The 144,179-nt window shown below is 43.0% G+C and overlaps 5 protein-coding genes across 11 annotated transcripts; 3 read left to right on the plus strand and 2 right to left on the minus strand.

Moving 5' to 3' along the window:
* Positions 1-1,017: 1,017 nt before the first annotated feature.
* LOC106588677 (endonuclease/exonuclease/phosphatase family domain-containing protein 1) lies at positions 1,018-32,570 on the plus strand. The gene is made up of 7 exons (XM_014177903.3): positions 1,018-2,224; positions 15,069-15,120; positions 27,532-27,642; positions 31,019-31,141; positions 31,309-31,453; positions 31,599-31,793; positions 32,033-32,570. The coding sequence occupies exons 1-7, from the start codon at positions 1,374-1,376 to the stop codon at positions 32,218-32,220; spliced, it is 1,665 nt and encodes a 554-aa protein (XP_014033378.1). The 5' UTR covers positions 1,018-1,373; the 3' UTR covers positions 32,221-32,570.
* An 8,559-nt stretch (positions 32,571-41,129) lies between these two features.
* On the minus strand, positions 41,130-52,100 carry LOC106588678 (putative tyrosine carboxypeptidase MATCAP2). 2 transcript variants are annotated; one of them, XM_014177907.3, is made up of 7 exons: positions 51,749-52,100; positions 49,575-50,331; positions 45,337-45,480; positions 44,570-44,702; positions 43,862-44,167; positions 43,579-43,676; positions 41,130-42,805 (listed from the first exon to the last, which is right to left on the minus strand). In XM_014177907.3, the coding sequence occupies exons 2-7, from the start codon at positions 50,313-50,315 to the stop codon at positions 42,647-42,649; spliced, it is 1,581 nt and encodes a 526-aa protein (XP_014033382.3). In that variant the 5' UTR covers positions 50,316-50,331; positions 51,749-52,100; the 3' UTR covers positions 41,130-42,646. The 2 variants fall into 2 exon arrangements, with proteins under 2 accessions (XP_014033382.3, XP_014033379.3); XM_014177904.3 differs by having other exon boundaries at positions 49,575-50,335; positions 51,749-52,098.
* A 437-nt stretch (positions 52,101-52,537) lies between these two features.
* LOC106588679 (anillin) lies at positions 52,538-76,605 on the plus strand. 4 transcript variants are annotated; one of them, XM_014177909.3, is made up of 24 exons: positions 52,538-52,750; positions 58,278-58,431; positions 58,849-59,340; positions 60,973-61,331; positions 62,227-62,725; positions 62,935-63,188; positions 63,380-63,484; positions 63,604-63,790; positions 64,006-64,226; positions 64,431-64,582; positions 64,799-64,931; positions 69,323-69,458; positions 69,609-69,788; positions 70,068-70,194; positions 70,294-70,342; positions 70,452-70,505; positions 71,030-71,056; positions 71,317-71,335; positions 71,496-71,608; positions 71,956-72,009; positions 72,373-72,459; positions 72,630-72,737; positions 72,968-73,140; positions 73,508-76,605. In XM_014177909.3, the coding sequence occupies exons 1-24, from the start codon at positions 52,733-52,735 to the stop codon at positions 73,620-73,622; spliced, it is 3,816 nt and encodes a 1,271-aa protein (XP_014033384.2). In that variant the 5' UTR covers positions 52,538-52,732; the 3' UTR covers positions 73,623-76,605. The 4 variants fall into 4 exon arrangements, with proteins under 4 accessions (XP_014033384.2, XP_014033385.2, XP_014033386.2 ...); XM_014177910.3 differs by having other exon boundaries at positions 62,938-63,188; XM_014177911.3 differs by having other exon boundaries at positions 62,230-62,725.
* A 5,990-nt stretch (positions 76,606-82,595) lies between these two features.
* Positions 82,596-97,525, plus strand: LOC100195141 (asparagine synthetase). 3 transcript variants are annotated; one of them, XM_082969950.1, is made up of 13 exons: positions 83,358-83,419; positions 83,772-83,910; positions 84,073-84,328; positions 91,208-91,448; positions 93,213-93,398; positions 93,726-93,827; positions 94,048-94,175; positions 95,044-95,170; positions 95,462-95,568; positions 95,805-95,905; positions 96,077-96,158; positions 96,448-96,603; positions 96,829-97,525. In XM_082969950.1, exons 3-13 carry the CDS (start codon positions 84,080-84,082, stop codon positions 97,036-97,038), a joined length of 1,689 nt encoding a protein of 562 aa, XP_082826076.1. In that variant the 5' UTR covers positions 83,358-83,419; positions 83,772-83,910; positions 84,073-84,079; the 3' UTR covers positions 97,039-97,525.
* A 1,795-nt stretch (positions 97,526-99,320) lies between these two features.
* On the minus strand, positions 99,321-107,674 carry LOC106588680 (protachykinin). Its single transcript, XM_014177913.3, has 5 exons — positions 107,233-107,674; positions 106,186-106,288; positions 105,948-105,971; positions 100,297-100,353; positions 99,321-100,132 (listed from the first exon to the last, which is right to left on the minus strand). Exons 1-5 carry the CDS (start codon positions 107,341-107,343, stop codon positions 100,086-100,088), a joined length of 342 nt encoding a protein of 113 aa, XP_014033388.1. The 5' UTR covers positions 107,344-107,674; the 3' UTR covers positions 99,321-100,085.
* Between the last annotated feature and the right edge of the window lie 36,505 nt (positions 107,675-144,179).

Below are 144,179 nucleotides of genomic sequence, written 5' to 3' on the forward strand. Positions count from 1 at the left end.
GCTAATGAAATCAGAAGAGAGAAAAAACTGTCGTGTAGAGAACCAGAATGGTATTACTTAGCCTGGTTGTCCACTTAAACTGACCACAATGCATCATGTTATGTAAAACTCTGACCACCTTCAGCACCTCTCTCTCATTGGTTGTTCTGTTGTCTGCATATTTCTATTTGACTGGAGAGGGAAGAAATGGGGCCTAGTTAATTTATTTCCGTTTTCGAGCGAATGAGAGAGCTAGAGAGCCTGGAAGCTGTGGGCTATATGAAGCTTTGAAATACACATTTATATTCTATCCCTGCTTGCAGTGCACCCATATCTGTGTATTTTATTTACTGAAAATAAATGAAGTGTTGTAACACTATTTGAAATGCAAAACTGAGAACTTGTAGGGGCCTCTGTGACCAACATGGAGACACGTTTGAGTACTATTTGCTGAAGTGTCTGTGTAAAAAATGATATTACACATATTGTTTTATATTATTATTATTATTACATCTTATATCTCAACTTTAGTTTTAATAATAGCTTATTTTGTAGAAGAGAAAAGATCAATCTCATCATCATCATGTACACTTCTGCTTTTCATAAAGAGCACCTACATGTGAGTTGCTACGGTGTTTGAGTTTTTTCACCAACTCAATGAAAATAAATCCTGTGTACCACTTGTGTAACCTTCTGACCTGTTTCAGAGGTGTCAAACATAAACCAATAGATTAGGAGTTTTAATAGAAAAATCGAATTTTAGGGTTTTGATGTGGATTAAGTGTTTTATAACCTGTTGGAAGTAATATTCCTTATAACACAAAGGGATTATATTAGTCTGCATTTTACATGTGAAAGCCTGTATTGAGAGCTCTGATTTTGAGAGCTCTTCTCTCTGTAGACTGTAACCATTGTAAGCATGTATTATAATGTAAAATAGATCGCATCCGATCTGAAGTCCTCTTCAAGGACACAGTGGAACATGTGCACTGAAGGTTAGAGCCACGCCCCCCTGGCGTTTAACGCGAACGCCGCTGCAGCACCAGCACGCCACCGGCCAGTTCCTCTAGGCGAGCTGACCGGTGTGGACAGTACCTGAATATTCAGCCATCACCTAACACCAGTAGGCTTCATGATATAAATGGAGTGTGAAAGACAGCTAAACGACTAAATAATTGGACCTGCTGTTTTGTGCGTATGTTCTATCTATTTTAATCCCGAAAGAACTGTCTTTTGCATGTCTGAACAGGAGTCGATCTATCACACTGTAGGCTACTTTTACACGTTGCGCTCCTGCTGCTGTGGTGCTGCTGCCTTCGCCTCTCTATTCGGTCTACCCGTGGTCTAGACTGTTCCAAGGCCCGGTGGATTGACCTGCCAACTGAGCCGCAGCCATGGGAGGGAATTTGGGGTGCCACCGCTCGATCCCCAAAGACCCGACGGATTTCAGCAACAGCAAGCGCAAGTTTAGCGCCGCGTGCAACTTCAGCCACATCCTCGTGAACCAGGAGCGGTTGAATATCAACACGGCCACCGAGGAGGAGCTGATGACTCTACCAGGAGTGAACCGCACGGTAGCGCAGAATATCGTGGAGTATCGGAACTGCATTGCGGGATTTAAAAAGGTAGAGGACTTGGCTCTCGTGAGCGGAATCGGTGCCGGCAAACTGGAGATTATCAGACTGGAAATATGCGTCTCGAGCAGGACGAGTTCGTCCCAACACTCGCCGTCGTCTCTGCGTAAAGACTTCGAACCCCACCTGTCATGCACAGGTATGAACATCAACACCGCCACACCGGCGCAGCTCATGAGCATCCGTGGCATCACGGATAAAATAGCGAAGAACATAGTAGAATACCGGATGGAAAACGGTCCGTTTAAAAGCATCGAAGACTTGGTGAGGGTCAATAACATAAACTCATCTCTATTGGACAAAATTCGCTTTCAAGTGTTCGTAGAGCGTTCCAGAACACCTTCCACCAATACCAACGGGGGGTTGGTTTACACCACCAAGTCTCACCCGAGCCCCACATCATTCAGTCTCCGGAGTGAAGACATGGAGCTTCCACCCGGGGGGCCGACTCGGATCATGTCTGTGCGGCCCAACGTGGAGCCTCCGCCGGGGATGCGGGACGGGAAAGCGGTGGTCAGGGTGGCTACCTGGAACCTCCAGAACTGCTCTTGTGAAAAGGCCAACAACCCGGGCGTCAAAGAGGTCGTGTGTATGACATTGCTTGAAAACGAGTAAGTATTGATCTGTACCCTACTGACAAACTGTCTATTTTATAGACGTAAATTGTCCATTAGACATTGTATATTATATGCCAATGTATGGTGATCAAATCACATTTAATTTGTCACTTCCACCGAATACAACAGGTGTGTACCTTACTGTAAAATGTTTAAGCCCTTAACCAAAGTGCAGTTCAAGAAATAGTTAAGAAAATATTGACTAAATAAAATTAACACAAAATAACAGTAAGGAGGCTATGTACAGGTTAGTTAAGGTAATTTGTACATGTAGGTAGGGGTAAAGTGACTATGCGTACGTATTAAACAAAGAGTAGCAGCAGTGTAAAAATGTGTTGTGGGGTGGGTGTCAATGTAATTAGTCCAAGTGGCAGTTTGATTAATTGTTCAGCGGTCTTATGGCTTGGTGGTAGGAGCCTTTTGGACCTAGACTTGGTACGCCGGTACCGCTTGCCATGCGGTAGCAGAGAGAAGTCTGACTTGGGTGACTGGATGTTCCATCTGTGCTAAAAAAAACAAGTGTACATGCGAAACATGGCCAGTGCATGACATGACACCTGTAGTCCCAATAGATTTGTTAGATAAGGGAAGTGCTTGTCACTTGTTTTGTGTCCCTGGGGGAAAACACATCTGCAGGTGGTAGAGAACAATCACACTGTGGGATGAACTAATGTAGCCTGACTGGACTCTCAGGATGGTTCCTAAATGAGGTACTGCCAGGTGAACACCTATCACAGACCAGGTAAACTGTGTTAAGGGAGAGAGCAGTCTGATCAGTAGTCTCGTTAGAAAGCCAGACCCTTAACTCACCACTGTGTTCAGCTTTATTTATCGATAGGAGACGAGTCGTTGAGTGTTTGGTCTTCGGTGGCTTTGATTGTCCCCAGGGCTACTCACAGAGACATTCATGAACTCACACTCTCTTCCTATGTGGGCAGTGGGTGTGACTTCCCCAGTCGACTCAGTGCCTTAGCACTGTGTGTGTTTTACACTGAACACAAATATTAACGCAACATGTAAAGTGTTGGTCCCGTGTTTCATGAGCTGTGCACAAATGTGTTTACATCCCTGTTTAGTGAGCATTTCTCCTTTGCCAAGATAATCCATCCACCTGACAGGTGTGGCATATCAAGAAGCTGATTAAACAGCATGATCATTACACAGGTTCACCTTGTGCTGGGGACAGTAAAAGACCACTAAAATGAGCAGTTTTGTCACATAACACAATGCCACAGATGTGTCAAGTTTTGAGGGAGCGTGCAATTTGAATGCTGGCTGTGGGAATGTCCACCAGAGCTGTTGCCAGAGAATTTAATGTTCATTTCTCTACCATAAGCCGCCTCCAACGTCGTTTTAGAGAATTTGGCAGTACATCCAACCGGCCTCACAACCGCAGGCCACGTGTATGGTGTCGTGTGGGTGAGTGGTTTGCTGATGAGAACGGAGTGCCCCATGGTGGCAGTGGGGTTATGGCATGGGCATAAGCTGTGGACAATGAACACAATTGCATTTTATCAAAGCCAATTTAAATGCACAAAATTACTGAGATCCTGAGGCCCCTTTTTATTTATTTAAGGAATCTGTGCCCGACAGATACATGTCTGTATTCCCAGTCATGTGAAATCCATAGATTAGGGCCTAATTAATTTATTTCAATGGACTGATTTCCTCACATGAACTGTAACTCAGTAAAATCAATGAAAATGTTGCATTTATATTTTTGTTCAGTGGGTTGTCTTCTATAGTCCCCAGATTAGGACAGTGTGACGCAGCAGTGAGTCTAGAATGTCTTTCTGGGCCTCCTCATTGAGAGGGGGACACATTCCACCTGGTGGTGTTAGGACACAAACACACACGGTGTGTGACAGACTGAAACGCAGTGGCGGCTGCTGATTGGCTGAATACCCGCGGTGCGAGGTGGTTGTAGTTGTTAACAACGCAGCATGACAGAAATATGATGCCAAGTTTTCAAACTACTGCTAGTTTCTTTGAGGAGATGTGTGTGTATAAAGTGACAACAACACCATATCATCACCTATTTCACTTTTTCATGTCAAACCAAATGACCACTGCAGCGCATGCTGACACTGTTTTGAACAGATTAGATTATACTATTATAAACAAACTACCAGTTTCTGAACGAATGAATTCACCAGGGAGAAAGCAATAAGCATGCAGATGCAATAAGTGAAAACGCATGATCTAACTGGGGATGGCTAGCTAACATGTTACAGAGCATGATGCGCTAGCCAGTTAACGTTCATTCTGAAATAACCTCAAATTCCCGAGTTAGTCAGATATAAGATTAGGACGCTCCCATGCCAATTTCAATTCTTACTAGCTAGTAAGCTACCAGCTAGCTACACTGAGTGTACACAACATTAAGAACATCTTCCTAATATTGAGTTGCACCCCCCCCCCCCCTTTTTCCCTCAGAACAGCCTCAATTCTTCAGTGCATGGACTCTATTAGGTGTTGAAGGCATTCCACAGGGATGCTGGCCCATGTTGACTCCAATGCTAACCACGGTTGTATTAATTTGTCTGGATTTCCTTTGGGTGGTGGGCCATTCTTGATACACACGGGAAGCTGTTGAGCGTGAAAAACCCTGCAGCTTTGCAGTTCTTGACACAAACTGGTGTGCCTGACACCTACTACCATACCCGGTTCAAAGGCACTTACATTTTTTGTCTTGTCCATTCACCCTCTGAATGGCACACATACACAATCCATGTCTCTATTGTCTCAAGGATTAAAAATCCTTCTTTAACCTGTCTCCTCCCCTTCATCTACACTAATTCAAGTGGATTTAACTGGTGGCATCAGTAAGGGATCATAGCATTCACCTGGTCTGTCAAATAAATAATTCCTCAGTGTATCTATTTTTTTAAATAAAAGATGTTTACAATTGGTAAAAAAAACTATCACAGGTGGGGCGCCGCCCCTTATGGGCGGGTTGCCGCTACTGAAACCACTTCCGTCAGTCAAACATGTTATGGTAATTTTGGCACCTAGAGTCAAATCCTCCGCGCGGTCCCAAATCCAGTCTCATGAGAGTACTGTCATCATGCATACAGCACATGATCCTGTCACTTAATGCAAGAAAGAACACCAAATAAAATACTGCCCACCCTAGTCTCAAACAGTACAGTCTCTCACACACACATTCACACACAGTTGTGTTTTACTCAACTTGTGCGGAGACAATTGGTTCCCATTAAAAATCATTTTTTGTGACCTTAACCCCAAACCCTTAAACTTATCCCTAATTCTAAACCAAAATATAAGCCTAAAAATAGCAATTTTCCTTGTGGGGACCTGCAAAATGTCCCCACTCAAATTAGTTTAATTACTATTCTTCATGTGAGGACTTCTGGTCCCCACAAGTATAGTTAAACGTGTGTACACACACGTAAAAGTCCTACAGGCACAGCAATCAGAGAAAACAAAGCCCTTTCCAATGATTGACCACCTTTAGCACAGTACTTTGACCCCCAGATACTTCTCTTCCTCCTCTGAACTGGTTTGTACGTGAAAGTTCTTTCTAAAGCGGTGATACTTCCCCTGGCTGTCCCTCCCTTTTCCTGTGTTCTGTCAGATTATAGGTGAGTGTTATGGCTGGGGACATTGAGGCACAGGGACGGAGGAAGGTGGAGGGAGAGGGATACTAAGGGGAGAGGAGGTGGAGAGAAATGGAGGTGCATGGGAGAAGGGGAGCGGTGTTGTCTGTTTGCTTAGCGCTCAGCTGTGGAGCGAAATATCACAGGCTATCACATACTTGAGTTTACAGTACAAGCTGGGGCGTGTTGTCTTGGCCTGCCTCCAGCTAGCACAGGGAGCGAGTTACAGGAGTTCAATGAACTCCGCTCTGCACCACACGGAATCAAAGGTTAGACTCAGACAATTGGCTACCAGTCCCACCAGCCAGCCTGACGCAGTCTTCGGGGTGGGGGGGGGGGGGCGACGACGACGACAACACCCCCCAACCCACCTGCCACCCTAAACACATTCTCTTACCCCAGGTCAACCTCTACAGGGTTAGTGGAAAAGGGCTTCCACGGTTTAAATGGGTCTGAACTGACTTTATCTACCGAGTAAACCACCCCAACTCCCCACCCCAAGGCATTTCTGACACACTCAGGACGGGTGTGGATTAGAGACCTGTTGGAATGTGTTCTAATCTTCATCATTAATGAGGTTCGCCATTACAACCCTGACAGTATTTCTAATCAAAATCGATTCGACCAGACTGACCCGATAACAGAAACAATGTGTTCTCTGTTGATCTGTATGGACATGATCTGATAAAGGAAAATCAGATCAGCGTTGCTAGTTAGCTATTCTAAAGTCAATCGATCAATTTCGTAATGCAATCATCCAATGATTCCCATCACCACACAATCTCTGGACAAGATCTTCTCGACTTCTAAACAGATTACCGGTATTACAGATCAACTGGGTTTTCTCGCTTCTAATGTTGAAGAAGCATGTTCTGTATTGGGTCATTCCATTTGATTTGTAATCACTTTTTGACTGCACCCCTTTTTGATTTGAACAGCTTTCCATACATATTTGCCCATGGAGGAAGTGGTCAGAAAGGGATTTTTTGGGGGACCTGAATGCCAAAACATTTAGGAGATAGAGGTGCTCAAAGTTGACCCATTTTGCATACCCATACCATGAGACATCCATGTCTTCATCACGGTAAAAGATACATGTTTGATATAATTTAAAAGCTTACAAACAGGATTGCCAAACGATATATTTTTTTAACCCTTTATCCAATGCCGTTTAAGATGAGGGAGGACTTTTTTTTTTCATGAGCATGGCCTAATTTCTATTACAGCATATTGGATAACTCTCATTCATATTCAATGAACCCAGTTCAATGTAACAGCGATAGGTTTAGGCTACTACATGATACTCTAATTTTCTGTTACTGTACAGTCAGTTACACCAGAGGGCCCCGGGGGCAATAAATTAGTAATACCAAAAGCTTACCTTGACTTGGAAGAGTTCCAGTGTTATGTTGGAAAGCGATAGCCAGCTAGCTAACATAGCATCCCTCTGTTTGACCAGGGTGTTCCAGTAGGCTAAACTAGCTCGCTGCATTTGCTAAGTATCTCTCTATTTCTCTCTTGCTTCATTTTGGAAGGAATTAATTTGTTGAACTATTGTCTTTCTCTCTTTGAGTCAACTACTCACCACATTTTACACACTGCAGTGCTAGCTAGCTGTAGCTTATGCTTTCTAGAGTCCACCCAATCAGGATCAGAGAATGACCTGTCAGTTCATGCTGCAAGAGCTCTGTAAGTCTATGGAAGGGGGTGAGAACCGTGAGCCTCCTAGGATTTGTATTGAAATCAATGTACCCAGAGGAGGACGGAAGCTAGCTGTCCTCAGGCTACACCATGGTGCTACCCTATAGAGTGTTGTTGAGGCTACTCTAGACCTTCATTGCATAATAGTGTGTTTTTAATCAATTATTTGGTGAAGTGATTATATTTAGTATAGTTTTATCTAAAAAGGGTAACTTTTTAATGCTTAAATATTCATATTTTTATGAAATTCACTTAGGATGGTCCTCGCCTTCCTCCTCTGAGGAGCCTCCACGGCTTGTAACGTCAATTATCTAAACACGTCAACTCAGATTTGTTTCAATTTAGCATATGTTGTAGCTTAGACCCTATTTTACATAATCTGAGGTCAATTTAAATGTGAATATCTGTCTTTCTTTTTCAGTAGATTTTCTATGGAAGATTGACAGTATTTAAAACAGATATTCCCATTTAAATGAACATTCTCTGATGTGTGGTCCTCCAACTGTCTTTGTGCTACCATTTTGAAAGTTGAAATATCAACTTTCTCATTTTAGTACAGCCAAGACATGACACCCACCCTGTATTCAAGAGCATGCTATGTCTCAACTGATGACGGGCACAATACAAACACCTCGACGTAAAATAGGGTCTAAGCTACAACATATGCAGAGTTGACACGTTTTTAGATCATTTACGTTAAGTTCAAAAATGTATTTTATTCTCAAGAAATTATAAAATAGTTTGATAAGCCTTTTAAATGATATCAATCTCAACCATTTATATTTTCCAGTGATGAAGACATGGAGGTCTCATGGTAGGGTGGGTAATGGAAAATGGGTCAAATTTGAAGACTTCTATTTTCTAATTGCTTTGGCATTCAGGTCCAAAAAGTCATTTTCTGATCTTCTCCCATGGGCAAATATGTATGGCAAGTTTTGTTTAAAACAAAAGGGATTCTGTCAAGTGATTGAAATCAAATGGAACAACCCCATTTAGCAGGCCTGTTCTAGCTGACATGCCCTTAACCCAGACGATAAGGGAATGATGTTGGTAAATGTGTGCATGCCTGAAGGACATGGCTAGTACAGATCTCACCTACTGAAGCTCCTTTGTTACCCATCACAGCACTCGCATTTCTCTCTACCAATCTAGCTGGCCAGCTTTTCCGTGTGTGAACACTTACAGCTTCCAGCCAGCTGCAGTGGTTGAGATTTTACCTCCTCAACCCACACCTCAGTCCTGACCCAGCAGGTCTGAATTCCAAGCAGGGAGGCGGGTGTTCAGCGCCCGGGGGTTGGGTGGTGTTGGCGCTGCCTACCTGCCACTAACCATGTTAATCCCTGTCCTAGTGCGTGATGGGAAGGTCTCATCTACATCTCACCCGCAGCAGCAGGTCTGTTCCCCCGACTCACAGAACGGAGCAGACTGACTGCCAGAACAGACGTCATGACTGTGCTGGACTCTGCTACTATGGTACACACCCTCTGTGTATCCCAATCAAATCCGGAGCTATCAGAGAGGCACAGTTTCTCTCTCAGCCCCGTCAGCGTATTGTGTGTGTGTGTGAGAGAGAGTGACTCGGGATTGATGCTGAGGTCATGTGTGTTGTTGGGAAGGTTGTGCTCTGTGTGTGTGGCTGACGCTGAGTGTTAAGAGCACAGAGGGAGAAGTCGCTCATGTGGAAAATTCCATTAGGACAGCAGTTTGTGACCGACAGAAGGACAGACCGTGAATGAGAGGCATTACCCAGAAAACACTGCTTCTGTCAGTGCCAGGACGGGTGTCATCGGGCCCAGTCCCTCTAACTGTAATCCAAAACCAGTCTACACTGATACACCATCTCACAAACCAGCCTGCACTGATACACCATCTCACAAACCAGCCTGCACTGATACACCATCTCACAAACCAGCCTGCACTGATACACCATCTCACAAACCAGCCTGCACTGATACACCATCTCACTAACCAGCCTACACTGATACACCATCTCACAAACCAGCCTACACTGATACACCATCTCACAAACCAGCCTACACTGATACACCATCTCACAAACCAGCCTACACTGATACACCATCTCACAAACCAGCCTACACTGATACACCATCTCACAAACCAGTCTGCACTGATACACCATCTCACAAACCAGCCTGCACTGATACACCATCTCACAAACCAGCCTTCACTGATACACCATCTCACAAACCAGCCTGCACTGATACACCATCTCACAAACCAGCCTGCACTGATACACCATCTCACAAACCAGCCTGCACTGATACACCATCTCACAAACCAGCCTGCACTGATACACCATCTCACAAACCAGCCTGCACTGATACACCATCTCACAAACCAGCCTGCACTGATACACCATCTCACAAACCAGCCTGCACTGATACACCATCTCACAAACCAGCCTGCACTGATACACCATCTCACAAACCAGCCTGCACTGATACACCACTATCTAGTACAGTACCCTCTGAGACAGGATTAGTCCAAGGTGACCTAGGCGTTGCAGCTCATTACTTTTAGTTTACACAATTATAGTATGTCTTGTCAGATTTATTATAAGTACAGACTCCGTTTCCTTCATTGTGTATTCATAGTGTGTATGTGTAGTTGTCCTCACCAGGTAAATCATTCTAAGTGTCTGCGTGACATTGGTTATTTTCTTCATTGTAATGATGACGTTGAGGCATTCCAGTTTCTCTGAGTCGCATATAGTGTGGCTCTGATATCTCTGTTTCTCTGCGGCAGTGTGGATCTTTGTATGACCTTTGCTGCAAGCCCCCTCCATCCTTTTACGTGTGTGTGTGTGTGTGTGTGTGTGTGTGTGTGTGTGTGTGTGTGTGTGTGTGTGTGCTCGTGGTCTCTCACTTTGTACATTTGCAGTAGAGCTTTTTTTCTGTCATTATTTGTCAATTTTTTCAGTGCCTGCCTTCGTTTGTTAACCTGCCCATCCTGTTGAGCTGTGAGGACGATTTTGAGGAATTTGAACAGGCTATCCTGTCACACACACACACACACACACACACACACTCTCCTGTATGGTCATGGTCACATCAGGCCCTTTCTCTGCACTGTGGCCAGGTCACCTGTGGTCAGTGCAGGGGAGGAAGTGGAGCCTCTGATTGTGTGATCACACCTACAGAGGGGAAGGGGAGTCGTCATCCTCCTACAGAGCTCCGGCTCCAGACCTGTTTCTATTCACAATCACTGATTCCACACTTCCTGTTTTGATAAGAGACCACGTATCTATCTCTCACAATCTATTATGAAATAATTAGTGTGTTAGGGTAGGGTGGAAAACTAGTGTGGTGGGTAAACAAAAGCATCAAACCATTTTGAAGATGGCAACGAAAGCGTCTGTATTTGTAGGATAAAATAAATGCTTCTGAAGTGCTGGATTTGGGAGTGTTCCTTTTTGCAAATGGGTCCATTGTACATTGTAATAATTTGTCTCCTTTTACTATCAGTCTATATACGACTGTGAAATAGTCTCGTCTCTGGGTGGACTCTCTTGTCTGTTATCAGTTCAGCCTGTCGTCTGTCTTTTTATGTTCTTCATTTCATCCCCTCCTTCTTTTTATGGACGAGGTGTTCCAGTGAACCTCCTCCACCTAATCCTTCCCGCGCAGGGCAGACTGGGAGGCTAATGTTGACATGTGCATTGTTTCCATTTATATTAGCAGATGCTCTTATGCGGCGTGGCATAAAGGGTCAAAGTCAGAACAGACTCGGCAGCAGTGTTGCGTAATGTGCTGTAATAACCGCTGGGAAACCACCGACCTACTGAGACGTGTTGAGAGTAGCAGGGAACTAACCCTGCTATACCCAAGGTCACCAGGCCACTTCTCCATTCACATCCACGGTGACTGAGCTGTATGCTGGAATTACAATCAATCTAGGTGTCCTGTCTGCTGATACATATTCATGTACTAGAGCCCAGGTCACCATACCCTAGCTCAAGACCAAAAAATGGAAAAGTAGGCCTTAAAAAACTAGACTAAAATCATTACAATCACAATTAAAATGCAACGGCTGTTTAGCGTAGTGAAAGGATTACTTCAGGACAATGCGGAGCATAGCTCGGCGAGAAGCTGCCAGCCTGCACGCATTTCTCACATTTTTAAGAAAGCAGAAGCGGAGACGGTGCCGACAGTTTGCTTTGCCGGTGTTGTGCCGAAAATCTCCCCCCCCTGCCAGAATTCTACCCCCCTTCGCGTGAACACACACTCAATTCTTCATTGCAGCGGCTTTCTTGCTAGTTGAGATTTCTGCTCTTCACTCCGTTGTCAGTTTATCCTACATTTCACTGATCTTAGTAGCAGAAAGCATTTTTTTTTATTTGTGTCCATCAAGGCAGCTGTCAATGATCACGTTAGGCTGCATTTTATTACATTTTTTAATGTCGGTTTGATCGCGGGGTAGGCACTAGTAATGTCTGCAGTTTTCGGTTTGGCTATTTGTTTCAACTGTATTAGCCTATAAATAAATCTCTTTGTCAAAATTTGTCTTCTCTCTCCCATGTCTTATTCGACTAGAGTTGTTCTGAAATGTTTGCTTGCCTACATTTTACTCCCTCTATGTTTAATATAACACACAAACATGAATTATTCATTTTGGTTGCCTATCCTGACGTGAAGTTTGTTCTATAGAAATTATTTGACTCTGTGTGCCGGCAAGGCCAATTCTCCCCCCCCCCTTCTATCTTGGAACTGCAAGGCCTGGCACCCTTCACAATTTTGGTAGCTCATGTTGAGCGTGTGTGTGTGTGTGTGTGTGTGTCAAAGTATTTGACTCTATCCACAAAATTAAGGAAATTACTTCTAAGATTTTCGGCGCCACCTGTCAGTTGTTTAGGCCGTGAGCCGATTGCTTTGAATTTGATGTCGGCATTTGAACTCTGAACTCGGCCTTGTAAACCTACTAGCCTAACGGCCAGCTGTTTTATGCAGCTAAAGTAAATTGAATTGACCTTGCCAAAATTATAAAATTACTCCTGTCTATACAAAAAACACTACACCAGAGAGCATGATTTAGGCCACAGAGGATCATTAGCTTCTTTTAAAAAATGGCTATGGATTTTATGAAATTCACATGTCCAGGACATAATCTAGAGTCGGGTAGTGTGCAATCTGGGCAGCGTGCGCAGCATTTCAAATGGCTGATTTGTTGATTTGCGGCTGTCAGTGAAAGCATCTTAAATAAGCCTATCGCAAGATTTCAAACCATGAAGAAACTCAAACCTGTTTCTTTTTCTTTAGGCTATCAAAATCCTCAACTCCCAATAGGCTACTGTTCGCTCAATAGCTTATTTCATTGGCACTTGTTCTCAACTGGCCTACTTGATTAAATAAAGGTGAAATAAAAAAATATCCCCGTGAGTCCTTTCTCCTGGAATTTAGTTTAGTTTTTTTGGTGACAATTTCCTCGAGGCTAGATGGACGTCATAGCCAACAGTATGTGTCTCCCCTTTTTCATAGGCCTCGGTTAGATTGACTGCATTCTAGACAAGGCCCTTTTTCATAGGCCTCGGTTAGATTGACTGACTGCATTCTAGACAAGGCCCTTTTTCATAGGCCTCGGTTAGATTGACTGCATTCTAGACAAGGCCCTTTTTCATAGGCCTCGGTTAGATTGACTGCATTCTAGACAAGGCCCTTTTTCATAGGCCTCGGTTAGATTGACTGACTGCATTCTAGACAAGGCCCTTTTTCATAGGCCTCGGTTAGATTGACTGCATTCTAGACAAGGCCCTTTTTCATAGGCCTCGGTTAGATTGACTGCATTCTAGACAAGGCCCTTTTTCATAGGCCTCGGTTAGATTGACTGACTGCATTCTAGACAAGGCCCTTTTTCATAGGCCTCGGTTAGATTGACTGACTGCATTCTAGACAAGGCCCTTTTTCATAGGCCTCGGTTAGATTGACTGACTGCATTCTAGACAAGGCCCTTTTTCATAGGCCTCGGTTAGATTGACTGCATTCTAGACAAGGCCCTTTTTCATAGGCCTCGGTTAGATTGACTGCATTCTAGACAAGGCCCTTTTTCATAGGCCTCGGTTAGATTGACTGACTGCATTCTAGACAAGGCCCTTTTTCATAGGCCTCGGTTAGATTGACTGACTGCATTCTAGACAAGGCCCTTTTTCTATTAATCCCAGTTTGTCAGTGTCAGCAAAGCAGCCTACCCTGTCATTTTTTGCGGTACTATAGATTCTGCTGGATTGTCAGCTATGCGGCGCCAACTCATTTTGGACCGTTACTAGCCCCTACATTTGTCACATACCTTTATTGTGTCTGACTTCATAACTGCTATCCCAACAGGTTTTATTCATTCATGGAGGACATGTGGGCCACAGCAACCTCATTTAGCTGCCTCCTTTTTAGTGGGTGGGGGGGGGGTTTATCACCTAGCACATAGAGAGCCTCATCACAATAGGCATAAAATACACTAGTCTACATGTTTTTTTTCGCCCAGAGAAAAGTCATTTTTCACTGCCTTAGATTTAATTATCTAATTAAAGTTAATCAGCCTTGATCAATACTGTGGACAGAGGGCCATAAAACGCTGTACTTGGTTGCTATGGTGACCGAGGATGTGCAGTGCAGTTATGCGTGACGAGACATACCCACACAGAGGGGAAGTGTGTGTGTGTGTGTGTGTGTAATCCCACCTGTGAAATAGGCCAGTGTTTTTTTATTTTTATTTTTACCTCTTCTGTTACAACTGTAGTCCATAGTCTAAGCCCTCTGAAGTTACCTTTTTTATTTATTTTTTGTTAACTGCTATTACCAAATTAGGTTTCTCTGGGGTTAATTTAAAAAGAAGTCTGAGTCAGTGAACCAATGAGGAATATTTAGTTTGCTCATTTAGTTAATAGTCAGCAGTTGTGTGGATCTGAGTGTGTTAGGGGGAGTTGAGAACAGTGTGTGTGCAGCAGGATGGAGCGAAAGGAGGACCGAGATGGGGGAGAGAGAATAGTGCTTATGCTTTGCCATTTTTTTTATCACGCTGACTAGTGGGCTGGAAAAACAATTAGAAAGTAAACAGATGAATGTTTATGGGCTCGTAAAGTAGGTGCCACCCCATCTCTGCACCAATGTGTTTGTATGTCCAATCTCCTGGGCTTGCAGTCCAAAGTCTACTCTACCCCTCTCTGCTTTTCTCTGCATAACAAATGTTGTATGCATCCGAAATGGCACCCTATTCCCTAGTGCACTACTTTGGATGAGAGCCGCTGTGTATAGTGCACTATGCAGGGACAATAGTATGCCATTTAAGACACAGGGAAAAGAGTCATGTTATGTGTTGTAGAATCAGGAGGATCCTGGATGTGTAGGGAGGCCCTCTGTGTTAATAATGCAGTGGCCTCTCCTCTCTATTACCAGAACTGGTGTATATACTACCCTATCATATGGCTAATAACACAAAAGTCAGCTTCGATAACAGAGACAATTCTCTGTTTTATTGATGCATCCATGTCTCTCTCTCTCCCTCTCCAGCATCAAGTTACTGGCAGTCCAAGACCTGGTAGATCGGGAAGCCCTTGACAAGGTACAGTGTAGCAATCCCTTTCTTCACCTACTAGAACAAATAACTTATTGATTTGGGGAGCAAAGTTCTGTGTATCGATTAGTCCACAGTACGGAATCTTTATGTGCGTGAAAATTATGCGATGCTCTTGTCATTAAAAACATGTAGAGAACCTCCATAGTTATTTCTCTCGCTTACCCACTTAACCTTCTGTTCTTTCTCAATTATGCACAATTCTTTCTCGCGCTCTTTCTTCCCCTCTATCTCCTGCTTTTTCTCCTTCTCTCTTTCTCTCTGCCTCCCTCTCTCTCTTTCTCTCTCTGCCTCTCTCTTTCTCTCTCTTTCTCTCTCTTTCTCTCTCTGCCTCTCTCTGCCTCTCTCTGCCTCTCTCTGCCTCTCTCTGCCTCTCTCTGCCTCTCTCTGCCCCTCTTTCTGCCTCTCTCTGCCCCTCTTTCTGCCTCTCTCTGCCCCTCTTTCTGCCTCTCTCTGCCCCTCTTTCTGCCTCTCTCTGCCCCTCTTTCTGCCTCTCTCTGCCCCTCTTTCTGCCTCTCTCTGCCCCTCTTTCTGCCTCTCTCTGCCCCTCTTTCTGCCTCTCTCTGCCCCTCTTTCTGCCTCTCTCTGCCCCTCTTTCTGCCTCTCTCTGCCCCTCTTTCTGCCTCTCTCTGCCCCTCTTTCTCTCTCGCTTTCTCTTTCTCTCGCTTTCTCTCTGTCTCTCTCTTTCTCTCTGCCTCCCTCTCTCTCTTTTCTCTCTCTTTCTCTCTCTGCCTCTCTCTGCCTCTCTCTGCCTCTCTCTGCCTCTCTCTGCCTCTCTCTGCCTCTCTCTGCCTCTCTCTGCCTCTCTCTGCCTCTCTTTCTCTTTCTGCCTCTCTCTGCCCCTCTTTCTGCCTCTCTCTGCCCCTCTTTCTGCCTCTCTCTGCCCCTCTTTCTGCCTCTCTCTGCCCCTCTTTCTCTCTCGCTTTCTCTTTCTGCCCCTCTTTCTCTCTGCCTCTGTCTCTCTCTGCCTCTGTCTCTCTCTGCCTCTCTGTCTCTCTGCCTCTCTCTGCCCCTCTTTTTCTCTCTCTGTCTCTTTCTCTCTTTCTGTCTGCCTCTCTCTTTCTCTCTTTCTCTCTCTGCCTCCCTCTCTCTCTCTGCCCCCCTCTCTCTCTCGCTTTCTCTCTCTGCCCCTCTCTCTCTCTGGCTCCCTCGGTGTAAACTATATTCTATTTCCAGGCTTAAATTTAGAGTGAACTTGTGAGGCCAGTCTCCTGTGCTTTCACCGCTATAAATAAGTCGGTGGTTGCTATGTGTAGAGAAAGGGTGTATTCTTTATGAGAGTGAGGAGATAGGGGATGCTGCCCTGGAAGAATAACCTGCTTCTCTATTACTGAATGTTATGTAATGTCCTCAACCCATTAGGGTTCTCTATGTATGTCTGCGCTCTACTTTGGTCATGAGGTTAGGATAATGTAGCTGTGGACAGAGTCAGAGAAGCTCCTCTCTAGGGACTGCCTGATGTACGATAATGAAGCAATATGAGACTGATGTCTGGTGAACATGCACTCAATTAGTTAAATAGATCTATACATTTCAGATCTAGTCTGAAGATCATTTGTGTGTTTACAAGTATAATGCGTTTCAGAAAGTATTCAGACCCCTTGACTTGTTCCTTTTGTAATGTTATCATAACATCAATCGACACAATGCTATTCTAAAATTGATTAAATGTTTTTTTTTCTTTTCCCGTCATCAATCTATACACAATACCCCATAATGACAAAGCAAAAAGTGTTTTTTAAACAATTTGGCTAATTATTAAAAAATAGAAACCTGAAATATTACATTAACATAAGTATTCAGACCCTTTACTCAGTACTATGTTGAAGCACCTTTGGCAGTGATTACAGCCTTGAGTCTTCATGGGTATTTAATTTAAACTTTTTAAAATTTAACCTTTATTTAGCTAGGCAAGTCGGTCACCAAATTCTTATTTACAATCAAGGCCTACACCGGCCAAACCCGGACGATGCTGGGCAAATTGTGCGCCGCCCTATGGGACTCCTAATCACGGCCAGTTGTGATACAGCCTGGATTCGAACCAGGGTGTCTGTAGTAGAGGTCGACCGATTAATCGGAATGGCCGATTTTAATTAGGGCCGATTTCAGGTTTTCATAAACAGACCTTTATTTAACTAGGCAAGTCAGTTAACACATTCTTATTTTCAATGACGGCCTAGGAACAGTGAACTGAACTGCCTTGTTCAGGGGCAGAACGACAGATTTTTACCTTGTCAGCTCGGGGATTCGTTTTTGCAACCTTCCGGTTACTAGTCCAACGCTCTAACCACCTGCCTTACATTGCACTCCACGAGGAGCCTGCGTGGCAGGCTGACTACCTGTTACGCGAGGGCAGCAAGAAGCCAAGGTAAGTTGCTAGCTAGCATTAAACTTATCTTATAAAAAACTATCAATCTTAACATAATCACTAGTTAACTACACATGGTTGATATTACTAATTTATCTAGCTTGTCCTGCGTTGCATATAATCGATGCGGTGCCTGTTAATTTCTCATCGAATTACAGCCTGCTTCGCCAAACAGGTGATGATTTAGCCCAGTCAAAACTGTTCACTGCTCTGGCACCCCAATGGTGGAACAAGCTCCCTCACGACGTCAGGACAGCGGAGTCAATCACCACCTTCCGGAGACACCTGAAACCCCACCTCTTTAAGGAATACCTGGGATAGGATAAAGTAATCCTTCTACCCCCCCCCCCCCCCCCCCAAAAAACAAAAAAACAATATACAGCTGTACTATTGTAAAGTGGTTGTTCCACTGGATATCATAAGGTGAATGCACCAATTTGTAAGTCGCCCTGGATAAGAGCGTCTGCTAAATGACGTAAATGTAAATGTTAGCCCTGTCGATGCACCAATGTGTACCTAACCATAAACATCAATGCCTTTCTTAAAATCAATACACAAGTATATATTTTTAAAACTGCATATTTAGTTAATATTGCCTGCTAACATGAATTTCTTATAACTAGGGAAATTGTGTCACTTCTCTTGCGTTCCGTGCAAGCAGTCAGGGTATATGCAGCAGTTTGGGCCGCCTGGCTCATTGCGAACTGTGTGAAGTCCATTTATTCCTAACAAAGGCCGTAATTAATTTGCCAGAATTGTACGTAATTATGACATAGCATTGAAGGTTGTACAATGTAACAGGAATATTTAGACTTAGGGATGCCACCCATTAGATAAAATACGGAACGGTTCCGTATTTCACTGAAAGAATAAACGTTTTGTTTTCGAAATGATAGTTTCCGGATTCGACCATATTAATGACCTAAGGCTCGTATTTCTGTGTGTTATTATGTTATAATTAAGTCTATGATTTGATAGAGCAGTCTGACTGAGCGATGGTAGGCACCAGCAGGCTCGTAAGCATTCATTCAAACAGCACATTCGTGCGTTTGCCAGCAGATCTACGCTGTGCTTCAAGCATTGAGCTGTTTATGACTTCAAGCCTATCAACTCCCGAGATTAGGCTGGTGTAACCGATGTGAAATGGCTAGCTAGTTAGCGGGGTGCGCGCTAATAGCGTTTCAAACATCACTCGCTTTGAGACTTGGAGTAGTTGTTCCCCTTGCTCTGCAAGGGCCGCGGCTTTTGTGGAGCGATGGGTAACGATGCTTCGAGGGTGGCTGTTGTCGATGTGTTCCTGGTTCGAGCGAGGAGAGGGACGGAAGCTGTACTGTTACACTGGCAATACTAAAGTGCCAATAAGAACAGCCAATAGTCAAAGATATATGAAATACAAATCGTATAATAGCTACAACTTAAAACTTCTTACCTGGGAATATTGAAGACTCATGTTAAAAGGAACCACCAGCTTTCAGATGTTCTCATGTTCTGAGCAAGGAACTTAAACGTTAGCTTTTTTACATGGCACATATTGCACTTTTACTTTCTTCTCCAACACTTTGTTTTTGCATTATTTAAACCAAATTGAACATGTTTCATTATTTATTTGAGGCTAAATTGATTGTATTGATGTACTATATTAAGTTAAAATAAGTGTTAATTCAGTATTGTTGTAATTGTCATTATTACAAATAAATAAAAAGCATCGGCCGATTTTAATCGGTATCGGCTTTTTTGGTCATCCAATAATCGGTATCGAGATGCAGTGCCTTAGACTGCTGTGCCACTCGGGTATGACGCTACAAGCTTGGCACATCTGTATTTGAGGAGTTTCTCCCATTCTTCTCTGCAGATCCTCTCAAGCTCTGTCAGGTTGGATGGGGAGAGTTGCTGCACTGCTATTTTCAGGTCTCTCCAGAGATGTTCAAGTCTGGGCTCTGGCTGGGCCACTCAAGGACATTCAGAGACTTGTCCCGAAGCCACTCCTGCGATGTCTTGGCTGTGTGTTTAGGCTCTGTGTCCTGTTGGACGGTAAACCTTTGCCCCAGTCTTAGGTCCTGAGGACTCTGGAGCAAGTTTTCATCAAGGATCTTGCTGTACTTTGCCCTGGTCATCTTTGCCTTGATCCTGACTAGTCTCCCAGTCCCTGCCCCTGAAAAACATTCCCACAGCATGATGCTATAGCGCATATCCGAGATAAAACAAACCCGTGAGGTTGACGGAATTATCCGTAGAGCTCCAAGACAGGATTGTGTCGAGGCACACATCTGCGGAAGGGTACCAAAAAATGTCTGCAGCATTGAAGGTCCCCAAGAACACACTGGCCTCCATCATTATTAAATGAAAGAAGTGCTGCCGAGATTGTTCCCCACATCTGTGCCTCGACACAATCCTGTCTTGGTGCTCTATGGACAATTCCTTCGACCTCATGGCTTGGTTTTTGCTCTGACATGCACTGTCAACATGGGACCTTATCTAGAGAGGTGTGCCTTTCCAAATCATGTCCAATCAATTGAATTTCCCACGGGTGGACTCCAATCAAGTTGTAGAAAAATCTCAATGATGATTAATGGAAGCGGATGCACCTGAGCTCAATTTCCAGTCTCATAGGAAATCGTCTTTTTACATTTGCAAAAATGTCTAAAAACCTGTTTTCACTTTTTCGTTTTGGGGTATTCTATGTAGATTGCTGAGGAATTTGTTTTATTTAAGAAATTGTAGAATAAGGCTGTAACAAAATGTGGAAAATGTCCAGGGTCTGAATATTTTCAGAAGGCACTGTATGTTGGCATTGGAGATTATTATGAACCCTGTCTAGGTCCTAAGCCAGTGTCTGTAAATTATATTTAAGTAATAAGGCCCGAGGGGGTTTGGTATATGGCCAATATACCACAGCTACGGGCTGTTCTTAGGCACGACGCAAAGCCATATACCACAAACCCCTGAGGTGCCTTATTGCTATTTTAAACTGTTCACCAAAGTAATTAGACCAGTTAAAAAAAATACATGTTTTGATATACCAAAATTGGCTGTCATCCAATCAGCATTCACGGCTCGAACCACCCAGTTTATAATGTTGTTTATATCAGTGCTGGAGCAGACTTTTAGTAACAGCTGTAGGAGCTGTTTGGGATGAGAGGGAGAGAGATGAGCCGCCCGTCTGTCGGTCGGTCTGTCTGGTACGGTATGTGAGGCGCTCCTGGAGAGAGAACTAGGTTGACAGAGCAGAGCTGCTGTCTCTGAGAGTGAGAGTTCTAGAGCGAAAGCTCCTCTCTGAAGAGAGGGATTGATCATTTCTTTCTAAAAAAAGAGAGGAAAGGAGAGAGAGAGAGAGAGAGAGAATGAAGGTGAGAGGAAGATATTCTTTCCTAAGGCAGAGAAGAGAGCTGGATTGGAGGATGCTTTATAAAGAGAAATGATCCATCTCGCTATTTCGCTTTCCTCATCTTCTACAGATACAATTTTCCCTCCCTCTATCGCTGCAGTACAGGCAGCCAGTGAGTCACGAAGTGTGAGTGTGAAATCAGAACCATTATGTCCAAACCCACAGGCTCCTCAAGCTCCCAGAAATGGTCTCAGTCACGACTCCAACATCACACCGGTCTTCCTTGACTTTTCCCTCCATTCCTCAACTCCCTGTAGAGATTTAACTGCCCACTGGAATTTCCTAACTTGCAATATTCCGTAATATTCAAAAACTGAAATGACCTTTTCTGGTTTCATAACTTGCAGTGGAGAGTTCCCCCATGATCAGACAAAACAAGATATAACTGTAAATACAGGCCTACATGGGAGTAACATTAAAATCTCAAAATACATACACTGAGTGTACAAACATTAACGGTACCTACTCCTTCAATAACGACGACGGTGATCCAGGTGAATCCAGGTGAAAGCTATGATCCCTTATTGATGTCACTTGTTAAATCCACTTCAATCAGTGTAGCTGAAGGAGAGGAGACAGGTTAAAGACGGATTTTAAGCCTTGAGACAATTGAAACATGGATTGTCTATTTGTGCCATTCAGAGGATGAATGGGCAAGGGAAAAAGGTTTGTGTCAAGAACTGATTGACCGATAAAGATTAGAAGATGAGACTGGGAGATGAATGAGAGGGATAAAGTGAGTGGTGGACCGGGGGATTGAACTGCTGCCTCCAGGACAATACAGTGGGGCAAAAAAGTATTTAGTCAGCCACCAATTGTGCAAGTTCTCCCACTTAAAAAGATGAGAGAGGCCTGTAATTTTCATCATAGGTACACTTCAACTATGACAGACAAAATGAGAGAGAAAAATCCAGAAAATCACATTGTAGGATTTTTTTATGATTTTATTTGCAAATTATTTTTTCTTACTTATATTATCTACTATTACTTATATATTATCTATTACTACTACTATTACTTATATTACTATATTTACTATTACTATATTATTTACTATTACTTATATTACTTGTATTACCTACTATGACTTATATTACTTTACTTATTATCTACTACTCTATCTACCTACTTACTTATATTACCTACTATTACTTATATTATCTACTATTACTTACATTATCTATTACTTATATTATCTATTACTTATCTTAACTACTATTACTTATATTACTTATCTTATCTACTATTATATTACTTATATTACCTACTATTATATTACTTATATTACCTACTATTACTTATATTACTATATTATCTACTATTACTATATTATTTACTATTGCTTATATTACTTGTATTACCTACTATTACCTATATTACTTATATTACCTACTATTACTTATAATACCTACTATTACTTATATTACCTACTATTACTTATATTACTATATTATCTACTATTACTATATTATTTACTATTACTTATATTACTTGTATTACCTACTATTACCTATATTACTTATATTACCTACTCTTACTTATATTACTTATAATACCTACTATTACTTATATTACCTACTGTTACTTATATTACATATATTATCTGCTATTACCTACTATTACTTATTACTTATTACTTATATTACTACTATTACCTACTATTACCTATTACTTATATTATCTACTATTACTTATATTATCTACTATTACTTATATTATCTACTATTATATTACTTATATTACCTACTATTATATTACTTATATTACCTACTCTTACTTATATTACTATATTATCTACTATTACTATATTATTTACTATTACTTATATTACTTGTATTACCTACTATTACCTATATTACTTATATTATCTACTATTACTTATATTACTTATATTACCTACTGTTACTTATATTACATATATTATCTACTATTACCTACTATTACTTATATTACTTATTACTTATTACTTATATTACTACTATTACCTACTATTACCTATTACTTATATTATCTACTATTACTTATATTATCTACTATTACTTATATTATCTATTACTTATATTATCTATTACTTATCTTATCTACTATTACTTATATTACTTATATTATCTACTATTATATTACTTATATTACCTACTATTATATTACCTACTATTACTTATATTACCTACTGTTATATTACCTACTATTACTATGTTATTTACTATTACTTGTATTACCTACTATTACCTATATTACTTATATTATCTACTTTACTACTATTACCTACTATTACCTACTATTACTTATATTATCTACTATTACTTATATTATATACTATTACTTATATTACCTACTATTACCTACTATTACTTATATCACCTATTACTTATATTATCTTCTATTACTTATATTACTATATTACTTATATTACCTACTATTACCTATATTACTATATTATCTACTGTTACTTATATTATCTACTGTTACTTATATTACCTACTATTACTTATATACTTATTACTTATATTACTACTATTACCTACTATTATCTATTACTTATATTATCTACTATTACTTATATTATCTACTATTACTTATATTATCTATTACTTATTTATCTACTATTACTTATATTACTTATATTATCTACTATTATATTACTTATATTACCTACTATTATATTACCTACTATTACTTATATTACTATATTATCTACTATTACTATGTTATTTACTATTACTTATATTACTTGTATTACCTACTATTACCTATATTACTTATATTATCTACTATTACTACTATTACCTACTATTACCTACTATTACTTATATTATCTACTATTACTTATATTATATACTATTACTTATATTACCTACTATTACCTACTATTACTTATATCACCTATTACTTATATTATCTTCTATTACTTATATTACTATATTACTTATATTACCTACTATTACGTATATTACTTATATTATCTACTGTTACTTATATTATCTACTGTTACTTATATTACCTACTATTACTTATGTTACTTATATTACCTACTATTACCTATATTACTTATATTACCTACTATTACTTATATTACCTACTATTACTTATTACCTACTATTACTTATATTATTGCTTATATTACTTATATCATCTTACTTATATTATCTACTATTACTTATATTACTTATATTATCTACTTTTACTTATATTATCTATTGACGCAACATGGTGGGCAATGGACATGTATATATTTGCCACAGCGATGATTCCTTATTTCCATTAAAACTTGTAATGATCGGAAATAAAGCTTAATTTCCTCTTACTCACTGCTGCTAAAACAAGCCTGCCTGGAAGTGTGTGTGTGCCAGCCAGCCAGCCAGCCATCTGGACTGTTATCCATACCAAGAGGATTCTGGCCACTGGAAGTCGACGTCAGTAGCAGCATATCGGTTAGAAACAACAAATCGACAGGGTCTGGAAAATCTTAACTGTTATGCTTTGAATCCCAACCCTTCTGAGTGTGTATAGTGGTATGTTGTTTACTCATGTTTCGAACGTTGCTGCAGAGTAGAGACTGATGAACTATAACTGAGCTGGAGAAAATGGACTGTCAGTCTGCCTGTGGTTGTAGGGAGTAACCTGTAAAAGTACTTAATAAAAAATATATATATATATATATATATATATATATATATATATAATTGTGTGTGTGAAATAAACACATTCAGGAGAGATTAAGATTTTTTTTACTGCACTTCACATCCGTGGTCTCCAGGTTGACCAGAAATTATTTTATGGCCCCCATTCACAGTATTGATCAACACTGATCAACTTCAATTAGATAATTACATTTACGGAATTGAGAAATTTGACAACATTTTTTCCGGGTTAAAACATGTGCTGTAGATGGCTATGTGCTAGCTAGGTGATTACACACATACACTACCAGTCAAAAGTTTGGACACACCTACTCATTCAAGGGTTTTTCTTAATTTTTACTCTTTTCTACATTGTATGATAAAGTGAAGACATCAACTATGAAATAACATATGGAATCATGTAGTAACCAAAAAAGTGTTAAACAAATCAAAATATATTTGAGATTCTTCCAATAGCCACCCTTTGCCTTGATGGCAGCTTTGCACACTCTTGGCATTCTCTCAACCAGCTTCATGAGGTAGTCACCTGGAATGCATTTCAATGAACAGGTGTGCCTTGTCAAAGTTAATTTGTGGAATTTCTTTCCTCCTTAATGCATTTGAGCAAATCAGTTTTGTGTTGTGACAAGGTAGGGGTGGTTTACAGAAGATAGCCCTATTTGGTAAAAGACCCAAGTTCATATTATGGTATGAACAGCTCAAATAAGCAAAGAGACGACAGTCCATCATTACTTTAAGACATGAATGTCAGTCAATCCGGAACATTTTCAACAACTTTGAAAGTTTCTTCAAGTGCAGTCGCAAAAACCATCAAGCGCTGTGATGAAACTGGCTCTCGTGATGACCACCACAGGGAAGGAAGACCCAGAGTTACCTCTTCTGCAGAGGATGAGTTCATTAGTTACTAGCCTCAGAAATCTGCAACTAACTGCACCTCAGATTGCAGCCCAAATAAATGCTTCACCGAGTTCAAGTAACAGACACATCAACTGTTCAGAGGAGACTGTGTGAATCAGGCCTTCATGGTTGAATTGCTGCAAAGAAACCACTACTAAAGAACACCAATAAGAAGAGACTTGCTTGTGCCAAGAAACAAGCAATGGACATTATCCTGGTGGAAATCTGTCCTTTGCTCTGATGAGTCCAAATGTAAGATTTTTGTTTCCAACCGCCGTGTCTGTGAGACACAGAGTAGGTGAACGGATGATGGCGGAGGAAGTGTGATGGTGTGGGGGTGCTTTGCTGGTGACACTGTCAGTGATTTATTTAGAATTCAAGGCACACTTAACCAGCATGGCTACCACAACATTTTGCAGCGATACACCATCCCATCTGGTTTGTGCTTAGTCCCACTATCATTTGTTTTTCAACAGGACAATGACCCAACACACCTCCAGGCTGTGTAAGGGCTATTTGACCATGAAGGAGAGTGATGGAGTGCTGCATCAGATGACCTGGCCTCCACAATCACCCGGCCTCAACCCAATTGGGATGAGTTGGACCGCAGAGTGAAGGAAAATCAGCCAACAAGTGCTCAGCATATGTGGGAACTCCTTCAAGACTGTTGGAGAAGCATTCCAGGTGACTACCTCATGAAGCTGGTTGAGAGAGTGCCGAGAGTGTGAGAAGCTGTCATGGCAAAGGGTGGCTACTTTGAAGAATCTAAAAGAAATATCAAAAATATTTTGATTTGAACACTTCTTTGGTTATTACATTATTCCATATGTTATTTCATAGTTTTGATGTCTTAAATGTTATTCCATAATGTAGAAAATAGTCGGAATAAAGAACCCCTGGAATGAGTAGGTGTGTCAACTTTTGACTGGTACTGGGTGTAAGATATATCTTTATCACACACACACAGGTTTTGGGAGCTGTGCCAAAGCCGCCTCTATACCCACGTCTTGGTTCATCACTGGTTGAATTATGGCTGTGGGTTTGTTCAACCTAGGAATAGCTGCCTTCCATCCATCCATCCTCATCTCTCTCCGCTTCTGCCGGATCCAGGCGTCATGACGATAGTAAATTGTTTGTTTTCAACCGGCTGCCATTTTGAAATGTTATTAGCGTCCTTTATTATAGGCTGCTTGGCACTGTATCAGCATGAGTTGGTGCTTGATATTAATATAGGGCCTGCAGGAGAGAATGATGGGGTATTTATTCATGATAGTCACTGGTAAAGGTAGCTTTCCTTCCCCAGTCAGAGAGACTGTATTAGCAGACAGTATGAGCACACACACACACCCCTTAGTAGGAGAAAGTCAGACTGACAATAGGAGCCGTATGAGAGACAGGAAACTGACCTGATCAATGACTGTTGCAGAGGTGTCTCTTTCTCTCTGAACAGTATGACAGGGAAGGGAGTGGAATTAACCAGCATGAAATGACAGCTGTGCTATAGGTTAATTCATGTCACTGTCTTCAACACTCTCCCTGGGTGGGGTGGGGGTGAGGGCTAGGTAAGAGCCAGGGAAGGGACCCTCTTCTTATGCCCCCATAGGGAAGCTCTCCCTCTGGGACCTGGTAGCAGGTCAGTCAAGAAATGCAAGACAGACTGTCTCAAAACCAAGTTTGGCAAACCAAGTTGCCAACTTCTTCGGTGACCTCTCACATTACAACACTGCTGGTGTCTGTTGCACACTAAAAGACATTTGATCACTTTTTTTCTCTTTCCAAGTCCATTTGGTAGTATTTTAGGTCAGTTCAAAAGGTGTCATTTGAGGAGTCAAAAACGGTGCTAATTTCAAGCCGTTAAATATCTGCTGTGGCTATTTTAAAAACAGCTTGTAGCGGATAAATAAACGCAGAGACAAAAATAGTGTGTTGACAGTAGTTGTGATCTACGCCTGCTTTGTCCAGTCAGCTGCTGTGTAACATGCTCCCTACATCCATTGCATTGCCCCCTGCATAGAAATAGAATGACTGAATGACTACTACACTATTTCTATGGTCTTCTGTCCAGTCTGGTGTTGTGTAATAATACAAACCCCTCTCTTGTGTTTCAGTTCTGTGTGGAACTGAACCAGGGCTCGTTGGACAGCGTGAGGAAGTGGAGAGGACCACGGGGGGTCTGGAAGAGCACCGTCTCTGAGAAACCCACAGGACTGTCCAACAAGGTAAGGATACTGATGACCTCCCTGCACGAAAAACAGTTTTTCTTCTCTCTGTCTTTCTTGCTTCTCTCCCCCTCTCTCTCTTTCCATCGCTCTCCCGCTCTTTCTTCCACCCCAGCCCCTCTTACAATCTAACATCCCATCTGAAACAGACCACCCATCTCAATTAGTTCACACAGCCCAGAAGTAAACAGACATTATTACTGAAAAATGTGCTAACCCTTTACGCTCAAACATAACCTCTTTACTAAGGGTCTGTTAACAGTGACCAGATGTAGCACAGTAGATCCCTTGATCTAAGTCCTGCTGTAGTGGTCAAAGGTCAGATGGTCTAGTACAGTATGATTAAATCTGGTGGATTTATGGGACCCTTAGAGAGGCCCTTTCTGTTCCCATAATGTCTGTCCAACACCATAAAGAATCTCTGAGGGCACACACACACTCTGTCTTCCCAAACACCACGAGATCTAGAGAGCAGTGTTTAACCTCTGAGGAAACCAGTCTTGAAATTGACCCTTGAAGTAAACTTGAGCTTTATTCTGTGTCTGCCTGATGGCTCCTGTCAAGATGGATAGTACAGATAATGTGGAGGGGGGGTCAGTAAACAAACCCTCCTAGTCCTCCCATCTGACCACAAGTACTGTCAGCCTTCCAGCCCTCCCAGCCACTCTCCTAGTCTTGCCAGTGTCAGCCTTCCTGCCAGTGTCAGCCTTCCTGCCAGTGTCAGCCTTCCTGCCAGTGTCAGCCTTCCTGCCAGTGTCAGCCTTCCTGCCAGTGTCAGCCTTCCTGCCAGTGTCAGCCTTCCTGCCAGTGTCAGCCTTCCTGCCAGTGTCAGCCTTCCTGCCAGTGTCAGCCTCCCTCTCCGAGTCCTGCCACTGTCAGCCTCCCTCTCCGAGTCCTGCCACTGTCAGCCTCCCTCTCCGAGTCCTGCCACTGTCAGCGTGTGCAGTTTGTCAAGGAGCTGTATTGTATTGTGAAGATGCTCTGGAATGGAGTTCTAACTCTGCTGCTCTGACCTGTTCACTATAGAGCAGGATCTCTGTGTACGATTCAATTAGTTTTATAATGGATTTTGGTGGAAGGTGTGTGTGTGTGTGTATAATTTCTTTTTTTTTTTTTTGTGTAAGTGTTTGTGTCTGCTTTCTGCACACGGTTTAGAAAGCTCCATTGAATTAGCAGCAGGAAGATGTAGCCAGTGGGTATCATATCTGTCTGAGGCTCCGCTGCAGTGGCCTTCTTCTCTGGCCTTAATTATCTATGACACGTCTGTTTGTCTGTGTCTGTGTCTGTCTGTCTGTGTCTCTGTCTGTCTGTGTCTCTGTCTGTCTGTGTCTCTGTCTGTCTGTGTCTCTGTCTGTCTGTGTCTCTGTCTGTGTGTGTCTCTGTCTGTCTCTGTCTGTGTGTGTCTCTGTCTGTCTGTGTCTCTGTCTGTGTGTGTCTCTGTCTGTCTGTCTGTGTGTGTCTCTGTCTGTCTGTCTGTGTGTGTCTCTGTCTGTCTGTCTGTGTGTCTCTGTCTGTCTGTCTGTGTGTGTCTGTGTCTGTCTGTCTCTGTTTCTGTCTGTCTGTCTCTGTTTCTGTCTCTGTCTGTCTGTCTTTCTGTCTGTTTCTGTCTGTCTGTTTCTGTCTGTCTGTGTCTGTTTCTGTCTGTCTGTCTGTCTGTGTCTGTCTGTGTCTGTCTGTCTGTTTCTGTCTGTGTTTCTGCGTGTCTGTTTCTGTGTGTCTGTCTGTCTCTGTGTCTGTCTGTGTGTCTCTGTCTGTCTGTCTGTGTGTCTCTGTCTGTCTGTCTGTGTGTGTCTGTGTCTGTCTGTCTCTGTTTCTGTCTGTCTGTCTCTGTTTCTGTCTCTGTCTGTCTGTCTTTCTGTCTGTTTCTGTCTGTCTGTTTCTGTCTGTCTGTGTCTGTTTCTGTCTGTCTGTCTGTCTGTGTCTGTCTGTGTCTGTCTGTCTGTTTCTGTCTGTGTTTCTGCGTGTCTGTTTCTGTGTGTCTGTCTGTCTCTGTGTCTGTCTGTCTCTGTGTCTGTCTGTCTGTCTCTGTGTCTGTCTGTCTGTCTCTGTGTCTGTCTGTCTCTGTGTCTGTCTGTCTGTCTCTCTGTGTCTGTGTGTGTCTCTGTCTGTGTGTGTCTCTGTCTGTGTGTGTCTCTGTCTGTGTGTGTCTCTGTCTGTGTGTGTCTCTGTCTGTGTGTGTCTCTGTCTGTCTGTCTGTCTCTCTGTCTGTCTGTGTGTCTGTCTGTCTTTCTGTCTGTTTCTGTCTGTGTCTGTCTGTCTCTGTTTCTGTCTGTCTGTCTCTGTTTCTGTCTCTGTCTGTCTGTCTTTCTGTCTGTTTCTGTCTGTCTGTTTCTGTCTGTCTGTGTCTGTTTCTGTCTGTCTGTCTGTCTGTGTCTGTCTGTGTCTGTCTGTCTGTTTCTGTCTGTGTCTGTCTCTGTCTGTTTCTGTCTGTCTGTTTCTGTCTCTGTCTGTTTCTGTCTGTCTGTTTCTGTCTGTCTGTCTCTCTCTCGCTGTCTCTCTCTCGCTGTCTCTCTGTCTCTCTGTCTCTCTGTCTCTCTCTCGCTGTCTCTCTGTCTGTCTCTCTGTCTCTCTGTCTCTCTGTCTCTCTGTCTCTCTGTCTCTCTGTCTCTCTGTCTCGCTGTCTCTCTGTCTGTCTCGCTGTCTGTCTCTCTGTCTCCCTCTCGCTGTCTCCCTCTCGCTGTCTCTCTGTCTCTCTCTCGCTGTCTCTCTCTCTCTCGCTGTCTCTGTCCTTCTCGCTGTCTCTGTCTGTCTCTGTCTGTCTGTCTCTCTCTCACTGTCTGTCTCTCTCTCGCTGTCTCTCTCGCTCTCTGTCTGTCTCTCTCTCACTGTCTGTCTGTCTCTCTCTCGCTGTCTCTCTCGCTCTCTGTCTGTCTGTCTCTCTCTCTCTCACTGTCTGTCTGTCTCTCTCGCTCTCTCTCTCGCTCTCTGTCTGTCTGTCTCTCTCTCACTGTCTGTCTGTCTGTCTCTCTCGCTCTCTCTCTCGCTCTCTCTCTCACTCTCTGTCTCTCGCTCTCTCTCTGTCTCTCTGTGTGTGATGCTGACCGTGTCTCACCCTCCAGCACATGATCCCCTCCTGCCCCAGGGGCAGACCCACCAGAACTCAGAGAGGCTTATTCTTCCCTAGGTGAGAGAGATCTCATTTAACTAACAGAGAGAACTGAAGATACAGCCATGCCTTCATCTACAGTATACAGGCCAGACATCCCCAGGCTCTCTATATTTAGAGAGGGTAGATCAGGCTTTAGTGATATAGAGACTGAGCTCAGGCTTTGGGAACTTCACTGAAAAATGAGTTGACTCCAATTCTGGTTCAAGGGTTTTCTGGAAGTTTGACTAGTCTTCTTACTTCACTGCTGTCTGTCCTCTGTTCCACCAGGGAGTCAGTTATTCTGGGTTCCTGTGGGACAGCTCTTCTGGGATTGACTTGAAAGATGCTTCCGTCCTGGAGAGTCCTGTTGGCAACGGGAAACACGCCCGGCCGTATCTTGCCCACTTTTATGTAAGTCAACAGGGAGTGTGTGTGTTTGGTGGGATCTCCATATGCTGATCATAAAATGACTGTAACAGAACACATGACTCATTTTATTGCCCCTATCAATACCATTATAACCATATAATGTCCTGCCGGAGAGACTAACATTATGTTAATGGTTAATATGTGACTAGATTGGATCATCTGAGCTGACGATGGTCAATGTCCACATGAGAGCTCCGGCCGTGTCTGGGGCTGAGGAGTCCAACGTTAGGAACCACCACTCTGAGGAGGTCAAGGCCCACAGGCTGACCTCTAGTATCCAGAATGCACTGAAAGGTCAGTAGCTAAAGGTCACCCTATTCTGTCTTTTCAAAACTTATGTCCTCTTTCTCTTCCAGTATTCTTACCCACTTTCTCTTCCTCAGTGGGTTATTTGACGTTGCTACATGGCTAATGTCCATCTGTGGTTTCTGTGTGACAGTTCAGAAGGGCCTGGTGATGTTGGGGGACTTTGGCGTTTCCCCCCAGAGCAGTGAGCTGGACCAGCTGAGGAAGGAGCGGCTGAGCCCCCTTGTGCCCCCCAACATGTTCACCAACATCAGCACCCGCTCCCCCCAGGGCTCCCTCTGTCTGGACAACATCTGGGTTAGCAAGTCACTGAAGAAGATCTACGCAGGTCCGTCTGTCTGTCTACAGATGTAACTGTGTGTGTCAGAATATGTAGCATTCATACCCTTCTAGTTATGCCCACTGCAATAAGATACCAATCTAACCATTGGCACATGAATGCTCCATTTGCATGTCTGTTTCTGTGATGAGCTTGGCTATGGAGTGGTTTGAGTGCCACCAGGAATTTTATCTGAATCTTTAACCTCTGACCTGTATGTATCTCCATGTATGTGCTGCCCCCTGCAGGTCACTGCGTGGTGGTGCGGGAGGGCCTGACCAACCCCTGGATACCTGACAACTGGTCCTGGGGCGGGGTGGCGTCCGACCACTGTCCCGTCATGGCCGAGTTCTTTGTGGACGGGGCGCTGAAGGAGCTGAGAAACAGAGTTGCCGTGGTAGAGAGAGGAGAAAGTATGTCGAAACACGAACGGTGACTCGCGGTCGCCACGGACATACAGATGTGGCCGTTGTGGAGGGAGATTGTGACATCATGTCATGTCAAACTGACCTGACTTTGCTCTGGACTGGATGCTACTTTGGTCTGGTTTTTGCAGTGGAGCAAAGGGTGGATTTACCTGATGAATGTGAATTGAAGCACCGAGATTGCCTTTTTAGTTTCCTTTATCAATGTACAGTAGAGACTACCATGAAATTGTTTTGGAGTAAATAATTTAAGAGGTGTTTGTGTGCGTGCGTGTGTGTGTGTGTATGTTATAGACAGACATGAGTGTGCCAAAACCATTTTTAATATGTATATGAAATAAAAGGAAATGAATAGACATTCCCTGTGTGTCCAGTCGACTGATCTTATGAGATACAACCACTGGAGTCCTACCTTGTTCAATATGATACAAGCAAAAACAACATGTGAATTTCACATGATTCTGTTGTACTTGTGCCTGTGACCTACCTCAAGTGGCTGTAGCTTATAGCTTGCACACTGCTGCACAGTAATACTGGTACATTTAAGTCGGTGAGTGAAGTGGGAGAGGTTGGAGCTTAGATGTTGAAGCCATTTAAATCTGTTCTATTAAATTGTGTAAGTGGGCGTGTGTGTGTTTGGAAGTGAGGAAACGAGGAAAATTGGCATGGAGCCCAGCAACCAATTACTAGCTCCTTTCAACATACTGTCTGATCAGATGAAGATAGCATACAGTATGTGTACACACACAAACAACTCTGAACTACTGTGTGCAGTGCCTTCAAAAAGTATTCACATTACTTTTTCTACATTTTGTGCTGTATGGGATTAAAATGGATTTAAATGTCATTTCTTGTCAATTACACAATATACTGTTTTCTTTTTAAATGAAAAATAAAACCCTAATATATCTTAATTACGTAGGGGGTTGAACTCTTGAGTCAATACATGTTAGACTCACCTTTGGCAGCGATTACAGCTGTGAGTCTTTCTGGGTAAGTACCTCAACATTTTTTACAGACGCACCATTGACAGCATCTTGTCAGGCTATATCACTTCCTGGTACGGCGACTGCACCGCCCGCAAACGCAGGGCTCTCCAGAGGGCGGTGCAGTCTGCACAACACATCACCAGGTGCACTGCCTGCCCTCCAGGACACCCACAGCACCCGATGTTGCAGGAAGGCCAAAAAGATCATCAAGGACATCAACCACCTGAGCCATGGGCTCTTCACCCCGCTACCATCCCGAAGGTGGACCAGTGCATCAAGGTGGAGACTGAAAAACAGCTATCGTAAATAGCCATCACTAGCTGGCCTCCACCCAGTACCCTGCCTGAACTTAGTCAATGTCAGTAGCTGGCCTCCACCCAGTACCCTGCCCTGAACGTAGTCAATGTCAGTAGCTGGCCTCCACCCAGTACCCTGCCCTGAACGTAGTCAATGTCAGTAGCTGGCCTCCACCCAGTACCCTGCCCTGAACGTAGTCAATGTCAGTAGCTGGCCTCCACCCAGTACCCTGCCCTGAACGTAGCCAATGTCAGTAGCTGGCCTCCACCCAGTACCCTGCCCTGAACGTAGTCAATGTCACTAGCTGGCCTCCACCCAGTACCCTGCCCTGAACGTAGTCAATGTCAGTAGCTGGCTACCACCCAGTACCCTGCCCTGAACTTAGTCAATGTCAGTAGCTGGCTACCACCCAGTACCCTGCCCTGAACGTAGTCAATGTCAGTAGCTGGCCTCCACCCAGTACCCTGCCCTGAACTTAGTCAATGTCAGTAGCTGGCCTCCACCCAGTACCCTGCCCTGAACGTAGTCAATGTCAGTAGCTGGCCTCCACCCAGTACCCTGCCCTGAACGTAGCCAATGTCAGTAGCTGGCTACCACCCAGTACCCTGCCCTGAACTTAGTCAATGTCAGTAGCTGGCCTCCACCCAGTACCCTGCCCTGAACGTAGCCAATGTCAGTAGCTGGCCTCCACCCAGTACCCTGCCCTGAATGTAGTCAATGTCAGTAGCTGGCTACCACCCAGTACCCTGCCCTGAACGTAGTCAATGTCAGTAGCTGGCCTCCACCCAGTACCCTGCCCTGAACGTAGCCAATGTCAGTAGCTGGCCTCCACCCAGTACCCTGCCCTGAACGTAGTCAATGTCAGTAGCTGGCCTCCACCCAGTACCCTGCCCTGAACGTAGTCAATGTCAGTAGCTGGCCTCCACCCAGTACCCTGCCCTGAACGTAGCCAATGTCAGTAGCTGGCCTCCACCCAGTACCCTGCCCTGAACGTAGTCAATGTCACTAGCTGGCCTCCACCCAGTACCCTGCCCTGAACGTAGTCAATGTCAGTAGCTGGCTACCACCCAGTACCCTGCCCTGAACGTTAGTCAATGTCAGTAGCTGGCTACCACCCAGTACCCTGCCCTGAACGTAGTCAATGTCAGTAGCTGGCCTCCACCCAGTACCCTGCCCTGAACTTAGTCAATGTCAGTAGCTGGCCTCCACCCAGTACCCTGCCCTGAACGTAGTCAATGTCAGTAGCTGGCCTCCACCCAGTACCCTGCCCTGAACGTAGCCAATGTCAGTAGCTGGCTACCACCCAGTACCCTGCCCTGAACTTAGTCAATGTCAGTAGCTGGCCTCCACCCAGTACCCTGCCCTGAACGTAGCCAATGTCAGTAGCTGGCCTCCACCCAGTACCCTGCCCTGAATGTAGTCAATGTCAGTAGCTGGCTACCACCCAGTACCCTGCCCTGAACGTAGTCAATGTCAGTAGCTGGCTACCACCCGGTGACTCAACCCTGCACCTAAGATGCTGCTGCCCTATGTACAGAGACATGGAATCACTGGTCACTTTAATGTTTACATACTGTTTTACCATTTTAATTTAGTACCAGTCAAAAGTTTGGATACACCTACTCATTCAAGGGTTTTTCTTTATTTTTACTATTTTCTACGTTGTAGAATAATAGTGAAGACATCCAAACTATGAAATAACACATGGAATCATATAGTAACTAAAAAAGTCTTAAACAAATCAAAATATATTTTAGATTCTACAAAGTAGCCACCCTTTGCCATGACAGCTTTGCATACTCTTGGCATTCTCTCCACCAGCTTCAACTGGAACGCTTTTCCAACAATCTTGAAGGAGTTCCCACATATGCTGAGCACTTGTTAGCTGCTTTTCCTTCACTCTGCGGTCCAACTCATCCCAAACCATCTCAATCGGAGGCCAGGTCATCTGATGCAGCACTCCATCACTCTTCTTCTTGGTCAAATAGCCCTTACACAGACTGGAGGTGTGTTGGGTCATTGTCCTGTTGAAAAACGAATGATAGTCCCACAGCGCAGACCAGATGGGATGGCGTATCGCTGCAGAATGCTCTGGTAGCTATGCTGGTTAAGTGTGCCTTGACATCTAAATGAATCACTGACATTGTCACCAGCAAAGCACCATCACACCACCTCCATCATCCGTTCACCTGCTCTGCGTTTCAGAAAGACACTGATCTTATATTTGGACTCATCAGACCAAAGGACATATTTCCACCGGTCTAATGTCTATTGCTCGTGTTTCTTGGCCCAAGCAAGTTTCTTCTTCTTATTGGTGTCCTTTAGTAGTGGTTTCTTTGCAGCAATTCAATCATGAAGGCCTGATTTACACAGTCTCCTCTGAACAGTTGATGTTGAGATGTGTCTGTTACTTGAACTCTGTGAAGCATTTATTTGGGCTGCAATCGGAGGCTGGTAACTCTAATGAACATATCCTCTGCAGCAGAGGTAGTCCTGGGTCTTCCTTTCCTGTGGCGGTCATCATGAGAGCCAGTTTCATCATAGCGCTTGATGGTTTTTGCGACTGCACTTGAAAGTTTCAAAGTTGTTGAAATGTTCCGGATTGACTGACCTTCATGTCTTAAAGTAATGATGGACTGTTGTTTTTCTTTGCTTATTTGAGCTGTTCTTGCCATAATATGGACTTGGTCTTTTACCAAATAAGGCTACCTACTGTATACCACCCCTACCTTGTCACAATGCAAATGATTGCCTCAAATGCATTAAGAAGAAAATGAATTCCACAAATTAACTTTTAACAAGGCACATCTGTTAATTGAAATGCATTCCAGGTGACTACCTCATGAAGCTGGTTGAGCAAATGCCAAGAGTGTGCAAAGCTGCCATCAAGGCAAAGGGTGGCTACTTGGAAGAATCTCAAATATGAAATATGTTTGCCCTTGTAACAGTTACCAGGTAGTGGAAGCAGCTTTCTGTGGGTGGAGCTGTAAAATATGCTACAAGAAAGTGCTACGCTAAATGAAGCAATCCTCTTGAAAAATAACTACAGTTGAAGTCAGAAGTTTACATACACTTAGGTTGGAGTCATTAAAACTTGTTTTTCAACCACTCCACAAATTTCTCGTTAAATGTAGTTTTGGCAAGTCGGTTAGGACATTTACTCTGTGCATGACAAGTAATTTTCCAACAATTGTTTACAGACAGATTATTTAACTTATAATTCACTGTATCATAATTCATGGGAAAATCTAAAGAAATCAGCCAAGACCTCAGGAAAAAAAATTGTAGACCTCCACATGTCTGGTTCATCCTTGGGAGCAATTTCCAAATGCCTGAAGGTATCACGTTCATCTGTACAAACAATAGTTGGCAAGTATAAACACCATGGGACCACGCAGCCGTCATACCACTCAGGAAGGAAATGCGTTCTGTCTCATAGAGATGAACTTACTTAGGTCCGAAAAGTGCAAATCAATCCCAGAACAACAGCAAAGGACCTTGTGAAGATGCAGGATGAAACAGGTACAAAAGTATCTATATCGACAGTAAAACGAGTCCTATATTGACATAACCTGAAAGGCCGCTAAGCAAAGAAGAAGCCACTGCTCCAAAACCGCAATAAAAAATCCAGACTACGGTTTGCAACTGCATGTGGGGACAAAGATTGTACTTTTTGGAGAAATGTCCTCTGGTCTGATGAAACAAAAATATAACTGTTTGTCTATAATGACCATCTTTATATTTGGAGGAAAAAGGGGGAGGCTTGCAAGCCGAAGAACACCATCCCAACCGTGAAGTACAGGGTGGCAGCATCATGTTGTGGGGGTGCTTTGCTTCAGGAGGGGCTGGTGCCCTTTGCAAAATAGATGGAATTCCAAAGTTGTGGCAAAATGGCTTAAGGACAACAAAGTCAATGTATTGGAGTGGCCATCACAAAGCCCTGACCTCAATCCTATAAAAAATGTGTGGGCAGAACTGAAAAAGCATGTGCGAGCAAGGAGGCCTACAAACCTGACTCAGTTACACCAGCTCTGTCAGGAGGAATGGGCCAAAATTCCCACAACTTATTGTGGGAAGCTGGTGGAAGGCTACCCGAAACGTTGACCCAAGTTAAACAATTTAAATGCAATGCTACCAAATACTAATTGAGTGTATGTAAACTTCTGACCCTGTCATGACTTCCGCCGAAGTCGGCTCCTTTCCTTGTTCGTTCGGAGATCGACATCACCGGCTTTCTAGCCATCGCCGCTCCATTTTTCATATTTCCATTTGTTTTGTCTTGTTCCATACACACCTGGTTTTCATTCCCTAATCACACTGCATGTATTGAGTCCTCTTTTCCCCTCCATGTCTTTGTATGAAATTGTATTTATGTTATGTGGGTATTGTTACGAGCCATATGTTTGTCTATGTTCCGTGTTTGGGCACATTTATGTACTTTTGTGCTTTCGTTGGACCGGAATAAAAAGTGCACCTGTTCACTACGCTCTGCTCTCCTGCACCTGACTTCGCCTCCAGTACACACCCTTAACAGAATTTTACACCACCATGGAGTCAGCAGGAGCAGGTACCCTGGTTAGAGGAGTCGAGGAGAGCATCCTGGAACACTCTGCAATGTTACATCATCTTGGTGCCATGATGGATCACGTTGTCCAGACCATGGACCGCTGGGAGAGACAGGAAGTCTCTCCAGTGCCTCGACCAGCGCAACCGGGGTTACCTCTACTCGTCCCGTCCAGAGCCAGTCCCAGTGGGATGCGTCTCTCCCTTCCCAAGGAGTATGATGGGATGGCAGCACAGTGCCGGGGGTTCCTTTTACAACTGGACCTCTACCTGGCCACTGTTCACCCAGCTCCCTCGGGAAGGTAGAGAGTGTCCGCCCTCGTCTCATGCCTCTTGGGGAGAGCTCTGGAGTGGGCAAACGCCATGTGGGGAGAAGGGGACGCGGCGTTGGACCACTTCGAGGTGTTCACCCGCCACTTCTGGGCCGTCTTCGACCATCCGCCCGAAGGTAGAGTGGCGGGAGAACGGCTCTTCCATTTGAGACAGGGGACGAGGAGCGCCCAGGAGTTCGCCCTGGAATTCCGGACCTTGGCCACCGGAGCAGGCTGGAACGACAGGGCCCTCATCGACCACTACCGATGCAGCCTGCTCAAGGACGTCCGACGTGAGCTGGCCTGCAGGGATGCCACCATCACCTTTGACCAACTGGTGGATTTGTCCATCCGGTTGGATAACCTGCTGGTCACCCGCAGATGTCCAGAGGGGGCTCTGTCAGTTCCATCTTCCAGCACCCCCGCTCTGGTGCCCATGGAGTTAGAAGGGGCTGCGCGTAGGGACGCTGGAGGAGGGGCCATCACAAGCACCATCTGTGGCCGCAGAGGGCACACTGCCGGTCGGTGCCGTGTTGGTTCCTCTGGGAGTCGAGGCAGCAGGCAGGACACTCTGGCGTCACCCCAGGTGAGTCTGCACCACACTCATCTAGAGTCTTCTGTTGACCGCCTGTTTGTACCTGTTTGTTTCCCTGAGTTTTCCCCGCATTCCCAGCATAAGTTGCTCGTCGATTCAGGCGCAGTTGGGAATTTTATTGACAGAGCGTTAGCCCTTAGTTTAGGGATCCCCATTATTCCTGTAGTTAGACCTTTCCCGGTACACGCTCTGGATAGTCGACCATTAGGGTCCGGGCTAATCAGGGAGGCCACCATCTCCCTGGCCATGGAGATGCAGGGGGGTCACGAGGAGAAAATCAGTCTCTTCCTCATTGACTGTTCTGCGTTTCCCGTGGTACTAAGCCTTCCCTGGTTGGCTCATCATAACCCCACCATTTCCTGGCAACAGAGGGCTCACACGGGGTGGTCGCGAGAGTGCTCGGGGAGGTGTGTACGGGTTTCTGTTGGTGCTACCATGGTGGAAAGTCCAGACCAGGTCTCCACCGTGCGCATCCCCCCAGAATATGCCGATTTGGCTCTCGCCTTCTGTAAAAAGAAGGCGACTCAATTACCACCTCATCGACGGGGGGATTGTGTGATAAATCTCCTGGCAGACGCTGCGCTTCCCAGGAGTCACGTGTATCCCCTGTCGCAAGCGGAGACGGTGGCTATGGAGACATATGTCTCTGAATCCCTGCGTCAGGGGTACATTCGGTCCCAATCATGGTGAGGTACAGTTACCCACTACATCTTATCGCCACGGCGATTGAGTCAATGCATGGGGCGCGCTTCTTCACTAAACTGGATCTCAGGAGTGCGCATAACCTGGTGCGTATCTGGGAGGGAGACGAGTGGAACCACCTCAGGGCATTATGAGTACCTCGTCTTGCCGTACGGGTTGATAAATGGTGGCTCAGTTTGCGATATGGGGGAGGGGAATGGGCAGGGTATTTGCAAATTAAATACTGTAGTATTTACTATAGTTAAACAATTTGAGTGTTTTTGCAGACCTTATTGTACTATTTACTACAGTGTTTTTTTGCAGATAATACTTTAGTATTTACTATAGTATTTAACAATATATTACAACATTCTATAGTACGTCCTACACATGATCGAGGGATACTATAGTGTGTAGTATAGTATACTACAGTTTACGATAGAATTTTATAGTAAGTACTGTAGTATTCTGTAGTAAAGTTAAGTATCTTTTCATGTGGGCAGACATTGAAGAGTATTCTTTATCAGTCTCCTAAAAAGGTAGACCTGGCATTCCAACCAGATGAGTAATGTGAAAATAAGGATTATTAGTCTCTGAGATATCTATTTGGAAGCGTTCACATCCTGAAGATAAGTGTGTCTGGAAAGTGTGGAGTTCTGCTCTTGCGACAGCTGATCTGTTTCAGTTCAGCCAAGTTCTTCTTTCAGTGGCACGTCTGAGTGAACTGTACTTCCTCTATTTCTATGGTTACGTCACTGTCAGCATCATGTATTGCAGGTTGAGGAAGTTCAGAGATAACCTTTGGTCTGTGATGACATATATACAATCATATCCTCAGTAAGACTATGGTTACTATTGCTCAATACTGGCGGTCACATTAGGATTGAATGTGTTCAAAGTAAAAAGCTCCTTTTGTAATATTCATGATTCTACTTTCATCATTGACATGATGTTGGGGGTTAAGTTTACGCTTTATTCCATTTTTAAGTAATTCTTCACAGATCAGTCAAATCATATCTCTCCCTTATGGAGTTGTGGAGAAAGTAGTAGATGTGACGGTCCTCTAGTGGTGAAAAATGTGTACTGCAAAATGTGTACTCCCCTCCTTCAGCCCACCCACACTTCAGCTGTCACCCCTGTCCTATAAACATCTAACCCACTTCGACCAAACAAGCCTCTAAAACAAAATGTCTCTGTGAAATATTTATGGTTGGCTTCCAAGCCATGTAAAATACACTTCACGCCCTAACAAAATGAAAACTCTTAACTGGAGCAGAGTGGACGCCCAGGATAAGAGGCCCTGTTCTTGTGGGTCGTCTCCGTGTGGACAGAGGCCAATTGTCCAGCATGTCAGTGCTTGTAGGTGTCTTTCAACATGGAGCCCTAATGGAGTCCAGTTTCACAGTGAAACCTGAGATGAATAAATGGGACAAGGCGACTTCAACACCTCTGGCCCCAGATTAAGAACAGACAGAGACACAAAGCCAAGTCTCCAAGGTGATGGATCCGCTTTATTAGGGATTCCCAGGGCTTCAGTGACCATCAGGAGGCATTAAAATACACTACAGTTACAGTACAATACATAGCGCAATGTCACTTCTAAACACTAGTGCTCATCATACAGCTGGATCATATCCAGGGCCATTTGTGGTGAAGTAGCGGCAGCAAACATGCTACCTACATCAGGTCAAAGTTATCCTGGTCCCAGATCAGTTTGTGCTATCCTGCCAACTCCTATGGTCATTGTAAATAACTATTGGCAAGAGAGCACAAACTGATCTAGGACCAGGCTAGTTGAAAGTGTCAGTAGAACAATATTTATCAAATATCACAGTGTTCAGTTCTCAAAACAGGTACCAAAAGCCAGAACATCAACAACCTGTCAATCATGTTTGACAAAAAGGAGAAAAACATTACAGTACAATATTACTGTTACACCGTGCCTTTAAAAACACTAGGCCTATTGGTTCGTTTTAAAATGCAGGAAGGAGAGTTCATCAGTGTAAGGTTATCTCTAAGGAAACTGCCAGAAACAAAGCAGTTCAATGCTGGAGAGAAAAGTGCAAATCGTAAGAAAGTGGGTGTTTTGGAGGGATTGCTGCGCCAAGGTAACCTCTTGCAAGATATATCAACAGGGCACAAATACATATGATTCACAATGCATTTCTATTGTGACCCAATCCTACTATCTCAGCACTATGCTGCCGTCTTGTGCTTCGTTAGGTTGCCTCTTCCACATGCCTTCCTCCACTGTGACCTGGCACATCATGAGTCAATGTTGTGCTTTTATGAGACCATAGCCATCTCTCTTCTGTATGTCTCTCACTGCAGCCCGACCCTGACAAAACACACACTCTGGTTCATGGGTCATTACCTGAACATCAACTATAACAGCAACCAAACCAGTATGGTAAAACTCTGTTTAGAAACATTAGTATAGGAACCCCTTAGTCTTTGGAACAGGAGGTTGAAAATAGAAGTACACTTGGCTTTGGGGTGTATATAGAAATGGAGAGAGATGGAGAGAAACCCTACATACAATACAGTACGCTGCACAAGTCATGTCACGTCACACAGCTACCATATGTGGTGGAAAGCCAGTTACAACCAGGAAATGACATCATGACATCACATGCAATTTTGCCTGTTGGGGATGGTACTGATGGTGAGAGATGCAGGAATGTCACTGTGAATGATGCCACTGACTTTAATGAGGTTCCGGTAGCTCAGTAGCTCGGTGGAGGTAAGGTGTGCTGGAGGGTCAGGGGTCACCTCTTTCTGGGCATGCTCAGATGAGGAGCGTATCGTCACTTCTCATGGGGCACCAAGCCAGAAGGACCCGCACTTTCACTTACTCCAACACATACCTCATAACAACCTCTATGCCTTTGTTATATACATAACGTTTCAATCCCAAATGGATCTTGGTCAGGTTGCTGTTAACCTGTACAAGCTGTGTGTTGGAGTAACTGAGTGAGCAGGGCCTGTACTCCTCCATGTCTCAGATGAGCACCCTGAGCTCCTCGTCAGTCAGCTGGTTGACCTCCATGATCTTCTCCAGCTGTTCAGCATAGCACGCCGTGTCCTGCAGGAAGTGAGGTATCCTCACATGCTCCATCAGCGCCAGGCCTTTCAGACGATCCACATCCTCGTACGACACCTGGGCAGGCAGACAGACAGGAACAATCAAGATGGAAATCATGCTAATGTATTTTAGAACAAGCCAAATAAAACAGACAGAAACAATCAAGATGGAATTTGTGTTAATTTAATAAAATAAGGTTTCTATTAAGCAGGGAGTGCCACTGGCCAACCCTCCTCCTGGCAGGCTTTTGTTCCAGCCTTAGTCTAACACACCTGGAACTGCCCTGATGAGCAGCTCATTGATGTGTTCGAGCAGGGCAGGAACAAAAGCCTGCATACCAAGTGGCTCTCTAGGAGGGTCGGCAACCTGTGCTGTACAGATAAGCCTAGGAGGACAGACAGCAGTAACACTGGAAGCCCATCTGTGTGAAACACATTGTGAGTCATATGTTCCCTATCTATGCCTGAAGTCATTCTTCTTCTCAGGCAGAATAACATGGTATGCTCTGCTCTCTCATACAGCTGTAGTTACATAAGCTTATTCAACCTGGCATCTCATTCAATTTCATGTGCAAATAAGCATTGTTGTTATGGTGAAGGAGAGAGGAAGTGAGGAGAATAACATGAAAGCTGTGCAGTCAAACACATCCAACATATTGCCTTTGTGTCTCCTGTCTGCAGTGTAATGCAAACCCTTTGAAAAATAATCATTATGCACAAAAAGGCTTAGGATGCAGACCATAGAATAAGAATTGGTTACCTTGTTAGCCGGTTAGGCAGCCTGATAAACCTACTCTTGCTATGTCTACGGGTTCTAGTCTGACACATTAAATAGACCCCGTTACACACCTTCCCCAGGGACATGAGCAGCTGGAAGTTAATCCTCTCTCTGTGTCTTAGGATCTTCAGGATGCCGTCCAGGTACACCTGGTCCTTCCTGAAACAGCCTGAAATATACAACAAGCCCATCAAGATGACATCAGTACGTACTGAAACAGCCCAAGTTCATTACATCATAACTCATGCTGACTCCAGTAGGATAAATGGCCAAAGCAAGAGATAGGTGTGTGCCTGCATGCAGGCATGCCTATGTATGGGCGTGTGAACAAACGGTTGTGTCTGTGTTAGTTACCAGGCTGTGCGGTGTCGGTCTGCCCCCTCTTGGCTCGTACACAGTAGTCCCAGCGTGTGTTGGGGTCCTGGACGAAGCGTCCCAGGCTGTGGAACAGCTGAGCGAAGGACATGCGGCTGGCCTGGTACACAGTGTAGTAGAGCAAGGAGGCCCTCCACAGGGTAGGGTCCTTACGGAACAGGACAGAGTGGATGCTGGCCAGCCCCTCCTCAGTAGGGTTCAAAGGTCGGAGGTTGTGCTTTTTCCTGCCGACTCCGCTGCTCCACGGCTGCTGGGCATTGTTGATGCCCCGGAAGTAGTGTGTGCCTGGGGAGAGGGCACAGACACAGGAAATGACCACAGTGGCTATATTGCACCAACAGGGTGAAGAGACCCATTGACAATGTACTTGGAAGCTGACCTCATCCTAGACAAAATGACTGTGCTGCTGAGTACAGCAGAGCAGACTAGTGGGCCGAGGCAGCACACAGCAAGTTCATTTGTGTTCATTTAAATGTGCTGTGGTTGCGGATGTGCTTCTTATGAACCAAGACATGTTTTGAACCTAACACTCCTGACCCATTCTCCGTGATCCAGGAGAAACTGTGTGCATCGAAAGACCCTTGAAAGACATTACTGTGTGGCTGTAATACTGGAAAAACACAGGGATTTGTGCACCTGTTGACAAAACTAAGCATGATAGAGGTATAATGGAGTTATACTACCCACTGATCTCATGTCGTAGCATGCCCTCCAGCCAGTGTTCCCGGGCTGTGGCAATGTTGATGGTCAGAGTGGGCCGGCTGTTCACCACCGTCATGGACGCTCTGGAGAGGAGATCGTCTGTCACATTGACCACTATCTGACAACAGACAGAGGGAGTGATGTTGAGACTCACTTTATATGGAGCACTATCTGGCAAAGACACCACAGAGAGATATGTGGTTAAGGAATGTGTACCTTAATAAGCGCTACGGTACCAAAGCAGGATATGGGGTTACTATGTGGGGAGCGGACTGTGTGGCGGTTGCGTCGTATGAGGGAATTGTTCTGATTGGGGTGTGCAGAAAGTTAATTATAGTGATTTTCTTTTGGGAGATTTAGGAGGAACATGACGAACCAGCCCGTCTTGGCAGCCTGGTACTTTATTCTGGCTGTTTCCTGTATTCTCGATGACCTTCATGGCTCAGAACATGTCAGAGGTTATTATAGAGCAAAAACGACAGGGCCAACAGAGGCTCAGGAGGATGTGCTCAGGGAAACGGAAACCTTGTACAAGCTGCCTGTCACCGCGGGGATGTCAGCCTTCTCCTGTATCTGTGTGGCTGTTCTTTTATACCCAGGTGTACCTGGGAACTGCTCTCTGGCATAGCCATTAGATGATTAAAACATAGCTGACCCAGGATCTGTGGTAAGGGGTACCTTCTACCTTTCTCCGGGTAAAAGTTGCCCTTGACCACAGATCTAGGATCAGATTACTCAAGTCGCTCTCTCACCTCCCCAATACAGCCCTCCTTTTCCATGTACTTCTTGACCAGGTACCAGATCCGGCCCTTGGTGAGCAAGTTGCCCCCTGTGGCCTGCTCAAACTTCTCATAGTTGCCATACTTCTGGAGGGCCAACTCCATGATACGCACCGCCTGTAGGGAGAAACACAATGACATGCCGTCAACTTACAGACAACATTATGCTGAAACCTAATGATGGACTCCTGTATTATCTTGGTAAGGATACAGCTATAAAGGCTTGATTCCCTTCTTGAGTGCAACTTGTGTTCAGATGATACTGAGGGAAATAACAAGAACTTGTCTCATCCTTTAGTTGATTTGTTTGAAGGGATATACTGCATAGAAAACAGCTCCTTATAATTAGGCTATATCAGGGATGGGCAACTTTAATGGAGGTTGGGGACTCCAAAAATCTGAACTCATCATGAGGGGTTCATTTTGTGCAATTCCACACATTTTGCCATAGGGTGTAGAGAAAATGAGCAGTTTTACAGTTAATTTCCTACAATTCTACACATTTTGCCATGGGGCTTTAATTTGCCCTTGATTACTTCACATTTAGATAGCAGACCGCTAGAATAACTTAACAATCGACAAATGTTTTGCTGACATGGGCTAATTAAGTGACTATCAGTGACTGACATAACAATAGAAAAACTGTTGATGCACAACCACATTTTGAATTTGCACCTTGAGCAGGAACCCGTGGGCTGCCAGTTGCCCATCCCTGAGCTATATAAATGGCTCCCTATTGGGAATAGCACTTGGAGTTGTTTTGTCCAGTAGCCAGGTCAGGGCAGAACAGGTCAGTGATTTCTCCATTCTCTCTAGAGTGTGTTCAGGGCTGTGGACTAGGCCTAATAGACAGTCCCTACTCTCCACAGGTCAGTAGAGATGATCCTCTCTCTCGCCCCAGCACACACGCCACAGAGATCAAGTAGAGACCAGAAATCAAGTCAGTTCTGTGAAATGTACAGTAACTGGAGTTGTTATGCAATAGTACAATTACCTGTTTATGTCACATAGTGTCAATCAGTTCCTAAAGTTGGGCAGATAGCCTAATTTGTGTTTCATCGTTTACTTCATTTTAATAACAGTTCATTCTGATCATGGAGTATGTAACAAAAAAGGTGTCCTTTTCTACATTAAATCTACATCAGTAAAATGAATGGACACACAGTTGTACACACTGGGAGTGTGTAAAACAAGACTAGTGCCAGGAGTGGAAGAAAGAAATGATAGCACAAACGGCAATGTCCTCCACAGGATCACTTTACAGTGCATTTCCCGTAGTCTTCACTCAACTAAAGAGACTGCCATATGTTACTATCAGTATACTAGTGTTACCCAGGTAGCTAGCATGCAACAGAACACCTGAGGGGATGCTACTAAGTTCAAACCGCACTCAAAACACTAGACCAGACTACATACTATTAATTCTACTGAACTATAATTTAGACAGCGGTCTATCTAGTACAATCCTTGTGTAAGGGGTGCGTGTTGGTGGCAGGGAAGTCAGGTGCAGGAGGACGGACTTGGTATAAACTGAGTTGTTTAATAAATGCTGATAAAACTCCAAAAACAACCAAAATGTACAAACTAACAAAGTGGGTACAAAACCCATCGCTCACCAACACTGACTAGCACATCACATACAAACAAAACAATCTCCGACAGGACATGAGGGGAAACAGAGGGTTAAATACACAACATGTAATTGATGGGATTGGAACCAGGTGTGAAGGAAGACGAGCCAAATCGGCATATTCAGGGGGAATGCGCACGTGGATACCTGGTCTGGACTCTCCACCGTAGTAGCACCAACAGAAATCCCTAAACACCTACCTGAGCACCTCTCGCGACCACCCCGTGAGAGTCCTCTGTGGCCAAGAAACAGTGGGGTTATGACAAGCTAACCAGGGTAGGCCCAGCACCACGGGAAACGCAGGAGTCAATAAGGAAAATACAAATTTTCTCCGTGTGACCCCCCCTGCGTCACCATGCCCAAAGGAGCGGTGACCTCCCAAATTAACCCTGACCCTAATGGTAGACTATCTAAGGCGCGAACGGGGAAGGGCACATCCACGGGAACAATAGGGGTCCTTAAACTATGAGCTAACGCTCTATCAATGAAATTCCCAGCCGCGCCTGAATCTACGAGCACCTTATGCTGGGAATGCGGGGAAAACTCAGGAAAAGTGACAGACACAAACATATGTGCAACAGAGGGCTCTGGGTGAGAATGGTGCCAGCTCACCTGGGGTGACGCCAGAGCCCCCTGCCTGCTGCCTCGATTCCCAGAGGAACCAACCCAGCACCGACCAGCAGTGTGACCTCTGCGGCCACAGATGGTGCACGAGCAGAAACCCCCTCCGGTCTCCCTGTGCACCTTCCCTCCCAGCTCCATGGGTGTAGGAGAGGGGGTGTGGAAGGATGGAACCAACAGACACCGATCTGGACGTCCGCGAGTAGCCAGCAGGTTGTCCAGCCGGATGGACAGGTCCACCAGCTGGTCGAAAGTGAGGGTGGTGTCTCTGCAGGCCAGCTCCCGACGGACGTCCTCGCGCAGACTGCAGTGGAAGTGGTCTATCAGGACCCTGTTGTTCCATCCCGCGCCAGCAGCCAGGGTCCTAAACTCCAGGGCAAACTCCTGGGCGCTCCTCATCTCCTGCCTCAGATGGTAGAGGCTCTCACCCGCCGCTCTGCCCTCGGGCAAATGGTCCAACACCGCATCAAAATGGTCCAACACCGCATCTCCCTCTCGCCACACGGCGTTGGCCCACTCCAGGGCATCCTGGTGAGGCACGAGACGAGGGCGGACACCCTCTCACGGTCCGATGGAGCTGGGTGGACCGTGGCCAGATAGAGGTTTAGTTGGAGGAGGAAACCCTGGCAGTTGGCAGCACTCCCGTCGTACTCCTGTGGCATGGAGAGACGGATCCCACTGGGTTCAGGCGGGAAAGGGGCGCTCAGGGGAGACCCCGGTTGTGCTGGTGGAGGCACTGGAAGAACTCCCTGTCTCTCCCAGCGGTCCATTGTCTGGATAACACGATCCATGGCGGCGCCCAGATGGTAAAGCATTACCGCATGCTCCTGGACGCGCTCCTCCACCTCCATGGCCGGTGTACTTTCTCCTACTGACTCCATAGGTGGTCGGAGATTCTGTAAGTGGTGCGTGTTGGTGGCAGGGAAGTCAGGTGCAGGAGGACGGACTTGGTATAAACTGAGTTGTTTAATAAATGCTGATAAAACTCCAAAACAACCAAAATGTACAAACTAACAAAGTGGGTACAAAACCCATCGCTCACCAACACTGACTAGCACATCACATACAAACAAAACAATCTCCGACAGGACATGAGGGGAAACAGAGGGTTAAATACACAACATGTAATTGATGGGATTGGAACCAGGTGTGAAGGAAGACAAGACAAAACCAATGGAAAATAAAAAATGGATCAGTGATGGCTAGAAGGTCGGTGACGTCGACCGCCGAACACCGCCCGAACAAGGAGAGGGACCGACTTCGGTGGAAGTCGTGACACCTTGTGATTTACAGTAATACTCATTACTTTAAAGCATAAACCTCGGGCCTTTTATTGGAAACATATTTATCCCTCAATTCATTCTTGTAGCTCCACTAACTACTTATGTATCGTACAAAGATGTGCATTCCTATTCAGGTGTCCATTAACCTTTAAGGCGTCTGATTTCTCTTGTCTTTCTTGTTGGGGTAATCACAACATGACTTTTAACATACTCAACTATTGATCTGTCGGTAGAGTAGCTTGTTGGATATCAGCCCAGAATAAGGGCTAATGTGGATAGCCATTTGATACATACTAATGTGAATAGATATTTTCTGCCTCAACCCTACAGCTCAGACAGAGAGAGCACTGGTGTCTCTTTCTATCTCCTGACTGGTGTGCTAAACTGGAGTTTTAAAGAAAGTTCTTCCCAAATAATCCATCCAATCTTGTCTGACAGGATTTGTCTGCTACCTGGTTGCGTGGCTTTCACTGAGTGGCCAGATTTACTTCAGCTCAGTCTACCTCTTGCCTTTGCTGACTATAGTTGTATAAAACCTGTCTCATGTTCCTGGCCTTACACTTACCTGTGACATGATAGTTCACTCCTCACCCCTCCACTGTGTTAGCTGATGTGTAGGTAGATTTCTGGTTTAAAATGGCCGAAAAGTGCTATTAATTAATTGACATGGGTCTCACCTGTGTCAGGAAGCGGTCGGAGGCGTTGTTGTGGCGAGCCAGCACCAGCGGAGACACGGGGTTGCTGTACTCAAACTGAGGATTGTAGCTGAAGTCCGACTTGAAGAACTTCACCTTCTCCTTCTCCACGTTGGACGGCTTGATGGCGGTGAGGATGCAGAGCTTCTTGACCCCGGCATTCTCCCCTTCCCGCATCACCCCTCCTCTTTGCAGAGAGGGCAGCTTGGTACGGGGTGAGCTGGTGAAGCAGGTTTTCCTGGGCCGGGAGACAGGGCGGGGGGACAGGCACATGGTGCTACCCAGGACCTTGATGCTGTGGGCTGGCTTGGGCCTGCTGGGGAAGCCCCCTGAGGCGAAGGAGAAGACATGGTGGTGGGAGGAGAGCCTGGTGTCTCCGCTGCCCTGCTGGCCCAACAGTAACAGAGGAGTTACAGACGGACGGCGGTGGCTGTCATGTGACCTGCAGGTTGTAGAGGCACATCTCACTGTCTTCTTGGGCGTGCGGTACGGGGAGTGCTTGGGGCTCTGTCTCTCCTCCTCCTCGGCCTGCAGGAGTACATTGTCGCTGCTGGTTCCCGTGGTGAAGAGGTCCTTGAGGATGCTGGATGACAGCTTCTCCAGGCAAACCTGAGTGGGGCTCACAGGCCGCTTGTCTGGCACCGTGGGGCTCGAGTACTTCTTAGAGATCTCCATCTCTACCGGCACAATCGAGCTAAGGAGGTACTTCTTAGACTGCTCCATCTCTGGCCAATGGAGCCTTTCTGAAACAACAAGTGATGATGACTGACCGAGGGTTGAGTCAGTAATGCTGACGCGGCAGCTTACTTATTTTAGATTCTCTCACTCACTCGCTGAACAGTACCTAGATAGAATAATCCTCTTACAGAACAAGACAGAGGAGTGTCTTCAGTCTGCAGCCAGTTCAGCTCTAAAGCTAGACTTATGTGAATTCTGTCATGTGTGCGTGCGTTGTTCAGAGAACCCTAACAGAGGTTTATTCAATAGCTCAGAAGGTGATATCATCGGTTTGGGCTTGCAGTGCAACACTGACTCACTCAGTCTCAGGCAATAAAGGCTGCTACTATCCTCCCCCTTCTTACAATCACAGTGCATAGACCTCAAATGGACATATCCGACATACTCTGAGTTACAGCTTTATAGCAATTGTATCAGCAGTCCTTAGTGGGACTAGCAACTATGCTTAATTGATTTCTCTATGCACAAAGCACAGTTATGATGTAGGCTTAGTCACCTAATTATTCCCATCATGTCTCCAGAGTCTGACAGGGTAGCAGCCCTTGTGGAGAGCCTTGTGTCCTGAGCTCCAGTGGGATGGCTGGATGACCAGGAGCATCATCACACTCTGTATAACCACTCTGTTCAGACAGGAGCGCTGATGTGGAAGTTATGCAACCACTGCACTAACAACACAACCACTTCAGGGCTTCAGCAGATCACATGGCAACAACAGATTTGAAAACAAACCATTCCAGATAACATTGCCAAGCTGAATCATTCTAAAAGATAAGGGAGTCAGTAGCTGGTCACGGAACAAATACATTAAGAATGGATAAATATAACATTGACATGGTCAAAAGGGTTCTGCTTTATTACAGCAACAGGTGTCTTTTGCAGTTCTTTACAAAATAATTGTCGTGCTGCACTGCAAAATAGCTTCATTTAGATTTTTTAGTAAGTATAGTACTGACAAGTAATGCAGTACAATGAGCTACTGGAAGTTAGAATTCATATTTACACTTTTCTAACAATTTGGCTGTACTTTTATATAGCTATTTATTTGAACGTGTGATTTAATTTAAAGTGATGTTGGGTGTCTTGAAAAGCGCTTAAAATAAAATGCATTATTATTATTAAGCATGTAACTACTTTATGACAGCTTTATAATTGTCTAAAAACATTCCTTTAATGATAACTTAGTGTCAAAACATTTGCAGAATGTTAGGAAAATAGAGCATCTATGCAGCACAACTGTTATAAACCTAATAACGAAGACACTTTAAAATCATCATAAAGTATGCTTAGCTACATAACAGTAACTAATAAAACATTTAATCTGTTTGAAGTTCAGTGTGTTTCTGTTGTTGCTGGCGTTCTCACCAGGTTGGAAATATTCAAGCAAATTCAAGGCATACACAGATAAAGAGCATACATACCAGTGACGTTTATTGATTTGAGCATCCTCTGAGACTTTGTTCTGCGGACAACCTCTTGACAACGTCTTCCACGCAAAAAACAAGTAGCTTGCTATTATAGCTAGCTAACAATTAACGTCAGCTCGCTAACAAGCTTGCCAACTGTCACTAACCTAACCTAGCTCGCTAGTAGCTAGATCAAACTGAACAAGACTAGCTGGCTATGGTCAATTAACGATAACAGCAGCTAACCAGCTAGCAGAGAATGTCCTATTTTGAGCACTCCGACATCAGTCGTGTCGCTGTAGTTCTGGAGCTGCTATGATACTGAAGAACGAAATGACACAAGGTACGAGCTGTTTCCATGGTGCCCGGGAAACGTCACACAGAAACAATTGTGCTTCTGTGAGATTGTTATTTTCCGTAAAAATAAGAGATGAGATTTTTGGTGTCATTATAGTTTATACATAGTATACAGCTGACTAAGCTGTCCCATTGGCTTTGTGTGGGGGCAATGCAAATAGTCTGGGTAGCCATTTGACTAGATGTTCAAGAGTCTTATGGCTTGGGGGTAGAAGATGTTTAGAAGTCTCTTGGACCTAGACTTTGTTATTTCACTTTGGTTTATCTAGTTTATTATCTATTTCACTTGCTTTGGCAATGTAAACATATGTTTCCCATTCCAATAAAGCCCTTTGAATCGAATTGAGAGAGTGAAACTTGAATCTGATTGGCTGTACTGTGTCTGTCTACGCCCATTGTGTTTATCATTGGCTGTTTCGTGAATCCTGCGCGATTCCAACCGTCGGAGTCTGCGCAGTGAACAAAGCGCTGAAATTCAAATCTTGAACAGATGTTTCTTTAAAAAGAAAACAGGAACGGAGGCGACTGTTTTGGAGAAACGTCGTCTCATAAACTTTCCGCGTTTGTGGAATTAGAATAGATAAACGATAATTGTTTAATATAGCTAAGTCAGTAGATTTTAACAAAGAAACTATTATCGGAATGGACCCGTTTACCGAGGTGAGTGCACATTTTCTTTATTTTATCTACTATAGCTAATAAGTAATTGTAACATTTCCCAGCTAACGTTAGCTACCATGCCATGGCCAGCTAATGTTAGCTATCAAAAACAATTTGCTTGTTGCGTTGCATTAAGATGTTAAACTTGTTTGATAAACAAAATACTCAGTGACTGTCATTAAACTACATACCAAAATACTCAGTGACTGTCATTAAACTACATATTTGTAGCACTGAAATAACGTTGTAAAACCTGCATGCAAACTGACGTTAATCACGTGTTAACTTAGTGGGCGTTAGCTAGCTATTAACTACCTCGTTCATTTGTTCTTCAACAAAAGGGAATTTAAATATTCTGTTAAATAGCTAACTTTGGCTGATTTCAAATGTATAACCTTAACTGAAAGTTGTTGGAAACGTTGTTAGATAGCCAAAGTCAGCTGTTATAGAAGTTACATGTACATCTTGACACCTTCCATACAGTAGCTCCTGTTGTAAAGGTATTTTGTCCTCTTCATAATTATAATACTGTACGTTACATGCCTGCATAAAGCAGTCGGATGATTGTCTTCTTGTTAACAACCCCAGCCCCTCCCTTAACGTGCGAGCAGGGAGAGAGAAATCTACAATTCCCTTATTGGGAATGAATGAATGCATTCCAGTCTCCCCAGGACAAGTTGGCGCTTGGAATAGTTCCAACCATTGACTGCATTAGTCAAAACTACAGTATGACAAAATTAAGAGTTTGAATATGAATACAGGAATTAACGTTAGTGTTTTCAGTTACACTGTGTTTTCCCCTTAACTTCCATACAGCAGCTGCCTGACAATTTCCCTTTTAAATGTCACTATCAATTTTACCAAATGCAGGAGGACTAGCTAGATTTCATTTTAAAAATCACTCTGGTTTGGAACTGGTTGTGTACCATGACAACTCCGATATAGAAAAAGCAGCGGTCATCAGCAGTATACAAAATCCCTCAAATTTCCACTCCAACCAATAGAAAGGCCTCTGGAGATTTCAAATCCAGTAGCCACAACATGACAGGAGTGGCTCATTCCTAAGGAATGACGACCACATTAACAAGTTTTCCACACAGCCTGGCCGGGTGAGAGAGCTGCTCAGGCAACTCTGAAACAGGCAGGAATGTGTTGTCTTGCAATGTAGCAGCCAGGGCTCTGTCCCAGGGCAATAAATTATGCCTCAGGACTGTTTGACTTGGACTGGGAGGCCAGCTAGGGTTTTAGTGTACAGATGAGAAGAACAGACAGGACATGAGGAGGCCAGGGAGAAGGAGTTTAGAGGCAATGTCAGCCTTATCTCCTTCAGACCCAGTAGTTTTTGTTGACCCTGTGATGTGGACGAAAACGTTTTCACTATTTGAAAGCCGTAGACCCTCCTCCATCCACTGTTCACTATGGGTTCAATAAAATAGAACAGAAAGGAAAACATACTAAAATGGCACCAACGTAAAGGGCAACTCCACCACTTTTCAACCTCATGTTCTATATCTTCAGCACCAAACCAATGTCTATATATGTGAAAACACTGCATTTCTGATCTGTGGTTAAAAAGATGAGAAGGTCCTAATCAATGTTTCTCTCGATCAGTGTAGAATTTAAACGTAACAGTGATTTTCAAAACCGACAACGAGTTTCTAGCCAGAGGGAGTGTTTTTTTTTTTTTGCCCACCGTGTCACCGCAAATCTGTGATTGAAAATTACTGTCAATGGGTAGAACTTTATAACGTTATATTTTTTTTGTTTTTAAAGTTTTTTTTACTATTTTCTACATTGTAGAATAATAGTGAAGACATCAAAACTATGAAATAACACATATGGAATCATGTAGAAACCAGAAAAGTGTTAAACAAATCAAAATGTATGTAATATTTGAGATTCTTCAAATAGCCACCCTTTGCCTTGATGACAGCTTTGCACACTCTTGGCATTCTCTCAACCAGCTTCATGAGGTTGTCACCTGAAATGCATTTAAATGAACAGGTGTGCCTTGTTAAAAGTTAATTTGTAGAATTTTTTTCCTTCTTAATGCATTTAAGCCAATCAGTTGTGTTGCAAAAAAGTATGGGTAGTATACAGAAGATAGCCCTATTTGGTAAAAGACCAAGTCCATATTGTGGCAAGAACAGCTCAAATAAGCAAAGAGAAATGACAGTCCATCATTACTTTAAGACATGAAGATCAGTCAATCTGGAAAATTTCAAGAAGAAATTTCAAGTTTCTTCAAGTGCAGTTGCAAAAACCATCAAGTGCTATGATGAAACTGGCTCTCATGAGGACCGCCACAGGAATGGAAGACCCAGAGGATGACTTCATTAGTTACTAGCCTCAGAAATCAGCAATTAACTGCACCTCAGATTGCAGCCCACATAAATGCTTCACCGAGTTCAAGTAACAGACACATCAACTGTTCAGTGTGAATCAGGCCTTCATGGTCAAATTGCTGCAAAGAATCCACTACTAAAGGACTCCAATAAGAAGTGACTTCTTGGGGCCAAGAAAAATAAGCAATGGACATTAGACCAGTGGAAATCTGTCCTTTGGTCTGATGAGTACAAATTTGAGATTTTTGGTTCCAACCGCCGTGTCTTTGTGAGACGCATTTTAGATTCTTCATTTGCCTTGATTACGGCTTTGCACACTCATGGCATTCTCTCAACCAGCTTCACCTGGAATACTTTTCCAACAGTCTTGAAGGAGTTCCCACATATGCTGAGCACTTGTTGGCTGCTTTTCCATTACTCTGCTGTCCAACTCATCCCAAACCATCTCAATTGGTTTGAGTTCGGGTGATTGTGGAGGCCAGGTCATCTGATGCAGCACTCCTTCTTGGTCAAATAGCCCTTATGCAGCCTGGAGGTGTGTTGGACCATTGTCCTGTTGAAAAACAAATGATAGCCCCACAGCGCAAACCAGATGGAATGGCATATCGCTGCAGGATGCTGTGGTAGCCATGCTGGTTAAGTGTGCCTTGATTTCTAAATAAATCAGTGTCACCAGCAAAGCACCCCCACACATCACAATTCCTTCTCCATGCTTCACGGTGGGAACCACAGATGCGGAGATCATCCTTTCACCTACTCTGCATCTCACAAAGACAGGGCGGTTGGAACCAAAAATCTCAAATTTGGACTCATCAGACCAAAGGACAGGTTTCTACCGGTCCAATGTCCATTGTTCGTGTTTGTTGGCCCAAGCAAGTCTCTTCTTATTGGTGTCTAGTAGTTTTGACCATAAAGGCCTGATTCACATAGTCTTTTCTGAACAGTTGATGTTGATATGTCTGTTACATTAACTCTGAAGCATTTATTTGGGCTGCAATATGAGGTGCAGTTAACTCTAATGAATTTATCCTCTGCAGCAGAGGTAGTTCTGGGTCTTCCTTTCCTGTGGCGGTCCTCATGAGAGCCAGTTTCGTCGTAGCGCTTGGTTTTTGCGACTGCACTTGAAGAAATGTTCAGTTCTTGAAATGTTCCCACTGACTGACCTTCATGTCTTAAAGTAATGGACTGTCATGTTTCTTTGCTTATTTGAGCTTTTCTTGGCATAATATGGACTTGGTCTTTTACCAAATAGGGCTACCTACTGTATACCACCTCTACCTTGTCACAACACAACTGATTCACCAAACACTGTCATCAAGGCAAAGGGTGGCTACTTTGAAGAATCTCAAATAACATATATTTTGAATTATTTAACACTTCTTGGGTTGCTACATGATTCCATATGTTATTTCATAGTTTTGATGTCTTCGTTATTATTCTGCACTGTTGAAAATAGTAAAAAAAATGTTTACTGAGTGTCCAAACCTTTGACTGGTTCTGACCACTGTGATTATCATTATTTGACTCTGCTGGTCATCTGAACATTTGAACATGTTGGCCATGTTCTGTTATAATCTCCACCTGGCACAGCCAGAAGAGGACTGGCCACCCCTCATAGCCTGGTTCCTCTCTAGGTTTCTTCCTAGGTTCTGGCCTTTCCAGGGAGTTTTTCCTAGCCACCGTGCTTCTACACATGCATTGCTTGCTGTTTGGGGTATTAGGCTGGGTTTCTGTACAGCACTTTGAGATATCAGCTGATGTAAGAAGGGCTTTATAAATACATTTGATTGATGAAATAAATGTGATACTGAATGTGAACATAGGGCTGGGCGATGTGACCTAAAATCATCTATTTTTATTTTTATTTTTTTTACTTATGGGCAATTCACAATATCAAGATTTGTGCAATTTTAAATGTAAAATGCACTGCATTCAAACAGTCAGCAATAATCTAATCTAAGGTCTTGTGAAATTATGCCTAGGTTAAAAGTAAGCCTTCCACAACCATGCAACCCACTAATCATTTGTAGCAATCATCACTGAACTGACTTTCAAGTACCCTTTTGTTTACACATTTTACCAGAACCATGCATAATGGACCAATTTCTTGTAGCAGGCATTATGGAAAATTAACACGGGTCTCATAAACAATCTCTCAAGCAACAGCCCACATGCTCCTGAGTAGCAAGCTAATCTTTATATTTAAAGTATAGCTAACTTGTTTCTATTTGCTAGCTAACAAGGCAGAACAGTTGAATTGTTATGAACACACCCTTCTGTCCATCTCCAACTGTTTGAACAGCATGTTAGCCTGTCCACTTTGTTCAGATGTTGAAATCAAGTGGCTACCTTATTTCTCAGAATGAGAATGAGTTGCCAATTACTTATATAATGTTTTTATGCTTATTGCACATTTATAAACAGACTAGACAGCTACTATAACAGTCTGTGGCTAAAATGCTTCTAGTGGTATGTTGGACTGAGCAACAGAAATTGAGCATTCATTTTCCAGAATCCGTGTTCATTGATACTCCCGTTTTAGTGCGGTCTGCTCTGGAGGAGTTGCAATATGAAGAGTTGATACATAAAACGGCTGTTAGTAAGGTTACATTCTCCTTTATTTATAGTAAAATGCCTTCATGTATTTGTGTCCATATGACCGATTCTGTTGGACCAAATGCAAATAGCGAGTTGAAAGAAGTGATCTTTCATATTTGTTACTGTGAGTGGGATGGGCTTGGTGTGCATGTGTAAATGGGAAGATGCACAGTCACAGTAGAAGGGGTGAAGGAGACGAGAACAGAAAGACATGAGAACAGGCGAACATAAACGCTCATCAAAATTTTCTGCAAAATAAACTTTGGAATTTGGAATATTGCACAAAAATATGCATTCGAATTAATCAAATTATTTTGATATCGCCCAGCCCTATGTAGACACTGGTTGGGTGTTGGAGATAATGAGGTTGAAAAGTGGCGGAGTTGCACTTTAAGTTTACAATGGTGTGGAATGTCCCTCAGGATATCACTTATGTGCTAGTCAATGCTGGCTGAACAGTACGGCGGGCTACTACTAAGTCCTGTTCTAATTAGATTTAATCATATTAGAAAATAAGAGTGCACACAGTGCTCTAAATGTAAACGTTATGTCATAATGAAGTATTGTTTTTCTTCCCTGTTCAGAAACTCCTGGAGAGGACCCGTGCTCGCAGGGAGAACCTGCAGAAGAAGATGGCAGAGAGGTCCACTGCTTCCAACAGACAGATGGCCAAGAGAGCTAGGGAGCCTCTGGCTGAGACCTGCAACAGCCTGGTCACAGAGCCTGTCATCGCCAAAGGTAAGGAAGGCCTTCCTACAAAAAGATCATACACTTTTATTCTCAAAGGGATACTACATAAAATACATCAATTATTATTTGTGAGCACAGTGCTCCCTCTGGTTGCGATAGTGAATATGGCATAGATTAGTTTTGTTTTATTTGAAACCCCAGATGGTCCCATTAGCCTTCAGGAAGTGGTTGAACTTCCTGACCTGCACGTGCAGAGCTTTCTGTACAGGTAGCTTGACTGTTGAAACTGCTCAGAGAATCAAATCAGTGTGGGATGGGTCTAGTCTTGCAGCTTTCCCTATGCTGTATACAAAATGGTGACGTTTCAGATTGTCTGTATGTCAAATACTTATATTCATTTTGTGGATTGGAAATCTCCCAGTGTGTAAACTTAACTCGTGGTGTGTTTCTTACTTGTCCCCCCAGCCCCCCAACATTCCACCAAGCCCTCTCCCTCCAAGCGGAGTCGTTCAGGTGAACTTGACAAGCCCACCATTATTGGTGAGGAGAACAGGGAGCCTGCAATGCCTCCTTGCACCCTGACCCCTACTCTGTCAGATCCCCAGACTGACCGGAAGCCCCCAACGGGCCCAGCCAGCATCCTCTCTGCCTCTTCTCTGGAGAGGGTGGATGTCTGCCCTGCTCCTCCCGTTCCTGAACCAGAGCCCATGGTGGCAACACAGCGTGTCCCAGAGCAGGTCAGGGCCAGGGAGGTAGCGCGCCCTGCCCCAAAACCAGAGAAGGTGGCTGTGAGTGCTGCTCCACAGAGGACCAGGGATGTGGAGGTGGTGCCTACTAGCCCAGTTCTTCAGAGGAACAGAGAAGAGCAGAGGGAGGCTCCCACCTCCTCTACCCCTGCTGCCATGAAGTCTCGCCTGGCCAGACTGGCTGAACAGAGGCAGTACTGGGACTCTGAAGGTAAGGAGCATGGTCTTTTGACTAGCTTGATCATTTCATTTGTACATGTAGCACCTGCTTAACCATTTATAGAAGACCTGGGATTTTTTTTTTTACCAACTTAAAATATCAGTTTGGAAATATACTACAACAATCATATTAACCTCTCTAGGGTATGTGGGACGAAATCGTCCCACCTACTCAACAGCCAGTGGAATCCCGTGGCGCGATATTCAAATACCTTAGAAATGCTATCACTTCAATTTCTCAAACATATGACTATTTTACACCATTTTAAAGACAAGACTCTCGTTAATCTAACCCCACTGTCCGATTTCAAAAAGGCTTTACAACGAAAGCAAACCATTAGATTATGTCAGCAGAGTACCCAGCCAGAAATAATCAGACACCCATTTTTCAAGCTAGCATATGTCACATAAACCCAAACCACAGCTAAATGCAGCACTAACCTTTGATGATCTTCATCAGATGACACTCCTAGGACATTATGTTATACAATACATGCATGTTTTGTTCAATCAAGTTCATATTTATATGAAAAAACAGCTTTTTACATTAGCATGTGACGTTCAGAACTAGCATACCCACCGCAAACTTCCGGTGAATTTACTAAATTACTCACGATAAACGTTCACAAAAAACATAACAATTGTTTTAAGAGTTATAGATACAGAACTCCTTTATGCAATCGCTATGTCCGATTTTAAAATAGCTTTTCGGCAAAAGCACATTTTGCAATATTCTGAGTAGATAGCTCGCCATCACGGGCTAGCTATTTTGACACCCACCAAGTTTGGCCCTCACCAAACTCGGATTTACTATAAGAAAAATTGGATTACCTTTGCTGTTCTTCGTCAGAATGCACTCCCAGGACTTCTACTTCAATAACAAATGTTGGTTTGGTTCAAAATAATCCATAGTTATGTTCAAATATCCTCTGTTTTGTTCGTGCGTTCAAGACACTATCCGAAGGGTGACGCGCCCGGCGCATATCGTGACAAAAAATGTCTAAATATTCCATTACCGTACTTCGAAGCATGTGAACCGCTGTTTAAAATCAATTTTTATGCGATTTTTCTCGTAAAAAAACGATAATATTCCGACCGGGAAACCCTGTTTTCGTTCAAAGACGAAAAAATAAAAACATGGAGTCGTCTCGTGCCCCCAGTCTCATTGTTCTCTGATCGACCACTATCCAAATGCGCTACTGTTTTTCAGCCGTGGCCTGCAAAGTCATCATTCAACATTCTGCCGCCTTCTGAGAGCCTATGGGAGCCGTAGGAAGTGTCACGTTACAGCAGAGATCCTCAGTTTTCAATAAAGAGAGTGTAGAAGGCCAAGGAATGGTCAGAAAGGGCACTTCCTGTAAGGAATCTTCTCAGGTTTTTGCCTGCCATGAGTTCTGTTATACTCAGACACCATTCAAACAGTTTTAGAAACTTTAGGGTGTTTTCTATCTAAATCAAACAATTATATGCATATTCTAGTTTCTGGGCAGTAGTAATAACCAGATTAAATCGGGTACGCTTTTTTATCTGGCCGTGCAAATACTGCCCCCTACCCTAGAGAGGCTAAACACACATTAGTATTTTGGGCTGACAAATTTGAATATCTATGTTTTTCCCCTCCAAGGTACCTCTGAGGTTCCAGACATCCCAGCAGCTCTGTCCCCAGTGAAGAACCAGACCCAGCCAAGGCAGGCTGTAGCCCCAGTCCCCACACCCGTCCATGCTGCTGCGTCCTCAGAGGCCCCTGTAGGTAGGAAGGGTCGGCTGGCCAACCTCGCAGCCACCATTGGGTCCTGGGAGGACGACCTCAGCCACGCGGCCCCTCGCAGAGACAATGCACAAGGGAAGCCTGGTAGTGTCAGTACCGCCACCCCTGCTTGGAGGAGAGAGGCTGGTGCTGGAGCCAAACCCACCCCTGCTGCTGCAGACCGTCCACAAATGAGTCAGTCATCAAACAGAAAGCCTGCTCTGGATTCCAACCAGGTGAGCCATCAATCAATCAAATGTATTTATAAAGCCCTTTTTACTTCAGCTGACGTCACAAAGTGCTGTACAGATACCCAGCCTAAAACCCCAAACAGCAAGCAATGCCGATTTTAGAAGCACAGTGGCTTGAAAAAACTCCTTAGAAAGGCAGGAACCTAGAGAGGAACCAGGCTCTGAGGGGTGGCCAGTCCTCTTCTGGCTGTGCCAGGTGGAGATTATAACAGTACATGGCCAAGATGTTCAAACGTTCATAGATGATCAGCAGGGTCAAATAATAATAATCACAGTGGTTGTAGAGGGTGCAACAGGTCAGCACCTCAGGAGTTCATGTCAGTTGGCTTTTCATTGCCGGTCATTCAGAATTTGAGTGTGGTAGAGAGTGAGTCGAAAACAGCAGGTCCGGGACAAGGGAGCAGGTCCGGTGAACAGGTCAGGGTTCCATAGCCGCAGGAAGAACAGTTGAAACTGGAGCAGCAGCACGACCAGGTGGACTGGGGACAGCCAGGAGTCATCAGGCCAGGTAGTCCTGAGGCATGATCCTAGGGCTGAGAGAGAGATTTCGTTTTTTCTCACACCGGATAAGACGGGAGAAATACCCCAGATATAAGACTGACCCTAGCCCCCGACGCATAAATACAACAGTTGACTTAGTTACTAATCACAATGTTCATAATTGTTGTGTGATTTTAATATGTCAATGCATGGGAGAAACTGATTCCATACAGCCATTTTGAATGTGAAAAATAAGAAATTAAGATATGAATTGGTGATGCTTTGCAGGAAAGCGGTGTGTAGTAACTTATTTTAAATAGTTATGTTTTGACGCACATGCACAAGACTTTGAGATTTACTGAACAGTTTGGTTAATAATTTCCCTCTTCCATTTCTTTAGCAGCCTGTCCACTCCCCAGTCAAGTCCAACAGAGTGTTTCCCCCCAGCCCGCAGAAGACTGAAGTACCTGAAGCCAGACCAGCTCTACGGACAGACGGAGGTCTTCCCTCTCCTGTATCCAGTCCCCAGAGGAGTTACCAGGGGAGAGCCTCAGCCTTCACCCCCAGCCCCCAAAAAGGTGCTCTCTCCTCAGCCTCACCTGTGCCTCAGAGCCCCCTGAAGAACCAGGCCCTGTCCCGGGCCCTGGAGGTCAATGGTAGCCCCGAGAAGCCAGAACTCCTGACACAGCCCTCCACCATCGGGCCCACTGGACCCTCTGTCCTGCAGACCAGGGAGAGGTTCACCAAGGAGACCCCCCCAGCCTCTCCCCTGCAGCAGCGAGGCACTGCTGGAGTAACTGGACCATCTGTTCTGCAGACCAGGGAGAGGTTCACCAAGGAGACCACCCCAGCTGCACCCCTGCAGCAGAGAGGCACCGCTGGAGCAACTGGAACTCCAGGTGAGTGAGAATTATCACTCAACTTAGCTTTGTTGTGTTTCCTACGCTAAAGTCGACAGCTTATTAGGATCTTCTGAAATATCAGATGTTTTAATACACACTCTGCTCATTTGACAATTGCTGGTCAAACCATTGCTGGTTTCAAACATGTGTATGTCCACTTCCATTGTCCTCCAAGAGTTACTGAATATTTTCTATTCTATTTCCAGCAGGTGTCAAGTCGTTCATGGGGCGTTTTGGGGAGAGGTGCCAGGAGCGTTCTGGCCTGAGTTCCCCTGCTACCAGCCATGGAGCAGCCACTCGTACCCCAACCGTAGTGAACCCGTCTGGGGCAGGCCTGGCTGGTCGTACCCCTGTAGTGAGCCAGTCTGTGACCCCTAACACCAGGCTGGTGCAGGAGAGGCTGAGAGCTGCCCAGGCTGCCAACACTGCCACTGCTGCCCTTGCACAGAAACAGAAACTGGTACGTGTAGTTCACTTTATTTACCCAGACCTTCTACCTTAATATCTTTAGTTTTGCCTTTGTACAGCACTTAGGCATTTATTTTTGTAATAAATAGCTTTTTTATTTTTCTATTAAAAGTATTACATTTGTGAGATTTGTTTTGTGTCCAGACGGATGGGAAGTAGTCCTTTTCTTCTTCTTTATTGCAGGAGCGTGAGTCGGAACTGGCTCAGATTCGTAACCGTTTCCAGAAAGGGAACAACATTTGGAAGAACAAGGAGGTGGCAGACACCGAGAGACTCACACAGGCCAAGGTTGGTGGGGAAGTATATTTCTTTTGATCCCGCTTGGACTAAACTTAATATGTGTATGATGGACGACTGCAAAGCAGTTATGAAGGAAATGTTAATGAGCCTGTAATAATTTTTCTCAGGATCTGATTGAGCAGCCTGAGGAGAGAGGGCATGTTCTCTCCCAGCCTGATGATGAGCCAACAGCTTCCCCTCTGGATAGCCTGAATGCTGCACCCAAGAAACCCACCACTCCAACCTCCATCCCTGTGAAGAGCGTAGAATTCTCATTGGAGAAACCTGAGGAAGAAACACAGGAGGAGGAATCAGGTACTGTATTTACTGGGAACACTACTTGATCATACTAACTTGGCTTTCTTAAGATTGCACTGATCATAGAGGTCTTCGGATGCTTTAATCGGATGCAAATTTCAGAATTTTTGTCCTAAGTTTTCGGTCATTAACAAACTTAATCAGAGCAGTCCCCCTTATAATTTCAGTGATGGCGTCACTGTAACATTCCACTCACTATTGTCTTACTGCAGACGAAGAAGAGAGTCATGAGCTGGAGATGAACGTGGACCAGTCTAACAACTCTGAGATCAACAACTTTGACGGGTTCCATGACCAGAGTGAGGAGCTGAGTGGTGAGGAGGGTGAAGGAGACGAGGAGGAAGATAAACTGAATATCTCCTCGATGTCCATCCTGGCCCCCTTCTCTGAGACTGTGGCTGCTGTGATCAAGAGCCCAGTAAGGAAGATGATGGTGAGTTACAGAACAAAGCTGGAAACAAGATGGGGGAAAAATGCTAAGCATACAAAGTCTAATAATCTTTCAGCTATTTAATGTATTGGACTGCTTTTGAATGGAAGCTTGACATATTTTGTTTGTGCCCATAGACTAATGTCATGGCTAATAATGACATTTTTGGGCCAACCTAATACATCTTTATGTATATCCCTGACCCAGACGTCGACCCCAGCCAGTTCATTCAACGCTAAGAGCCAGACTCCTGACATTGTTTCCAGACCCAGTAAGTTCCAAAGTGCTCGCTTGCTCCGGGCTGGATCATCAGACAGCCTAGAGACAGACGAACATGAGGACCACAACCTGCCCTACAGGTAACCAACCACTCAACGCCACATATCCTAACTGGTGCCTTACTGAATTGATGGTATCTCTAATGTAACTGGCTGAGGTTCACCCCTTCAAATGATACGTCAACAACTTCTCTATTTGTCATTTTAGTTTCACTGAGTTCAAGATACGACCCCTAACTATTTTCTCTTAGGTCATTCAGACTCTTGTATCCACATGTGTTTTCCTTTCTCTTCTAGTATTGATGCGTACAGGTCGACCAGGGTCAAGGAGAGTACCGAGAGGCCCAGTGTGAAGAAGGAGGACGTGTCTCGGAGAACAGCAGAGGAGCCCAGGAGCCAAGGACACACCAGCATGAAACAGAAGATGAAGGTAAACGCACGACAGACCGGTAGGATTGTTGAGCGTCTGCCGGCCAAGAGTACTTAACACCTCTGAACAGAGTGCCTCTGTAATTTGCAAACTGATTCCACATGTAGAAAACGGATGGAAATTACGTTCGTCAATCGCTCAACGGTGGGTGGTCCTTATAACACACTGTGCCGACTGCAATTAAACGAATGGCCCTGTACTGTTCAGACCAACAAACGGTCTGAGTTTTCTCCTTAAGAGAGATGGAAGCTGACTCGGTGACACAATGCCAGAACAAGAACTTCAAATAAAATGTTATTTATCACATGCGCCGAATACAACAGATGTAGACCTTACCAGGCGGTAATGCAATCAGTCAGGATGCTCTCAATGGTGCAGCTGTAGAACTTTTGGAGGATCTGAGGACCCATGCCAAGTTTTTTCAGTCTCCTGAGGGGGAATAGGCGTTGTCGTGCCCGCTTCACGACTGTCTTGGTGTGCTTGGACCATGGTAGTTTATTTGTGATGTGGACACCAAGGAACTTGACGCTCTCAACCTGCTCCACTACAGCCACGTCGATGAGAATGGGGGGGCGTGCTCGGTCCTCTTTTTCTTGTAGTCCACAATCATCTCCTTTGTCTTGATCACGTTGAGGGAGAGGTTGTTATCCTGGCATCACAGTTAAAGGTCTCTGACCTCCTCCCTATTGGCTGTCTCATCATTGTCGGTGATCAGGCCTAACACTGTTGTGTCATCAGTAAACTTAATGATGGTGTTGGAGTCGTGATTGGCCACGCAGTCATGGTTGAACAGGGACTGGACTAAGCACACACCCCTAAGGGGCCCCTGTGTTGAGGATCAGCATGGCAGATGTTGTTGCTTAGCCTTACCACATGGGGGTGACCCGTCAGGATGTCCAGGATCCAGTTGCAGAGGGAGGTGTTTAGTCCCAAGGTCCTTAGCTTAGGGATGAGCTTAAAGGGCACTATGGTGTTGAACGCCAAGCTGAGGTCAATGAACAGCATTCTCACATACAGTTGAAGTCTGAGTTTACATACACTTAGGTTGGCGTCATTAACTCGTTTTTCAACTACTCCACAAATTTCTTGTTAGCAAACTATAGTTTTGGCAAGTCGGTTAGGACATCTACTTTGTGCATGACACAAGTAATTTTTCCAACAATTGTTTGCAGACAGAATATTTCACTTATAATTCACTGTATCACAATTCCAGTGGGTCAGAGGTTTACATACACTAAGTTGACTGTGCCTTTAAACAGCTTGGAAAATTCCAGAAAATGACATCATGGCTTAAGAAGCTTCTGATAGGCTAATTGACATAATTTGAGTCAATTGGAGGTGTACCTGTGGATGTATTTCAAGGCCTACCTTCAAACTCAGTGCCTCTTTGCTTGACATCATGGGAAAATCATAAGAAATCAGCCAAGACCTCAGGAAAAAAATTGTAGACCTCCACAAGTCTGGTTCATCCTTGGGAGCAATTTCCAAATGCCTGAAGGTACCACGTGCATCTGTACAAACAATAGTACGCAAGTATAAACACCATGGGACCACGCAGCTGTCATACCGCTCAGGAAGGAGACGTGTTCGATCTCCTAGAGATGAACGTACTTTGGTGCGAAAAGTGCAAATCAATCCAAGAACAACAGCAAATGAACTTGTGAAGATGCTGGATGAACGGGTACAAAAGTATCTATATCCACAGTAAAACGAGTCCTATATTGACATACAGTGGGGGGGAAAAGTATTTGATCCCCTGCTGATTTTGTATGTTTGCCCACTGATAAAGAAAGGATCAGTCTATAATTTTAATGGTAGGTTTATTTGAACAGTGAGAGACAGAATAACAACAAAAATATCTAGAAAAACAGATGTAAAAATTTTTATAAATTGATTAGCATTTTAATGAGGGAAATAAGTATTTGACCCCCTCTCAATCAGAAAGATTTCTGGCTCCCAGGTGTCTTTTATACATGTAACGAGCTGAGATTAGGCGCACACTCTTAAAGGGAGTGCTCCTAACCGCAGCTTGTTACCTGTATAAAAGACACCTGTCCACAGAAGCAATCAATCAATCAGATTCCAAACTCTCCACCATGGCCAAGACCAAAGAGCTCTCCAAGGATGTCAGGGACAAGATTGTAGACCTACACAAGGCTGGAATCGGCTACAAGACCATCGCCAAGCAGCTTGGTGACAATATTTGGTGCGATTATTCGCAAATAGAAGAAACACAAAAGAACTGTCAATATCCCTCGGCCTGGGGCTCCATGCAAGATCTCACCTCGTGGGGTTGCAATGATCATGAGAACGGTGAGGAATCGGCCCAGAACTACACGGGAGGATCTTGTCAATGATCTCAAGGCAGCTGGGACCATTGCCACCAAGAAAACAATTGGTAACACACTACGCCGTGAAGGACTGAAATCCTGCAGCGCCCGCAAGGTCCCCCTGCTCAAGAATACATATACATGCCCGTCTGAAGTTTGCCAATGAACATCTGAATGATTCAGAGGACAACTGGTGAAAGTGTTGTGGTCAGATGAGACCAGAATGGAGCTCTTTGGCATCAACTCAACTCGCTGTGTTTGGAGGAGGAGGAATGCTGCCTATGACCCCAAGAACACCATCTCCACCGTCAAACATGGAGGTGGAAACATTATGCTTTGGGGGTGTTTTTCTGCTAAGGGGACAGGACAACTTCACCGCATTATTTGACGGGGCCATGTACTGTCAAATCTTGGGTGAGAACCTCCTTCCCTCAGCCAGGGCATTGAAAATGGGTAGTGGATGGGCATTCCAGCATGACAATGACCCAAAACACACGGCCATGGCAACAAAGGACTGGCTCAAGAAGAAGCACATTAAGGTCCTGGAGTGGCCTAGCCAGTCTCCAGTCCTTAATCCCATAGAAAATCTGTGGAGGGAGCTGAAGGTTCGAGTTGCCAAACGTCAGCCTCGAAACCTTAATGACTTGGAGAAGATCTGCAAAGAGGAGTGGGACAAAATCCCTCCTGAGATGTGTGCAAACCTGGTGGCCAACTACAAGAAACGTCTGACCTCTGTGATTGCCAACAAGGGTTTTGCCACCAAGTACTAAGTCATGTTTTGCAGAGGGGTCAAATACTTATTTCCCTCATTAAAATGTAAAGAATTTTATAACATTTTTGACATTTGTTTTTCTGGATTTTTTTTTGTTATTCTGTCTCTCACTGTTCATATAAACCTACCATTAAAATTATAGACTGATCATTTCTTTGTAAGTCGGCAAACGTACAAAATCAGCAGGGGATCAAATACTTTTCCCCCCCACTGTAACCTGAAAGGCCGCTCGGCAAGGAAGAAACCACTGCTCCAAAACCACCATAAAAAAGCCAGACTACAGTTTGCAACTGCACATGGGCACAAAGATTGTGCTTTTTGGAGAAATGTCCTCTGGTCTGATGAAACAAAAATAGAACTGTTTGGCCATAATGACCATCGTTATGTTTGGGGGAGAAAGGGGGGGGCTTGCAACCTGAAAAACACCATCCCAACTGTGAAGCACGGGGGTGGCAGCATCATGTTTTGGGGGTGCTTTGCTGCAGGAGGGACTGGTGCACTTCACAAAATAGATGGCATCATGAGGGAGGAAAATGATGTGGATATATTGAAGCAACAGTTGAACTGTATTTGGCTAAGGTGTATGTAAACATCCAACTTCAACTGTAGGTGTTCCTTTTGTCCAGGCGGGAAAGGGCAGTGTGGAGTGCAATAGAGATTGCATCATCTGTGGATCTGTTGGGGCGGTATGCAAATTGCATTGGGTCTAGGGTTTCTGGGATGATGTGAGCCATTACCAGCCTTTCTAAGCACTTCATGGCTACAGACGTCAGTGCTACTGGTCGGTAGTCATTTAGGCAGGTTACCTTTGTGTTCTTGGACACAGGGACTATGGTGGTCTGCTTGAAACATGTTGGTATTACAGACTCTGCCAGGGACCGGTTGAAAATGTCATTGAAGACCCTCGCCAGTTGGTCAGTGCATACTCTGAGTACACGTCCTGGTAATCCGTCTGGCCCTGCGGCCTTGTGAATGTTGACCTGTTTAAAGGTCTTACTCACATCGGCTACCGCGAGTGTGTGATCACTTCAGAGTGAATTTCAGAGGTGGCTCTGTCATACTGTTGGGAATAGTAAGGGATATAGTAGTACAGTATGAAATGTCACTCTGTACAAAAACCAGACTTCATAGATTCAAGGTGTAAGTGCTCTGAGTGCAAAATGTTACTTCTTGTAAGTACATCCCTTGGGATCTTTTCCCCCTCATTCCATGTAGGTTCTTCTGACCACTGATGTTGATTTCTTCGTTCCATGTGACCAATAAGATGTCGTCTTTCTGATTACTTGTAGGTTCTGACCTATGAGATGAACCTACAGCAGACAGTGATCAGCCAGGCCAGCCAAGCCCTGAACTGCTGTACTGATGAGGAGCATGGGAAAGGCTCGCATGTGGAGGCAGAGGCTGAGCGGCTGCTGCTCATAGCCAGTGAGTTCCCCTTCCACCCCTACAACATCGGTGTACACACTGACAGCCAATCCCAATTTGCTCCATACCCCTTGGGGTTGGCTTTTATATCTTAAGCGTATCGACATGCATTTCTCATAAGCATTGCATTCTGTTTTTGACACCCTCCAGCGGAGAAGCGGGGGGCTCTGAAGGCTGAGTTGGACCGTCTGAAGGGAGAGGGTCCTAGCGGTCATAGGAGGGGACAGGGTGGGGACATGGGGGTCTCCGCCTCCAAGGGATCCATCTCTCTTCTGGAGCTACGATTGCCCCTCAAGGCTGACTTTGTCTGCTCCGCTGCTAACAAGCCAGGTAGAGACCCAACACCCAACAATTGTTACTTAATTATCTCTTCTAACCACCTTTTTTATTTGTGTTTTTGTTGGTGAATGATGTATGTCTTTAGTGTGTAATGTGCCTTCAACCAAATTGCCTTTGTGGACAATAGTTATATTGATCTCCTGTTTTCCACATTGTATTGTCTAAAACAAGATACAAGTACATTGTTCAATCCAATTGTAATATACTTCATGTATAGTGTGTTAGACTGAACTCGTTACATTTCCCACTTTATGTATGTGTTTATTCCAGAGTGGTCCAGCCATTACTTCTTCATCATGATCCGTGCTGGAGCTGAGAATACAGTTGCTACTCCCCTAGCCAGCACAAGTAGCGCTATCAGTGGAGACGCAATCACCTTCTCTACCAAGTTCACCATGTGAGTTAAACTGCAACGATTCTCTCTGAAATTCTGTAGAATAGTACCACTGTCATGTCATACATGTTCTAATGCCTTTCTCGCTCTCTTCCATTTTAGGCCTGACGTCTCTAACGACTTTGCAATTGATATTGAGGTTTACTGCCTGGTGAGTTCTTGCTGCTTTTGGTAAATACAAATGTGATGATTGTTATTGTTTGAGGAGGACTCTGACTGAGCTGAAATATTACTCACTCTAACCCTGGTTATTTCTTCAGGTGCAGAAGCGTGAGTTGAACTCTGACAAGAGGAAGAAGCCCAGCAAGTCAAAGGTGTGATTTAATCAAATATAGTGTAACAAACTGTACAATTCAGTTTATTAATATTTGAACTGGGGATAGTCTTCTCTTTCCTTCTAGTTTCTACTTGAATACAGTGCAATTGCTATGTATCAGAATATGCATTTAGACCATTGCATTTAGAGAGATGTTTAAACAACGTCCTGTCTCTAAGATGAGATTTGGTGGAGCCGTGTTCACGAGGCCCACGAGTTGTGCTTGTCAGTAGGGACTCATTTTAAAAACCCCACTCACCTTTTGGTGTGGGTGTACTGTAATTTTACTGCTCGGTTGTAGAACAGCTAGCACTAGGCATACCTGAGCCTACTGCTTCCCAACACACACATTAGGCTCCACTTTCCATTCCAACACACGGTGAAGGGTCTCTTTTGAAAGGCTTTGTTCACAGCTCTCAATGGCAGGGTTGGTTTAGTCAGTGTTTTGAATTACCCATTCATTCACTTGTCTATGTCCTGACGTAACCACTTCTGAAACTGAATCACCTTTTCTCTTTCTAGGCCATCACTCCCAAGAGGTTCCTCTCTGTAAGCTTTCATTCTTACCGTCCTTCTCTAATACACTACTACCTTCTGGTCATATACAGAATGTTTGTTTGAACACTTATCGTATCTGTTCAGGGGGATTGGTAGGAATGATCGCCACATGGAAAATGTAGAAATGCATTATACTATTATTCTGTTTCTGTTGTCATATGATGTATGCAGTACTTAAAGTCAGCGATCTTGTAAATTGTTCTAAACATGCCTCTCCTCTTCGTAACATCTCTCTCTCTTTGCCCCTGTAGAAGAGCAGTTTGACTCCAGGTAAGGATACTTTTTAAATAACTGCTGCTAGTGGATTATTTTTATGGTTTTACTTGCAGTAATTGTGATGTGTGGTTCAGTTGAAAATTCTTATTAGTTTTGCAAGTCTCTCTGGATGATAATGTCAGCTTAAACAAAAAATCCTCTTCTCTCTTTGCAGTGGTGGCCAGTCCTGGGGGCCCTAATACAGTCCGCACCAGTAACTTTGTCCTGGTCGGGTCTCACAAACTGACTCTTGCCTCAATTGGGAAAAACAAGTTCCTATTGGAGAAGGTAAAGTCCGAAGACTTTTGTAACATATTTCATTTTTTGTTCTGACTCTTCACTTCCATTTCTATCCTGAATTCACCCTCTATTTCCACTTAGGCTGACCTCTGCTGTGTCTCTGCACACAATACCAGCTAATGTCCAGGGTAATCGTAGGGTAGGGGGTAACATTTGTAGAAGTTAGAACTGACAGTTGTCCTGATAGAGGCCGGAGCAGGGAGACAGGCCTCCAAATCTGAAACACAATACGCACACACAGACAGTCTTTGTTCTCCCACCTGCACTGTCTGTGTGCTGCCTGCCCGCCTCGGACGCTCATTCACTCACACACTGTCCTTGTTTCTCTCTTTTAGATCAAATATGAAGGCATTGAGAGAGAGCTTCTTAGAGACATGTTTCACAGCAAGGTTGCTACTCCATCCATGACCACTTTAATATTTTGGGGTGTGTGGTGGTTTGTGACAAAAGAATCTGCTTCTGTTGTGGCACTAACATTTCTAACCTCAATCTACAAGTTGGTTGGTATTGTCGTGAGGAAACTAAGTTGTGCTGGATGTCTTTTGTATGTTTTTTTTTGTGGGTATTTCAGGCACAGTGTCCAGTTAAATTCTCACCATCCAGCCAATTGACTCTTATTAGAAGACAACAGGCTTGCATTTCTGTCTAAAACCTCATTAACCCCATCTGTCCTGTCACCCAGCATTTTGTGGAAGTGTTGGTTGTTTTTCCCGCTGAGGCCTGTGTTACATGTCCTGTGTAATCTGTTCCAGGTGCCTTTCCTGTGCCCCATGGAGGGCCATATCTACCTGAAGATGCAGTGTGAGGTGGACTCCCTGGTGGAGGAGAGAGGCTTCCTGGTGAGTACACGCATGCATCAGATGCAGTGTAGACATAGGTTTACAGATCTACATCACCCATGCCCTCAGGTTGTCAGAGTAACATTTTGCTATTTAGAAGGGAGACGTTTGAGATTTCACCTTGGACAGGCTTGAACGCTTTTTTAATGTGTATATTTTTTGTTTTACAGACTATGTTTGAGGATGTGAGTGGATTCGGAGCATGGCACCGGAGATGGTGTGTCCTGTCAGGATACTGTATCTCCTACTGGACCTACCCTGATGATGAGAAACGCAAGGTAGGAGGATGTTGAAGCCAACTATTGGAGTCTTTAGTTTTGAATGATGAGCCCTGCGAGTCTAATTTTTCAATACCATAGGACCCGTGGGAATAGACATTCAGGTTTTGTGGGTATTCTTGATGGTTTTATTGTACCAGTATGTAAATTCATGTTGCTACCAATTAAAGTAGCTTTTTATGCATTTTAATTGTCATTACATTTCTTTGGGTGTGTTCATGTCTTTCTAGAACCCAATGGGTCGCATCAACTTGGCCAACTGCACCAGTCGTAAGGTGGAGCCAGCCAACCGAGAGTTCTGTGCCAGGCCCAACACCTTTGAGCTGATCACCGTCCGGCCTCAGAGAGAGAACGACAGAGAGACGCTTGTCAGCCAGTGTAAAAACACCATGTGTGTCACCAAGTAAGTCACTGGTCGAAGTTGCTATAGTACCCTGTGTTGTTGTAGGCAAATGCCTTGTGTGGAGCAGTTATTTGAAGATTGATGGCTGATTTTATGACATTTGACACCCTGAAGCCCAAGTTCTCTATTTTCTGCACTCTACTCCTTGAAGTGAGCGCTTGTTCACTCTCCCTCAAATATTTAAAAACAATTGGATGTGTGTAGGCAGTGTCTGGTGTTACCATATTTCTTAAACCAATCCAATGCCTTTTAAATCATTCAGGGAAGTGAACGAGTGTGCGCTTCCGGGAGAAGGGAAGTAAACTGACTTGGGTCTCCGGTCCAGTATACTGAAACGCATAATATGACTCTTTCCATGTACCTGCAGGAACTGGCTGTGTGCCGACACGAAGGACGAGAGGAACCTGTGGATGCAGAAGCTCAACCAGATCCTGGTGGACCTGCGCATGTGGCAGCCAGACTCCTGCTACAGGCCTGTGTGAGAGCACAGCTCCCCCGCCTGGACTAGAGGGCTAACACCCTGCATGGTTCTGGGTCTTGCATATGGACTGTCACGATCAGTGCCGCTTACGATGACTAAGTGCAATACAGTATTAAAGTTATTAAATAGGATTTACAGGTGTATTTTATTTTTAGAGATGCTTTAGTGGACAGTCAAGACAGTTTAAGTCAGGGATGGGCAACTGTGGGCCCCCTTTTGTAGCCCCCCCATTCTCCGACTCAGTCTGGGTCTCAACCAGGGTTTTCGTTAGGAAAATGTGGCGCTGGACGTTTGACCAGCAACATTTTAATTTACCGGACATTTGAGAAATTTGCCGGACCCATATGTATTGGGTGCGTAATCTGATTAGGATGTCCACCCACAGTGCTCAGAATTACAGAAATCACATTTTGATTGTTAATTCATGTTAACAGAACATTCAAGTCAGATGCAACGATGTGCGGTCCTGATTCTGATGGCCACTTTGAAGATGTTAGATTAACTGTCTACATTTACCTTTCCACGGCCAACAACATGTGCAACGGACAGCAAAACCACTAGCTATGTCAATCTACTATCCTTCATAGTAGAAAAGTGTACGTATTCTATTGGTCAGCTTGTTGAGAAATAGCCTATTCCAAACAGACTCTGAGACAGTTATGGGAAGATGAGCCCAAATTCATACAATCAGTAGGCCTAGGCTACATAAAAAAATAACCTTAAAGCAATGAATCTGATGCAACCAATCCAAACATTTAGCTTAATGTTGATAAACTATGATCCCATGGCGCTTGCAATGCCAGGGTTATGGGTTTGATTCCCACAGGGGACAAGTATGAAAATATATGCTCTCACTACTGTAAGTCATTCTGCTAAATGACAAATGTAAATGGATTGACATTATAAGCTCAGCAATGTTCACAAGGCAGTAGGCTATGTGCAAATGTTTGTTCCATAATACAGTTAGTGAGAAAACACCAACAGGGCACCGCACCTGCAAGCAGTTTCATGTGATGGATGAAAATATCCATTAGACATATAGAAAGAGATCTAATAGGCGTATATGTTTTCAAAATGCATAGCCTACTGCCTCCAAAGTGGTGTGTGACGTGCTGATGAAGCCTGCCTTCTGTTGCCGTTTGAGATGCTGCAGCAGCTCTCACTGACATATTTTACGCTCTGTATGCTGTAGGGGTGTGATAAATAACATGCATAAAGAATATACTGCGCCAATTTAATTCCACTAAATCATGCAAATGAACCTATAGACCGATAAGCATGACAAGTCAAATGTATTTCCATCAATTAATAGGCAACAACAACAAAAAATTCACATTGGGATTTTTTTCCCCTCCCGGACAATTTGCCGGTGCAACTTTTATCGGCTTTTCTATTTCCTGGTCTCAACTTACCGTAGATAGGTAGAATTTTGATATTTGGTTGTGCATCAGCAGTTTCTGTTAAGTTGGTCACTGGCAGTCACGCAATTATCCCATGTCAGCAAAAATGTTTTGGATTGGTAAGTTAGTCATGGTCGAATTACAGATGGGGGCCCCATTTAGATTTTTTGTTACTCAGATATATTAACTGCAAACACTCCTCTCCGCCCCCTGGCAAAATGTGTAGAATTACAGCAAACATGCTTTAAAACTGACATTTTTCTCTGCTCCATGGCAAAATGTGCAGAATTGCAGAACATGTACTCCCAAACGTACTTTTCTACTCTCCGCTGTCAAGGGGGGCCGTTTAAAATGTTTTTCTCTCAAGGTCACTGCATGTGTGTTTATGGATGTGGGTACTCAGACCCACAAGCCACTGGGGCCCCTCATGATGAGTTAAGATTTTGTGGCCCCCACCCTTATCAAGGTTGCCTATCCCTGGTTTAAGTTATGAGTGTGAGAAATATCAGTAAAGCCATACTTGTGTAGATATTTCAGTGTTGACAAGGGCTGCTGGTGCTTTTACACAGTCCACACTGACCCTGTATTTTATACGCATGTCCACAGTGTTGGGAGTCCATACCCTCATATTTGAGAGAATTGACAAAGTAGCATTTTGGTTGTCTATGCATATACTCCCACGATGCATCTTGCTGCGAGATATGGCTTCATAGGTTGACTTTGTTTTGTCTGATTAACATTTTGAATCAATATTTAAGTTGGTGTCACAAAACCAATTGTAGAATTGTCTGCGTCGATGCCAAGGTTATGCACCAGAATGTTGTACGTGTGTGTGAATGCTCCACTTTTTCATAGTATTTGGAGAAGGGCATGATTGAAAGCACTGTTGAACAACCGTAACACCTGATGTTTTTAGATTTAGTCACACAATTCTCTACTTCAATACCCTTTGCCTTTTTTTGCTATTCCCTTTTTTCCTTCCTTTGCAATTTTAGCTAATCTTATATTTATCATGTTGCGCACTGTGGGTTAGAAACATCTAGGCTGTCGAGACTACCGAACAAAAAAGCCTTTAATATTGTTTGTTTTTATGTCAATGTTTTTATATTTTTGTGTCCAGGTTTTAAAGGGTTACAGTTAAACAGGGGGTGTGGATCTGCAGGTATTGGTATATTATACCACCATTCTATTGTAATGGAAAACTTTGACAGTTGAGATTATTGCAAATCCTTTTTTGTATGGACAGATTTCTATTCTCATTTTAATATAGCTAGCTCTACACTGTCATTAAGTTGAAAGCTTATTCTCAGTTCAAGTTTTAAGCATGTGCTTGGAGGACTGAAGATGCTATTCACTCTTGTGATTTTACAGTAATGTTTTGGGGAAGATAATATGCCTTATCTACCCATTTAATTAGTGCAGAAAATGTTAATTATTCTCCAAATGTTGGCAGTTCTATCATATCCACTGATCTGTTCTGTCTAAATGCCAGTCTTTCATTGGAACAACAAGCACGCCAAAGATTCATTGGATGTACTGGTATTTCTAAAATGAGACTTAAATAAATGTCAGCTTTAACCAAAATAGTTGGGTTTCTTTCAAGCTGATCAGAGTTGCAGTTTCATGTTCTTTAGGGTACTTTTTCTTGTTTTTAGACCATGTAGAAGAGCATGTCGACAAAATAGGCTATTAAGGGTGAGAAACTGAACATATTTGTCAGTCTTTTACTTGCCTGGAACCATGTACAATTTAACTAAATAGAATGGCTAAATTTAAACTGCATGTCCTTGATAGAATAAAGCCGAAACCACACAGATTCAGTAAACGGTGTCGACATTTGTGTGAGTAGAGTGCGTTAATTCACACACTGCTTAGCTTAAGTATGTGGACACCCCTTTTTTAAATGTGTGGATTAGGCTATTTCAGCCACACAAACATTGGCAGTAGAATGGCCTTACTGAAGAGCTCAGTGACTTTCAACATGTCACTGCCATAGAATGCCACCTTTCCAACAAGTCAGTTGGTTACATTTCTGCCCTGCTAGAGCTGCCCCGGTCAAGTGCTGTTATTGTGAAGTGGAAACGTCTAGGAGCAACAACGTCTCAGCCCCGACGTGGTAGGACACACAACTTCCAGAACGGGACCGGCTAGTGCTGCAGCGCGTAAAAATCGTTTGTCCTCGGTTGCAACACTCACTACAGAGTTCCAAACTGCCTCTGGAAGCAACGTCAGCACAAGAACTGTTCAGCCGGAGCTTCATGAACTGGGTTTCCATGGCAGAGCAGATGCACACAAGCCTAAGATCAACATGCGCAATGCCAAGCATCGGCTGGAGTGGTGTAATCCTTGCCTCCATTTGACTCTTGGGCAGTGGAAACGCGTTTTCTGGAGTGATGAATAGCGCTTCACCATCTGTCAGTCCGACTGACGAATCTGAGTTTGTCGGATGCCGGGAGAATGCGATCAGCCCGAATGCATTTTACCAACTACATTTTGGTGAAAGGAATAATGGTTCGGGCTAGGCCCTTTAGTTCCAGTGAAAGGAAAACTTAACGCTACGAAATGCACAGTGACAGAATTCAGAACATTGCCTGTTCTTAGTGTTCTCCCTGTACATTAAGTCAGAACAGTAGGTGAAATGAAGAGGGGTAAATAGACCAAATTATTAGGGTGAGGCACATGGGCTACGAACAGCTTACTGCATAAAATACACTTAGTATTACTTTCTTAGCTACAGTATACATATCTCCCTGGCATATTACATAATTTATGCTGCGGCATACAAGACATTTTTGGGCTGACCTTGTTGTGCTCTCCTCACTTGAACAGGAAGGTGGCACGGTGGTCCTTCATGGGCAAATTTTATCAGTCGGGTATTCTCTGGATTTGTGGTGCTTTCAAGACCAGGTCGAATCATGATGACATCATTGATCTTCAGGTCGTAGCTCTAGAAAGAAGCCCGAGTTCCCGAATTACGTTTTGAACGGTCATCCAACTCAGAATTGTATTTCCCAGTCGAGCAATTTTTTTTTTCAGGAATTCCCTGTTGTCTTGAAGTCACGTTTTCGCAGTTCCTAGTTAAGTTGTTTTGAGTGCGGCACAAATCATGCTTCATTGACAGCATAGCCAATGTTGAATGTTAATCATTTTTTAATTTGGAAAAGAGACACTTAATGCCAGATTTGGGACCACACTGCAACTCCACTTAATAGCAGGCTAGTGCTTGGTTTTCAATGCTTGCAGTTAGCCACTCATTGATTCCTTCCAAACCACTCATTGTTGAATTAGCGATTGCCAACTTGTGTAACGTTTATGGCAGATGAGAACCGATACATTTTATTTATAAAAGGTTTTGCCAGTAGATTTGTCGACTTGATTCATGACTGCTAGTTAATATTTTGAAAGTATGATGTCATGATGTACTGTCCCCACGAATGACAGAACACTGAGATAATCATGGCGCAGCTAGAGAACATTACCAACACCTACGCTCTGTATTTTCCACTGGCTGCCCCACCACCACAGAAAGCACTGAGCTAGGCTACAACACCTGCATTTTGGAGCTGACTTAGTCAAGGATGTACCCGTGACTAGAACCATTCAACACTGGTCTGACCAATCGGAATCCACGCTTCAAGATTGCTTTGATCACGTGGACTGGGAAGCCTCAGAAAATAACGTTTGATTTATACACTGACTGGGGGAGTGAGTTTATAAGGAAGTGCGTTGGCGATGTTGTGCCCACTGTGACTATTAAAACCTACCCTAACCAGAAATTGTGGATAGATGGCGGAATTCGTGCAAAACTGAAAGCGTGAACCACCGCATTCAACCATGAAAAGATGTCGGGGAATATGGCAGAATATAAACTGTGTAGTTATTCCCTCCAAGGCAATCAAACAAGTGAAATGTCGGTATAGGGACAAAGTGGAGTTGCAATTCAACGGCTCAGACACGAGACGTATGTGGCAGGGTCTACAGGCAATTAGACTACAAAAAGAAATCCAGCAAACGTCACGGACACCGTCTTGCTTCCAGACAAACTAAACACCATCTTTGCCTGCTTTGAGGAGCATGCAGTGCCACCGACGCGGCCCGCTACCAAGGACTGCGGGTCCCCCTCCTCCGTGGCCGACGTGAGTAAGACATCAAACATGTTAACCCTCGCAGGGCTGCTGGCCCAGACGGGATGCCTAGCCGCGTCCTCAGAGCATGCGCAGACCAGCTGGCTGGTGTGTTTCAGGACATGTTCAATAGCTCCATATCCCAGTCTGCTCTCCCGACATGTTTCAAAATGGCCACCATTGTTCCTGTACCAAAGAAGGCAAAGAGCCATTTAGTTCAGTTATCGCCCTGTAGCACTCACTTCTGTCATCATGAAGGGATTTGAGAGACGAGTCAAGGATCATATCACCTGCCACCTTAGACCCACCTCAGTTTGCATACAGGCTCAACAGGTCCACAGACGACGCGATCGCCTGCACACTGCCCTATCCCATCGGGACACCTATGTAAGAATGCTGTTCATAGATTACAGCTCCTTTGTCTTGCTCACATTGAGGGAGAGGTTGTTGTCCTGGCACCACACTGCCAGTTGTCTGACCACCTACCTATAGGCTGCCTCATCGTTGTCGGAAATCAGGCCTACCACTTGTGTCGTCAGCAAACTTCATGATGGTGTTGGAGTCGTGTTTGGCCATGCAGTCGTGGGTGAACAGGAAATACAGGAGGGGACTAAGTACACACCCCTGAGGGGCCCCAGTGTTAAGGATCAGCGTGGCAGATGTGTTGTTGCCTACTCTTGTCACCTGGGGGCGGCCCTTAAGGAAGTCCAGGATCCAGTTGCAGGAGGTGTTTAGTCCCAGAGTCCTTAGCTTAGTGATGAGCTTCGTGCGCACAATGGTACACCTATGTACCATCTCATTGGTTTTTAGGAGCATATACCCACGTGGGTGATTGAAAGATGAACTGAGGTCCACACACTCGTTGGTAGTTGTAATGCACCTTAAAGTTGGTTGCCAACCTCCATATGAAGTCCAATGGCTCACTGAGGTATAATAAGAATGAGACTGCTATGCTGGATGCTCCCCTTGCCCTGCCTGTCAGGTGGTAGCCATATGGCTTTACAAGTGGGATGCACTTTTGAGCGTTACATTCCGAGGGGTTCGTGCTGATTGTACGGAGATTGTGACAGACGGTTAAATGGCGTCCCTTGAGAAGGCAAGAACAAGATGTCAGGAGAAGTGCAGTATTATCATAAGGAGACATACTTGGAATACAGAGGAGGAATGGAGGGAAAAAGAGGCAGAGGAGGTCGAAGGAGGAAGAGGGTGAGCTTGAGTCAGTTAACCATCTCCTTATTTCCCGCCATTTTTAAGTGTAACCCTCTCACCAGGCTCGAATTTGACTCTCGCGATATTACCTTACATAGAATATCTCAACAGCATGGGATGTTTGGTGAGAAGGACATCTCCAATAAGAATCCCTATTGTAAACTATCTAGGTTGATGACAATTATGATATTAACTTCAGATTAAATGATTATAGCTTTCTGTTATTGTATAAGGATATACTTTCCCATGCATTAAATTGAAACTGTAAATGACTCCACCAAGGCAACATGCATAAGGTTCAAAATGTGTATTACATTTTCAAAGCACCACATAAAAAATAATAATAATAAACCCCAATGAGTCGTGCACAACCCATGTCCAAATTATTTCAAGCTTGTTTAACCTGTTGGCGCGCGTTGGAGCTAAAAAAAAATGACGACACAAAGTCCAGGAGCACCCCACCGTTGTGGTTACTCACTACTCGTAGATATTCCCTCAGCGAAGTATGGCAGTTCCTTGCAGGTTTCCTCACAAGATCCACAGCAAGCACACCTATCAATGCAGACTGTAGTCCTTAGCCGTAACTGATATCCCATGGGAACATGAACTCGTTAATCTTTCCCAAGCAATTCTCTCTCGGTGTCACACGATGCGAGGCTAACCTCAAGGCTGTCAAATACCTCCACGATGAGACGGTAGCTTCAGTCTTTACTAAGTCTTTCTTAACAAAATTATAACTCTCTTATAAAATAAAATCGGCATTTCCCTTCAAAACTCAGCAGGTATGGGTTTTGTTCTATTTTTATCGTCTTTTATAATTCTTCTTCACCAACGGTCATAATGTACTGTCCATCCTTTTTTCAAAGTCTCTCTCCCTCTTTTTTTCCCAGGCCTTTTTTCCACTCTCCCATTGGCCACAGTTTAATTAACAAGCGACCTTATTGGTCAGAACTTAAACTTAAGTAAACCAACTTATTCACTTGTACATTAAATAAATATTTCTTAAAAAGAAATGCATTAACAACATTACAATTCGGGAGCAATTCAATCACCTTTTAAATCTAATACCAATTAATTATAAATAAACTCTACTTGGTTTTAACAAGAATAAACTCAATACTTGGTTTTAACAAGGGTATTACAGAAGAATGGTAGAAAGTGTAAGCAGAGTGAGTTGAAGACAGGAGGAGAAAGGGAAGTGAATGAGGAAGAATTGGCGGTGGTAGGTGTGAAGTTCTCAGAGCCCGAGGCTTGCACCAAGGGAGCAAGAGATGTGAATAGTTTTGCTCTCAGGAAAAGGGCACCATTGATAGGAGTAATTACTGGGGTAGCGGTAAATGTGAACACTGACCAACTGAAGGGGAAGATTCCCGGTGTTTGTGATGTCGTTTGGAGCGACGCAGACAGGGTGGCGTGAGTGGTGAAACGGGAGAGTCATTGTCTGTTATTTTGCGTTTTGATGCTGAGTCTTTGTCTGACAAAGTGATAGGATATGTAAGTTATCCTGTACAAGCTTTTGTGCTGACTACATTACATTGTTACAGATGTCAAGCTTATGGGAATGTGGCAGCAGTGTGTAGGAGGAAGGATCCTGGGTGTGAGAAGTGTGCAGAAGGGCATGAGACAAAGGAATGTGTAGCATTGGGGAAAGTAGGGGTATGTGTTAATTGTAGGGGTGCCCATTGGTCTGGGGATCAGAAATGTCTGTAGCGAGAGAGACAGGTTGAGGTTTCCAGGGTTAGAGTAGTGCAGAAGTTGTCATATGCTGAGGCAGTGAAGAAAGTAGAGGAGGATGGGTCAAGGGGGAGGGATCCTGAGAGGACTGGTGTGAGTTGTAGATCTGTACTTGTACAGAGGGATAGGCCAACAAGTGATATGTTTCAGTAAGATTGGATTTGTCATTTATTGTAATGGTTATCAACTGTACTGCAAGGATGCAAAGTAAGTCGCAGAAAACAGGTTGTGGTGGCAGCTGCTGAGGTATTTGGGTGTAGGAGACTTGACATCAGGGTGTGTTGAGTGGTGGTGTCCCATCCTTTCAGGCTCTTGGCCTGAAGTATGACTAAATAGATTTAAATAGCGGAGTATGGTTTTATTTTTAGTGAGTAGTGTTTAGATGGTAGGCTATTTGTTATTTTTTTAATGTATTGTTTTTTAGAGAAAAGATAAATAAGCAAAGTATAAGGGAGTTGTACTCCAGTCTAGTTGGTGGTGGTTATGCAACATTTATTGGATGCCAACCGCCGTTAAACCTCATCGAAGAAGACAAAGACCGAAGGAGCCTGAAGGAGGTGATTACTGGAAACGAACTCGGTTTGCCCTTTATCTGTGGAGCATTGTCGGAGTACTAGAGGAACTTGTATTTCAGGTAAAACAACAACCCAATGTTTATATCCCAGGACAAATTAGCTAGAATCAACAAGCTAGCTAAATTTCTAGAATGTTTAATGCTTTTCGACCTGTTTCCAAATTAACGTAGTTGGTTCAGAGTTCGTTTTGATGTTTCCACCTGCGTGTCCAGTTCGCGTCTGTTGTGGGTGGACAAAATCAACCTGCGCGCGATGGCCGACGCACGTGCGTGAGCGGTCTGTCTGACGCGCCGTAGAAGCTCGCGGCCCGTCTGTTTTCGCTCGTTCACTACGGCGCATTTTAATTCACGCTTGTTCACGTGCGTCATTTCCCCTCCACCAATTAGAGGAACAAATATCAGATTTGGTCTACCTGTGTGAACTCAGCCATATGATACACCTTTTTTATTGCGTTTGACCCCCTTTTGCCATGTTGAAATCTAACACCATTCACATTCTATATGTATCTATGTTCCTATATGAACATATGTCTACAGTCACATGTCACCTCTGGCTGGAAAACTAACTAGAATGTATGTGAAATCTGATAATCTCAAATTTAAGCATAAAATGCTATCTTAAACCTGATGTTGCAAGTCACGCCCCTCTTCCAGTTCAGGAAGTACGTTGTCAGTGTACGAGTTTGTTTTCTCGTTGCATCATTCCGCCGCTGAGGAGAATAATACTGCTTCACCCATTTGTGTCCACGAAATAAAGGTATTTCTTTCAGTAAACGATCTGCCATGCCTTTTAATCGAATGTGTCTTTCATTTCTCATATGGAGATAACTGTTACTCGTTCTTTCTATTGCCGAGTATTTTGTGCGTCATGACAAAGCCACATGCAATATACCTTTACATTACGGCGTGTAGAGCAGAGCTACACAGTATTTGTTTTATTAAATGTGATGGGGACTCACATTATGAAACAGTTTCCGGTGTGTAACTTGCCAAAACTGTTACTTTTTTTCTTTTTTGTATGGGTAATGATCTGGATCCAACTCTGTTTTTTTGTGTGTCACGAATCGATAAATAATACTTCGTAACATGACGTCAATGATACTGTAAAGAAACAGGCAGGGAGCTGGAATCGGCCTGGACTCGAACCATCGTCCGTAGTGACGCCTCTAGTACCGAGATGCAGTGCCGTAGACCGCTGCGCCACTCGGGATATAGGAAACTATAAGAGTGGCTATCTGATTTGAAAAGGTACAATATGTCCAATAGTCCGTTATATAACCCTTAAGGTTTTTCTTCTAAGTTGAAAAGTAGTAAAGAGCAGTTGCTGAAGGGGCATTAGTCTCTTGTTGCATGTATTTATTAACCCCTGTCTCTTTCTCCTTTCCCTCCCCCTCTCTCTCACCTCTCCAGCGCCAGGATGTGTGGTATTTGGGCCTTGTTTGGCAGTGATGAGTGCCTGTCGGTTCAGTGCACCAACGCTATGAAGATCGCCCACCGGGGCCCAGACGCTTTTCGTTTTGAGAATGTCAACGGCTTCACAAACTGTTGCTTCGGCTTCCATCGCCTGGCTATCGTAGACCAGCTGTATGGCATGCAACCCATCCGCATCAAGAAGTTCCCCTACCTGTGGCTCGTCTACAACGGGGAGATCTACAACTACCAGACGGTATGTCTCTCCTGGAATCCACATTGTTTCACAAATCCCGGGCTCAATAGGTCTACAAACCCCACAGTAGTTATGGCCCATAGACACACAGCCTGGGAATTGTGACGTGAAACTATGTGGATTCCAGGCTATACCTTATGTGTCTATGGGCCATAACTACTGTGTGGTTTGTAGATCTACCATAGCCTGGGATTTGTGACGTGAAACTAGGGTAGGAGATCTACAAACCACACAGTAGTTATGTCCCATAGACACAAGGTATAGCCTGGAATCCAAGCTTCTGGACCCCAGGCAACTGTAGGTATGGAGATGGGACTAGGCCTCTGGGAACTGGACAAGTTTTGGTGTGGAACATATTCAGTTTCTACTTGCTAGCCACGAAGTAGGGACATACTAACGTTAGTGGAGTGATGGCTTTAGGCCAGGCAAGTCCTCTTTTCTTAAAAAGGCACAATCTTTTTGCCAAAGGGACTTTGACAGTACCAGTCAAAAGTTTGGACATACCTACTCAATTTTTTTTAAAAATGTTTACTATTTTCTACATTGTAGAATAATCAAAATATGATATGACGTTTTTGGCCTATATGATATCTGATATTTTCCTTGCCAAAAAAAAGATACCGATAACCAATATAAACATTTTTAGGGGCCTTTTTAAGCATTCTAGTACAGTTAAATAGTTAACACACAATGGACACAGCGGTCTAAGCCACTGCATCTCAATCACTGCGTCTGTGCAAGAGGCGTCACTACAGTCCTTGGTTCAAATCCAGGCTGTATCACATCCGGCCGTGATTGGGAGGCCCATAGGGCGGTGCACAATTGGCCCATCGTCGTCCAGGTTTGGCCGGGGTAGGCGGTCATTGTAAATAAGAATTTGTTCTTAAAAATTGGCCCCTTTTTTCAATTTTCACATAAAATGACATGAAGAAAGGATATGCATTTTCTTGGTACCATTTGAAAGGAAACACTTTGTTTGTGGAAATATGAAAGGAATGTAGGAGAATATAACACATTAGATTGGGTAAAGATAATACAAATAAAAAATAAAAAACCTTTTTTTTGTACCATCTTTGAAATGCAAGAGAAAGGCCATAATGTACAGTCGTGGCCAAAAGTTTTGAATGAAACAAATATGGATTTTCAGTCTGCTGCCTCAGTTTGTATGATGGCAATTTGCATATACTCCAGAATGTTATGAAGAGTGATCAGATGAATTGCAATTAATTGCAAAGTCCGTCTTTGCCATGCAAATGAACAGAATACCCCAAAAACATTTCCACTGCATTTCAGCCCTGCCACAAAAGGACCAGCTGACATCATGCCAGTGATTCTCTCATTAACACAGGTGTGAGTGTTGACGAGGACAAGCCTGGAGATCACTGTCAAGCTGATTGAGTTCGAATAACAGACTGGAAGTTTCAAAAGGAGGGTGGTGCTTGGAATCATTGTTCTTCCTCTGTCAACCATTGTTACCTGCAAGGAAACACGTGCCGTCATCATTGCTTTGCACAAAAAGGGCTTCACAGGCAAGGATATTGCTGCCAGTAAGATTGCACCTAAATCAACCATTTATCGGATCATCAAGAGCTTCAAGGAGAGCGGTTCAATTGTTGTGAAGAAGGCTTCAGGGCTCCCAAGAAAGTCCAGCAAGCGCCAGGACCGTCTCCTAAAGTTGATTCAGCTGCGGGATCAGGGCACCACCAGTACAGAGCTTGCTCAGGAATGGCAGCAGGCAGGTGTGAGTGCATTTGCATGCACAGTGAGGCGAAGACTTTTGGAGGATGGCCTGGTGTCAAGAAGGGCAGCAAAGAAGCCACTTCTCTCCAGGAAAAACATCAGGGACAGACTGATATTCTGCAAAAGGTACTTTTTTTATTTCACCTTTATTTAACCAGGTAGGCTAGTTGAGAACAAGTTCTCATTTGCAACTGCGATCTGGACAAGATAAAGCAAAGCAGTTCGACACATACAACAACAGAGTTACACATGGAATAAACAAACACACAATCAATAATACAGTACAAAAATCTATATACAGCATGTACAAATGAGGTAGGATAAGAGAGGTAAGGCAATAAATCGGCCATGGTGGCGAAGTAATTACAATATAGCAATTAAACACTGGAATGGTAGGATGTGCAGAAGATGAATGTGCAAGTAGAGATACTGGGGTGCAAAGGAGCAATATAAATAAATAAATAAATAAATAAATACAGTATGGGGATGAGGTAGATTGGATGGGCTATTTACAGAGGAGCTGTGTACAGGTGCAGTGATCTGTGAGCTGCTCTGACAGCTGGTGCTTAAAGCTAGTGAGGGAGGTAAGAGTCTCCAGCTTTAGAGATTTTTGCAGTTCGTTCGTCATTGGCAGCAGAGAACTGGAAGGAGAGGCGGCCAAAGGAAGAATTGGCTTTGGGGGTGACCAGTGAGATATACCTGCTGGATCACGTGCTACGGGTGGGTGCTGCTATGGTGACCAGTGAGCTGAGATAAGGCGGGGCTTTACCTAGCAGAGGCTTGTAGATGACCTGGAGCCAGTTGGTTTGGCGATGAGTATGAAGTGAGGGCCAGCCAACGAGAGCATACAGGTTGCAGTGGTGGGTAGTATATGGGGCTTTGGTGACAAAACAGATGGCACTGCATCCAATTTGTTGAGTAGAGTGTTGGAGGCTATTTTGTAAATGACATCGTCGAGGATCGGTAGGATGGTCAGTTTTACGAGGGTATGTTTGGCAGCATGAGTGAAGGATGCTTTGTTGCGAAATAGGAAGCCAATTCTAGATTTAATTTTGGATTGGAGATGTTTAATGTGAGTCTGAAAGAGTTTACAGTCTAACCAGACACCTAGGTATTTGTAGTTGTCCACATATTCTAAGTCAGAACCGTCCAGAGTAGTGATACTGGACGGGCGGGCAGGTGCAGGCAGCGATCGGTGGAAGAGCATGCATTTAGTTTTACTTGCATTTAAGAGCAGTTGGAGGCCACGGAAGGAGAGTTGTATGGCACTGAAGCTCATCTGGAGGTTAGTTAACACGGTGTCCAAAGAAGGGTCAGAGGTATACAGAATGGTGTCGTCTGCGTAGAGGTGGATCAAAGAATCACCAGCAGCGAGAGCGACATCATTGATGTATAAAAAGAAGAGAGTCGGCCCGAGAATTGAACCCTTTGGCACCCCCGTAGTCTGCCAGAGGCCCGGACGACAGGCCCTCCGATTTTACATACTGAACTCTATCGGAGAAGTAGTTGGTGAACCAGGCGAGGCAATCATTTGAGAAACCAAGGGATTGGACTGCTGAGGACTGGGGTAAAGTCATTTTCTCTGATGAATCCCCTTTCCGATTGTTTGAGGCATCCGGAAAAAAGATTCTCCGGAGAAGACAAGGTGAGCGCTACCATCAGTCCTGTGTCATGCCAACAGTAAAGCATCCTGAGACCATTCGTGTGTGGGGTTGCTTCTCAGGCAAGGGAGTGGGCTCACTCACAATTTTGCCTAAGAACACAGCCATGAATAAAGAATGGTACCAACACATCCTCCGAGAGCAACTTCTCCCAACCATCCAGGAACAGTTTGGTGATGAACAATGCCTTTTCCAGCATGATGGAGCACCTTGCCCTAAGGCAAAAGTGATAACAAAGTGTCTCGGGGAACAAAACATTGATATTTTGGGTCCATGGCCAGGAAACTCCCCAGACCTTAATCCCATTGAGAACTTGTGGTCAATCCTCAAGAGGCGGGTGGACAAACAAAAACCCACAAATTCTGACAAAGTCCAAACATTGATTATGCAAGAATGGGCTGCCATCAGTCAGGATGTGGCCCAGAAGTTAATTGACAGCATGCCAGGGCGTATGCAGAGGTCTTGAAAAAGAAGGGTCAACACTGCAAATATTGACTCTTTGCATCAACTTCATGTAATTGTCAATAAAAGCCGTTGACACTTATGAAGTATTCCATAGTAACATCTGAAAAAAATATCTACACTGAGGCAGCAAACTTTGTGGAAATTAATATTTGTCATTCTCAAGTCTTTTGGCCATGACTGTATTATTCCAGCCCAGGTACAATTTAGATATTGGCCACTAGATGGCAGCAGTGTCTGTGCAAAGTTTTAGTCTGATCCTATGAACCTTTGCATTTCTGTTCAAAGTTTTACTGCCCAAATGTGCCTAATTTATTTATGAATAACTTCTTGTTCAAAACTGTGCACTCTCCTCAAACAATAGCATGGTATTCTTTCACTGTAATAGCTACTGTAAATTGGACAGTGGAGTTAGATTAACAAGAATTTAAGCTTTCTGCCAATAACAGACGTGTCTATGTTCTGGGAAATGTTCTTGTTACTCACAACCTCATGCTAATCACATTAGTCTACATTAGCTCAACCGTCCCGCAGGGGACCCACCATTCCTGAAGAAGTTGTTCAACTGACTTGCCTAGTTAAATAAAGGTTACACACACACACACACACACACCACACTGACCAAAAAGTTATTTTGCTGGTATTTACGCATGTCTCCATTTACAAGTAAAACATAATCAAAACCTATTTCTTTCACTTACTTGCTGTGCTATTTCATTCATTTGTTCAGTCGTTTCATTCTAAACCAGGATTCATCATACTATGGCACGCCGTTTGGGTCTTTGCGTGTCAAATAACACTATTTGACATGTCAAATAAGCTTGTTGACCAATCAAGACCTTAATATGACTGCATTTCACAATTCAATGCATTATTTTTTACGTAGTTATTACACTCCCTTGTATTTCACAACGATTCATCGATACATATGCTATGATGCTGGTAAAGTTGTCTCGCGCACCTACAGTGCTGGTCATAAAAAAAAGCTATCTAGCTCATGGATGCAAACCATGTTCTTGCCCAAAAACATAGCAAAATGACATCTGTTTCAGTAGCTATAGTTAGCTAACTTTTAACAAGGCACACCTGTTAATTGAAATGCATTCTAGGTAACTATCAAGAGTGTGCAAAGCTGTCATCAAGGTAAAGGGTGGCTAATTTGAAGATTCTCAAATCTAAAATATATTTTGATTTGTCTAACACTTTTTTTGGTTACTACATGATTCCATGTGTTATTTCATAGTTTTCATATCTTCACTATTATTCTACAATGTAGAAAATAGTTTAATGAAAGAAACCCTTGAATGAGTAGGTGTGTCTTAACTTTTGACTGGTACTGTATGTGGCCAAAGTTCATGTGAGTTTGAGAACCGGGAGCGAAGATGGAGAATACCATTATCAATATGTTCTTCCTACTGTCTTTAAATCAATGCACCAACTTATTATATTGCACATCTTATGTACCCTGCATTTGTTGGATTTGATTGTGCATACACTTCCTACAATCCATTGTGATTATAAGCATGTATGTCATGAGCATGTATACTCCCCTATGTATTTATTTGGACAGTGAAGCTAAAACTTTTAATTTGGCTCTATACTCCAGCATTTTGGATTTGAGATCAAGTGTTTTATATGTGGCGACAGTACAGAATGTCACCTTTTATTTGAGGCTATTTTCGTATCTGTTTTACCGTTTAAATAATGAAGAGTTACATTTTATAATACCTGTCAACCCTTCCTATCCTTTGTAGGAGACATGGACCCAGCTAATTTCACAACTCCATAAACCAACCCAAATTACAATTTATCACCTTTTTTAAAACTATTTGTTTGATTATATCTTTTTCTTTTTGTTATTTGATTATATTACTGAAATTCTATATCATGCCTGCTTTAAGTCTGATATGGGGATGGGGCTCTGTTAGAGCATGGGGGGTTGGGATGGGTTTGATTTGGTAGGGGATCTGTGTGTGTTCTGTTAGAGCATGGGGGGATTGGGGAGGGTTTGATTTGGTAGGGGATCTGTGTGTGTGTTCTGTTAGAGCATGGGGGGTTGGGGAGGGTTTGATTTGGTAGGGGATCTGTGTGTGTTCTGTTAGAGCATGGGGGTTGGGGAGGGTTTGATTTGGTAGGGGATCTGTGTGTGTTCTGTTAGAGCATGGGGGGTTGGGGAGGGTTTGATTTGGTAGGGGATCTGTGTGTGTTCTGTTAGAGCATGGTGGGGGGTTGGGGAGGGTTTGATTTGGTAGGGGATCTGTGTGTTTTGCCCTCTACCTGTGCTGTCTGTGTTATCTGTATAATCATTCAAAATGCCAAATAAAAAAAAAAACATTTGAGAGAGAGAGAACTAAATGAGAAAGTAACAGAAGCATAAATAGCATACCCCCCAACTGAAAATGCTAACCTCCTCTGTTATTTGTAATAGTGAGAGGATGGGACGTTCTGGTGGCATGATCTTTGCCACTCATCATTATTCAAGATTTCTATCATGATTATCTGTAATCATGGTAGCATCCACATGAATGTAGAAGTGTTCCGAAACAATTCCATTGTTAATTGCAATAGAAGTGATTCCAAAATGACACTACATTATTTACTATTAATTTCTATTGGGCACAAACTGCAAATGCATCCAAGTTTGTAGTCACAAGCTTGATGTAGTCATTGTGTGCTAGGAATATGGAACCAAATACTATACTTTTGACAATTGTAATAAACTATAAGTGAATTTGTCGAAATACATATGACACCTTCAAATGGGGAGACTACATGCATAAAGCACATTAATTTCTAAACGGTAAAACAGATATGTATGAAAATACCCTCAAATAAAATGTGACGTCTTGTCGCCTCATAGAAAACATTTCATCTCAAATCCAAAATGCTGGAGTATTGAGGCAAAAAATGTTGCTTCACTGTACAAATAAATATGTAGGGGAGTGTATGTCATGAGCATGTATGACCACCGTCTTACCTCATAATAATCCCAATACTTTTCTTCTTCCTTCTTTAGCTGAAGAAGCAGTTTGAGTTTACTGACTACCAGACCGAAGTAGACGGTGAGATCCTGCTTCACCTGTACGAGCGCTTCGGCATTCAGAAGATGGCGGCCCTATTGGACGGAGTGTTTGCCTTCATCCTCCTGGACACAGCCAATAGGAAAGTGTTCCTGGGGAGGGATACGTATGGCGTGCGGCCCATGTTCAAACTACTGACCGACAACGGCTTCCTGGCTGTGAGCTCTGAGGCTAAAGGTGAGGGGGGACTACTTACTTGACATCTCATTTGGGGTTGAGTGGTTTTAGTTGCTACACAAGTGGATTAAAGAACAATGCCTATTCAGAATAGAATGAACTTTAATGTTTGAGTAAAAAATATATATATATATATTAGTGTAATTACAAAAACCGCTCAACTCTATTGCTATGCAACGGAAATTCAATTAGTAAAGTACCATGTAACAGCTTGTTAACTTCTATGGGCTAGGTGGGACGTTAGCGTCCCACTCCATTCAACAGCCAGTGGCATCGCGTGGCGCGAAATACAAATACCTCAAATGCTATAACTTCAATTTCTCAAACATATGACTATTTTACACCATTTGAAAGATAAGACTCTCGTTAATCCAACCACGTTGTCTGATTTCAAAAAGGCTTTACAGCAAAAGCAAAACATTAGATTATGTCAGGAGAGTACCCTGCCAAAAATAATCACACAGCCATTTTCAAAGCAAGCATATATGTCACAAAAACCAAAACCACAGCTAAATGAAGCACTAACCTTTGATCTTCATCAGATGACACTCCTAGGACATTATGTTATACAATACATGCATGTTTTGTTCAATCAAGTTCATATTTATATCAAAAACCAGCTTTTTACATTAGCATGTGATGTTCAGAACTAGCATACCCACCGAAAACTTCCGGTGAATTTACTAAATTACTCATGATAAACGTTGACAAAATACATAACAATTATTTTAAGAATTATAGATACAGAACTCCTTTATGCAAACGCTATGTCAGATTTTAAAATAGCTTTTCGGCGAAAGCACATTTTGCAATATTCTGAGTACATAGCTCGGCCATCACAGGCTAGCTAATTTGACACCCACCAAGTTTGGGGCAACCTAAACTCAGAATTACTATTAGAAAAATTGGATTACCTTTGCTGTTCTTCGTCAGAATGCACTCCCAGAACTTCTACTTCAACAACAAATGTTGTTTTGGTTCCAAATAATCCATAGTTATATCCAAATACCTCCATTTTGTTTGTGCGTTCAGGTCACTATCCGAAAGGCTAACACGCGAGCCATTTCGTGACAAAAAAATTCAAAATATTCCATTACCGTACTTAGAAGCATGTCAAACGCTGTTTAAAATCAATTTTTATGCTATTTTTCTCGTAAAATAGCGATAATATTCCAACCGGACAACGGTGTATTCATTCAGAGTGAAAGAAAAAAATGGAGAAGTCTCGTGAACGCGCATCTCAGTCTCACTGTCCCCAGGCAGGCCACTTACAAACTCTGCTGCTGTACTTTGCCCAGAGACAGGAGACGCGTCATTCCACTTTCTGAACGCTTTAGAGAGCCAATGGAAGCCTTAGAAAGTGTCACGTAATAGCACAGATGCTGTAATTTCGATAGAGATGCAACAGAAGGACTACAAATTGTCAGACAGGGCACTTCCTGCTTGGAATCTTCTCAGGGTTTTGCCTGCCATATGAGTTCTGTTATACTCACAGACACCATTCAAACCGTTTTAGAAAACACTAAAGTTTCTATCCAAATCTACTAATTATATGCATATTCTCTTTTCTGGGCAAGAGTAGTAACCAGTTTAAACCGGGTACGTTTTTTTTATCCGGCCGTGAAAATACTGCCCCCTATCCCAAACAGGTTAATAAGATGATAGTCGTGTATAATGATAGTGTTACTACACATGTATAACAACAACGTTATGTATAGTGTTACCATGTTAGTTGTTAAACATATTTTGTGTGTTTGTTCCCAGGTCTGACTGATATCACCCACTCCATGTCTTCTCCTCCTAAGATCACTCCGTTCCTTCCGGGGCACTTTGAGGTGTTTGACCTGAAGCCCACTGGGAAGGTAGAGTCTATTCAGATGGCCCGCTTCCACTACTGCACCCAGGAGCCCAGCCACGCTGTCTATGACACGGTAGAAATGCTACCCTCCGGTACGCACGCACTCACACACATCCATAGTATTTCCATAACGTCAGCATCTTGATTGACAGCGGCCATAATGTGGGTCAAGGTTACTGATTGTAACAGTACCACTACCTGTAGCTAGCTATCAGTGAAAGGTGATGGCTTATTGATTATTGTTTTAGGATGCAAGTTTTTGGTATTGAGGGCATTGCCATGAATGAAGCCTGTTGTCCAACTGAAATCATTGTAGTATGTGGATGTGTAGTATGTCTGAGTTGATTTTGCTGGCCTTTAACCATTCAGTTGACCGGTTCCTGTGTGATGACAGTAAGATCTCTTGCTGTCTTCTGTAGGTTTTGTCCCAGAGACAGTGAAGAGCAACATCCGGTCTTTGTTTGAGAACGCTGTCCGGAAACGCCTCATGGCCCACAGGAGGATCGGCTGTCTTCTCTCAGGTACAAATAATGGCTATTGCAGAGTATTTTTTTCTTCTTTGTGTAGTGTCACACATGAAATCTTGCGTAAGTAATGCTTGAGATCTGTTGTCTTTTTTCACATGCTTGTCTGTGCAAATAAATTAGAATACTTGCTTATTATCATTACACCATAGGTCAAATGACATGTTTGATAAGCTAGTAAATCATGTTTATGACTGTTACTATATGTTTCTACCAGGTGGTCTGGACTCCAGTCTGGTGGCAGCTACGCTGGTCAAACTGGCCAAAGAAGAGAAGTTGAAGTACCCCATCCAGACCTTCGCTATCGGGGCTGAAGACAGCCCAGACATCCTGGCTGCTCGCAAGGTGAGAGCCTCCCTCCAGGCTCCATAGAGAGACTGCATTATAATAATAATATAATAATAATAATAATAATAATGATGATGATTGTTATGGAACAGGTTGGGTAGGTTAGGTCTTAGGAGAATGATTCAACACTTCCACACTCCATCCCCCAGGAGGCAGCAGCAACAAAAGGGTGACCAAAAAGGTGCTCTGTTAAGCCTTGATAAAGCGCAATCAGGTGCAGGTGGGGATCCTTCAGAGTTGGCCGTAGAGCCTGCTGGTCTTTGTTTTTTTGTTGATATCTTTAGTTTTGGAGTGGCTTTGGAAGTTTATTTTTGTAAGTATCTATGTTGGTCATCCTTTTCAACAACCAACAATAATCCTCTTGGGCTAGCCAACCCATAAGAGTCAGGACGGAGCTGGCCCTGGATCCTGGTAAGTTTGCTATCTCCTGGGCACATGTACATACCACACGGTCCTCATACGCTGATTTCTCACATAGATGCACACCTTAAATCAGGTTACAGACCAGTTAACTAGGCCTAAGTCTAAGACTCCTAGACTTAGCTAGTGCAACAATATTAGCAGGCTAGTCAATTGGTTTCATAACAGTATAACTTCATAATCAGTAATAATCTAACTTTATTTTTGTAGCATCTTTTACCCAGTACATTACAGCTCACAAGCCATTACACATGAGCGTTTAAAATAATACAAAAATAACAGAATAGAATAATATAATGATAAATACTCCTTTGTGAAGCCACCTGTGAATTCACTGCTCCCTCTTGGTCAGGTTGTAATTGGAAAAGAGAATGATCTTAAGTTGAAGGCAATAGATAGATAATACGTGAATGAATGTCTTGGTGAATGTCTTGTGGTGTTCCAGGTGGCGTCGTACATCGGCAGTGAGCACCACGAGGTCAACTTCACCCCTGAGGAGGGTCTCAAAGCCGTGGAGGAGGTCATCTTTCACCTGGAGACCTATGACATCACCACCATACGCGCCTCTGTCGGTGAGAGTACACTATCCCGTCGTACATCAGCCTAGATCTCCAAACACCAAGCAGAAGTGGTATCCCACTTAAGCTAAATGAATAAGCTATGAGGGTGATGCCTTTGTGAAATACCTAGACACTAGACAGTTTTGTTGTACGTTCTCCATGTGCCCACTGACCTGGACAAAGGGAGTCTGGTCAGGCTGCATACCTTTTTCTTCTGATTGGCTGGTTTGAATACTGGGAGATTAGTGAGTGTGGCCTACTTCAACTCAATTCTGTTTCTAATAATCCTTTCTCATTCTGCAGGCATGTACCTAGTGTCAAAGTACATCTGTGAGAAGACTGACAGCGTGGTGATCTTCTCTGGGGAGGGCTCTGATGAGCTCACACAAGGGTACATCTACTTCCACAAGGTAAGTTTGTTCCACATCAGAGATGTCATTCTCTCTCACTCACCAATTTCCATGTACCAGTCAGGGTTGTGGTGAATGCAGTAGTCAATTCAGGAAGTGCATGAATAAAAAAAATATGGTAATAGAAATCAACAGGAAATTTGTGGTTAGACTTAATTGAAAATGGAATTGAACCCAACCCTGGATCCAGTTGTTATGTCTGGGAATATGAACTGAGTTGTTGCTTCCTGTTCCAGGCCCCCACGCCCAAGGCAGCAGCAGAGGAGAGTGTTCGTCTGATGAAGGAGCTCTACCTCTTTGACGTCCTGAGAGCCGACCGCACAACCGCTGCACACGGGCACGGCCATCTTCTTTTCCAATACATTCATTCCTTTTAACATCCTTTCCTCAAACTCATCAGACCACTATCTGCTCTCTTCCTTCTTTCTTCTGAGAAGCTATAGATAATTACAGAAGATGTACGTTTTAAAGATGGCACCTAACTGACTTCCTCTTCTCTCCTCTACAGTCTGGAGCTGAGAGTGCCTTTCCTGGACCACAGGTTCACGGCGTACTACCTCTCCCTGCCTGAGGAGATGAGGCAACCTAAGGTCAGTCTCCTCAGCCCCAACCACCATATCCTCACTATCCCTATATCCCTATCCTGTAGATGTGGCTCTGATGAGATAATGGAGCTGAGATAATCGAGTATGAAAGTAATGTATTATTGCAAAAGTGTCTCTTGAAGGATTGTTGTCAGTGTTGTGTATCCAAATCAGTCCTTGAAGCAAATATCAGTTTCCAAACATGTAAAGGATTCCGGTGCTATAATTCCAAACACAGTTCAGTTTCACTGATGGATGGGTGGGTGTGTGTGTGTGTGTGTGTGTGTGTAACCAGGATGGAGTGGAGAAGCACCTCCTCAGAGACTCATTTAAAGGTCTGAACCTGATCCCAGATGAGATCCTATGGAGACCTAAAGAGGCCTTCAGCGACGGAATGACTTCTGTCAAGAAGTCCTGGTACAAAAGCCTGCAGGACCAAATGGAGTCAGAGGTACACATACATACATACATGCATGCATGCATGCATGCATGCATGCATGCATGCATACATACATACATACATACATACATACATACATGCATGCATACAGCAGGCACGCACGTACACATTTTAGTCATTTAGCAGGCGCTCTTATCCAGAGCGACTTACAGGCACGCTGGCATACATTACATATGCACACACACACATTCTGACTCAGTCTTTCTCTCCTCCAAGGTGAACGACTACGATATGGAGAAAGCTCCTAAGACATTCCCGTTCCTCCCTCCCAGAACCAAAGAGGCGTACTTCTACCGCCAGGTGTTTGAGAAGCATTACCCGGGCCAGGCCGAGTGGCTCAGCCACTACTGGATGCCCCGCTGGATCAATGCTACAGACCCCTCAGCCAGAACCCTCTCCATCTACAAGCCTGACAAAGACCAGTGATACAGCAACAGCAATGGCTCTCTTCCAATACCTTCACTAGCGTAGCACTTAGAATGAAGCTGTCTATTGAGCATGCATGCATTATAAGTGGTATTGCTAGTATGGATATTGAAACGTAGACCGTGTCACCTGTCAGTCACCTCTGTCACCATTTCTACACCTCCCCTTCACAACATACCTATCTAGAATTTGTCTCATGCTAGAGTTGTGACGATTGTGGGATTTTAGGGTAACAAATTGTAAATTTTGTTGAAAAATGTTTTGAGCTTATAATGCATCTTTAGCTACTACATACCTAATGAATACAACACTGCTTTGGTGACACCCCTGTCTCAAACGAATGGAGTTGATCACTTGGAACTTTGGAAATGAAGCTTCTCCTACTGACCGTGCTGCTTGCAAAATGCTATTGGATAAGCTGTCTACTTGAATATAAAGTTGAATCCCCTCTTCTCCTAAAATAAATGCATTAAGACTACGATGAAAATGATTTTTTCACAGTTCTTGGCAGTTAGATGATTATACGATAATTGTGCCAGCCCTATGCAGGAATCATCTAGTTCTTGGGATCAGTGTGAATTACAGTTACAGGGTCAGTTCTGATTTGGGGAAACTGTTGTTTCAGGAGGAATGGTTGATAATATTAGAAGACTGATGCCTAGTTAAATAAACAATGCTGTAGTTTATCACTGAGATTCAGTAGCACTACTACTGAAATGCTTTCATACATTATAGTACCATACCTAGATATGATTACATAATACATAGGTGTAAATTACATATTTTAACAGCTTCAGACATAAGCCAAACCTTAACACAATTCTTAACAGTTCCTAATGAGTTCTGTTGGCAAAATATGCCTTTTCCTCTCATTCACATTATTATGAAGTTGGATGCATATAACAGTGAAGATGTAGTGTTTTTTTAATATAGCCTCTTACCCAGAAGTTAGATATAACCTGTAATTTGTGTCTGTTTGCCTCTTACCCAGACAGGACGGAGGCAGCCTTTAAAATAAAGGACATTTTTCTTTCCTCTCTGCTGTAATAGGTGACATTTGTCAGGTTCAGGTACATGCAGATGAGGCTGGGCTAATTTTAATGGCTGGAATGGAATAGAGTCAAATGTGATTGCCATGTGTTTGATACTGTTCTGTTTATGCCATTCCAGCTATTACAATGAGCCTGTCCTGTAACTCCTGACAAAGAGACGGACCCTAATTTAACTAATTTACCTTTAAAATGTCAGAACAGTTATGATGAAACTAAAGCTTTCATGCATTGATCAAGCCACAAAGTTATCTTTCTTATTGAAAAGGAAAAGGCACAACATTCACTCACCAATAAAAACACATTTTATTGAATCAGCTATTAAAAGCTTGATTATTTGGCCTTCATCAGAATATGAATTTGAACATTTCTTACTCTTTTTGCCCCCCCGTTTTTGTTTTAACTTGTCATCATACTCATGTCTGATCAGACAGATAATATATCTCTCTGGAATAGCGATAAAAAAAGGACGAGGTGTTTGTTGCCTGTTACATACGGTCCTTTACTGGAGTGTCGTGTTTGAACTACCGATTAAAGAGAGCAAGACGATGGTGTAATAATGGTCTATAAATCATCCTTCTCACAAACGTTTACATAAAGAGTGCTATGCGTGTGTTCTTGCGTGAGTGTCTCATTAAGATAATGATAGAGTGTAACAGATTGGATATCACGCTGGGAACAACATGAATCAATTGAAGACGAAACATGACTGAGACAGGCTGGTATAATGGGTTACATAAGGAAGCCACCCAGACCAAAACAAACACACTGCAGGTTGGATGCTAACCATAGTGCATTGATTGCACTTTGTTTTCTGAACTGCAATCCGTCTAGACTCCAGATGGAAATGTATGAAACTATAGCATTACATGTCTAAAGTGATAGACACAGTGTCTATCTACTGTATTTAAACTGCTTCTGAAATAAATGTGCTCCATACCTTGACAATATCTCTCTCACTTGTTATTGTTTTGTTTTTTGTGTGGTAATGATCATAAGTTTGCATTACAATATTCACACTGGTATACCACTTAAGTACAAAGCAATATATTGGGCATGCATTCTAAGTCGTATGGATATTGGATCATATCCACTTGTGAGAGGGAGGTGTTGCCCAATTTGACAACTGTGTGCTACATTCTTTGTCCACTAGAGGGTGGACCACTCCACAATATCAACACCCTCTACACAGCATAGTCCACCAGTGAAAATAAGAAATTAAAGTTCCACCAATAAAGAAAATAGTTTTAATATATCAAGCCACAATTACATACAAGTATTCTGTCATACCATACGTCTTGGTTTCATAAACATGACAGTTTGATTTACAGTCAATTTAAATGAGAGCACGCCCTGATGGAGCAGCATGTCTGTAGTGTACCAGAGTATTTAGTTTATTTACAGCACAATCAGTTGTGATTAAAACAGTTGAGGCACTAGACAGTGGGATTGGCAGTGCAATTTTCTACATACCCTGGGGTAGAGCTTTGCTTTGATGGTCCACGACAACAGTATTCTCTGGAACCTATGATATGGTGATGGTACTAATACTTTGACATACATTAAATAACATAATGTTCTGTAAGGTACGGTAGGAGTATCGGTTCACACCGAGGGTGACAACAGTCCACTAACTTTCACAAATTTCCCAGAAATCCTAGTTGGAATATTCTGGAAATGTCCTTCTTATGATTCCCCTTCTAATTCCAATCTTCCAACCGGAATTTCTGGAAAACCTGGGAATTATTGGGAAAACGAACAGAATTTTGTAACCCTATTCAGATCACACTCCTGCATTCTTCCTGAACAAATCAAATTGGCACAGCTACATCACCACGATGTGAAAACAGACATTTTATTACAGTAATTTACAATAAGTTTGACTACACATATTTTGGAGGAAACAAAACTACGCATCAGACACCCCTTCCAATCTTCTGTAGGAATGACTTGTTGAGAAGCGGACCAATAGCAGAGGACTGAATACAGATGAACTGGTTAGCGGCGCTTGTTGTAGTTCTGTTGTGTGTTCCACTCATATGAATCTATAGTGCAAGAGAAAGCTTGTAAATAACACAGATTATTTTCAGATTGTCATTTTTAGCACCGTTCCTGCAATTATTGTGGATTCGTAACCAGGCCAGCTAAGAACAGCTTGGTTCAGCTCGGTTCGACTCAGTAGTGTAAAAAGCTAATACGAGGCCTGTACCTGGTTCGTCTTGGCTCCTCTTGCCCATCAAGCCAACAAAGGAGTTAATTTTATGCCCTGAAAGAGAAGAAAGCCAATACCATTGACACTGCAATTATAGACAATGAGTGATGCAGTGACTAGTGTGCAGAACAAAAAGGTGTGAATTATTCCAGTAACTGCCAATATTATTTACACCCTGACCCTAAACTTAACCCTAGCCCTAACCTTAACCCTTACCCTTATTCTAACCCTAACTGTAACCTTAGCAAGCAGTTGCTTATCAACAGATAGTGTGTTGACAGTATGACCATCTGTAGAACATCTATCTGGACTATTCAAATAATGTGTGACCAATCATTTTAGTCAGTGATGCAATGCCAAGTGTATAACCTCAATGGTGAGAGGAGAGTGTGTAGAATAATATCTACACTCCTACTCTGGCAGATATCTAGTCTTGTGCAAATTGATGGATGGACTCAGTCCCCGTCCCCTTGCCCTGGTGACTGAGAGATACAGCGGCGCCCAGCCACCCGTTTGGAAGGAAGGGTAGTGGTTGGAGATTGTTTTTCCTAGGAGGGCGGGGTAGGATGCACGTACTGAGGGGACACCTGCGTCACAGACTGACGGACGTCTCTGTCAGACTCGGTCAATCACACTAATGGAATAGAATATAAGGGTGGAGGGAATGGGGGAGACAGGGGAGGATGTGGGGGAGAAGGGGGAGTGGTGGGGTTCTAAAACTCTGAGTGAGACCCCTGGGATACCCTATCTGTCAACGTACCCTATCTGGCAACACATCAGAGATATGGGAATCATGATGATCGTAACGGGGCGACAGCATCCTGTGCAACTTCCATTGGTGGTCTAGTCACGAGTCACTTGCAATTTTCTTCTCAGTTTTCCCTCCGGACGTCATAAGTGCTTGGCCCCTCCATTGTGTGTTATATACTGTAATATATTATAATGTATATATTATATTATATGTATACTGTATAATGTATATATATAATATATATGCTGTATAATGTATATATTATATTCAACAGTTTGTGTGAATGGAAGGGTGAGATGCTCGGGTCCATCTTTCCATCATCCGCATAACCAATCTAATTTAATGCCTAAATGTCCTTGGGGCATTGATTGAAGCACTCTCTCTCCCCCTTTCTCTGCCTCCCTCTCTCGCTCATCTTCACTCTCTCCTTCGCTCTCTCTCTTCTTCCATTCCTTTCTCTCCTTTGTTATCTCTCTCTACCTCTCTCTCTCTCTTTTGCTCCTTCTATCTCCCTCCCCTCTCTCTTTCTCTCTCCTTGTCTCTAATTATGAGTGATGTACAGTCATGCCTGCATCAAGGTTCCTGCAAGACATTGGTCTATACCAGATATTCAGTAAATTCAGAAAATATTCAGACCCCTTGACTTTTTCCAAATTTTGTTACATTACAGCCTTATTCTAAAATGTATTGTTTTCCCTTAACAATCTACACACACACTACCCCATAACGACAAAGTGAAAAACAGAAATACCTTATTTACATAATTAAAAAAAATATATAAAATCAAATCAAATTGTATTTGTCACATGCGCCGAATACAACAGGTGTAGACCTTACCATGAAATGTTTACTTACAAGCCCTTAACAATGCAGTTCAAGAAATAGAGTTAAGAAAATCTTTACTAAACAAACTAAAGTTTAAAAAAATCATAAAATCAAAAAGTAACACAAGAAAATTACACAACAATAACGAGGCTATATACAGGGTCCGGCAACATTTTCTAAAGACCCCATGGGAAATATCACATTTACATAAGTATTCAGACCCTTTACTCAGTACTTTGTTAAAGAACCTTTGGCAGCGATTACAGCCTCAAGTCTTTTTGGGTATGACGCTACAAGCTTGGCACTAGAGGTCGACCGATTATGATTTTTCAACGCCGATACCGATGCCGATTATTGGAGGACCAAAAGAGGCCGCTACCGATTAATCGGCCGATTAAAAAAACTGTATTTGTAATAATGACAATTACAACAATACTGAATGAACACTTACTTTAACTTAATATAATACATCAATAAAATCAATTTAGCCTCAAATAAATAATGAAACATGTTCAATTTGGTTTAAATAATGCAAAAACAAAGTGTTTGAGAAGAAAGTAAAAGTGCAATATGTGCCATGTAAAAAAACTAACATTTAAGTTCCTTGCTCAGAACATGAGAACATATGAAAGCTGGTGGTTCCTTTTAACATGAGTCTTCAATATTCCCAGGCAAGAAGTTTTAGGTTGTAGTTATTATAGGAATTATAGGACTATTTCTCTCTATACGATTTGTATTTCATATACCTTTGACTATTGGATGTTCTTATAGGCACTTTAGTATTGCCAGTGTAACAGTATAGCTTCCGTCCCTCTACTCGCTCCTACCTGGGCTCGAACCAGGAACACATCGACAACAGCCACCCTCGAAGCAGCGTTACCCATGCAGAGCAAGGGGAACAACTACTCCAAGTCTCAGAGCGAGTGACGTTTGAAACGCTATTAGCGCGCACCCCGCTAACTAGCTAGCCATTTCACATCGGTTACACCAGCCTAATCTCGGGAGTTGATAGGCTTGAAGTCATAAACAGCACAATGCTTGAAGCATTGCGAAGAGCTGCTGGCAAACGCACGAAAGTGCTGTTTGAATGAATGCTTATGAGCCTGTTGGTGCCGACCATCGCTCAGTCACACTGCTCTATCAAATCATAGACTTAATTATAACATAATAACACATAGAAATACGAGCCTTTGGTAATTAAAATGGTAGAATCCGGAAACTCTCATTTCGAAAACAAAACGTTTATTCTTTCAGTGAAATACGGAACCGTTCCGTATTTTATCTAACGGATGGCATCCCTAAGTCTAAATATTCCTGTTACATTGTACAACCTTCAATGTTATGTCATAATTAATTACGGCCTTTGTTAGGAATAAATGGACTTCACACAGTTCGCAATGAGCCAGGCAGCCCAAACTGCTGCATATACCCTGACTGCTTGCACGGAACGCAAGAGAAGTGACACAATTTCCCTAGTTATAAGAAATTCATGTTAGCAGGCAATATTAACTAAATATGAAGGTTTAAAAATATATACTTGTGTATTGATTTTAAAGAAAGGCATTGATGTTTATGGTTAGGTACATTGGTGCAACGACAGTGCTTTTTTCACAAATGCTCTTGGTAAATCATCACCCGTTTGTCGAAGTAGGCTTTGATTCAATGAGAAATTAACAGGCACCGCATCAATTATATGCAACGCAGGACGCGCTAGATAAACTAGTAATATCATCAACCATGTGTAGTTAACTAGTGATTATGTTAAGATTGATTGTTTTTTATAAGATTAGTTTAATGCTAGCTAGCAACTTACCTTGGCTTCTTGCTGCCCTCGCGTAACAGGTAGTCAGCCTGCCACGCAGGCTCCTCGTGGAGTGCAATGTAAGGCAGGTGGTTAGAGCGTTGGACTAGTAACCGGAAGGTTGCAAAAACGAATCCCCGAGCTGACAAGGTAAAAATCTGTCATTCTGCCCCTGAACAAGGCAGGTAACCCACCGTTCCTAGTCCGTCATTGAAAATAAGAATGTGTTCTTAACTGACTTGCCTAGTTAAATAAAGGTGTATAAAAAAATAAAACATTCAGCAAATCGGTGTCCAAAAAACGTGAAATCGGACCTAATTAATCGGCCATTCCAATTAATCGGTCAATCTCTACTTGGCACACCTGTATTTGGGGAGTTTCTCCCATTCATTTCTGCAGATCCTCTCAAGCTCTGTCAGGTTGGAACGGAAGCGCTGCTGCACAGCTATTTTCAGGTCTCTCCAGAGATGTTAGATTGGGTTCAAGTCCGGACTCTGGCTGGGCCACTCAAGGACATTCAGAGACTTCTCCCGAAGCCACTCCTGCGTTGTCTTGGCTGTGTGCTTAAGGTGGGTCCTAAACGCCTCTGAGCAGGTTTTCATCAAGGATCTCACTGTACTTTGCTCCATTCATCTTTCCCTCGATTCCGACTAGTCTCCCAGTCCCTGCCGCTGAAAAACATCCCCACAGCATGATCCTACCACCACCATGCTTCACCGTAGGGATGGTCCCGGGTTTCCTCCAGATGTGACGTTTGGCATTCAGGCCAAAGAGTTCAATCTTGGTTTCATCAGACCAGAGATTCTTGTTTTTAGGTGCCTTTTGGCAAATTCCAAGAGAGCTGTCATGTGCCTTTTACTGAAGAGTGGCTTCCGTCTGGCCACTCTACCATAAAAGTCTGATTGGTGAAGTGCTGCAGAGATGGTTGTCCTTCTGGAAGTTGCTCCCATCACCACAGAGGAACTCTGGAGCTCTGTCAGAGTGACCATCGGGTTCTTGGTCACCTCCCTGACCAAGGACCTTCTTGGTTACTCAGTTTGGATAGGCGGCCAGCTCTAGGAAGAGTCTTGGTGGTTCCAAACTTCTTCCATTTAAGAATGATGGAGGCCACTGTGTTCTTGGTTTTTGCTCTGACATGCACTGCCAACTGTGGGACCTTATATAGACAGGTGTGTGCCTTTCCAAATAATGTCCAATCAATTGAATTTACCACAGGTGGACTCCAATCAAGTTGTAGAAACATCTCAAGGATGATCAATGGAAACATGATGCACCTGTGCTCAATTTCGAGTCTCATAGCAAAGGGTCTGACTACTTATGCAAATAAGGGATTTCTGTCTTTTATTTGTAATAAATGTGCAAAAAATTCAAAATATCTGTTTTTGCTTTGTCATTATGGGATATTGTGTGTAGATTGATGAGGATTATTATTTTTTAAATCCTGGGGTTACACACTAATACATTTTCAGATACTTATATACAGTGCAGTTAATCCATAGAAAGTTATCCAAACTCTTTATTCAGCATACTGTACGACGACAACGACGACATAACAAGGGGTCAAGGGGTCTTGAAGGCAGAATTAACACTACCATCCTAGCGAAGAAATGGAGTGGTCTTCAAGGCAGACTTAAGACTACGTATCTTAGTGAGGGGATAGAGGTCTTCAAGGCAGAATTAAAAGGATGTACCCTAGCGAGGGAATTTTGTGGTTTTCAAGGCATTGAAGACCACCTACTGTCTCCTTAAATCCCTCAAACGACCTGTTAGCTGTGTGGGTTGTGATTTAATTAAAACATCTGACAAATTTTTTTCTCTCTCTCCCTCTCTTTCATTTGACTTTTACTTACCATTATGCAAAATAAATATTTATTCAACCCATGCATTTTCTTATTTTGCTGCTGGGCAACATTTGGTGCGTGTTCTCCCTCCCAAGCATGGTTAGCACAAACGTCTACAACCCACATAGTGAAGTACAGGTGAACAGTACTCATGGCGCCAACGTCATCAAACGTCATAACTTGTAACACCTGACCTGATGTGCAAATAATCCCCAACTTTGCCTGATAGGCTACCAGCACCTGCCTAGCCTACACACTTGTGCCTCACTTGCTCAGTTATGCACAATCCTTGTGCCTTTGTAACATGTCAGTAAAACTAATTATAACTGAATAAACCATGGCTTCATATTTCGATATGCAAGGACAATTATTGGGAAATCTTCTCCAATATTGATTAAAACGATTAATTAATTATGAATTTGTCACTTACGTTTTCGGGTTATTTGTGCATTCGCTGTTGGAAGAAAGGGAGAAAAAACATCAATCAACGTAGGCCTACAATAATGTCATTTCCTTTATGAATAGGCAAAACGTGCGTAAAGATATTGATATACAGTTTGTAATTGTGAATTGCAATAATAATGCGTATCAATTAATGTGATTCATTTTAAGGGCAATAAACGGGAAAGAATGGGGACAGGGCGAGGCGCGAGGAGGCACTGTCTTACCGGAGGAGCGTTTCCCCATCAGGCCAAAGAACTGATGAGGCCGCGGTTTCCGTGTCATCCTCCGCAGTATCTCTCTGAACGGGTCAGACGACAGCCACTCGTCCTGCACGAGGGAGTAAATCAAATTAACGGAACATTAGACATAGGGTATAGGAGGAGGGAGAGACAGACTCCCTTATAGCCTACAAGCCTATAGCTCTGCGTAAAATATAGTATATGTTTATAGCTCTAGATCTAATCTCGCAGGGCAATCAATATATTACAGTAAAGACATCCCGTGTGAACTTTCATATTCGATCCTATTTTTATCTGACGGGGTAGCCTATATTTCTAGAGTCAACATTAGTGTAAAAGCAGGGGCCCAACAGCTGCTAATGGCCACGCGCTCATTCAAGTGTCCATCACTTATCCAAGACATCCCAGGTCCTTTGGTTCCTTCCTTATTGAATAATATAACCCACCCGCCTTATTACAACGCTCTGTGTTGCCTCAGTGGCGAGGAAAGGATCACATAGGCCTACCTGCTGAATGTTCACTATCTGACTGAAGTTTCTGAGAAATATGCCCCATGAGCCGCTCAGGGACTTGGCAGTCGCCCAACCCGCAATGTCAAGGGGAGAACGTGCGCTACATGTGAATGAAGCTTCAATCTGGGACTAAAGTAATGATCGCTGAATACTGAGCTAAGAGCTCATAATTTACGCCCAATGAATCATAACAAATCTTCACCCGACATATAATTGGTGTTGGTTGATGTTTTGTCCCTATACATGCTTAATTACGCATCAATAAACTCTCTAAAACAGGTGAATTATCCTATAACAGACATCAGCATACAAATATTTTATAACATGTATGATAAAAAATAGGTTTAAACAATTTTGGTAAACAAAACACAAGGCTGTGCCGTTAAATTAAACGATTTTTTCCAATAGTTTAGCAATCATACATTTTTACATGTCAATTTTTTCAAAATCGTTTAATAGACGATTCTAACAAAAAATAATATAATTGTCTTGTTATGTCAAATCATTAAATCATGCCTACCGTAATTTGATCGTTTGTCCAATAATCAAGATCTTCTTTTGGACCAATTTCTTCACAAAAAAATTGGCTAATAGCAATAAAAGCTATCACAAGCGGTAGAAGTAATTTCATGATGCAGCTATCTGTTGCGCGCAACTCTTCCGCCCTAAAAGTATTCTTTCTTCGTTTGTTTCTATTTTCAAACGTAGAAATAGGCTATTAAAGCACTTGTAAACTGAGTTTAAATGTTTTTCAACCACTCTCTATGACTTTTGAGAGCTCGATGTTTACACCTGCGGAAATTGGTATCGTCTCCTCTCCATGTACGTTTCTTAAGCGTGCGCAAAAATGAAACGTCCCCTCAGTTCCCTCTCTGCTCCAGTCCGCGCGCTCTGCCGCTCTACAGCGCCTACACCTTGGTCCTGTTGGGTCTTTGTGACCACACTGTAGTACTGCACTAGGTTATATAGCAAGGGGTAGAAGTGCGACAGGTATCTTAATTCGCTTTAAATTAAGTAAATTTACTTGACATGTACTTCCTCGGAGCTGTGTGATGACTAACATCCGTCGTGGTATTTTGCATATGGTCGATATTACTTTCAAACGTTCCCCTATGACCCTCCTTGGCACTCTGCTTATTGTTCCCGTTGTAATCGGAATGTCTAAGTGAAGCGAATGGAATAGAGATGACGCACTGAAGTTCAAGGTTTCTACGTAAGTCTTTATGATTGTCCTACGCCAAAGCAACAAATTCATCATAAAACGAAAGTTGATTTGCATCTTATATATCAGTGGGAGATGTTTTCAACAAACATTCCAGAATCTTCACATTGCAGTTAAGTTTGGATTCTAAGAGTCACTTTTCTAAACGTTTGTAAAAATTGATAGTTGTAAATCGAATAATTGGAATTGCTAAGCCATGTTAACAGGAGTCTCATCTTTTTTCTGATTTCATATGTTACTTTAGAAAGTAAACATGTTTAAAAAAATCTTAGATAGGCCCACAGAACCTCAATTTGCAGTGACCTTGATCCATAACCATTTAGTCTTAAAAAAATGAACGTTTTGAACCCCCCTAATGCCTCTAAAATCACACAGACAAGGTCCCCCAATCACTCATAGGCACTATAGGCTTCTCTCAGAAGAGGATGCTGTGTGCTTTCTTCCTTTCTACCCAGATATAGACTATTTGACAATGGTTCTGGGCACAGTCCTGTAGGCATACATGACACTCACACAGAGCTTTATAACAAAGTCTAAATCATGGAGGTTGAAAGAAAGAGAAAGAGAGAGAAAGAGAAAGAGAGAGAGCAAAAACATATAGAGTCCCTTGACTTTTCCCCCCAAAAAATTACATTACAAGCTTATTCTAAAATTCATTCAATAGTTTTTTTCCCTCATCAATCTACACACAATACCCCATAATGACAAAGCAAAAACAGGTTTTTAGAAATTTTAGCAAATGTATTAAAAATAAAAACTGAAATATTACATTTGCATAAGTATTCAGACCATTTACTCAGTACTTTGTTGAAGCACCTTTGGCAGCGATTACAGCCTTGAGTCTTCTTGGGTGTGACGCTACAAGCTTGGCACACCTGTATTTGGGGAGTTTCTCACATTCTTCTCTGTAGATCCTCTCAATCTTTGTCAGGTTGGATGCAGAGAATCGCTGCAGAGCTATTTTCAGGTCTCTCCAGAGATGTTAGATCAGATCACTTGCATTAACACCTGCTAACCATGTGTATGTGACAAATACATTTGATTTGATTTGATTTGAGGTTCAAGTCCGGGCTCTGGCTGGGCCACTCAAGGACATTCAGAGACTTGTCCCGAAGCTACTCCTGCGTTGTCTTGGCTGTGAGCTTAAGGTGGGTCCTAAACGCCTCTGGAGCAGCTTTTCATCAAGGATTTCCCTGTACTTTGCTCCGTTCTTCTTTCCCTCAATCCTGACTAGTCTTCCAGTCCCTGCCACTGAAAAACAGCCCCACAGCATGATGCTACCACCACCATGCTTCACCATAGGGATGGTGCAAGATTTCTTCCAGAATGTGACGCTAGGCATTTGGGCCAAAGAGTTCCATCTTGGTTTCATCAGACCAGAGAATCTTGTTTCTCATGGTCTGAGAGTCCTTTAGGTGCCTTTTGGCAAACTCCAAGTGGGCTGTCATGTGCCTTTTACTGAGGAGCCAGGCTTCCCAGCATTGCGCACTCCTGCCATCATCATTACACACACTTGCCTTCCCCCCGTCACGTGCATCAGCGATTATTGGAATCACCTGGACTCAATCACCTCTGTCATTACCTCCCCTATATCTGTCTGGTTCCCCGCTCTGTTCCTAGCTTCTGCATTGATTGTCTTATGTCCTTGTATACCCATGTGCTGACGCTGTTCCTGTCTTGTTTTATGTGGGATTCCTGATTATATGTTTGACTCCCCGTACCTGCTTCTCATCCAAGGTGTCGGTCCTTACATGTGGTGTTGATGGTACCCTAAATTAAATTATAAAATATACTGACCACAAATTCCAATTGGCTATACTTAAACACTTTATCATCATCCTCAGCTCTGGCATCGTCCACAATATTTGGAACCAAGAACTGATCATCCCAATCCATAAAACTGGAGACAAATTTGACCCCAATAAATACAGCGGGAGATGCATCAATAGCAACCTTGGGACAATCCTCTGCATTATCATTAACAGCAGACTCACACATTTCCTCAGTGAAAACAATGTAATGAGCAAATTTCAGATTGGCTTTTTACCAAATTACCGTACTATAGACCACGTATTCACCCTGCACACCCCAAATGACAAACAAACAAACCAAAACAAAGGCAAAGTCTTCTCATGCTTTGTTGATTTTCGTATGAGGGTCTGCTATATAATTTGATGGAATGCGGTGTTGGGGGAAAACATACAACATTATAAAATCCATGTACACAAACACGTGTCCAGTTAAAAAAAAACACAGCCCATGACAACAAATCTTAGTAAGACAAAAATATTGGCTTGCCAGTTGCCAGGACCACAAATACAAATTCGATCCAGACACCGTTAACTTCTCTAGGGTAGGGGGCAGTATTTTGACGTCCGGATGAAAGGTGTGCCCAAATTAAACGGCCTGCTACTCAGGCTCAGAAGGTAGGATATGCATATTATTAGTAGATTTGGATAGAAAACTCTCTGAAGTTTCTAAAATTGTTTGAATGATGTCTGTGATTATAACAGAACTCATATGGCAGGCAAAAACCTGAGAAAAATCCAACCAGGAAGTGTGGAAATCTGAGGCTTGTAGTTTTTCCAAGGGATTCCCTATACAGTATACAGTGACTTAGGGATCATTTTGCACTTCCTAATGCTTCCACTAGATGTCAACAGTCTTGAGAACGTTGTTTCATATTTCTACTGTGAATATGGAGCGAACAAGAGGGCCTGGAAGTTGATGAGTGAGGAAATGACATGAGCTCAGAGGCGCGTGCTCACGTGAGTGTGAGCTGTGTTCCTTTTCTTTTTTGAAGACATTGGAATTGTCCGGTTGGAATATTACTGAAGATTTATGTTAAAAGCATCCTAAAGATTGATGCTATACATCGTTTGACATATTTCTACGAACGTAAATAGAACTTTTGTTGACTTTTCGTCGTGACATTTTCGCGCGCTTCCTGCATTTGGATTAGTGGACTGAACGCGCGAACAAAAAGGAGGTATTTGGACATAAATTATGGACTTTATCGAACAAAACAATCATTTATTGTGGACCTGGGATTCCTGTGAGTGCATTCTGATGAAGATCATCAAAGGTAAGTGAATATTTCTAATATTATTTCTGAGTTTTATTGACTCCACAAAATGGCGGTTTGGTTTCGTGTCTGAATGCTGTACTCAGATTATTGCAAAGTGTGCTTTCACTGTAAAGTTTTTTTTTAATCTGACACAGCGGTTGCATTAAGGAGAAGTGTATCTATAATTCTTTGAATTACAGTTTAATATTTTATCAACGTTTATGATGAGTATTTCTGTAAATTGATGTGCTCATTCACCGGAAGTTTTGGGAAGAAAAACATTTCTGAACATTACACGCCAATGTAAAATGGGGTTTTTGGATATAAATATGAACTTTATCAAGCAAAACATACATGTATTATGTAACATGAAGTCCTATGAGTGCCATCTGATGAAGATCATCAAAGGTTAGTGATTCATTTTAGCTGTATTTCTGGTTTTTGTGACGCCTCTCCTTGCTTGGAAAATGGCTGTGTGGTTTTTCTTGTCAAGGTGATGTCCTAACATAATCTAATGCTATGCTTTCGCCGTAAAGCCTTTTTGAAATCGGACAATGTGGTTGGATTAACGAGAAGTGTATCTTTAAAATGGGATATAATAGTTGTATGTTTGAGAAATTTGAATTATGAGATTTTTGTTGTTTTGAATTTGGCGCCCTGCTATTTCACTGGCTGTTGAATAGTGTGTCCCGCAGGTGGGATGGTCACGTCCCACATACCCCAGAGAGGTTTTAACCTAGAGCATACAAAAAACTATACATACCTCGGCCTAAACATCAGCGCCACAGATAACTTCCACAAATCTGTGAACGATCTGAGAGACAAGGCAAGAAGAGCCTTCTACGCCATCAAAAGGAACATAAAATTCGACATAACAATTAGTATCTGGTAAAAAAATACATGAATCCATTATAGAACCCATTGCCTTTTATGATTGTGAGGTCTGGAGTCCGCTCACCAGCCAAGAATTCACAAAATGGGATAAAGACCAAATTGAGACTCTGCATGCAGAATTCTGCAAAAATATCCTTCCTGTACAACGTAAAACACCAAATAATGCATGCAGAGCAGAATTAGGCCGATATCCGCTAATGATCAAAATCCAGAAAAGAGCCGTTAAATTCTACAACCACCTAAAAGGAAGCAATTCCCAAACCTTCCATAGCAAAGCCATCACATACAGAGAGATGAACCTGGAAAAGAGTCCCCTAATCAAGTTGGTCCTGGGGCTCTATTCACAAATACAAACAGACCCCACAGAGCCCCTGGACTGCTACACAATTAGACCCAACCAAATCATGAGAAAACAAAAAGATAATTACTTGACACATTGGAAAGAATTAACAAAACAAATGAGCAAACTAGAATGCTATCTGGCCCTAAACAGAGTACACAGTGGCAGAAGACCTGATCACTGTGACAGACCCACAATTCAGATAAGCTTTGACAATGTACAGACTATGTACAGTACAGTGAGCAAAGCTTTGCTATTGAGAAAGGCCACCGTAGGCAGACCTGGCTCTCAAGAGAAGATAGGCTATGTGCACACTGCCCAAAAAATTTGGTGGAAACTGAGCTTCACTTCCTAACCTCCTGCCAAATGTATGACCATATTAGAGACACATATTTCACTCAGATTACACAGACCCACAAAGAATTATATACCAAATCCAATTTTGATAAACTCCCATATCTATTGGGTGAACTACCACAGTGTGCCATCACAGCAGCAAGATGTGTGACCTGTTGCCACAAGAAAAGGGCAACTAGTGAAGAACAAACACCATTGTAGATACAACCCATATTTATGTTTATTTATTTTGTATTTTAACCATTTGCCTGGAGATGGATAACCCTGCAGAAGTGGAGAGGAGCCAGGTGATTTGTTTTGCAGAAAGTTGTTGGCTGTGAAGAGAGAAATACACCGACAACACACAGTCCACAGTGTCCACACAGCTCAATTAGTGCTTGACAACTCAAGTGCCTTTATCCCAGCAATAATGAACTCCTTTTATTCAATCAATGGCAAAATGCTAATGTTCATTTTACCGAAAAATAACACGTGAGGTGCAAAGCCTGTCTGTCATTCGCAATAGATGGAATGTCATTGTCATGCACATATACTGTATCTATAGTCTATGGATTATATAATAGGTCACCCAGTCACTATTAATCACATAGTGGGATGTGTACATTTCTAATACATAAACCATAATGTAAATAGTCCTGAGTACATGATGATGTTATGTCTTAACTGAAATCCACAGGTTGTTAATGTACTTTAGGATTGACCCAGTCAGAATGTGGCCATCTTACAGAGATCCAACCTATAGGATGTGTTGTAATGACACCTGAATCTACTCCTCTTTTTGACATTTGATCTTTTGCCACGTCACATTGTGCCTGTCGTCAGACCACATGCATATATTATTAAAACATTCAGTTTATAAATAACAAATATTACATTTATGGATCAGGATGAATAAATAAGTCCCTGCTGCCTGGCGGGTCTGGAGATAAAGTTATGGTGGATGCATTTATGCTGCTGCTAATATTAATGACATTATCTGTGCTGCCATGGTATCTGTGGTCACCAAGACTCTTTAGATGGATATTAATCATCTCACAACTGGGATTGGTTATGTGATTAACAGAGGGAAGAGGAGAGGTAGTGAGGAGAGAGAGAGGGAGGGAAAAGGAGAGCGGGAGGGAGATGGAGAGGGAGGAAGGGGAAAGGGCTATTAAATCAGAAGAAGCGGGTATCCTGTGGGAGAAAGAAATGGGAGATGGAGACTGAGAGAAAGAGAGTATGAAAGAGAGAAGAGGAGAGGCAGGGGGTAGAGGGGGAGGGGGAGGGGTGGGAGGTAGAGGGAGGTAGAGGGGGAGAGGTGAGAGGTAGAGGGGGGAGGTAGAGGGGGAGAGGTGGGAGGTAGAGGGAGGTAGAGGGGGAGAGGTGAGAGGTAGAGGGGGGAGGTAGAGGGAGGTAGAGGGGAGAGGTGAGAGGTAGAGGGGGGAGGTAGAGAGGGAGAGGTGGGAGGTAGAGGGAGTATAGACATAGATAGAGGGGAGGCAGCGTGAAGACAAGGGCAGCAGGGTGGAGAGGCAGAGAGAGAACTGTGGTAATACAACACGGCATGGCAGGTGACCGGGGTGAGGCTCTATGTCACCACCATGTAGATAACAGAATCAGCTTGATCCCCAGCAGGTATCACTCAACATGTCACTATCTCCATCTGATAACAGGACAAGGGATCGAATGGGACTGAGATTACAGAATCACAACCAACCATCATCAAGTTGACTACCATGTCAGAAAACCTGGTGGAAAAAACCATTTCATATTTTTGTGTTTGTGCTTTTATTATACAAAATCATGTTTTCTCGCTTTTTTCTCATTCTACCTCTCTTTCTCGCTCTTTCTTTTTTCCTCTCCCTCTCCCTCTCCCTCCTTTCAGAGACAGAGACTCTCCCACAACAATGAATCATAAAATATATACAACGCGATAATGTCTATTGGCTCGGATCATATTGTGGTTTTTAGACATATTGAAAGTGTCAGTGGATTTGAAGTGCAAGCCATTATGTGGTGCATAAAATGTGTAATTAACAAGTCAGCCTGTTGCAGATAGATACAAACAGCTAGTAAGAGTAGAGGACAGTCTTATTGTGTGGACATTTTTACATATCCCACAGTGATGCTGTTTGGCAAAACAAAGTGAATTCTGAATGAGGCCACAGTGCGTCAACACAGAAAATTAGAGAAATAACATTTTTCTGTCAAATAAGACTGATTCCATCAGATTGAGTTAACAGCTTTGTACGACATCTGCATAGCAGATGTTTAGGCAGCTTTGCAGGTGTAACTACGGTATGAACTGACATATCGCTGAGCAGCTGCTCTAGTGAGTCACAAACCACTCCCTTCCTTATTATCTCTACTGCATTGGAAGTTCAAAATGAAGCTAGAAAGTGCAGGCTCTATTGATGTGAGAAGTAATGACTCTCAAATGTCAAACCATTGATGTTAGGATAATGCATGTCTGTGTTTGTCCTGTGGTTTTTTCATACGACATGTGGGAATTGAAACAAATTCAGCTCCATGTGTCCATGATAACTAGGGTTGTGTCTGAAACACCACCCTATTCACTATATGGGGTGTCAGCGTAGCCTAGTGGTTAGAGTGTTGGACTAGTAACTGAAAGGTTGCAAGTTCAAATCCCTGAGCTGACAGGGTACAAATCTGTTGTTCTGCCCCTGAAAAAGGCAGTTAACCCACTGTTCCTAGGCCGTCATTGAAATAAGAATTTTTTCTTAACTGACTTGCCTACTTAAATATAGTGCACTATATAGGGAACAGGGTACCATTTTGGATGCAGCCTTAGGTCACAGTGGGGGAAACTGCTCTCCATTTATGTATGTGGTCTCTTCTGTCACTTGATTCACAGTTTGAGTGAGATGATTGATGACTGGGTTCAGTTCAAACAAAACGGCGTCTCCGTCAGGAAGGGATGATATCAGTGTTCATGCTAACAAGGTGACCAATCATACCGGACTGGTGGACCGACCACATTGCAGTGGTTCACTCTATATTTAACAGCAGGGTTATTTAGTCTGGTCGGGGCTACGCATTGGTGGTGGATGAGGTGACGTTCTCCAGTATTATGTAAAGCACTTTGAGGTATATGAAGTTTTTATTTTAATTTCATTTTCAATAACTTTCCATCTTGACCAATTGAATCACAAACATGAACTGGCTCCCATAATAATCTTCAAGCAATAGTTTTCAGTTTATTAACAGTTTCGGTTTTCAACTATTTCACCTGTTTCTCCTATTCATTTCAACTGACTGTCCTGCCATCAGCCACCTTACATGGGGAACGCAAGACAAAGATCCTATTAGTGTATGCCTGTTTCTCAGAGGGAGCCTCATCATCATTCAGATTGTGCTTGGTGAGTCACAGACAACATCACTACATTGGCTCCACTCCAGTGTTGTCATTGATGGTGTGTCTGTGTGGCAGGTTGTGTGTGACGGAGTGTGTGTAAGAATACAGAGGAAGAAAAGGAAGTTTGCTGAAGGATATAAAGGTTGAGGACAGTCCATAGACACACACTGTGTTGAATATTGAGTTCTTTGTTTCCATCAATAGATTGCTAATGCAAGTCTCTTTGAAAGGCAAGTCAGGAATATTCAGCTTTAGGGAAGCAAATACTTATTGGTTCTTGTTTGAATCCCAGTAGATATCTGAAGAGTGATCAACAACAGAGACAATCCTCTAAATTGGCAAATTAATTCAACCTTTCCATTAATATTTATGAGTTAGAGGGGTCGATAACACCTTATTTTTACATATCCCTTCCCTGTGGCTCAGTTGGTAGAACATGGTGTTTGCAACGCCAGCATGGTGTGTGCAACGCCAGGGTTGTGGGTTCGATTCCCACGGCGGGCCAGTACAAAAAAAATATGTATGTATTTTTTTTTTACAAAAAATGCATGAAATGAAAATGAAATGTATGTATTCACTACTGTAAGTCGCTCTGGATTAGAGCGTCTGCTAAATGACTAAAATGTAAATGTAATGTTATTTGGAATGTGGCCTACAGGTGGTTTGTAGATGTTCAACTAACTATCTAGCTACCTTTACCCTAACCCTACACCAGAACTAACTATCTAGCTACCTTTACCCTAACCCTACACCAGAACTAACTATCTAGCTACCTTTACCCTAACCCTACACCAGAACTAACTATCTAGCTACCTTTACCGTAACCCTACACCAGAACTAACTATCTAGCTACCTTTACCCTAACCCTACACCAGAACTAACTATCTAGCTACCTTTACCCTAACCCTACACCAGAACTAACTATCTAGCTACCTTTACCGTAACCCTACACCAGAACTAACTATCTAGCTACCTTTACCCTAACCCTACACCAGAACTAACTATCTAGCTACCTTTACCCTAACCCTACACCAGAACTAACTATCTAGCTACCTTTACCCTAACCCTACACCAGAACTAACTATCTAGCTACCTTTACCCTAACCCTACACCAGAACTAACTATCTAGCTACCTTTACCCTAACCCTACACCAGAACTAACTATCTAGCTACCTTTACCCTAACCCTACACCAGAACTAACTATCTAGCTACCTTTACCCTAACCCTACACCAGAACTAACTATCTAGCTACCTTTACCCCAACCCTACACCAGAACTAACTATCTAGCTACCTTTATCCTAACCCTACACCAGAACTAACTATCTAGCTACCTTTACCCTAACCCTACACCAGAACTAACTATCTAGCTACCTTTACCGTAACCCTACACCAGAAAGCTTATTTTTTGTGTTCATACATTTTCATGATGTAGACAATTTTGTCTTTGCAGCATGCCATATGGGACCTCAGTGAGAGAGGGATGAATGGAGGGCTGGCTACAGAGGGAGGGAATGAGAGTGACTGAGTACCGTGCTATACCTCCATTAGACTTGGCAAGCACTGCCGTCGCCCGTCGGCAACGTTCCACCGCCAGCCTAAGTTGCCCAACCACCTTAATTAAAAGCACTCCACTAATATAAACTGCTATCAATGATCCTGAATGGAATGTGACCCTGAGCGGAATGCCGTCCAAAAACCACTTCCTAGTGTCTTTTATCAATATTTCCTCCACAACAGCATATCCTCCAGCTACAGACCAGACTGACTCCTTCAGATGTATCTCAGAAGAACATCGGAAGCAGAAGGTCACATTAGTGTCCAGGTAGAAGAGGAGCAGACAAGAGCAGAGTGGCAATATTGAGCTTGTCTGAAAGGCCATTGTATATTACTAGCCCACCTGACACCCTTGTCCTACTTCTTCCCACAGATCCAGTCAAAGAGACAAACTTGAAGACCCAGGAGAATAAATTCTGGAGAGAAATAGAATATGAAGGAAACAAAGACTTCACCAACCAGTTCATTGGCTTTACTATTGATCTACGTCACCACAAATAGACCCTCCAGGCCATGTTTAAGAGCCTGAGGAACAATAACATTTTTATGTCGCTCATTAGCTTTACAGACAGTGTTAAAAGTTAACATGAGGAAGAGAGAATGCTGTGTAAGTGTACATTTGATAAGGTTATTGATCAGAAGGGATTGATTAGCTATGTCTGAAGCTGTGTGGTATAGTGCCGTATTTGTTCCTTGATTCTTTGTCTAGTACAGTCTTTTGATCAACTAGTTCCGGATCCACCAGCAGTAATACTGAGACATAAAGTGTATCCTTTCTGTTCTATCCATTCTCCTGAGATGGATGCATTTGTCCAGAATGAATCTAACCCGGCCATTATATTGTATGTAGCTTATGGAGAGACCAGATAAGGAACTTTTAGACGTCAGGGAATCCAAACGGTGGTGGATAAAGGAAGTAGAACATTGTGAGAGACGTCCTCCTCATGCCAAGAGAGAGATCGGATACACCTCTGATGGGAAGGCCTGTGTAACTGGCCCAAGACATCATCACTTACTGTCAGACAGACAGGGGAATATGCAGGATCTCCCCTTGGTTGAGGGAGAGAGAGAGGAGGGAGAGAGAGATAGGCGGGAGGGAGGAGGAGAGTGATACAGAGAAATAGAAAGAGAGGTTTGGGGACTGGTTATAGGGAGGGAAAGAGAGAGCGAGAGAGATAGAGAGAGAGAAAGAAAGAACGATAGAGAGAGGGGGGAGAGAGAGAGTAGGATTAGGGGGAGAGAAGTTGTGAGGATGAAAACAGAAAGGGCCGTGGTAGAGGGTGTGTTGCACTCAGTAGGTTTGCAGTAGTAGGCTGTATAGAATGGACGTATGACATGTCCACTTGTGTCAATAGAGGGAAAAGAGAGTACTCTGAACGTCAAACTACCCCAATTATACTAAAGAACAACAGTAAAGACATTTTCTACCTTACTGGTTATTTTGTCTTCTCTCTAAAGATACTGTAGAAGTTCCACTTTAGATTGAATACGAGTGACCATTACTGATCTCCTTCATGTCTCCTTTATGCCTCCTTTGTTGCATGTTTGCTCCTTCTCAGAGCCAGATCCATACATAGAGATTCCCTATATAAAGAGATGTCTATAGATATACACTGAGTATACCAAACATTAGGAATGTCTTGCTCCTTCACCCTCTGAATGGCACATATACACAATCCATGTCTCAATTGTCTCAAGGCTGAAAAATCCTTCTTTAATCTCCTCCCATTCATCTGCACTGATTGAAGTGGATTTAACAAGTGGCATCAATATGGGATCATAGCTTTCACCTGGATTCACCTGGTCAGTCTGTCATGGAAAGTGCAGGTGTTCTTAATGTTTTGTTTACTCAGTGTACATAATATACAGTATGCGTGTATAGAGAGAGATGTATTATGGCTCTGGTCCTATTCATGTGCTCTTCATGCATGTCAGTTCAGGTGGATTGGATTATAAAGTCCCCTATAGACAGACATGGCTGTCCTCTCTTTTCTCTGGAGCTTTGGCAAAGTAATCAGATTCACAGATTGTCTGTCAGAGTGAATCAGGTGTGGGACTGCTTGATTGCTTAATAATATGCGAACTAGACAAAAATAGAAAATGTATTCTGAGCGAATTTTTACAGCCTGAACGGTTGTGGTCCAATGAGAAGGGTTTTGGATCATATTGGAGGGATCGTTGAACCAGATCAACCTAGACGTTTGTGCTGTTGCTATCTTTTTTTTAGGTGATTCTAGACTCGCTAAGACTGTAAGACTTAAGCAAACAAAAATCCTGTCACTGTACATGACTACAAAGTACGTACCAGAGTGCATTAATGCTTGATAATAGCTACTTATTTCTGCTTGTCTGCTTTTTATATGAACCCCCACCCTAAGCGTCTGAACACCTGAATAACCTTTTGGTTTTTCAACAATGCTTTTAGTTAAAAACAGTTGAGAAAGCCCATTAACAATATATGAATATTTATTTAACTCGTCACTTGTCTCTGTTCCATTGTCTTTGTTCTAATTACACTGCAATTATGTGATGCTTGTGGAATTCTGTTGCTCATTTCGTGTTCACAAGGCTGTGGAGTCATTGACTAATATACAGTATTATCCGTAGTACACAATATGCAGTATTATGCTAGACTTTACATGCTACAGATCACTCTTATTGTTATTGGCTTATGTCTATGCTCCTGTAGGGTGTATGATTGGTGGCTGGTTAAGCACATGCAGTAGATTGTGCTTTAGAACAATGTAAGCATGTGTAGCATCCTTAGCTTGTTCACTACTCCTTGACCCTGTAGTGGAGAAGTGCCTGTGATTCAATGTCAGCTGTGTCAAATGAAATGTCTATCGCCATGAGTCTCTTGACCGCTTTCACTTCTTTCACTGCTTTCAATTATCTGCTGAAACAATATGCATCAGAGAAATCCCAATCAGAAGGAGATACGGTAAATTGCTCTGTGCAATGCATCCCTAGTAGGTATGAAATTCCATGGAGTGTTAACGCAATAGAGTACCGTGAGGAGATTGTTTTTCAACCGAACACAGTCTTTGCATATGACACCAGTTTATGAGATATTGACGAAACTCTCCCGAACACTCGTAAAAAAATGGCAACCTGAAAACATGTCCTTCAGTCCATGCACAGAAAAATAAGTTGATCAAGGTAGTGCACACGGCCATAGATACAGTTGAAGTCGGAAGTTTACATACACCTTAGCCAAATACATTTAAACATTTAATCCTAGTAACAATTCCCTGTCTTAGGTCAGTTAGGATCAGCACTTTATTTTAAGAATGTGAAATGTCAGAATAAAAGTAGAGAGAATGATTTATTTCAGCTTTTATTTCTTTCATCACATTCCCTGTGGGTCAGAAGTTTACATACACTCAATTAGTATTTGGTAGCATTGCCTTTAAATTGTTTAACTTGGGTCAAACGTTTCGGGTAGCCTTCCACAAGCTTCCCCCAATATTTTGGGTGAATATTGGCCCATTCCTCCTGACAGAGCTGGTGTAACTGAGTCAGGTTTGTAGGCCTCCTTGTTCGCACACACTTTTTCAGTTCTGCCCACAAATTTCCTATAGGATTGAGGTCAGGGCTTTGTGATGGCCACTCAAATACTTTGACTTTGTTGTCCGTAAGCCATTTTGCTACAACTTTGGAAGTATGCTGGTGTCATTGTCCATTTGGAAGACCCATTTGCGACCAAGCTTTAACTGACTGACTGATGTCTTGAGATGTTGCTTCAATATATCCACATAATTTTCCATCCTCATGATGCCATCTATTTTGTGAAGTGCACCAGTCCCTCCTGCAGCAAAGCACCCCCACAACATATTCCTCCCACCCCTGTGCTTCACGGTTGGGATGGTGTTCTTCGACTTGCAAGCCTCCCCATTTTTCCACCAAACATAACGATGGTCATTATGGGCAAACAGTTCTATTTTTGTTTCATCAGACCAGAGGACATTTCTGCAAAAAGTACGATCTTTGTCCCCATGTGCAGTTGCAAACCGTAGTCTGGCTTTTTTATGGCAGTTTTGGAGCAGTGGCTTCTTCCTTGCTGAGCGGCCTTTCAGGTTATGTCGATATAGGACTCGTTTTACTGTGGATATAAATACTTTTGAACCTGTTTCATCCAGCATCTTCACAAGGTCCTTTGCTGTTGTTCTGGGATTGATTTGCACTTTTCGCACCAAAGTACGTTCATCTCTAGGAGAGAGAACGCGTTTCCTTCCTGAGCTGTATGACGGCTGTGTGGTCCCATAGTGTTTATACTTGAGTACTATTGTTTGTACAGATGAGCGTGGTACCTTCAGGCATTTGAAAATTGCTCCCAAGGATGAACCAAACTTGTGGAAGTCTACAATGGTTTTTCTGAGGTCTTGGCTGATTTCTTTTGATTTTCCCATGATGTCAAGCAAAGAGGCAGTGAGTTTGAAGGTAGGCCTTGAAATACATCCACAGGTACACCTCCAATTGACTCAAATGATGTCAATTAGCCTATCAGAAGCGTCTAAAGCCATTACTTAATTTTCTGGAATTTTCCAAGCTGTTTAAAGGCACAGTCAACTTAGTGTATGTAAACTTCTGACCCACTGGAATTGTGATACAGTGAATTATAAGTGAAATAATCTGTTGGTAAACAATTTTTGGAAAAATTATTTGTGTCATGCACAAAGTAGATGTCCTAACCGACTTGCCAAAACTATAGTTTGTTAACAAGAAATTTGTGGAGTGGTTGAAAAACGAGTTTTAATGACTCCAACCTAAGTGTATGTAAACTTCCGACTTCAACTTTACATATGTGGGGGAACATCCTTGACTCAAGGGTAGGTTGTAATTTGTCATTTCTGTCACTGAATGGATTACTTTAGAAAAAATCGCTTTGTGAAATATTTACACTAAACCTAATGCCCATAATAAATCAACTGAAGAAGTAAGTAAAATCATAAGTAAGAGTAAAAGTCTTTTGAAAAGTACCCTGAAAAGGGTATTCTGTGAAAAAAAAGTTTTTCTTGGGTCATGACTTTTCCAGGAATTCCAACAAGGAAATATATGCCTATTGATGAAAGATAACGGCAAACATGTCCAGTGAAATGTTTGTTAAGGTTTCTCTGAGTATCAACATCAACATCCATGTTGTAATAAAGTAGAATTTAAACTTCATTGAATTGAATTTGTGGTCTAATACATTTATGAAATAAGCTGTAGTGACATTTGTCTCAAGAGTAAATCTTCCGATGTTATTTAAACTGTAATAGCGACAATAGGAGATTCAGCACCATTAAAGCGGACAGCGATGGAGTCGAAATCCTGAAACTCACCACATGACACTGGAAAGCGACACGACAGTCCAGGTCAGGTGTACCATGCAGCCAATCCTCACTGGGAGAAAGGAGCCCTGGAGATCAATCCAGGAATGAACTAAAGCCTGAAAGAGGATGGCTCCTCTACAAACATCTCGTTCCTATTCAGCCAGATATTGACTTTACAAAACCGAACTTTAGAATTGTTCAAAATAGACCTCTCTATTTATGATTTTTTTTGTCCCACATAGGCAATAACATGTTGTTTCGGTAAGTAGTATTAGAATTAGATCCATGAACACACACACACACACACACACACACACACACACACACACACACACACACACACACACACACACACACACACACACACACACACACACACACACAGCTATCTTTAGCACAGGCCATATCTTCCTCCTGTGTCCACATAAAATATCTAATTTCCTGGTTGCTGACATTGTACACACAAAGCAGAGCCAGAGTCATTCAAATGATATGGGCAGATTTTAGGACAAGAGATTCAACTATTGAAAAAAGATTTTTTTTTTATGGGGCTCGGCATTAAATGTACTACTTACAGAAAGTTATTTGATCTTATTGCTGAAAGACTGTGAGTCTGTCAACGGAAATTACCTGTCTTACTGTATTTACTTTACAGTACTTTACTGGTTTACTGTATTTGCTGACGTGTCTCGTTACTGTGTAGTCTAGACTGTATACCCCTGTCTACAGCCACAATGTAAAGCACATATTGTTCTATATACCAAACCATATACGGTAGACTATTAAGATAAGATAGTTGATGTTATTGGCATGGTTTAATGTTATAGTTCTTTCAGAGGTATCAGAGGTGTATGTACAGTTTGACAGACCCTTCTTCACATCAGTGTCCATTATTTGATGTGGAAGTAACCCCCCCCCCCCCCCCCACTTTAGCTGACAGAGTACACAATCATTTACATGTGACAGTCAGTACACAATCATTTATATGTGACAGAGTACACAATCATTTACATGTGACAGACAGTACACAATCATTTACATGTGACAGTCAGTACACAATCATTTTTATGTGACAGAGTACACAATCATTTACATGTGACAGTCAGTAGACAATCATTTACATGTGACAGTCAGTACACAATCATTTACATGTGACAGTCAGTACACAATCATTTACATGTGACAGTCAGTACACAATCATTTACATGTGACAGTCAGTAGACAATCATTTACATGTGACAGTCAGTACACAATCATTTACATGTGACAGTCAGTACACAATCATTTACATGTGACAGTCAGTACACAATCATTTACATGTGACAGTCAGTACACAATCATTTACATGTGACAGTCAGTACACAATCATTTACATGTGATTAGAACGGCGGTGTCAATTCTCCCTAGGAGAGGTGGGGGGGTGAAGTCAGGCGCAGGAGACGAAATATACAGAGAAGAGCGTTTATTCCAGAGTCCTACAAAATGAACAGGCACAGGACCAGAATAAGCAGTCCACAATAATAGGTCCGGAACGCAGTCCAGAAAATACACCTGTCCAACAATACCAAAGAAATACAACGCAACCCAAAACCACGACAGGTAAAACAAAACAATCCCGCACGAACCCAAACTTTTAGGGCGAGAATAAATAACCCACTAATGAACCTAAACTCAAAACAGGTGAAACACAAGACAGACAAAACCAAACAAAAAGGAAAAAGGGATCGGTGGCAGCTAGTAGACCGGCAAAGATGAGCGCCGAGCGCCGCCAGAACAGGGAGAGGAGCCACCTTCGGTGGAAGTCGTGACAGGCAGTCAGCACACAATATCCCTTTTACAGCATTAGCCTATGAGTTGTGTGTTGAAAACCTCACTCTGTTTTAATAGCTCAGGTGTTTGGAAAAGGGTTTTATCTGAAAGCTTATTTCCAGTTTTCTTAGAACTCAATCGCATAGATGAAAGGAACAGCAGTGCAGACAACTAAGCTACAATGCACCTGCGCCAACCACTACACAGAGAACTGTTTGTGATCTGTGATCATGTGACATCTTACCCTTCAACTTCTGGATAAGTCAAATACATGTTCTGTTCCAATTTGAAGAGAAGTCCTATGAACAAAGTCAATGTCACAACCTCCTCCACTGCCTAACGTCACGACACATTATCCATCATTGGTCACACTTCAAGAAATGTTGCACGTCTGATCCCTTGTACACCTCCGTGCTCTGTGAGTCAACGATCCATCGTTTGTAAAGCTGGCAGGGATTAACCTGGGATAGCTGTGTCCATAGAGGCCTCTTTCTCCTCATGCTATTTGACTTGGTTGTTTGACACGCACGTACATTGGCCTGTATAGAAACCCAACAACTCCATTGTTCATCAGAGTCACATTAATATGGATCAGTACAATAGGTTAGGATAATGCTAAACGCATGCTGTTGATCATGGCCTTGATGTGACCTCTTCTCATCCCTTTAATTAAACGGTTTAGTGTTCTGTGATGGATGGCTGTTGTAAATAAAGATTTGTCTCGTTTGGGTGGGTGGAAGGGAATGAAGAGCTTTAGCTGCTTGTAATGGATTGGACAGGGACATGGGGTATGTGTCAAAATGCTACAGAGTTATGCATTCACAGAATACGTGTCATGCTTGTTGATGGTATACCCAGTACTATGGCAGATGTGACACCATGGACGTTAACATAATGTATACAAGTATATGAAATATGTTACACTTACAATCAAGTGGGATGTGGCCTACCATACTATATCATCTTGAACAAGGATTTTTAATTATACAGCAATGTATCACTACCAATGGAGTTCAGAGAAGCAGTGACTAAGAATGATTGCATGTTGCTTTCAAGAGACGATTTTGAGCTTCACCCAATTTGAGTGCTGCAAGTCTGAGCACAGCTAGTTAGTCACGAAGCACCTGACACATAGTTTGTGTCCCAAATGGCATCCTATTCCATATAAGCACTAAATTTAAAGAATGACATAGGGAATAGGGTGCTATTTGGAATGCAGACATCTTTAATCCAGTTTTTCCAATTTCTGAGTAATGTTATTCCCTTACGAAGCGAAGCCCGCATCTGAGCAGTTTTTGGCATCCATTCTCCCCATCCTATCTTTTCATTGTTACACTAATGTTGGTGGTATAAATCATTGGCATCGCCATAGACAGTGTCATCTACCAAACAATTTAAGCCGAGCATCGAGGCAGAAGCAGCGAAAGTGAATATTCTCATTACTCAGTGCTCACTGGCATGCAGTGTATCCGCTCCTTTCCTCTCCCTCACTAAACTAAATGATTAACTGTGTCTCGGAAAATGTATTTGCTTTCTATCCTCCTCATCGCTGTGTCCCTTTTTCTTTTTACCGGAGTCGATAGATCTTGTGAGCGCTTTTCCTCAAATATTTTGTGCCACATGACCTAGTGTAAAACATTGTCATCTGGCCATCTCTTTTTCCCCCCTCAGAGCATGCCTTCTTATATTTTAAAGACCATTGTTTCAGGATTGATAGATAAATGGATGTAAGCCAAGTCCTCGCCCCAACTTTACAACCCTGCTTTAGGGGGCTCAGTAAATTGTTGTCTAAAGTTTCCTCTGGAGAGCTGTTGACGTGTTTTCAGATAAAACACATGTGTGTGTGTGTGTGTGTGTGTGTGTGTGTGTGTGTGTGTGTGTGTGTGGTGTGTGTGTGTGTGTTCATGGATCTAATTCTAATACTACTTACAGAACCAACATGTTATTGCCTACCTGTAGGCCTATGTGGGACAAAAAAAAATCATAAATAGTGGTGCATTGTGTGCCCTGCTGAAAGTAAGATTTAGCACCGATTAATATTTCAGACCCTCGCCCTCCAGAACACAATAATTATAGTAGATATTATTATTCATCTTCACAGTGGTACCAGACATCCTTGTACTGCCATGGGACACGGTGTTTACAGTCATTGAGTTATGTAATGCTTTTAAATGGTCACATTTTTACTGTGATGATTAAGGAAATGATCCTAGCCTGCCTTGAGGGTGGCCATTTTCTGTTTGGCCTTCCGGACAAACATCTTTCACAGAGTCTCAGACAGTTTAACCGCAACCACTCAACTGGCCCTCTAAACTCTCTCTCTCTTCATCCTGCTCTCTTGTTCTCCCTCCCTCTCTCTCCCTTATCCTCTCTCCCCTTTTCTCTCTCTCCATAGCTTGATCTCCCTTCCCATCTCCCTTTCTCTCTCCTTCTCTTTCTTCCCCCTCTCTCTCCCCCAGAACTCTGTCCAACAGAAGTGAATTTTTCCCTTTAAATGCCTATTCCCAGGAGATGTTCAGTAAAATGCCAGTGCCCGCTATGTGTCTCTCATGTAATTCATCAGCCTGGTTTGGCCGAGCAGAGAGCAGGAGCTTCATCTCTCTCTCTCTCTCTCTCTCTCTCTCTCTCTCTCTCTCTCTCTCTCTCTCTCTCTCTCTCTCTCTCTCTCTCTCTCTCTCTCTCTCTCTCTCTCTCTCTCTCTCTCTCTCTCTCTCTAGATTTATGTCCAAGATTATTAGGTGAGCCATCACTGCTGTGGCTGTGACACACTTCGACAGGGCTTCATCCCCACTTCAGATGTGTCAGGAAAAACAAACGGTTGAAGTAGGTTGTGATGAAGAGTAGGGTGTGATGAAGAGTTAAATCAATCAATCAAGGGCCAAATACCAATGTGAGGTAAAGTTGCATAACTGCCATGCCAATCTCAGCCTCAGTGGCTGAAAGGTGAGTAACATATGGGTAGGATTCAGCCATAGCTCACTGCATTGCTCCTTGCATTATCACCTTTTCAATAACATGTTTGTATTCAGACCAACATTTTTCTCAATCCTTACATCCTTACAGCCTTCAACAAAATTCAATTAATTTTACATTGAAAACATTTCTGTGCCCTTGAGAGCTTCTTCGGGATGAACGTGGGAAACATGGCTTTTGTTTCTGACCACACTGACAGTCTTACCGCAGCTTACATTCCACTGACCTAGTACTGTGGAGGATTCAAGGCTAGAGTTTTCAGCCACGGTTAGGAAGTTGTTCTCTGGTGTGTGTGTGTGTGTGTGTGTGTGTGTGTGTGTGTGTGTGTGTGTGTGTGTGTGTGTGTGTGTGTGTGTGTGTGTGTGTGTGTGTGTGTGTGTGTGTGTGTGTGTGTGTGTGTGTTGGAATGAAAGGCATGTACCTTAGAAAGGGAGGTCTGTTATCATCAGGGTCATTCTGTTCAAGGTAGGTTCACGTCCCTGAGCCAGCAGGGATGTTGGAGTTTTGTCCTTTTATTTGAATAGAGGTGTGTATGCTTGCGTGTGTGCGTGCGTATGTGTGTGCATTGCATGTTTGGGTGCGTACGTGCATGTGTGTGTGTGTGTGTGGTGTGGTGAACGCACTGTGGAACAATAGCTGCTTGCGCTTCATGAATTGAAGCATTCTTGATATATTTGACATTTTGACCTCAGCACTGTACAGTACGTGCTTTCATGACGTGTTTGACTCAGTCAGTTCTCAACAGGTTATATTCAATGAGCACTTAACTGGTGAGTAGTGATAGGTTGTAATGGCAGGTGTGTTTGCACAATGGTTTGCTGTGTTTATCAAGAGGAAAATTAGACATCGAGAGAGCTGGTCTGTCACTCATACAGAAGCCATATCTAAATTAAAACAAATAAAGTGATCAAACATTTAGAAGGGATGTAATTTCCTTTATCTATGTTAGTAAAATAAAAAAATCATCAAAATATTACTTCTCCTACGCAGTGGTCTATCTCAGATTTGTCCATTATTACTTGTCTAGACAGTTGTGACAAGACAATAAACCTTCTCCTCAGACCTGGAAATACATTTTTGTCCTATCGAATAGATGTCCCCTCCAGTAGACATCAAGATGCACAAAGTTTTTTACCTGCCTACTGTCCTCCTTTACTGTAATGTCAAATCTTTCATATTTACTATCAACCAAGTCCTATTTGGCACTACAGTGCAATAACAAATAAATACAATTATTCTTTCAGATTTTGTTCTTTGTAACATGTTTTTTTCACCCAACACAAATAAATGAATCCTAAACCTTTTTTCTCTGGGTCTGAGGAGGATGTAATACACCCACAACATGTTTCACAACCTCGTAAAGAAAACCTTCAAGTTCACCAAGAGTGAAACATAACACATTTACAGTTGCTGTCTGAATATCTGTCACCAGCAAGATACTGTATGTACTTTTAGTCTGTTCCTTTCACTTCAGTTCTCTGTGCTATATTCCAGGCATACATAGGTAAACTTCATTATACAACACTGACCACCTGATCGCCGGGTCGTTGTGACTCCCAGAATGCCGCCTTCAGTGGTAGGCTTTGTGTGACCACAGAAACTCAGTTACCTCAGCCCTCCATCCCCTCATCCCTCCATCCCTTCATCCCCTCATCTCCCTAACTTACAGTCCTTTATATGGTTTTCTTTCATAAATATGGGATGGACCCCAGAGACAGGGAGTAATGAAAACAGTTTCTCTTGAAAGCAAGGAGCTCCTCGATCTGACAACGTACAGTGTAAAGGGTTGTTTTAGGGATGGGGTTTGGGTGGAAGGTAGCAAGGTCCTTGACAGCTGAATGCACTTGGATGTCAAATGCCGTGATTCCCAAGGTAAAGGGAGAGAGAGACAGTCGCTAGAGCGCGATGGGACAAGGACATCCCGACCGGTCAAATCCTCCCCTAACCCAGGCCAATTGTGCACCGCCTCATGGGTCTCCCGGTCATGGCTGGCTGCGAAATGGGATCGAGCCCGTGTCTGTAGTGACGCCTCTAGTGCGTCACCAGTGTCTTAGACCGCTGCGCCACTTAGGAGGACAAGTACTACTTTTGAATACAAAAAATGTTGTCTATTGAGACATTTTACTGAGATATGACGCCATTTCCCTCCTTTTTGGTGGCCCAAAAAGATGGGACACATGAAATTGGGCTGATCTGTCCCAGGAAAAATGGGATGGTCACCCTAATACACACTGTCAACTGACTAGACTGGGCTACATTGTGTATTACCATGAACTTTACATAGGTCTACCGGCAGTCAGTGATGTAGTGTAAAGTGTAAATAGGTGGGTAAACTCTGATTGCTGGTTGTGGTGAAAAAAGTAAGATTCCCTACACTTTCAATGCATTTTCATGAAAAGGGTGGGTAAATGGCGTTTACTTGAGTTTAACACAGGAGGTTTGTGGCACCTTAATTGGGGAGGACAGGCTCACGGTAATGGCTGGAAGGGAATAAGTGGAATGATATCAAATTCATGTTTAATGCAATTCCATTTGCTCCATTCCAGCCATTAATATGAGCCGTCCTCCCCTCAGTATCCTCCTGTGGTTTCCCTTCCACTAGGCCTACACCACTGCCCATAGCCTGCCCACTCAGATGAGGCAATTTTACACACATGAACATGAACACAATCAAAACATGTATGACATCCTAGTTGTCCATAACTCATGAGTTGTTGTTTGGAGTCTTCACAGATCGTGTGCCATAAAACCCTACCTTTCTTTCCTTACATTAATGACAATTATGACAGTATTATTTGTCATTATTAAGCATTTAACATTTGAATTAGCGCATTGAACTTAAACCCTGTATGAATTGTGGATCTTGGAGATCTGGGAAAATGCAGTGTATGTGTAACTATACCTACGTAACATTTAATGATGTTTCACTGTAAAAACTGTTCTCATGGGCACACAAATCCAAAATAATGTTGGCCTATGCCATTGCAAAATGTAATGCTTCTAACCAAAAGAGTAAACTATAAGCCTAATGTCCTTAACGTATAGTTGTTGGGTGGCTTGGATGCACATTGGTGTCTAGCTGTAGGCTAGTTGTCTAGTGATATTGTCATCCATCATCAACGGATCCAGGAAAAAAAACAAATATTGACAGAAAATAAAAAAGCTAAATAAATGGACACTTCTGGCCACGGACAACACCATTAACCACGCCCACCTGAAAACCAAAGCAATGAGCACTCTAAACAGCTGACTGACTAAAGCAAACAATGATAAATCAAAGGATAAATGTAATGCATTGGAATAAAGGCTATTTTTTCATCAAGGGACACATGGCAAACAAATGGCGAAAATGAGGAAGTACAAAGGAAAATCTATGCGTAATGGAGCTCAGCTGAGGTGGAAATTCAGCACTACTGAGTGGACAGCGCCACCACATAGAAATAAATGGTTTAAACCACAGGTGTCAAACTCATTACATGGAGGGCTGAGTGTCTGGTTTTGCTCCTCTTGATTGATTAATTAAGGTCAGTAATTAGTAAGAACTCCCCACACCTGGTTGTCTAGGGCTTAATTGAAGAAAAAAGAAAGAAATCTGCAGACACTAGGCCCTCCGTGGAATGAGTTTGACACCCCTGGTTTAAACCATGATAGAGAGGCGGGGGTGTTTATTTCATTTGTAACATTTTATTTTCATATTTACCACTGTAAAACTTATTCACCACTGCATTTTAAACAAATAGAAGAATGATTAAATTAGCATTATTTAGAGATCCCCCAGAGTTTGACCTTTGCTGCATTTAGGGGAGCTAACATCTGATTCAGTGGAGCCAAGCCGCCTCTTGCTCCACCGTAATTTGTACCCTGCTTTTAGGTCATAATAAGTGGACCTGCTGCTAGCATGTTGACATCATAATAAGTGGACGTCCTGCTAGCATGTTGACATCATAATAAGTGGACCTGCTGCTAGCATGTTGACATCATAATAAGTGGACCTGCTGCTAGCATGTTGACGTCATAATAAGTGGACCTGCTGCTAGCATGTTGACGTCATAATAAATGGAACTGCTGCTAGCATGTTGACGTCATAATAAGTGGACCTGCTACTAGCATGTTGACGTCATAATAAGTGGACCTGCTGCTAGCATGTTCACGTCATAATAAGTGGACCTGCTGCTAGCATGTTGACATTATAATCAGTGGACCTGCTGCTAACATGTTGACATTATAATCAGTGGACCTGCTGCTAGCATGTTGACATTATAATCAGTGGACGTCCTGCTAGTATGTTGACCATAGAGACCATAGCCTCAAGTGGCCAAAACGCCGTATTAGCATGGGCAGTGCCATTGAGGGCTTCCACCATTTTAATATAATCAACTGGGTGGGACTTCCAACTTCATTGGCTGATCCCTCCTGGTGACCTTGTTGGAGTCATGTCCAACTGGGTCGTCAGGTGGGATCAGCCAATCGTGAAGAAGAAAACGGACTACTTATTGACTACTTCAAAATGGAGATAGCCTCAATGGTGCTGCCCATGCTGTCACAGACACTATAATGGCACAAATAGAAAGATGAGTATCTATATATCTCTATGATGTTAGATTGTAGGATATTCTCTCTCTTGGCTGTGCATCTGACAGGATAATTGCGGCTGCATGGAGATCATGTAGGCAGTGTTTATGAAGGCATTGCTGTCCTTGTCTCCCTTTCTCTCTCAGGGGGATGTTGTGTTGAACTCCCGTGACTTTACCCACAGTAGTAAAGAGCTGGGCCATGCATATACCTACGCACATAGGCACATCATCGCAAATATGCATGCAGGCACGTACACAGACACGTACACGTACACACACACATATACACACATAAACACACAAAAACATTCTGGTGCTTTAAGCTCACGTGGGCACCAGTCCTCATTGACACAATTGGCTCTATCTATTCAATCAGATCCGCTTTAGCTGACGTCCCCATAGCGGTTGCATTAACAGAAATCCCAAGCAGCCTTGTTTACAACTTGGAACACTGGAATGTGAGATGTAATCTACACCTCAATTAGGATGATAGAAACCCTCATTATTTTGTTTAATGATTTTTTCATTTGAGTGTAATTATTTCAATATACTCTACACCAGGGATGGACAACTGATGGCCCGTGGGCCACATCCTCCTTTTGAAGGCCCTCAGATAACCCCCCACCCCCTTCTCAGTCGGGGTCTCAACTTACTGTTACAAGTTAGAATATTTTATCATCCCCACAGTGACCGTACGTACACATCCCAACCAGAAGTCATGGAATACAGGCAACATCTGCACAGAGCTAAAGGCTAGAGCTGCCACATTCAAGGAGCAACACTGAAGCATGCATGAGAGCACTAGCTGTTCCGGACGACTGTGTGATCATGCGCTCTGTAGCCGATGTGAGTAAGCCCTTTAAACAGGCCAACATTCACAAGGCCGGGGCGAGACGGATTACCAGGATGTGTACTCAAAGCATGCGCGGACCAACTGGTAAGTGCCTTCACTGACATTTTCAACCTCTCCCTGACCGAGTCTGTAATACCTACATGTTTCAAGCAGACCACCATAGTCCCTGTGCCAAAGAAAGCAAAGGTAACCTGCCTAAATGATTACCGCCCCGTAGCACTCACATCTGTAGCAATGAAGTGCTTTGAAAGACTGGTCAAGGCTCACATCAACACCATCATGCCAGAAACCCTAGACCCACTCCAATTTGTATACTGCCCCAACAGATCCACAGATGATGCAATCTCAATCACCTTCCACAATGTCCTTTCCCACCTGGACAAAAGGAACACCTATGTGAGAATGCTGTTCATTGGCTGTTTGCTTATGGCCTTATAGAGCTCGTTGAGTGCGGTCTTAATGCCAGCATTGGTTTGTGGTGGTAAATAGATGGCTACGAATAATATAGATAAGAACTCTCTTGGTAGATAGTGTGGTCTACAGCTTACCATGAGATATTCTACCTCAGGCGAGCAATACCTCAATACTTCTTTAATATTTGACATCGCCCACCAACAGTTATTGACAAATAGACACATGTAACAGTATAGCTTCCGTCCCTCTCCTCGCCTCGAACCAGGGACCCTCTGTACACATTGACAACAGTCACCCTCGAAGCATCGTTACCCATCGCTCCACAAAATCCGAGGCCCTTGCAGAGCAAGGGGAAGAACTACTTCAAGGTCTCAGAGCGAGTGACGTCACTGATTGAAACGCTATTAGCTCGCACCCCACTAACTAGCGAGCCATTTCACATCGGTTACACTCACACCCCCACCCCTCGTCTTACCAGACATAGCTGCTCTGTCCTGCCGAAACACTGAGAAGCCAGCCAGCTCTATATTATCTGTGTCGTCGTTCAGCCAAGTCTAGGTGAAACATACGATATTACAGTTTTTAATGTCCCGTTGATAGGATAGTCTTCATCGTAGATCATCCAGTTTGTATTCCAATGATTGCACGTGGGCCAATAATACGGAGGGAAGTGGTGGTTTACCTACTCGTCTGAAAATTCTTACAAGGCACCCCGCCCTCCCCCCTTTTTCCTCCGTCTTTTCTTCACGCTGATGACGGGAATTTGGGCCTTGTCTTGACAAAAAAAATCTTTGTCCAGTTCGAGGTGAGTAATCGCTGTTCTGATGTCCAGAAGCTCTTTTCGGTCATAAGAAATGGTAGCAGCAATATTATATACATAATGAGTTACAAGCAATGCGAAAAAACAAACAAAATAGCACATTTGGTCAGGAGCCCTTAAAACTGCAGCCCTCCCCTCCGGGGCCCCAGCTATTCCGCTTAACGCTTGATCTGATTGAATCTAGGACTAATTGTGACACATAAAGGGATCATCCAACATCTCCCCCAGCAGGGCCAAAGGTCATAGCGCAGTAGGTGCTGATCCAATAGAAGGAAATGTCTCTGATGTCTGCCTGACTCTCATAAACCCCATGGAGACCAATTATCTAATTCACACTGAGCAGGCTGCTTTATTCTCAGGCATTTCTATCAAAGTGGGACAAATGCCATGTCACTAACTGGAATAACCTAAACCTGCTGTGGTCTCTTCTGAATTTCTCATGAATGTTCCATCAAACTACAAAAGAGATGTGATTAGAATGACTTAGTGATGAGGTGATCAACTCATGACCTGGTTAAGTAAATGAAAGCTACACTGTTTGAAAAAAGGGTTCCAAAAGGGTTCTTTAGCCATCCCCATAGGAGAAAACTTTTTGGTTCCATGTAGAACCCATTTTGGTTCCAGGTAGAAACCTTTCGGGTTCCATGTAGAACCCTCTGTGGAAAGGGTTCTACCTGGAACCAAAAGGGTTCTACCTGGAAGCAAGAAGGGTTCTTCAAAGGGTTCTCCTATGGGGACAGCCAAAGAACCCTCTAGATAGCACCTTTTTTCTAAGAGTGTATGCTTCAGGTAAGAGTATGAAAGGTAAAGAAATACATCTGTAAGACTTTATCTGACAGTACAGAAACTACCAAGCATAGACAGTATTAACATAATACAATAATATGATAACCAACCAATTTTCATATCCATTCATTCAAAAAGATACTACATTCTTTAAATTCTTAATTCATCACTTCACTGATATTTTTTTTCAAATAATTCCATATAATGTACCACGCAACATTGTAATTCATATTCCCCAGCATAAGCACTAAACAAAAAGGAAAGAAATTAGAGTCCAGAGTATTTGCTTATCAAAAAGTTCAACAATTTGAAGGTACATTTTTCCTCTCAAAGAATAATGAATTGATAGTTATGCTGAGAGAATTAAGGCATATATAGATTAATACACAGCATATGTCTATACATTATCCATACATCCCACATACATAGAACTGCAGTTGGCCAACAATGAACGGTTTTCCTCTCAGTCAATCAATATGGCCACCAGTCCAGTAGCAGCTTATTACCCTGAAACCGCCAGTCCAGTAGCAGCTTATTACCCTGAAACCACCAGTCCAGTAGTAGCTTATTACCCTGAAACCACCAGTCCAGTAGTAGCTTATTACCCTGAAACCACCAGTCCAGTAGTAGCTTATTACCCTGAAACCACCAGTCCAGTAGCAGCTTATTACCCTGAAACCGCCAGTCCAGTAGTAGCTTATTACCCTGAAACCACCAGTCCAGTAGCAGCTTATTACCCTGAAACCGCCAGTCCAGTAGCAGCTTATTACCCTGAAACCACCAGTCCAATAGCAGCTTATTACCCTGAAACCACCAGTCCAGTAGCAGCTTATTACCCTGAAACCACCAGTCCAGTAGCAGCTTATTACCCTGAAACCACCAGTCCAGTAGCAGCTTATTACCCTGAAACCACCAGTCCAGTAGCAGCTTATTACCCTGAAACCGCCAGTCCAGTAGCAGCTTATTACCCTGAAACCACCAGTCCAGTAGCAGCTTATTACCCTGAAACCACCAGTCCAGTAGCAGCTTATTACCCTGAAACCACCAGTCCAGTAGCAGCTTATTACCCTGAAACCACCAGTCCAGTAGCAGCTTATTACCCTGAAACCACCAGTCCAGTAGCAGCTTATTACCCTGAAACCACCAGTCCAGTAGCAGCTTATTACCCTGAAACCACCAGTCCAGTAGCAGCTTATTACCCTGAAACCACCAGTCCAGTAGTAGCTTATTACCCTGAAACCGCCAGTCCAGTAGCAGCTTATTACCCTGAAACCGCCAGTCCAGTAGTAGCTTATTACCCTGAAACCACCAGTCCAGTAGGAGCTTATTACCCTGAAACCACCAGTCCAGTAGCAGCTTATTACCCTGAAACCACCAGTCCAGTAGTAGCTTATTACCCTGAAACCGCCAGTCCAGTAGCAGCTTATTACCCTGAAACCGCCAGTCCAGTAGTAGCTTATTACCCTGAAACCACCAGTCCAGTAGCAGCTTATTACCCTGAAACCGCCAGTCCAGTAGTAGCTTATTACCCTGAAACCGCCAGTCCAGTAGTAGCTTATTACCCTGAAACCACCAGTCCAGTAGCAGCTTATTACCCTGAAACCGCCAGTCCAGTAGCAGCTTATTACCCTGAAACCGCCAGTCCAGTAGCAGCTTATTACCCTGAAACCGCCAGTCCAGTAGCAGCTTATTACCCTGAAACCGCCAGTCCTGTAGTAGCTTATTACCCTGAAACCACCAGTCCAGTAGCAGCTTATTACCCTGAAACCGCCAGTCCAGTAGCAGCTTATTACCCTGAAACCGCCAGTCCAGTAGCAGCTTATTACCCTGAAACCGCCAGTCCAGTAGCAGCTTATTACCCTGAAACCGCCAGTCCAGTAGCAGCTTATTACCCTGAAACCGCCAGTCCAGTAGCAGCTTATTACCCTGAAACCGCCAGTCCAGTAGCAGCTTATTACCCTGAAACTGCGCAATACATTTATGTGATTATGAAAATCACTGCAAAAATGTATCCTGCATTAGCTAAACATATGCATGATGGAGAGCCAAATTGGAGATCCACCCACTTCCATAGTATAATGTTTGAGGAGCTTTTCTGAAGAACATTCTTAATTAAGTGGCGAAGAGGAGGGGGTGAGACCTCACAATGTGTACGTGCGTATGTGCACAGTAGGAAACGTGGGCCATATCGGATGACACGTGGCGCTGTGCAGAGACCATAAGAGTGTCCAGAATTCTAAGCAGTATTCTTCCATTGATCCCTGGTGCTCAGTTACAGCGGGTGATGTCTCTCTCAGACCTGTCTGGCAGGGGGGAAAGAGGAGAGAAGGAGAGGAGGAGAGGAGACCCACTCCTCATCACAACGATAATTACTTAGGTATTACTCAGTGTGTGTGTGTGTGTGTGTGTGTGTTTGTGTATGATAAATAGTCTGGTCCCTCCAGCACTGTGATTAGACCCAGTGGACTATGCCCACAGCCACATGAGAACAGTATTACCATAGGTGTTAAAGGTCAGTGAAACCATGTGACCCACACAGCATCTTACATCAAAACACACTGACTAAGACCAGGATATGAAAACATCATAGTTGCATAATTGTATGGGATTTTTCTCTCTTCTATCCTTTTTTGGAAGACTTTTAGACACTGGTTGTTGTTGAAGAACAGCTTGTCCAAATATTATTTTAATGCTGAATAATAGTGGAAAGGCATATGAATGTAATGTTTGAAACCCACTTTTTGTTCTCGACTCAGACGGTGGCACCAGGTGTTTCATCACAAGACAAGGGACATGGTATTTTCACAGCAATTAATGCAGAAAGCGTCCGGTTCTCCCCATTTCAAAAGGAATGTTTTCCTCATCAAATGGAGATATCTCCAAGACATGATAATATCATTGAAATAGGATAATTGCTTCTGTTTCCTTCTGAGGTGACTAACTTTGTGAGTGAGTGTGTGTGTGCGTGCGTTCCAGGTGTGTTTTTTCTAGGAGTCCTCATACCTTGCCCCTATTTGACCCTCTTCTGAAACCTCTCTCCCACTCCTTCCTTTCTCTTCCCTTTCTTCTTTATGTCACCATCCTCCCTTTGATCCTCTTCGTAAATTCATTCCTCCACTTCCATGCCTCTCATCTGACCTGGCTCTGAGGTCATGATGGATCATGTTTCTCATGTGTGCATTTCTGGATGTATAGACATTAGCGTCTTACAGGATCATAATTCATTTCCTATGTCTTTCATTGTATTACTCTCCCCAGTTTGTCCTTGGAGTGATGTTAACATGTCCATGTTCAAGGACCGTGTGGTATCTGAATCACCTCCATTTCTGTATAATAACAGTAAATCAAATCTTGGTGGGTCAGTTGTCACCTTGCATGAGTGGGTTTGTTGCCAAATGCCAGAAAGTGAGCCTATTCAGAGTTGTGTCATTGCTTGTTGATGTTTGAGTAAGTTTGTTAACAAATGCCAGAAAGAGAGCCTATTCAGAGCTGAGTCATTGTTTGTGATGTTTGTTTAACGTCTTGGTCGTATCGTCCGTGCAAATTGGAAAGGACCAACAGTAAGGTGTGTATTTAACTTCTTTATTCAATTATTCAAGTAAACCCTCCTCTTACCTCTTCCACAACCTTGTTAGATGAAGGATACAGATATTGAATTGATACACATGTGTAATCTGTAAATTGATACACGTGTAATCTGTAAATTGATACACGTGTAATCTGTAAATTGATACACATGTGTAATCTGTAAATTGATACACATGTGTAATCTGTAAATTGATACATGTGTAATCTGTAAATTGATACACGTGTAATCTGTAAATTGATACACATGTGTAATCTGTAAATTGATACACATGTGTAATCTGTAAATTGATACACGTGTAATCTGTAAATTGATACACGTGTAATCTGTAAATTGATACACGTGTAATCTGTAAATTGATACACATGTGTAATCTGTAAATTGATACACATGTGTAATCTGTAAATTGATACATGTGTAATCTGGAAATTGATACACGTGTAATCTGTAAATTGATACACATGTGTAATCTGTAAATTGATACACATGTGTAATCTGTAAATTGATACACAATGTCAACTCTGTTGGGGAGTACAGTATGGCATAGATGCACTTTTGCTATCAATGACAAAGCCAAGGTAAGTTGTAGTCGGAGAAATACGGTCATGCCTATCATGTATTCACTTTATGTGGATAGAGAAGTTAGTTTCTGTTCTAGTTGACATTTCTGCAGATTGTGTTGATGATTATGTAATAATCATAGAAATAGAACTAGTAGAATGGCACCCCACTCAACTCAATGTGCCATGATGAGTGAACTAGCATCCAGGAAGTAAAGGATGTTTGGTGCATCCAATAGGAAGAGATGAACACCTGATCCAAATGACAGCTGCTCCATGGCTTACATCTCCAGTGAAATTGATTCATTGTTGACACAACGTCTATGAATATTCATATACTGTAGTCCATGTACACACACCAGATTACATTTCCTGGAATTCCGTCCAATCATCACATGAAAAAAGACCTTGACCAAGTCTGCACATGTGATAATAACTTTGGCAGAACCTTACTATAGGACGTTTGCTAAAATAGTGTTCAAACCGTATTTGACATCTGGTCACATCCTGACAGCAGTTCCTGATTGAATAAACATTGACTAAGTCTCTACAGTACATTTGATGACGTATACGCGTCACCACAATCATTACATAAAGCTGTACCATGATTGTTACATTGCTACCTCTAACCATAACCATATTCTTCCTGACACCTAAAGAGAACATGAAGACGCTCAAACTCTCAAACCCTATCTCAGACTATCAGATAGATCATCTTGAGTGTTGGAACCTGTCTGTTTAGAGTGGTGTGTTGTTGAGGCTCCGTACTGATTGAGTTGTCTCTGTGCTGTGTCTGTGTCTGTGTGCCATGATGCTGGCCTCATCATCTGTGTGTCGCCGAGGCAAGTGTGCGGAAACATGGGGATAGATGGAATGTCATGCCTCCTCAATGAGGTGTCACTCACAACGCTGACTCTATTCTCTCCGCTGCCTCTTCACATTAGCCTTCTGATTAGCAGCAGGAAGATACACTCTGCCCCCTGTCTCCTCTCCTCTCTCTGTGACGGGGTCAGTGTGTGTGTATGCATGTGTGTTCATTCAGGGTGAGACATTCTTCCTGTCTCTGTTTGGCCCAGCTTCTCTGCTGCTCTATCTGTGGCACAAACATGGTGACCTCACTGCAGCTTTGTTCTTTTGATCAGGGGGTCAGAGTATGTGTGCCGCCTATGCAGAGCCCACAGTTCCCTGCATTACTTTCTAATTAACTCTGTCCTTGGTGCTGAATCTGTGATGTAAATTCTCTGTACAGCACTGAATGCGGAGCTATCCACGGTGCTGAACTCTATACTGTCTATATATGGACACACTTGGGGTTACTTCAGGATAGTGAGATGTCATTACCTTGCCGCTTCTCAGAATCTGTATAACGACTGTCAGTGTCTCTTAGTCTGACACCTACACTCCTAGGAAAAAAAGGTGATATTTAGAATCTTAAATGGTTCTTTGGCTGTCCCCACAGGGAAACCCTTTGAAGAACCATTTTTGTTCCAGATAGAACCCTTTTGGGTTAAATATAGAACCCTTTCCACAGAGGGTTCTACATGGAACCAAAAATAGTTATCCTATCAAGACAGACAAAGGGCCCTTTTGGAACCCTTTAATCTAAGAGTGTAGTACAGTATAATATCTAAATGCTTCAGTGTAAATGTGGCCTTGCACTCCTCCATGAAGCCCTCATCTGACCTGCTATATTATACAGCTGATCTGAGATAGGGTCGCTGTGGGTCTCCTACTAGCCACAAGACTATGTTATCCCGCTAAACTAAAGCCTAGGCAGCCTAGCCCAGGGGAGCTAACACAAGTCATTGGGTCTCACGTAAAGTTTACTCATCATGAGTGTGATTCACCGGACCACCTCTGTTACAGCGTGCAGAAACACTGTGGACTGGAGGAAAAGGAGGGCTGTCAGAGGAATTAATGTCAGCTAAGTAAAACGTGAGTTTTTCTCCCTTCCTGAACAGATGGCGTCTGTAATGAAATCGCCTCCGCTCCTCAGAGTTTTGACCGTCTGTGCTGAGAAAGGCCTTTGATAGTGTGAATACTACACTTTTAGGTTGAGAAATGTTCTCATCTGGGCTTGGATGTTTCCCTGCAGAGTATTCCTGAGAAAGTATTGTTAGTGAAGAGATGTTTGTTGAGAACATGGGATGACCCACTGTTCCCTAGAAACCATGCTTTCACAAATCAACCTCCATTAAGATTGCCATCTCAATTCCTATCTCTTTAAACAAGGGAACCTTGGGATTTGCTTAGTTATTCTCAGTGGGGGAAAATGTGGTTGTTCATTGAACTTTAAACCAATCATGCTTTTTAAACCTTACTATAAATATTCAAAAATGGGTTTCGTGTAGTAGAGGTTAACAAGGCATGAAACTAGGTAATTGATGTGTATACTGGAATTAAGGGAATAGTTGTGTATAATTTCTTTCTGATTTGCAAAAACAACCAACAAGTGATTTTAAGTATTGTCTGGATCAGTGTATTGATTTTTACGTCTTAGTACTGTCATTCCTTTAAATCCTTTAAGTAGATGTTGTACATTCTGTCTCAAGATGGCTGACGCCGTGTATCACCCCAGAGAGAGCATCTCTTGGCACTCTTACTTACTTGTATCAATGCCAGGCACCAACAAATCAATGTCAATATCAATGCCTTCATTAGAATCACCTCTTACCTCTGAACATTTCTCTCTACATCTCAAAGAGAGAGAGAGAGAGAAAATGAGTAGAACAAGAGGAAAAGGGAGAGAGAGAGAGAGAGCGTAATGAGAGAGCAAGAGCAAGAGAGAGAGAGAGAGAAAGGAGAAGAGAGAGAGTGAGACCAGTTATCCAACATGTAAGGTAAAAATAACTGAAAGAATCGCAACTCCACCGAGGAATCCTGTTGAATTAATTTACTTTTAATAATTAATAGATCTTTCACCTATTAATTCTGTTGAAGGGTGTTACTGCTCAGAAGGGGATGAGAAGAGGCTGAACTATGATCATTGCTCAGTCTGAAAGAAGTAATGCATGCAGGGAATTCAGAAATAGAGAAGTGGCAGAGCGAGTGAGAGAGTGAGAGTGAGAGATGGGGGGAGGGGGGAGAGCGAGAGTGAGAGGGGGAGAAAGAAAGATTTCCTTACATCAAAAATGTAGACATGTAAATGTACCAGGCTGAGTTGAGGAAAAAAGCTCATCTGAAAATAAACTAAAAGCATAGTATAGTATAGCAGTAGTTCCCTTATTAACCATTTCAGACAGCAACTCCATAAATGACTTGTATTCTCCACAGCTAAGCTAAACAGTAGGTCTGCCTCTTGTATTTGTGATAAAGTATAAAACATGACACGTCACCTGCACTGTTGGATTGGGACAAAGACAGAAGAAAACAACATAACACACAAACAACAACAACAAAACACCTAATGCATACAATACATTGGAGCAGGCGAAGCAGATGTAATATAAGGCACGACAGCTTTGTGTATTTAGGATTTCAACACACATCTGTAAACAAATTCAACGCTTGGGCAGAGGGGTTGCTTGTTCACACTCAACATTGCATGAAAAGGGAACATCATTCATCTTGAATGGAAATGCGTGGACAGCGTTCTAGAATAGAGGTTGAGCCGTGTTGCAGAGTGACAGTAACAAGCGCGTGAGGACCAGGAGTGGGTGTACAGTATGACGACAACTGCCGTGAACTTTACATAGTGACAACAGACGATGCTGTCTTCACTAGTGTCTACCCTAAATCCAGTGGATTTAATTGTCATTTTTTGTGTCAATAATCTACACAAAATACTATGTAATATTTATATACATATTTATTTTATAAAAAAATAAAAAATCATAACTAAAATATAGTCGTTGCATAAGTATTCAGACCCTTTGTTTAGGCAAGCATAAATTAGTTCAGAAGTAACATTGGGCTTAACAAATCACATAATAAGTTCTACTAACCCTTTAATTACTAACACTTCCTCTGTCCCCGATACATAAAAAAGTATTGAATTTCATGCACAGATTCAACTACAAAGACCAGGGAGCTTTTTTTCAAAAGCTTCATAAAGAAGTGGCAATGATTGGTAGATGGGTAAAAATAACAAATCAGACATTGAATATCTATTTAAGCATGGTCAAGTTAATAATTATCCTGTGGATGATGTATTAAACCACCCAGACACATCAAAGATACAGTCGTCCTTCTGAACTGAGCAGCAGGACAGGATCACTGATGTGGTCTTCCTGTCCGGGTTGGCGCCCCCCCCCCCCCCTTGGGTTGTGCCGTGGGGGAGATCTTCGTGGGCTATACTCAGCCTTGTCTCAGGATGGTAAGTTGGTGGTTGAAGATATCCCTCTAGTTGTGTGGGGGCTGTGCTTTGGCAAAGTGGGTGGGGTTATATCCTGCCTGTTTGGCCCTGTCCGTGGGTATCGTTGGACGGGGCCACAGTGTCTCCCGACCCCTCCTGTCTCAGCCTCCAGTATTTATGCTGCAATAGTTTATGTGTCGGGGGGCTAGAGTCAGTCTGTTATATCTAGAGTATTTATCCTGTCTATCTGGTGTCCTGTGTGAATTTAAGTATTCTCTCTCTAATTCTCTCTCTCTAATTCTTTCTTTCTTTCTCTCTCGGAGGACCTGAGCCCTAGGACCATGCCTCAGGACTACCTGGCCTGATGACTCCTTGCTGTCCCCAGTCCACCTGATCATGCTGCTGCTCCATTTTCAACTGTTCTGCCTGTGGCTATGGAACCCTGACCTGTTCACCGGACGTGCTACCTGTCCCAGACCTGCTGTTTTCAACTCTCTAGAGACAGCAGAAGCGGTAGAGATACTCTGAATGATCAGTAATGAAAAGCCAACTGACATTTACTCCTGAGGTGCTGACCTGTTGCACCCTCTACAACCACTGTGGTTATTATTATTTGACCCTGCTGGTCATCTATGAACATTTGAGCATCTTGGCCATGTTCTGTTATAATCTGTATCCGGCACAGCCAGAAG

This window comes from Salmo salar, chromosome 27 (genome assembly GCF_965601325.2).
Source record: "Salmo salar chromosome 27, fSalSal1, whole genome shotgun sequence".
In the NCBI taxonomy this organism is placed as follows: domain Eukaryota; kingdom Metazoa; phylum Chordata; class Actinopteri; order Salmoniformes; family Salmonidae; genus Salmo; species Salmo salar.

Coding starts and splice junctions, on each gene's coding strand:
- LOC106588677 (XM_014177903.3), top strand. CDS start 1,374: ATGGGAGGGAATTTGGGGTGCCACCGCTCGATCCCCAAAGACCCGACG. Junction 2,225..15,068: donor ATGACATTGCTTGAAAACGA/GTAAGTATTGAT, acceptor CTCCCTCTCCAG/CATCAAGTTACTGGCAGTCC. Junction 31,142..31,308: donor CGTATCTTGCCCACTTTTAT/GTAAGTCAACAG, acceptor ATATGTGACTAG/ATTGGATCATCTGAGCTGAC.
- LOC106588678 (XM_014177904.3), bottom strand. CDS start 51,773: ATGCTCAAATCAATAAACGTCACTG. Junction 50,336..51,748: donor CAAATCAATAAACGTCACTG/GTATGTATGCTC, acceptor TTGTTGTTTCAG/AAAGGCTCCATTGGCCAGAG. Junction 43,677..43,861: donor GACCGACACCGCACAGCCTG/GTAACTAACACA, acceptor TGTATATTTCAG/GCTGTTTCAGGAAGGACCAG.
- LOC106588679 (XM_014177909.3), top strand. Junction 59,341..60,972: donor GCAGTACTGGGACTCTGAAG/GTAAGGAGCATG, acceptor TTCCCCTCCAAG/GTACCTCTGAGGTTCCAGAC. Junction 69,459..69,608: donor GCGGCTGCTGCTCATAGCCA/GTGAGTTCCCCT, acceptor GACACCCTCCAG/CGGAGAAGCGGGGGGCTCTG.
- LOC100195141 (XM_014177844.3), top strand. CDS start 84,080: ATGTGTGGTATTTGGGCCTTGTTTGGCAGTGATGAGTGCCTGTCGGTT. Junction 93,399..93,725: donor GGTAGAAATGCTACCCTCCG/GTACGCACGCAC, acceptor TGTCTTCTGTAG/GTTTTGTCCCAGAGACAGTG. Junction 93,828..94,047: donor GATCGGCTGTCTTCTCTCAG/GTACAAATAATG, acceptor TGTTTCTACCAG/GTGGTCTGGACTCCAGTCTG.
- LOC106588680 (XM_014177913.3), bottom strand. CDS start 107,343: ATGAAATTACTTCTACCGCTTGTGATAGCTTTTATTGCTATTAGCCAA. Junction 106,289..107,232: donor GGACAAACGATCAAATTACG/GTAGGCATGATT, acceptor TCCCTCGTGCAG/GACGAGTGGCTGTCGTCTGA. Junction 100,354..105,947: donor TGCACAAATAACCCGAAAAC/GTAAGTGACAAA, acceptor CTTCTCTTTCAG/GGCATAAAATTAACTCCTTT.